General features: G+C 41.8%; 7 protein-coding genes across 9 annotated transcripts in view; 2 read left to right on the forward strand and 5 right to left on the reverse strand.

The window, feature by feature from the left end:
* The window catches only part of gse1b (Gse1 coiled-coil protein b), a 186,785-nt gene extending 170,530 nt beyond the window's left edge, over positions 1 to 16,255 (reverse strand). Inside the window, exon 1 of one of the 2 annotated variants that reach the window (XM_030413892.1) lies at positions 13,346 to 16,255. In XM_030413892.1, coding sequence (XP_030269752.1) covers positions 13,346 to 15,871 — 2,526 coding nt within the window. In that variant the 5' untranslated portion in view covers positions 15,872 to 16,255. The remainder of the gene's footprint in view (positions 1 to 13,345) is intronic. The other variant, XM_030413891.1, reaches the window with a different exon arrangement.
* Positions 16,256 to 46,850: 30,595 nt separating this feature from the next.
* LOC115580033 (protein phosphatase 1 regulatory subunit 3E) lies at positions 46,851 to 51,600 on the reverse strand. The gene has a single exon (XM_030413852.1). It carries the CDS (start codon positions 51,259 to 51,261, stop codon positions 50,338 to 50,340), a length of 924 nt encoding a protein of 307 aa, XP_030269712.1. The 5' UTR covers positions 51,262 to 51,600; the 3' UTR covers positions 46,851 to 50,337.
* On the forward strand, positions 51,595 to 54,486 carry LOC115580032 (uncharacterized). The gene is made up of 4 exons (XM_030413851.1): positions 51,595 to 51,725; positions 51,995 to 52,238; positions 52,337 to 52,579; positions 53,649 to 54,486. The coding sequence occupies exons 3-4, from the start codon at positions 52,370 to 52,372 to the stop codon at positions 54,477 to 54,479; spliced, it is 1,041 nt and encodes a 346-aa protein (XP_030269711.1). The 5' UTR covers positions 51,595 to 51,725; positions 51,995 to 52,238; positions 52,337 to 52,369; the 3' UTR covers positions 54,480 to 54,486.
* A 1,746-nt stretch (positions 54,487 to 56,232) lies between these two features.
* On the reverse strand, positions 56,233 to 64,572 carry atmin (ATM interactor). The gene is made up of 4 exons (XM_030413850.1): positions 64,186 to 64,572; positions 61,249 to 61,374; positions 60,326 to 60,525; positions 56,233 to 60,227 (listed from the first exon to the last, which is right to left on the reverse strand). The coding sequence occupies exons 1-4, from the start codon at positions 64,468 to 64,470 to the stop codon at positions 58,451 to 58,453; spliced, it is 2,388 nt and encodes a 795-aa protein (XP_030269710.1). The 5' UTR covers positions 64,471 to 64,572; the 3' UTR covers positions 56,233 to 58,450.
* Positions 64,573 to 65,247: 675 nt separating this feature from the next.
* cenpn (centromere protein N) lies at positions 65,248 to 69,129 on the reverse strand. Its single transcript, XM_030413590.1, has 10 exons — positions 68,818 to 69,129; positions 68,549 to 68,594; positions 68,388 to 68,447; positions 68,004 to 68,077; positions 67,712 to 67,885; positions 67,507 to 67,608; positions 66,602 to 66,656; positions 66,347 to 66,456; positions 66,066 to 66,189; positions 65,248 to 65,807 (listed from the first exon to the last, which is right to left on the reverse strand). The coding sequence occupies exons 1-10, from the start codon at positions 68,986 to 68,988 to the stop codon at positions 65,686 to 65,688; spliced, it is 1,038 nt and encodes a 345-aa protein (XP_030269450.1). The 5' UTR covers positions 68,989 to 69,129; the 3' UTR covers positions 65,248 to 65,685.
* A 1,540-nt stretch (positions 69,130 to 70,669) lies between these two features.
* Positions 70,670 to 73,047, forward strand: cmc2 (C-x(9)-C motif containing 2). 2 transcript variants are annotated; one of them, XM_030415089.1, is made up of 5 exons: positions 70,670 to 70,972; positions 71,218 to 71,292; positions 71,607 to 71,677; positions 71,770 to 71,841; positions 71,953 to 73,047. In XM_030415089.1, exons 2-5 carry the CDS (start codon positions 71,256 to 71,258, stop codon positions 72,034 to 72,036), a joined length of 264 nt encoding a protein of 87 aa, XP_030270949.1. In that variant the 5' UTR covers positions 70,670 to 70,972; positions 71,218 to 71,255; the 3' UTR covers positions 72,037 to 73,047. The 2 variants fall into 2 exon arrangements, with proteins under 2 accessions (XP_030270949.1, XP_030270950.1); XM_030415090.1 differs by lacking the exon at positions 71,218 to 71,292 and having other exon boundaries at positions 71,561 to 71,677.
* Positions 73,048 to 74,010: 963 nt separating this feature from the next.
* Positions 74,011 to 108,456, reverse strand: LOC115580577 (chromodomain Y-like protein 2). Its single transcript, XM_030415088.1, has 7 exons — positions 108,171 to 108,456; positions 92,393 to 92,993; positions 87,128 to 87,345; positions 78,882 to 79,054; positions 78,582 to 78,792; positions 77,678 to 77,821; positions 74,011 to 77,571 (listed from the first exon to the last, which is right to left on the reverse strand). Exons 1-7 carry the CDS (start codon positions 108,192 to 108,194, stop codon positions 77,413 to 77,415), a joined length of 1,530 nt encoding a protein of 509 aa, XP_030270948.1. The 5' UTR covers positions 108,195 to 108,456; the 3' UTR covers positions 74,011 to 77,412.
* Positions 108,457 to 144,179: the final 35,723 nt, after the last annotated feature.

Raw genomic sequence — 144,179 nt, forward strand, 5'->3', positions numbered from 1 at the left:
AAAACAGATGCAAGATAGAGCTCCTGCTCCCACTTCAAACAGGGTGTGCGCTAATGAGTTTAGCTGAGCACCTCCGGTTGAGATTTCGGGCTTGAGAGAGGGTGTAAATAACGTCTTCTCAAACTGATTTTGGGATCCTGAGGTTTCCGTGGACTTAGACTACCCCGGATGAGCAGTATAAAACCATTTCATGTTTTGTTTTCAGTTGTTTTTTTTTTACTTTTTCAAACAAGTCCCCATCTACTTCAATGATGTGGGAGGATGATGCAACTCAGTTTTGCTGTGAAAGCTCCAGAAACTTTTTGTGAACTCCAAAAACCTCCCCCATCTTTCCACTGGCAGGCAGGTGAGTAGATAATGACTCAATTTCAATTATCAGGTGAACTCATCCTTGAACATGCTCGCTCCAGATCAGAGAAATTACATATTAGTGTCAGAAGGTTTGGAAAACTGGGTTCAGTATTTCCTGCAGTGACATTGGGGTGAAAGAATCAGTCATAATCTGTACCTGTATCTCACCTTTACTTCTCACATTTGAGTTAAGTGACTTAGGAGCTGCTGTTAGTCTCCTAAAGGGGCGGTCAGTGGTTAAACCCCATGTGACACGGATACAGAAAATGACTCGCTTATGTGTGTCGTCTTGTTTCTGAACCATCTGTGGTCAAATGTTAACCTCTGGTAGGCATTTACACAGAGCACACACACAGAGTATATAGTATATGACATTAGAGCACGTAAGTGGTCACTGCAACCTGAAGATCCACTTTTAGCCCACAGTGCACAGACCACATACTACTAAATGTGTCAGTGCTACTGTATAGACTGTGAGCAGCATTCTTCCAGAGGTATCATGGGAGGCTCAGTCCAGAACTCCCTCTCCGTCTCCTTCTTCCCAGCTGTCCTGGAGCTGGCAGGACAAGCTGAGTATGTCGGAGACCAGGTGGCTGGACGGCATGTGTGGGGGCGTGGGGTGTCAGGGCCAGGACTTGGGGAAGGTGACGGAGGGCGGGGGGGAGTAATTCAAGGAGAGAATGTCTTCTTCAGCCAAAATAAGCCCCCCCCCCCCCCCCGGAAGATCACCAGTAATACTGGTCATTACGTCTCGGCTGATGGGAAGAGGGCCGACTGGCTAGTCGGAGCCAGTGGTTGTCTGGGCGCTGTGAGAGTAGGGCAACAGGGTGAGCAGTATATTTAGTCCACTACAGGGGGCTATTTTAGCTCTCCAGTTGTCTTGACAGCAGGGCAGGAGTCAGTCTTCCCTCTCTTCACCGTGTTAGTGTCAGAGGGCGAACGCGCAGGCAGGAGGACGATTGCACGAGAACAGTAAAACAAAATGAGAAATCAGGAGGAAGAGCCAAAGAAACACATTCACACGGACCTTCAGCAATGCTTGGGAGGTCCAAAAGAGCGAGACTAATGAGCAGCACTTAATAGTAATACATAATATCCAGTCAGCTGAGAGCACCAGTTACACGTTAAAAGTCTGGCAAGGAAATAGGTCGCCATTAGCTACTGTGCCGCCACACACTCCAGCTGTGTCCAGGTGCAGAACCCCCCCCAACACACACACACACACACACACACACTTACACAGCTGTGGCACAAACCAGCTGCATTTGCCAGTGCGAGAGCAAACACCTGCCAGTGCTCCCAACCACCTGGCACACACACGTCGTGCGCACAAACACACACACACAATTACACACGCTTGCAGCTGTTCTTGTATGCAAATGACCGTCAAAGATTACATGTTGTATGCGTGTACGGTTGCGCAAAGTCTGCGAGCGCACGCATTTATATGTGACTGCAGGTGAATGTGCGTTTTAGCCAGAGGGCAGCTGGCAGAGAGAGCGGCGCTATAGCTGCATTACACTCTCCCTGTCCTCTATAATTACCACAGTCTGACCAGGTTTACTACTGTAAAACTGCATCACCACTCTTCCACGTTGGCCTGTCGCCATGCCACGCCATGTTCCAGTATGGCTACGGAGAAGAATTTACTACAAAGCAGATGTACAGTTTAGAAAATGTCTACGGAGGAACCTCAGGGAGAGAGCAGACTGACTGGCCTTAAAATACCCACGTTTAAAAAGAAGCTGACAGTTTCTGAGGGTTTTTTCTGGTTCACACTTTTTTCTGGTTCTGGTACACTCACACAACACACCTCTTGAAAACAAATGGAAGTCTTTTTGCAGCGTAAGATTTTTCAGATATTTTGTGACTTTAGTGAGACTTTATGTAAACAATGTGTTTACTTCAACATATACGTTTTCAACACATAGCATCATGACGGAATGAGTTTGTAGTTAGCGCATACATTACGTCTGACAAATGGTTACAGACCTGGGATTTTTAAATTATGACCATTTCATGGCGTAGAAAACTGGGAAGGCCCCAATTTGCACAAAAAGCCAATTTCGACACTTTTGTTGCTTTAATTAAACGTTTTTTGTTTTTTTTCTTTTTACACATTTACACTATTGCTAACTGGGCATTTTGGGCATTTGGGCACTTCTTGTTTGTCTGGTGTGCTTAATGCTAAAAAGGTTTTAGAACCACTGCATTTAAATTCACTGCTAGTTCTTCTGATTTGCATCTTGTCTGTGATCTTAAGATGTAATTTTTTTCTTGTTAAAACATCTAAGAATTCTGTAGTTGCTTGATCGACATTTGTATTTCCTTGCTACAATAACTGACTACTGCCCTAGCAGGAATCCAAGCTTGAGAAATATCTCACTGGAGAAATGTGGTGAAATTACTACGTCCATGTTACAGAGTCCTCAGAGCCACGCTGTGATTGTCTTTGGCTTTCCCATAATCTAAAGTGAAGTGACAAAGGGGGGGAGTGGGAGAGGGGAAATAAGGCGTAGAGCAGTGTTTTCGTCAACACCATACTAGCGTGGCACACAGCCCAGCCCTAACAAGAGCAAAGAAAGACGGAGCAAAACCAGATCAATGAAGTCAGTATAAAATGGAAGACAGTTGCCAAAAATATCAGATTAAAGGAGAACAATGAAAGACAAGCAGCTAAGCACTTGTCTCCTGCGCAAAAACACCACTTAGGACCCCCGTTACACAAACTCACACTGCACTCCCACTCACATGACTTGGTTCTCACAGGAGCCCGGCTTAATAGTTCACACATAGTTTACTAGACTGTGTCCCTGGCCTGGCCCATCGCACACACACTTTTTTGGTGCCAAATGGGCAGCCATGATAAACACTTTTGAAAAACAGCCTCGCAGCAGGGTCCGCGGCCTCAGGAGTTTAGACGGACACTGCCCTCTCTGTTCTTCTTTCACCCTATCCACTCCAGCGGATTGGGACATTTATTTCAATAGAGGTTTGATTACCAGGTGCACTTAAATACTTTACACTGATATATTTCCTGATCTTCAAATGCATTTCCACGTATAAACAATAGAATTTGGTCTGTGACATCCACAGCTGAAGTAAAAGGTACCAGTAAGTATTTACTCCGGCCATCCACTTGTCTAGGACACCAACTGACATTATGACATTATGGATTTTCAGCTTATAATATGATGCCACAGTGTAAGAAAGAGCTCACAGGTGAGGAACAGCAGTATAAACGGAGCTTGAGCTATGAAGACCCCGTGCCCTCACTGGTGGTTTCGGTTACTGCTGGCTGATTAGATTTCTTCTCAGGTTAGAGCTGGGCTGGAGGTATGCTTGGGTGGTTTCTGAGGTCACCAAACTTCTTATACTAATGGGGGATCTTAAAGGTGTAAGTCTTCCTGCCCCAACAGGTACAACAAAACTGACGAGAAGTGAGAAGAGCGTCTCCTTTACCGCTCTTCTCATTTCTCTTTTTTTTGCCCTCCTCGTTTCCGTCCTCCTTCCTGTGACCCAGAAATCGATCTCAGCGTATCATATTGAGGTGTATCTTGGTTCCTAAAACACGTCTCAAAGAGAAAGGAGGTCAGACAAAGGAGGCTTGCTGGAAGAGCTATGAGCGAGGATACTAATGTGCGCCCTCTGAGGACTTTTTTTCTGCACCTGTCACCAAAAGAGGCGTGACACGCAGCTGGACTGCCCTCTGCTGTTTGTACCGCTTCGCAAGGCGCCATCCTGCATTCTTTAATGATATTTCAGCTCAAAATCACTTCTCATCTGATCTGTGATTATGTGCCACACTGTGTACTGACATGTAAACAAGCAAGATGACACAAACACTGCTATGCTCATCCGACAGAGATCGTAAAATACAGTGGCAGGCAGTGAAAACAACAAAGAAACAGATGATGCAGCTGTGCCACATGTCACATTTTAATTGACGTTGCTCTAAAATACGACTCGACAGCACGGATGTCTCAGTTTGTTCGAGTGCCTGCCGCCTCAACCCCTTTCCTCCTAATGTCTCTTCCTGGCCTTCCTCAAGCTTGCATCTCAGAGGGAGGACAAAGACAAGGAGAAGGAATCGAAGATGAACAAACTGAGAGGAGGTCTAATCAGCAACAATAAGTTTAACCACCTGTGTGAGTGGACCATTGGAGTGCCAGGGATTGGAACTCTGGTTACCAAAATCAATCAAAAGGAAAGCATGATTTAAGTATTTTTGATGAGGATGTTAACTGCACAATCTGTTTGGCCCTCCCCGGTGACTACCCATAAGCCCATTGCAAACATAAGGCTGCAGGCAATAGGAGGTGGACGCTTCTCATGAGGGGCACTTGTTAGACGACACTGACAGACATAATGTTATTTAATATATTCTATGGATGAATGGAGGGATGGATGAATGGATAGGAAGATATTGTTTATGAATTGATGGATAGATGCTTGAGTGGAGGGTTGGATGTATGGATAAGATGTTTTTTTAAAAAAACAAAAACAGGTTTTTTGTATGTTATTTTAAAGGCCCCTCTAGGGACGGGCATTGGAAATTAGCTAAGGCTATAAATGCTATGATGCTTTCTGTTGGATTGTTGTACAACCCACATGATCTGTATCTGTCCCTATTAAATAAACCATATATAATGCCCACATAATAATAAAGAACATTTTTTGAAGTCAGATTCTAAGCAGGTGTGTCAGAATCCCTTCCCACCAATTTGCCACACAGCCTTTGCCGACCCTGTCGCCGAGCGCTCAGCCCGTATTGATATCCCCGCTCTGTTTGGCTCTGTCGGGTTAAAAGGTCAGCGAGCCTTCATCTGTCAGCCACAAACTAGCTCGGAGGTCTGCAGCCAGACAAGCCCCAAAACCCCCCCAACGTCTTTGTCAACCCCACTGCCTCTACCGATGCCGTCACTTCGTCAAGTAACCGAAAAAAGTGTGGCAGTGGCGCCACACTTCTCTTGCCGTCGCTCACTCTCGTGTGCACTCAATGACATTCCTTTTCTGTACCAACACAGGATCTGCGGAAAACTTCTGAAACCGCTCGATCCAATCACTCTTTCCTTGCCCCTTTGGCACTCTGGTGCCTCCCCTCAGCAATCATCTGCCTGGAATTTTAACATTAAAGTGAATGTTATCATCCTGTTTGGCATATGTTGACCCATTTAGACTGCCAAACGATGAACGCATTGAAATCGAAAATATCAAAACAATCAGATTCAGGCCATGTGGGATGAATGGAAAACAATTCTCTGAGTGTCGAGGACCTGATTAATAGCTCGCTAACTACTGCCGAATGTTTAGATGGCAGTGGAATTACAGTTTTATAACAATCATGAATGCTAACTTTATTTAAAATTTTATTGATTAAAATGGTGCAGTGATGTAATCTAGTCCAAATGTCCACAAATTAAAGGTGTGTCTCTGTAAAACAGCTACGCTAAGCTAATGGAAGAAAGCCACAATCGAAAGCAAGCTCACTAGCTAAGCTAGCTAAGTAAATTTGTTGTTTACACAATGAATGAATGAATGAATGAATGAATGAATGCTTTATTTCAAACATGTGAAAAATATATTACACTTGAAGCACTAGTCATTAAACCCTTTGTATGTTTGAAAAGGAGTAGGAAGAAGCATTAGCTTATTAATTCCTACCCCTTCTCCACTTAGTACCTAGTACTATAGGTTATCTTACTTCCTGTGTATCCTGTTTTTTATTTTATTTTTTTATTATTATTTTTTTTTTAATACTCTCAACAAAAACAATCACCAACAAACAACACAATAACCGCTTGTGTAAAAATAAAATAAATGACAAGTATGGCAAAATGTGAGAACCCTAGTGTTTGTCATACCCCTCTTCTGCCCTGTACCTTGTAAATACCGTCTGTTTGTACCGCTGTTTGAATCTGCTCATGGTTGGACATTGTCTGAGCTCCTCCGCTAGTCTGTTCCACAGTTTTACTCCACATATTGAAATGCAAAAGGTTTTTAAAGTTGAGCGTGCATACAGATGTTTTAGATTCAGTTCCCCCCTCAGATTATATCCCCCTTCTCTCGGAAAAAAACATGCTTGAATATTTACTGGTAATATGTTGTTTGTTGCTCTATACATGATTTGTGCTGTTTGGAAGCTTACCAGATCAGTGAGTTTCAGTATTTTTGATTTTGAGAATAAGGGGTTAGTGTGTTCTCTGTAACCAGTGTTTTGAATTATCCTGATTGCTCTTTTTTGCAGAATCGACAGTGGTTGTAGTGTAGATTTATAAGTATTGCCCCAAATCTCTGCACAGTAGCTCAAATACGGTAATATCAGTGAATTGTAAAGAATGTGGAGTGATTTGTGGTCCAGAAAGTGTTTTGCCTTACTTTACTTACTTTGCCTTACTTTACTTACTTACAATAAATGTCTACAGACTGTAATTTAAAATTGTAAACAAAAAGTCTATTAATCGCTAGGGGAGGCTGTCTTTTCTCTCGTGTTTCCTTTAGTTGTGTTTGAGGATAAGGAGGAGCAACTCAGCCTTGCAGCCAGTCTGTCCCTGTGGCCAACTGTGGTACTGCAACATAAACCATTGAACAGCATTTCCCTTGCATAGGCTACCACTATTATAAAATTATAAAACATGAATGACTGTATCTGCAAAACTTCCACTAGAGCGCAGAGAAGCTATTTTTATGTGCGTGACATCACCCCAATGTAAAGTATATGGGCTGGAAAGCAAACCAGGATCTTATTTGTGCCAGTTGAACTAACTTTTTTTTTACTAACTTTACATGATTGACTTTTCTCCGATGTAAGGTCTGCAGGACTGCCAGGCTCAGGCCAATTCATGTTTAACGGGCAGAACAACACAGAGCCAGGCAGAGAGATAACTCTTGGCATACGTGCTGCGTGACTGACTTTCACTGGAATTAATAGACGCCATCTTGGAGTCCTAAATCAAGTTCCCTTAATACATCGGTGACGTTTCGCATAGTTGGCAAGTATGGGTACATGTACTGTATGTACTGTATGCCAGCTGTGGAAGCTGGTAACTGTAGCCCCGATCAGTGGAGAGCTATGGGACAGGTCTGGGGTTTTGTGGTGTCCCACAAACTGGCACTGGTGGAGCTCCCTCTTTGCAGGATTGAGACTTAAAAAGGAGAGACAAAGAACGAAAAAGTGCAACACCTCCAATTCATCTGCTCCACACGGGATCTGATCTCTCCATTCAGATATGGGCAAGAAATGCAGCACCGAGGGCTGCAAGCGGGGAAAAGAGGGTGATTAAAGCTCTGAGCGCTAAATCAAAACCCACCTCCAGCAGCTTTGAAATTAAGCCCCTCAAATACCAGAGGATTCCCCATGAAACGCAAAGGCTGTCCGTCAGGCCGCACTGCCGGCAGAGGACAGCTGCAGGAACTTTACAGGATTCGTGCAATATGAACATGGTTTTGACTAAAACGCACACTCATACACACAGGCACGCAAGCAGAGGAGCTCACACCACATGTTAATCACCTCATATGCCTCAAATTAACACAGTTTTAATAGAATCCCCCCTTTTTCTGAGTCGAACGGGCTCTACGGGAGGCACGCTGTAATATTTGCTTCTATGATGAATTGATGAAAGTGGGATTCTTTTTTTTTTCTTCTGTATTCCTCTGGCTGCAATTTAAATCCCATTAACCCCCTCACCTTCTCCCTGCCTCCTACTCTTCTCTCCCTCTTCCACGTCTTCTTCTTCCAATAATTCACTCCATAATAATCTTTCTCTCCTGTTTTTTTTTTTCTTTTTTTTTCTCAACTTCACGTCCAGATCTGATGTGTAATTCTGCCCTCACTCCTTCTTTCACTACCCTATTAATCTTGCTCCGGCGACACTGTCAAGATGCCGGCGTGTTTTCCCTGTGACAGCAAATACCTCCATTACAGGATATGGGCCGTGCAGCCAGAACACAGTCGATCTCTTACGCCGAAACACACATGAATGCACGGTACGCGCGCACGCACATAAAAAGAACAGCATAGCAGCGCAGGAAAACACAAGCCGACACACACACACACACACAGACTCACACACAGCAACCGAATGATTGGGCTCAGGTCAACAATAATCATCCACTCGAAACAGTCACTCAGCAGACCACCGTACAAAGATAAACACCCATGTGTGGATACACACCACACACCATATACACCAACATGTACGAGTAAGACAGGCTCAATATGTTTGTGTATTCTGTATCTTTGTACAATTATGTCGTATTTATCTTTGCAGACCTTGACTAATGATTGATTTATTTGCTGTTTTAGTCCCTCGTGTCCTTGTGCAAGCAGAAGACACACTGTCGACAATAGAGGGATAATGCGGGTTTAAGCTAGAGGCTTCGCTTCTATGCATTGACATCAGAGGAGTGCAATCAAACCCAGTCCTTACAACAACAACGTTTTTGCAGTGCTTGTATCTAATCAGTGTAAGAATCATATAACCCTGATATCATGTGTTTATTTAGGGGACTGAGTATTAGACCACTCCATCATTTGTTCACCGTTTCTCTTGTTCTTGCTTTTCTCACTTTAATGTTTCTTCTTTTGGCCATTTTTTTTTTTTTAAAAGTGACTTTTGCTTCCATTGTTCACAGGAAATGTATCATAAAAAACTTGAGTGCATGCCCCGCCCCTGGTGCTCATAGGGATTCATTTACAGAAATTCATGCCCGACTGTTTTCCTCGTCAGTTAATCCAGCGCAGGGCCACAAGATGATTCAATCTGGGAAAGAGTTCCTCCTCCACACAACCATCCCTTACTTTACCTGCACTAATGTGCATTTTTTTTGTTCAGATGCGAGGTATTCTGACAGGAATCTGACCCTTCATCTGACCCATAAGTAAATCCACAACAGTCCCATATGACTCTGCCTCTCATTATATGCAGTTTACCCTTAGAGGATGGATTCACATTTTCTGAAGATACACATGCCCATATGTACAATGAAAATAGTTGTTTTAGTTGTTGCTGTAGTTATTTCTCCCCTGAAGAGATCTCTTACTTACTCCAATGTGAGAACGTGTCTTCTTTTAGAGCAAAAAACACATTCCAAAGTTCATCCAAAGTTGATATGCCGTCAGAAATAGTCAATTCACAAAGTTTTTTAGTTTTTTTTTTTTAAGTCAGATTATTTCATTACAAAAAAATCCCCCTTTTTTTCCCCACACACTGTGTTTCGGTGCTGAGCTACAGCCAGGGGCAGTAAAACAAAAAGCACTTGAGCTGCAAACACTTTAACCCGTCTCTCTTTTTAATGCATACGCTTCACCCCCTAGACACATTAAATGCAGAATGTGTCCGACATAAGGCAAAGACCTTGTAAACATGACCCTCACTGTGTTGCACTTCAGAGGAGCAGCCTCCCGGCTTAGTATACCATCCTGCCGCCATCTCATCAAGCATGATCAAAACAATCTTTGCACCCACAAAACGACACGCGGGCGACCCTTCTAAGGAATCGAACACTAATCGGTGGACATCTGTTTAACAGAGAGTGCAAGTGAGGATCTGCTGACCAGCAGGCCCTCCCCAGACGCCAGGTGGTGGTCTATACTTACACACCTGTCAAAGGTCAGGTCCGACGTACTAATTAAACACACAGCAGCAGAACGGAGAACACGAGAACCACCCATCAGTTCTGTTTGTGTGCATGTGTGCCACTAGAGTGTCCCCGTGGCAGATCTCATTTCATGGGATAATCCATATCTTACCAAGCAGGGAAAACAGACGACATCCACCCTGTCACACTCCACATGAAGTGATGTTTACACCATAGTGAGCAAGTATAATGACTGAAAATGGAGGTCTCATTAGAGCCTTAATCAAAGAGTAAAATCATCTTTGTCTTGGTTATGTCTCTGAATTCTGAATATTAAACATGCCTGCTGCAGCTAGGAAAAGCTAGAATAGAATAGAATAGAATAGAACAGAATAGAGCATGTGGGTGTGTGTTTATCTTTGTACAGCCCCCTCCAGCAGGCACACTTGGGGGGCTAAGGGGAACCAGATGGGTACTCCTTCCTGACAGCCCAAGCCCCAGCGATGACAGACCCTCTCAAGCGTAAGGCTTGACACTAGAGGACAAAGCACCTGTTCCCCTGGCGCTCTTTCGCACCTCCCCTTCCCCACACTGGCACACTCTAAGCCATGAGGTCATTGGCTCACTCAGGCCAAAACTGACTGTGCCACCTGCAACCCTCCCTGCAACGAAAAATGATCCCCCGAAACCCTCGCCTGCCCCGACACCCTATCACACCCCGTCCTCGAAGGGCAGAACAGCTGGTCTAATAATACTTTATATCAGGAGTATCCCCCGGACATTTGATTATGAGCTCATCCACTGGCTCTCATGCGAGTGCTCAGACGGATAATGAAGACTTGAGTTTGGAGATGATAGCCGCAAAACACTGTCACTCCAAACACTTAAGAGGGAAGACGAGGCGGACATCTCCAGACAGCTGGTGTGAGTGTGCAACATACTGAGTTTTGCCTGAGTGTGAATGGCATCCACAGATGTTCTTCACGTGTCCTGTACGGACGGACGGTCCATGTGTGTTCGCATGAGAGAAGCCGTTCACAGAGCCAACCGGCTGTCTAACCGCTCCTCAGATCTTCATCAACACGTCTTCAGCTTCATTTGCCGCAACCTGGACGCCCGCGTAGCCCCGGCGGTGTCCGACTTCCATCTACTACCGCTCTTGAATGAGCTTTTTAAAAGACAAGAAATGGGTTTTGCGCGTGTTATTAAAAGAGGAGCGGGAAAGGAACTAGAAAAATGCCAAGGAAGTGAATAACGACAGAACAATCCTTCTTCAGAGGAAGCGTGTAAACACATTGTTCCCTGAGCCAGCCCATCTGGAACAAGCATCACTCGTCAGAATCTTATTACAACATCAACATGCAGTTCCTTGTCCTGAATATGAATTAAAAAAACAACATTACATTTACAAGACACGCCACGCACTTGCTGTAATGTGCAAAGTCTTTAAAACACACGTCACCGCCGGAGTTAGCTCGACATGGGAAGACCTAAAGCCAGAACGAGTTTGTGCAACTGGAGTGTGGGGACGAGGATGGGGGAGTCGCACACATCGACAGCGATCAATTATTATTGATATTGCCGTTCGCAATCATGTGTGTAATTGGGGGAATGTATTGTAATTAACTGGCCATCTATTCAACATGGAAAAGGCAGTACTGGATACCACCTCAGTGCTCAGGACTTTCTGAGCACATGTCTTCATTATCATCAGGCGGAGACATTCAGTGTGAGTCATGTTTCCGAGTGTGGTTGAGTCTCTTTGTGCCTTACGAGGTCGTCGTGGGTAATTTAACCCAAATATTGACCAGAGGTGGAAAGTAACATATGCTTTGGTAGATTGTTTGGGTATCTGTACTTCAGTATTTATCTTCCTGACAACTTTTTCCTTTGACCTCCTACATTTCAACACAAGCGTCTGTTCTTTCCACTCCTTAAATATTCAAAACAGACCAACTTACTTTAGTTTATTGATTATTTGTATTTTGGCCATTGCCGCCTTCCCAGCATGACCAATACTGATGTCAGCCATCAGTGCATATCACACGAGGCAGATGTAGCGAGATGGAAACAGAAAGAGCGCCAGTGTCCCGTGTCTTCAGAGACCCTGCAGCCCTCCGCTTGGGTTTCCTTATTTTCTCGCGCTTTTGCTGTGTTTGAGATGCTTTACAGTACCAACCCAAGAGATCTGTTGTTTGTTTTTCCGGTGCGTTTACGAACAGCTTGGTCAAATCCTACTGATTCTCCCTTGAAGTTTAATTGTCTATGAATGACATTAATGTGACGTGAGGTTCAGTTTGCTTTGCACAGACATGTCGGACAGAAATGTCTTTCAGGAGGATACGTTTTGCTTTTATCCTCTGAGAACATATCAGAGCCTGTACTGTCCTTACTCTCACTTAAGTAATGATACAGGGCCAATCTGCACTGTGTTTGTCTATTCTTTTTGATATATCATATTAATCTTACATATACAGACTTACAGAGACCCCTTCCCTTATTTAGGGACGGGTTGAGTTGTTGTTTTAGGAGGAAATGAGGTCCGTAAACAAAGGAAATAAAGTAGACGCCGGGTATTTGCATCTGTGTTATGATTGTTGTCATTATAAAAAAGAAATATGGAAACAACTTCCAAGTAACTTCCTCGAAACACCATTTTAAGATTGTCAACATGCTCAAACCAAAACAAACTCTTCGGCACCGGGTGAGACATACTCAGTCATGCTTGCTCAAATAAACACTCTCTCACTCTCTAACTCACTCTCTCTCTCTCACACACACACACACACACACACACACACACACACACACACACACACACACACACACACACACACAGCAAACACAAGGCTGGCCCTGGCCCCTCTGATCCCCGTAGTTCTCCTCTGGTGTTTACAGAAGTGGGTTTTGATGAAACTCTTTGTCTCATCATTGTTCATTCCAGCTGTGTAAGCCTCCCAAACTAAGCCTCTCAGCCTCCATCCACACACACACACACACACACACACACACACACACACACACACACACACACACACTCACATTACTGTTTGAGAACTATTCTTCAGCAAAATGTAGAATCCAGTACTCTGCAACACAGTAAGCAGTTTGAAGGATAGATGGATGCATTTAAGCAAAGCACTAAATGGTCAAAAGAACAAAAAGCACCGTGTGCATCATGATTGCATCTGTTGATCACCCTGCAAAATGTCACAATCATCCCCTGCCAGGTGACTCAGAGATCGTATGAGGGCAAACCCAGTCTGCACCCCTCTGTGGAAACGTAGTGGAGATTAGAAGCTGACAAGTGATTTAAACAAAGCTTATCGATGCCTTTATTTACATTTGAAGACACTGGGAGAAAGAGCATGTTGGGCTGGGTGTCTCATCGGGCAGTCTGCTTTGGTCTTACCTTGTGTCTTGACTGTGGCGAGGCCGATTCTGCTTCTTTCCTCTCCCCGTCTGACGCTCCGCGTCCCAGCCTATCCCTGTCCTGCTGCATGCTCTGTCCCACCTGCACCATGGCCTTACATTCCACACATGCTCCAATCACCAGCCTCCTCCCGTCATCCACCAGGAGCGTGCGTGCGCTGCGAGGTGCGTACAGGAACACGGGCAGCCGGGCCACGGTGACGGCGCACAGCCTGGCCAGCCGGCGCTGCTCCTGCCTGCAGAAGAAACACACGAAAGCCTCACAGCTGTACTGGCGGGCCCAAGGGGAGCTGGGCGGCTGAGGGTTGGCACTGGATAAACTAGAGGTAGAGGGGGTGGAGGGACCGGGGCCCCTGCTCTCATGTTGGGCCCACTGGGCGTGTAGGTCGTGGTAGCAGAGTTGACAAGCCGACACCAGGCCTGTGGCATCGACCGGCTTGGCACGGGGAGCAGGAGGGTGGACGGTGAGAAAGGGGAAGAAGGGCTCCCTCTCCCCGCAACGCCCCGGCGGGTTGACATGCAGCTGGTACTCTCCTCCTGCACACAGCTCGGCTCCACAAAGGTAACACACCGACATGGAGCTCCCAGGGCGAGAGGCCACACCTGTCTGGGAATGGGCCGATCCAGAGCCCTCTATGGACATGACAGCATGGTACCTGACCAAAAAGGAGCTGACAGAGGTGATGAGGTCCTCGCTAAGGCTGAGTCGATATGCACCCCAGATCTCCTCAAGGATGACATGGCACTGTGGGCAGCAGTGTACACGGCCGTTCCTCACCCCCTGGGCGTTCGGTGGGCAAGGCAACATGTTGATGAAAGGGAAATACATGGCACCACGGGATTTGCCAACACCCGCCTGTGCATATGCTACTCTCATATCTCCTCCACACTCCTGGCCACAAAGGAAACAGGCCTCATGAGAAGCCCTGGGGTCAGACATACACTCCATGGACTCCGGGGGTCTCCCCTCCTGAGGAGATATCTGGGAAGGATGGAGGGAGCTGGTGCCCTGGTTGAGGGGAACTACATACAGGCGCTGGAGGACAGGCACATCCGCCAGCTGGAAGCTCTGCCACTGCTGCATGAGGGAGGTGTGGCAGCTGCCACAAACTAAGGTTGTACCTGCAGGACTGATGGGCACTGCACCCCGGGGAGGGGAGTGAAGCCACAGGAAGGGAAAGAAAGGCTCGCCCTGTGCCCTCTCCTGTTTCTGAACGCTGACTTTAAAGCGGCCATCATGTCTGAGCCCGGTGCCACAGATATAACAAACCACCTCCTCTGGAGGACAGGTATCCACATTGTGGTGTGACTGGGCACCTTTCCTCGCTGAGAGGTCTCTGGCAGGTCTGAGCTGGGGTCTTGGGCCTGCTCTGCTGTCATACATGTCATCATCACTTGTGATGTTAATCTCATCTTCATCAGAGTTGTCATAGTGATTCTCCCTGGAGACAGCTGCGTTGCATTTGGTGCTGACAGAGCCAACAGATGACAGCGCAGTGTTGGGGTGACCCTCGCCTCTTCCCCGGTGCAGGAGCGACTGATGTCTGGATGAAGCGCAGCTGCTGTCGGCAACACGCTGCATCTGACGCGGCTCCGCATGTCTGACATTCCCCTCCTCCAGCCATCGCCTGTTGCGCATAATGACCCCGTTGTCTTGCGCAGGTGTGTCAGAGGGAGGACTGCCATAGCATCGCTGAGGGAATCTCTCCTGGGACTTTGCCAGAGATTCTGATGATTGACAGACATTATTCATAATTTTAGCACCGCGCCTCAACGGCACAGCGCTCTCCGCTTTTGGCGATCCCTGCGCCCCATAAACACCCACCGGGTATCGGACTGCCCGCTGTGAATCCGGGCTGTTTTTAACACTGATGACATTGTTTTTCCTGCCACAGTCTCTTGGCGATTTGCCAGACGCCCTCGGGCACTTGTCTTTGCCCACGCCGGCTCTGTCGACTAGATCCATCTCCTGGTCGGACATGTTCTCGTTTTCGGAAAAAGACGAGAAATCGGACTCTGCGCCCCCGTCGTAGTTCTGGCTGCCGACGCTGATCCTCCTCTCCAGGTCATACGAGATGTTCCACTCCTGCGGGACCCGCCGAGAGTCGCACTGGTAGGGTCGTTTCAGCCAGTACATGCGCTTCTCGATGGGCGTCCTGCTCCGCTCGAACGAGTTCCACTGCTCGGTCAGGAAGCAGTGGCACACGGCGCACACCAGCGTATGTCCGTCCGGGCTCAGCTCACACGCACCCGGTGCTGGCTCCTGATTCTGCAGAAACGGGAAAAACGGCGCCCTCTCTTTTTGATATGTCACTTGTAGCCTCAACTCCTTCCCCGGTGTCACCCCGCTCCCACATATGAAACAGTGAACCAGTCCCCCTAATCCATTCCGATCACTCCTGGACGCGTTACCGGGCAATGGGCTTTCATCACCGGGCATAGCTGCGGCCATGAGTCGGTGTTTCCGAGATAAGGGTGCCAGGTCCTTGTCACAGGGGGAGTTCATCTTCTAAAAACACCCGAGGACGGGCTACATGGCACGGTGGCGAACAGCCGAGTCCCCTGCTTCACTTTATCTGCAGGTCAGGAAATCATACAATCACAGAGGTCCGAGCTACTCACTGGATGATAAGACGGGCGATAGTCCATTGAAACGCCAGCGTGCAGCGAAGGCAGCGAACCGTTAACTGTTATCTTCCGAGGACAGGGAGCAGCTCACTCACAAACACCCACGAAACATCCCAGAAGTCTGTCGTCCGCATGTTTGCACTGGGAAAAGATCCGCATGGTAAATAGAAAGAAAAAAAAAAGTGACAGGAGAGAAGTCGGGATCACGGGTCGCCCCTCTCCAGCGAACTTTTTTCCAGTCTGCGCTCTGCAAACTTTGGCTGCTAACTCGCTCGCACTCTACGCAGCGCCATCCCCGATTCATGGGACCCGCTCCGACACCCCCAGAAAGGCTTTACCCCCACCCACCCCCCCTGCCTGCCTGCCTGCCCCCAGTAATATATATATATATATATTTTTTTTTTGCAGAGATTATATGAGCACGCACTCCTGCAGTAGCTGCCCGTGCGTCAAAGTACTGACCGTGCACAGGATGTCCACAGTCTAACACGCACGAGGGGGGGGGCGTGTGTTTTCCGCCTAATAGACAGGTTTCCCAACGTGTCAGTGTAATCATTTGCGAGCAAAAACTTCTAAAACTCCTTTACATCAGGCTTTATTGGACTATTTCAGAACGATTACCTGTGAGAGAGAAGGTGCTCACTGTGGAAATGGAATCAGTTTTTCTCCCACAGACGCACAGAGCTGCATGAGGGAGATGGAAGGAGAGGAAGGTGGGGGTAGTGTCATTTTCTTAAAGCAATTTTTATTTTATCTCTGCTCAATATAAAATAAGAATTATGCTCTCAACATACTGAAGACCAAAGTGGTTTTCTTATGTATGATATAAGGACAAGTAAGACAATCACTGAGCAACATGAGATGATACTGATGGCATTACATTCAGGCCTCAGGCAACTCATTACCAATGAGAACAGAGCTTGATTTTAAAATGTACAGCTAATTACTTCGAGCAAATACGTGTAAATTAAGCACAAGTGTTAAACACAAAAACGATAAGCTGCATAAATATCCCATTCACACCCACTGAAAGGTAAGATGGAAGGTCCATCCTGTCTCATGAAGAGGGAAAAACGTTTTGATAAATCTGTCACTGAAATGTCCCAATCAGAGGAAGGATACAGGAACATGAGGCGCTGAATATCCAGCTAAGTACTAATAAGTCAGGTCAATGATTTGAAAAAAAAACACAAAAAAAACAAAACAAACAAAAGCAAGCATATGGTCCAGCTGTACGTCTGAGCCGGCTGTCCTGAGCTGAACCCGACAAAGGGAGGCCGGCAAGATACTGACAACTCTGAAGGAGACATGTATTTCCTGGCTTGGATGAGAGGGACCGTAGCAGACTTATGAGACAATAAAAAGCAGATAGCCACTTTTAAACAAAACTGAAAATCACATCTAGGGACTCATTTTTAAAAAATGTTCTCAGATTTCGACATGAACTCAGTCTTAGGTTCGGGTACTTAGAGTAACTCCATCAGTTTGACACATTAAAGTGTGTTTACAGGTCTCGGTGAGTACTAATGCATCTGTGAAAAAAAGTAGTATGAAGTCTGTTGTGGCTCCAGAGGACGCTGCATGTAATCTGATAGACTGACTCCAGTGATGTCGCTCAGTGGCTAAGTTGCATTGTGGGTAATATAGGAACCAGGTATTGAAAAGGAAAAAAAGATCATTTTTGATCATTTGTTGTTTTTATTATGACTCCAACAGTGTTATAGGAGATGACCTGGCACCTACATTACCCACAATGCAATATAGCCATTGAGTGATATCACTGGAGGTAGAATTTATCAGATCATATCTTCTCATAGAGACGGATGACAAGAGAAAATCTAACATTTCGGGAATAGAGATGATGGCGATGGCAGAGAAGATTCAAGTCAGGCAACATTTGTTATTCAGAGGCGTAAACAGTGGGCAGACGAAAATAAGTCAAACAGCTTGGGAGTGTGTCGCTGCTGCATATTGTTCGTAAAGCTCATACATAGTCACCACAGGCCTGGACGCACATGTCCCAAACTGCAATACCCTTCATAACCAGCAGGAAAACCAACTAGCGTTTATTTCGATAAGATCATTTCCATCAATCATCAATCAAGTCACAGACTTGGACTTGCAATGCTATACTGCCACAGGAGCAATTTGGGGTTCAGTATCTTGCCCAAGGATATTTCGAGGTGCAGGGTGCTGGAGACCGGGAATCAAAACCAGTGACTTTCCGTTTATTGGGCGAACTGCTCAATCTCCTGAGCCACAGCCGCCACAGGCACCTAATAATTTCTTATACGTGGTTTTCTGCTCAAGGCGTACAGAGATTGAAATTGATTGTTTTATAAATGAGGTCCCAGGGCTATGAAAAAAACTTAAACAACGCTCACCAGATGATTCTCTGGTGCCTGGTTCATAACACATCAACATCGAGGCATGTATGTGTTTGGGACAGTGGTGACACTTTGCACGTTTGGTCTTTTTTGTCAATATGTGTGTCTGTCATCACTGTGATCTCATCCTCCAAAAAGTTTATGGACCTTTTTGTCCTTTGACTAAACTCTACTTTGTGCTAGCGTCACATAACGGGAAATCGCAAGGCAGTCGCTGTCAGTTTAAGTCGATATAAGATTTATAAATCACATGTGCATATGTTGCAAATGCAATTCCTAAAACCTGCTCAAGCAAACACCTTTATATGAATCGAAGCACAGTCGTTAAATGGTCTCAAGATGAAGTTCAGGTAAAAAACTTAAGAAAGTGTTTTATAAATGTGACCCCAGTTCTCTTAACGCCAAAACTAACCTTTTTGCCAAAAGCTGCACATCTGTAGAAGCATTTCCCACCATCGTGCTGTGAGGACGCCTCACCGCAGAAGGCCCCCGGAGGGCTCGGAGCACAATGAATACAACGAATTCAGAAAGATCTTTTGGCAGAAATCCTTCTGCAGTTTGCATGACAGCCGTGAGTTCAGAGATTTTGTTTTCCAGCAAGACAATCATCCCAAACATAAAGTGATCGCTGCACAGAATTGGTTTCAACACAGCGATGTCCAGACCCAAATCCAACTGAGAAAATCTTTGGCAGGACCAAATGAAACTTGAAACTTTACATCTATCTATCTATCTATCTATCTATCTATCTATCTATCTATCTATCTATCTATCTATCTATCTATCTATCTATCTATCTATCTATCTGTCTATCTACTTACGATGTGCATCAACAGGCACTTAAGGAAGGTCAGAAATCGAGATGTAAAGAGAAATTCATACTTCAGACCTGACAATGCACTGGATAATATTCTCATCACTCCATTCACACACACACACACACACACACACACACACACGCACGCACACACACACACACACAGCATTTACACCCTGCCCCCCCCACTGCTCGCTTTCCATTGCTGAACTGCAGCGTCTTAGACAAAGAAGCAACAGCAAGTCGAGTAATCAGACCTCAAACACTCACGTCATCTAACAATAACACACATAAACAGTTATGTCTGTCCGTTCCACTGTTCCACCGCTGCCCCTGGCCTCCTCTACCGTCTACTCACGCGCTGACGTCAGCGAGTCACTGACCATCTACTTCATTCGCTTCTCCATCCGCCCCTCCTCTTCATCTATTATCCTCCTCATCGTCACTGAGTCCCCCGAAGAGTACACCCCCCCCCCCCCACCCCCCCACCCCCCACCCCACCTCTGTCCAACCTGGAGGTCCAGGAAGGGTTTTAATGATACTGCTGAGCCTCTCTATAACTCTTTGCCCACCCAAGATCTGCTTTTTTTTCCTCTACGGCATGGCAACCGAGAAAAATCACAGAAAAAAGGGCATTCCTGAGTGATGCTGACCTGTTTCTACTGACAATTCCCACTAAAGAAAGGAGAAAGTGCGAGAGGTTGAGAACACACACGGTAAAGAAACATTAGTGAAAGTGTTACTCTATTAACAAAATCATAAATGAACATACTGTCAATGCATAGCTACCTCAGTGACTCTGTCCCCACTTTAAATGACTGCGAAGCACTAATGATGTGTTGTCAGCATAGATTTACAACACTGCCCTGCAGTGTCTAATCTCGGTACTGCAACATCTGGGAAATCCCCCCTCTGCAGCCAGTCAGACTGAGGATCATGCAGGCAAATCACAGTTGAGCAGAAGAGCTTGAAAAATGTATCTCTCCTTTTATTTTGTCTTGCTTTATTGGTGTACCGGTTCCCATTCCAGGGGTCAGTACAAATCTGAGGGATTTGCGAGATGATTAAGTTGATTCAAGTGAAAGAAATATACATTTCTGATAAAGACAATAAAGTTTACTTCTACTGGCTGCTTAAGCATTGTTCTGCCTTTAAAACCCATTCAGATGGGAGAAAACTGAACACATCTCATGTCCCTGCTATGATCAGGAAAGGTTCACATGACACAGCCTCGTGTTAAGGGTCACGCATCAAAAGGTTTGGGAACCACTGTGTTTGCTCGCATACTCTTCATTACACACTTCAATGTGCAACATCTCTCCATGTTCCTGTGAGCTGATCATCAAATATCAATGCATAAGATTCTCTGGTTGTGCAACCTATAGAGGTATGTCACACGGGAATATTGATGTTGATGAACAGACAAAAATACACGTGCATACACAATTTCAGCACACACATACACACTCATGCTCTACATATCAGAAACTGTAGCCAGTAATGTGAATGTGAAGATTTTGATGTCATATCTGTCACTGTGATCAGAGTCTTAAGATGTCTTACACAACCTGTGTGTGTGTGATGATCTGTGTGTGTGTGATGATCTATGTGTGTGTGTGATGATCTGTGTGTGTGTGTGATGATCTGTGTGTGTGTGTGTGATGATCTGTGTATGTGTGATGATCTCTGTGTGTGTGTGTGTGTGATGATCTCTCTGTGTGTGTGTGATGATCTATGTGTGTGTGTGATGATCTGTGTGTGTGTCTGTGATGATCTGTGTGTGTGTGTGTGCGTGTGTGTGCGATGATCTGTGTGCGTGTGATGATACTGAGTACTCTGAGTGACTGAAATGCTTGTCGTAGACGGGATGGAAATTACTTTGCTCTGAAAGACCCCTCGAGGCTGCGGAGAGTGGAAAGGGAGATGGAGGTGTGTGCGTGTGTGTCTGTATGTCTGTGTGTGTGTGTGTGTGTGCGAAAAGGGGAGAGTGATTTGAATAAAATCCTCCCGGTGAGTACTGTAGGGCCTCCTGGAGTTGTTGGAAGGAGGTGATGACAGGGGCAGGAGGAGGTTAGAGACACGGCACTGCGCTGTGTGTGTGTGTGTGTGTGTGTGTGTGTGTGGGAGTGGGTGTATAATAGCACCTGCCAATACAAGTCATGTGGCAATCATCGCTGGACCAAGTGATGTTTGATGTTTACGTGACAGACAGATTTAAAGGTTTAGCTCGCGTTCCTTGTCTTTTACTTGGTATTTGGGGGAGTTGTGACGGATACACCCGCCTGTAAATACACCTTGTCCCACCGTATATTATATAACATAGTAAAGTTTCTGCAGTGAAAAAAAAAATAAATCACTGTATGTGCACGTTTGAATGCATTACTCATGGCATCCTGTGTGCGTCTGTGCTCTCAGGGCACATCTGGCAGGCATTATTTTACAGTCGCACCGCAGGACTTCATACTTCACCAGAGAGACCTCCTGGGGACTGGACATGTCAGTAAGAGTGAGCGAGAATATCGGTACGCTTATGGGGGAAAAACTGCTTTCTTCAAGTAGTCTGACAGCGGCTCAAATGAAACGGTGTTTGATGCACAGCACGGGAGGTTTGGAGCACAAATCAGAACCTTAAAATACAAATATTGTTATCTTTGAACACAGCGAACAGACAGTGAGGTATGAAATCAAAGTGCTCAAAGTGGAAAACCATGAAAATCACTAAGAAGCAGCTCAGATGACAATCGGCTTCCTTTGACAGCTTTCACCGCTGGCAATTTGACATTTCATAGCAGGAAAACGGCATGCTGTTTATTTGCAAAAGCAGAGAAAAACGAGCTTAAAATGGTTAAAACGACACCAGTTTGACTGATATTCCCCGGAGTGAGCAATTTAAAAAAATCGATAAAAACTAAGATTAATCAGGCTCTTAATGTGTTCTCTGAAACCACTCAGGGAGACAAGCGGATAAACACACTCCAAAGCAGACTTTCCAAGGTCGGTTTTCGCAGAAGTTCAGTAAGTTCTTGTGTTTGTCTCTCAGGTCCAACTCGTGTTTTATCTCAGAGTCTTTCTCTCACTGACAGGCACAGAGCAGTGCCACACAACACTACGGCCGTCCAGCCGCCCTCTGACCGCCGCTTCATTAAGAGCTTTTCTGGCCCTCGCGACTCCCCTCGCCACTCTCAACGGTCACTCCGGCTAATGCTGCTTGACCCCGCTGTTTCTGTTACAGCTTAAAAGTTCAAGAACACCTAACACAGATGTTTTTCATCTCAGCTGGCCTGATTAGACCTCTCAGCCCCAGACTAAGTAGAGCTATACAAACCAGGCTCTTTTGTTACTCTAATCAGCGCCTTGTTCTGCCATCTTTTTACCCCTCTCTTCCTGTTTTCCTCCTGTTTCTCTGCTGCCCTTCTTCTTCTTCATTTATTTTGGACGCTCTAGATGATTTTTTTCCCCGCCCTTCATACATGAACACGTGGAGGTGTTCTGTACGTCACTCTCAGATCACAATTGCAATTATTGAACTGCTTGATATACATTTTCTAGTTTCTTGTCCTCACTGTTTGATGGATGTGAACTGGGAGCAGGAGGTTAGGATGTTCAGGAAATTGTTATTGAATACAGTAAGGATTAAAGAGAGGCTGCTCAGCGTTTTTTTTTTTTTCTCCTCGTTTTTTTTAAAGTCGTCCAACACATGGTCTACACATGATCGAGCGCCGCAGTCGCTGCTGAGTCACACGCTGGGTCGGTGGTTAGAGCTCAGCTCAACAACAATGTCATCATATCATTTATAAACGGGGGCTGATAGATGTGTACTGAAGAAAACCCCTTTTTTTTTGTCATGTTTTTAAAAATCTCATCAACTGAAGATGTTCTTTTTCCTTTCCTTTCTTCTTCCTCAGCTTCTTGGTCAGATTCTTTGTTTGTCCTGTGATTACCGTAAGTCAAAATGTCTGCTGTTAAAAAAACGGAAGTCAGTAATATTACAAAATAATAAAAAAAAAAGAATGTGTTAATAATTCTAACAGGCGACAGGCAGGACATGAAAGGTGCGAGAGCAGGAACGCCGGCGAGTCCTTTTGGTGTCTGCTGAAGTTTTAACGTCTATTGTGTTTGTCAAGCGCTCGAAAAAAAGCTGCTTTTACCTTTTGATGCCAGAAATAACAGCCGTGCCTCGCTGCCAACCACAGCTCTGCATCCTGCCGGGCAGGAAGTCAGGGTGTACATGCCATTACAGGGAGGTGACACAGGAAGTAAACCAAGCCAGTGTGTCAGTTCCTTGACCGATAGTCATCGTCTCAGGGCCTCAGCAACATGTTACAACTGTTAACAGTTTAAAAAAAAAAAGGGGGGGGGGGGGGGGTTTCTTAAGAAGATGCATCTCACAATCTTTTCATCGGCAGTAGGGATGCACGTCGCAAGCAGAATGGAGAGGGACAGGGGAAAATCAAACCTCCAGAGAGAAGCCTGGACTTTCTCCTTGTTGTTTATTTATTCTTTTATTTCTGCAGGATCTCGTCCCTCTCTCAAAGGTCAGAGGTGGGACGAAAGGAATGTGTTTCCTCCGAACAAGGAAAAACTAACACGTCCAGCTCGTACAGTGTCGACTGGGCCATGGTTCATCTTGTTTTCTGGACCATGCTCCCCTGCTTTATAAACACACATTCCCCACTCAAAGTCATGTTAAAAGGCCGTATCACAGAGCTTCTGCTTTCCCTCGTACCCTAACCCCATCGTAGCTGTAGTTGACCTCTCCCCTCTTTCCCATAGTGGCACAGCCTGATTGGAGCCTGTGTGTGTGTGTGTGTGTGTGTGTCCCCGGTGACACGAGGTTGACCTAATCCACTTTCACCTGTACCTGTCAGTCAGTCAGTCGCGAGGCCCCTCCCACGCCTAAGGGGTTCCGGGGGTCCCTCCCATCGGAATAAAAAGGAACCTTGAAAGAGTCTTGACATACTTCTGATGAACATTCCTCCCTTCTCAGGTCACCGAGACCCAATGGAAGAAAAGGCTCCGGCGGGGGGAAGAAGAGGAAGGAGGGGAGAGGAAGCGATGAGGACAGAACAAGGGAGCTAGACGAGTGGGAGACAGAGTGCGAGCAGAAGGAGCGATCAGAGGCCCTCTGATGGTGTTTCCCTGCTGGGTCATGAGTAGGTCCACGTGGAACCGGAGATCCCGGGACACCTGTTCTCTGTCGCAGATGTTAACAAGCTATCTCTCTCTCTGTCGTCCGTCTCTACGTTACAGAACGTAGGATGAAGGCAGCAGCTGTTGAGATACTGTCTGTTTCACTTGACCTTGTGTAACCTAGATGCTCTAGTTGTTTGTGTCTTGTCAAGATCAAGAACATTCAGATTTAAACACACACACACACACACACACACACACACACTGTATGCACGGACACTCAGGCTTTATAGTTGCAGGAGCTCTTAAATCTCCTGCCCCTCCCTCCCTCCATCCCTCGCTCCCTTCCCCCTGGCTGTCTTACACATCACCATCCTCCCTTCAGCTAATAACCCCAAAAAATAATGGTGAGGATGAAAACACGGGACTTCAGGGGCGAGAGGAAAGGCCAGCCGGAAAAAAAAACCAGGGGACGGTGCTGCTCGCAAAGAGACGCCTGGAATAATGGGAAAGGAATGTGGTGTAACGACTCCCCTGGGACCGGCCCAGCCGAAGGCCCTCTGGCTCGGGAACAACAAACGGAGAACGCTTGAGGAGAGCAAGGGTGCACACATAAGGGCTTTAACAGCACCCCCCACATACACACACACACACACACACACACACACACAGATCCACACAAACACACTCATGCACTTACCCCCCCACCCCTCCTTCCTGTGCCGACCTACTGGAGTCGGCTGTTGTTGTTGGCTGCCTGCCACCCTCGGAAGAAGCGCGCCCTCTCCCTCCTTCCCCTCTCTTCACTCCCTCCTTCCCTCTCTCCCTCTCTCTCTCTTCCTCATACTGAGAGCGAGCTGCCAGGGAAATGCTGATGACATGTCATCTTTCGGAGAGAGGTCCCTGGAAAAAGTGATTACCGCCCACCCCTCGTCCCTATCAAATAATCCCATTCCTTGCCTGCAACCCGGCCTTCCAGTCTATTAAGCACTCGGTATCCACTCCACCTCGCTCTCGCTGTCCCTCCATCTTCCTCCTGTAACCTTCCTGTCATTGTGCGTGAATGTGTGTGTCTTGTGCGTGTCTTGTGCGTGTGCGTGAGTGTATTCCCTGGTATGAGCAGCTGGATCACCTGTCCTTTGCCCCCGAGAGGAGTAAATGGCTTTATTCTTAGTCCCTGACAAACGCATTTCCACATGCAGTCGCAGCTGTCAAGAGTTGCATTTTCTCCTCAGGTTGTGCCCTTTAGCCCGTGTAATCTTTAGTATGTGTGAGTGTGTGTGTGTGTGCGTGTGTGTGAGCGGTGTATTCAAGCGAGGTAGGAAAGCCCCTTGTCTCCTGTTCATTTTGCCCCAGTGAACAGAGGTGCTGTCTGATACATGAGGTGCCTGACATTCACACAACTCGCATAAGGAGCCTTTAATTCCCTGCACACACTCTCTCTCTCACACACACACACATACACACACATACACACACACACACAATCTCTTCTCATAGCTTGTGTGTTGGATTCCCGGGGTGTGTTGGTCACGCGAGGAGCAGTGTGAGTGCCGAGTGTGAGCCAGCAGTCAGTCGGAGGAGGAGGAGGAAGGATGGAGGCAGGCCGGGCTGCAGCGTTTGGGTCGAGGCCATCTTTACATTCAGCCTTTTGACTCACAGCTCGGGGGCCCCATTGCCAGAACCATTAAAACCGCGATGAACTTTGAATTTCCAAAGGACGTCTTGGAAGACAGCGAGGAATAAATTGTGTGTTGGATTTTCTGGATGTTGTGAATCTGTTAATAATTGCGGTAGTGATAAAAGATGTTTCTTTTTTAAATATGCATGCCGATGGATGATGTGTAGACTCAGTTTCTCTTAAATTGGGGAAATGTCATGATATCTTCACTCTGAGTGTGTAATTCCCCGATTCCTGGTGTTTCACTTTGTACTACTAGTGGCTCTAGGAGTGGCATCAGTAGCTCGGTTGGTCAGCTGACCACTTTTGTTCAGACTGAAATATGTCAACCGCTACTGGATGAAATCCCACATTTTGCACAGACATGTATTGTCTCCCAAAGACTTAGGCGATCAAAGTTTGCACTTACCCAGTGAAATATAGCAGCAGTTTGTATGGATGTTCATGGTTCCCAGATGACAAATTGCGTCCGGGATGCCTTGATGTTTCCTCCGACGTCATGATGAGTTTGACATTTGTGGTTTTGAGTGAAATGTCTCAGCAGCTATTGGGTTGAATAGCAGCAGAAGAATGACATTCCCATCAGCCTCAGCTCTGCTCTGGCTGAATCCAAAAGTCCACTATACCAACTGAGCCCTCTTGGACTATATATTTATCTAATATACATAAGTGCTGATTGACAATAATAAAATGCATATTGATTTCCTCTACAGACTTCATGTCTCCATGTGTCTGTATCACAATTTGGTTGCTTATTAAATTTGGCCTACACAATTCAAGTAATGTTTTATTAAAGTAAACCATGATATGTTCTTAAATGCCACATCCATATTGCATCGAACTGTGGCTAATAAAATCAGTGAAGTCGATTAAAGTCTGCAGAAAGTTTGCTTGAAGGCCCTGTGAACTGGATAAATTGTGTCTCGGACAGCAAACGGCACTTGCAGACTTCCCATGAAAGTCTGCAAGACTGATGATATCCCAATATTTGGATGCAGCCTTTATGTTTAGTGCTAATTAGCAAATATTAGCATGCTAACATACCGTACTGAGATGGCCAACATGGTAAACATCGGCATGTTAGCATCGTCACTGTTAGCATCCTAGCATGCACTTAACTCACTATCGTTGGTGTGGTCTCTTGTTTCTTGATTCATTTCATGCTCATCTGCACCATATGATCACACAGCCTGTTGTTGCTGCTGCTGTGAAGTGTATCACCTAAATACAAGGGTGCAAACTGGTGCGGAAACAGACATTTGTTTGTTTGAGGACAACATTTTACTGCTTTCAGATCCTTGTTCACCTCTCCCTTTTTTGTTGCCAATGAAACAGTAAACTCAAAGTGTAGGAATGAAGTGACCATCTCCAGGGAGCAAGGCCTTTCCTCTCCTATCCTCCTCTCCTTCTCTCTACTCTCCTGCTCTCCTCCATGACAACCACTTTTTTTCTCAATTCCCCCTTGCGAGCCATGCCGGGCTAAGGGCCAGAGTCGTGCTTGAGAGCGAAAGAGCCCCTCTTTCTTCTTCTTTCTTTCTCTCAGACAACACAATTCCATCGCACTGAAAACCGCAGTCTTCAGTGCTTATAAGCCTCGTCTTTTCCTAAGAAGGTCTTTGCAGGCAGGATCACACGGTATGCATGAGATAGGGTGTCAAGGGTTCACTTTGGCAGAGGAGAAACAAGAATAAAGCTTGTCATTTCTCACTTGTGTTTAATGATAACCCGTTTTGGAGCGATGAGAGGAAGTCAGAGTATCCTTCTGGGTGTAATCCTGAATTTCTTCAACACATCTCTACATTAAATCCATTCCACTAATCATTCTGTCCCGATCAGACCGTCTCTTTAAACAACAGGGCTCTTGTCTCTTGTGATATCAGCGAACAGAAACACGCACGATTGTTTTGTTTGGAAGACAAAGCAAGCTGACAGACTTGGAGACAGCTCTCATTTACACCTCTGAAAAGTCTCCGATATTGAAAAGTGCTGTACTTTGTGCTGGACTGCGCTTGTTTTGTTAAAAGAAGAAATCATTAATTTCTTCACCAAACCTCGGCAGATGAATCTCAACAGTCCGTGATGGATAAAATCTGCTGTTTTGTCTGCGTTCCAGAGCCGGTGTTGTAATTCTGTTAGTGTAACTGAGTCATTCTGGCTGCGGCCAGTTGTCCGTCACATCCAGTTGTGTTCGCCTCCGTGAGTGTGTGCGCGGTATGAATCATACGTGCTTTTGTGCACATGTCTGAGTCTGCATCTATTCCTGTTTGCACGAGGAATCGAGTGTGTGAATGCGTGTGTTTGTGGCGCATTGCTCACCCCCAGATGTGCCAGGCAGGTGGCCGCATTACTCTCGTCTGAGCCGCCACACTGCAAGCGGGGGGGGCGGGCACTCTCAACAGCTCATACACAAACTCCCATATATTGCCGTTTACCTGACGACAGAAAGAGAACAGAATCAAAAAAAAGGCAGCCTCTATGCACTTAATCACCTTTTATGTGCATGTATGTATGTATGCAAGTTCTCTCTGGTGTGTGTGTGTGTGTGTGTGTGTGTGTGTGTGTGTGTATGTGTGTGTGTGTGTGTGTGTGTGTGTGTGTGTGTGAGTGGTTGAGCACATGTGTGTTTATCATGATGCCTCACCTCAGCTCTCCCACAGCTTCCCGGCAACTTCCCGAGGATGAAAGCGAGTGAAACCCCAGACTAGCGGGGCTCCACAGCCAATTAGGATTGTTTATTTAGCCAGCCACGGCCGCCTAGCAGAACAGGAGCACACAGCCAGCCACACAGCCCAGCTCTCTCCATCTCTCTCGCTCTCTCTCTCTCTCTCTCTTTTTCCACTCCTTTAAAATCCTCTGGCTCCATCGGCCCTCTACCGGCTTCTCGCCAGCCTTTGCCCACTTTCTCCAAAATGCTGTTTTACTACCCTCGAGTCAGATGCAACCATTTCCAGGATGTTCCAGAAGTCCTAAGCTGATCATCAATAAGTCAGAAATGGTTTGGGTTTGTTTAGGCAGTGGTTTTTCTTTGTTTGTTTAGGGATGCAATTTCTGCTACTAGCATTAGTGGCCGTAATCAGTCCCCTCACTCAGCATTTAAAGCACAGACATACTCCACGTGCACACATCGACTCTTTTCTCCCCGGCTCTTTGATATCCGTCCTTCTGGTAACATAATCGTCTAGTTGTGGTAAGGCCTGTCATACATTGTTGAATATCCAAGCGGTCCAGCGTCTGCGTTTATCCAATCTCCCATTGTTGGACTGAGATCATGACAGTGTTGTGGTTTCTACCCTGATTTCTGACCAATATAAATCCCTCAGCCTTTTGTCTAGCAAAATACTGACGCGGGGAGTTATCACTGTGCAGGGGTTCTCACGGATTTGGGCAATGACCAAGGCGGGACTTATTTATTGGAAAGAAACAAAAACAAATTCCACACATCCCGCATTGGGCACCAGGTCTCCTGTGTCCCTTCACACCAGCCATCCCATCCCATCCCAAGTTTTTCCTGCTTGAGTTCACATTCACTAGGATTCAAAGGGGGAGAGGAGCCATCACCCAGCATCCCCTCCCTCATCCATCACCCTGATTCGGTGCTCCACATCTTCTCCCCTTCCCTTCTTCTCCCTCTCCAACTAACCCCACTCCCGTCCCTCTCTTTTCTCCAACCTCTTGCTCTTTTTTTTCCCCCAGTCTTCTCATCAGCACAAACTTCCCATGATGGATTGGCTCGCTGACTGATGCCTGGAGGGGGGATTTAATGTTGTGTGTTCATCGGGGTGTGTGTGTTGAGCGGTGTTGGACAGAGGAGAGAGAGAGCTGGAGTGGGGAAGCAACACGATATCCAGCTAAGAGGCGTTTAGCTTGCGTGGGATGGCTTCGCAGGGGAAAGATAAGTCTTTATCGAATTAACCACTCTGATCACACCCCGTACATTCTTAAACACACACACACAGTGATTGGGATTGAGGCTGAGAGGTGTTCTGTTCTGGAAAAAAATCAGCTGGATGAGTCCTCTTCCAGTTCCCCCTCCAAGGACCAAGATACACACCACACACACAAAGCAACACACGCATGTATGCATGCATGCATAAGAGCGCGCGGGTCTCCTGGGGCTTGTGCTTCCAGGAGAGTGGAAAATGTAAAAGGATCTTTGTGCACCTCTGCACACGCCCGCTGTGCTAGGGCTCCGGGGGGAAGTACCTGTTTACTCCGACACACACTCAGTAACCCAATCAGTGTGTTGGACAGGTACTGAAGGGCCAAATGGGCTCGCACGTCCCTCGCCGGGCAACAGGCCAACCTGACAGAGTTCGCCCCGAGGTCACCAAGCAGACAAACAAAAAACCCCCACAGGTAAGAGCATGCAAAACAGGACAAAAAGCATCCTAGTGAGTCATGTTTATTGCATGTGAATGGCTTTTTGTGGTTACAGAGCTGCCGGTGCTGACGAGCAAGAGCGGAGAATTGACACACAAAGTTTGAGCGAGTGGGTTTACTCATAGAGCGGCTCAGTGCAGGAATAAAGGTCTGTTCACTGACTCGTTCCACATGGGTGCCTGTGGTCTGGGCCTGTCGTGACCACAGTGCATGTGCGTGTGTGTGCGTGCGTATGTGTGTGTGTCGACTAACCCTTGCTCTACCATCACTTAACAACATGGGCATGACTGTGGAGAGCCAAAGATCATGGAAACCAACAGCTTGAATGACATCATTTTACAAGACCTGACAGCACTTTGATGAGTAAACCTGGGCGGCTGAGAATTAGTAAAACACAGCATTGACTAATTTGTTAGCGTTCCCTGTGTGGGTGTACTCTGGTCGCACCACCTGAACATGTCATCGACCGTACACTCTGGAGGAGAAAACAAACTCTTGAAACTCTTTAGTAGTTTTTTAGGGCTTTTTTTTATGTAGTTGTTTTTGGCACAGATGCTATTATTGACAAACCTTTTTTCAATAATTGTTTATGTTTATGTCAAAATGTGAAATGCAATGTAAAGGAGACCTATTATGCTTTGCACTGCTGCTCTGTTGTTGATAGCGGTGCTGGCTCAGGTATGTGTAAGCCGACCAATCAGAGCAGACTTTGTACTGAGGAGGCGGTTCTTAAAGAGACTGAAGAGTTTTTCTTTTTTAAACACTAATGCATATAAACCTGTTCTAGCATTAACCAAAAATTAAATTATGAACCTGAAAATGAGCGTAATATGTCTTCTTTAAAGTTTTCTCTGTAGAACAATCACATTTTGGAAATGAAAATATATTACCTGGTTCTGTATGACAAATGTCAGATAAAAAATTTGGAAAAAACATAATAATTTGGATTTGAATTTAAAGGGCTCACACAACTGCTCTTTTTGACAAAAATAATATTAAGTATAATTTTTCCTCATACATCGTGGTAGGAACTTCAGGCAAACTTATTGTGTGATGGATATGCTCCGAGAAGTTGAGTTATAATAGTGGATTTTAATTTATGAACTATTCCAATTGACCGACAACTTGAGCAAAAGTCTGTAAAATAGTAGAATTGAATATCTTATAATATTTTACAAGCAAATACATTAACTGCAGACCACTCTCTGTCACACTTAATGCATTTACCAACTAAATAAAAGGATCCATGACTAAAAAATCTGGTGTGAGTGAAATCCCAGTGTTTTTTTTGCTCATCAGAAATCTAGTATTTCCCTTTGTCTCAGAGTGGTCACAGGTCAGAGTGAGCCAGAGAGAAAAATGTATTTTAGACTGGAAAAACTACACAAAAATAGACCAGCTAATGGAAATTTAATGGTTTCCAATGAGTTTTCGTGACCTCTGTGGCGAAACGCTGGCTCACATTAAAGGGCAGCTCACTCAAAAAAAAAGAAAAAAAAAAAAAAAAAAGATAAAAGTCGTCTTTCCATCAGCGGCACATCCAGCGTGGTAAGGCCCTGTCTCTCTGTTCTCCGGGGTTGGATGGATAGATAATATAGATGGTCATGCACAATCAATCTCCCCCGAGTCGGCCCCATGTGGAAACACCTTTGGAGAAACCGCTGTCTGGACTGCGTTCGGTACATCGCAGCCTCTCTCTCAAGTCTCCCTGACTTACTGTCAAGTTGGCAGAGAGCGTTTGCTGGCCTGCAGACTGGCAGGGCCTATTGTTTTCATTTCCCTTCCATTAAACACCGCCTTGGGAGAAAAAAAAAAGAGAGAGGGAAAGTGGGAGAGGTGGGGAGTGAAGAGGAGGAGGTGGGGAACCATCTTGGGAGGATCTGTTGCTACTAGACAGTGTGTTTATCATAACAGCTGCTGTCCACAGGGGAAACTTGGCAGGCTGCATCAAAGGCTCATTCACAGCCCACCTCTGCCATCTGAAACACACACACACACACACACACACACTTAGAGAAAGACGTGCTATCCTCTCATTCAACGCGAAAACAGATATTACAAGGAAAAAAGTGCTATAAAAGGGCTAATTCTCAGGTTAAAGGAAGTTATGTTCCAGCCTTTATTACCTAAATCGTTAGCTCTCGGCGGTGAGGTCTGTTTTTACGATTGTTCTGGCTTTTGTGTAAATGAATTAAAGTTCCATTTGAGTGGCGCCCCTTGTATATGCCAACACATTCTTCAGATTGAGAGCCGCGCTGGCCTCGCTTCAACACATTTCTCTCACAGACTCTTGTTAATAGGGAGCAGTCCTTAACAATCCCTCCCCCTCAAGACAGAGGGTGAAAGAGAGCCGGAGAGAGAGAGAGGGAGAGAGAGAGGGAGAGAGGGTAAGGGGAAGCCAACGTCAGTGTTTTTATACAGCAATTTTACCAGACTCCTCAAAGGCTCGGAGGATGAGGTTACAATTTATTTCCTTGTTAAGTCTCCCCACAGCTCGCTGCCCGACCGCGTCGCTCTGCTGCCATCCTGAGGCCGGAAAAAATAAATAAAAATCAACTGCTAACCATTCCTACCAGTTCACAGATACACAATGTGATGAAGGGAAGGTTTTTTTGTTTTTTTTTATTAGGAATTTTCTGGTACAAATATCAGTGTGATTAGTTCAGTGTAGCTAGATTCATGGATGATGTGGGATTGTGTTGCAACTCTTATTGCAAAACACTTTATAAAGGTTTTCATCCGCAGTTTTTACTCGACTATAGGTTGACCTTTTTCCTCTAATTACCATTACTGATGGTTGCACCCAAAGAAATACATTTGCGTTTAATTGCAGCGAATATCACCATTGCAAAGGAAGAGAAAGCTGGGATCGCACTGCAATTTTCAATGTACAGATTTGGAAATAAACTGTTTTTTATCGCTGATGTATTTGTTAAAACTTTGTGTTACATGCTACTCAAAAGTCGCGTGACATATGACATCCTTTAGATTACAGTAATGTCACCTTTTCTTTGCATATATTATAATGCAACGGTAACAATTGATATCGTTTCACTCTTTTATTTTTATCAGCATTGACAACTTATACTCACTATATTGTATTTTGTATGTTAAATGTATTTTATACATTCCCTCTGTATGTATGTATTTTTATTGTTGGATTAATCTTTATTCTGTTTATTTCTTTGTTAGACTTGTTCTCTTGAGCCAGGTACCTCTGAATTTCACTAAACATTGTGCTGTGTATGATTGTTTAAGACAGCACATTTTAAATTGATTTGCTCTAATTACCTCCAACAGCTTAGCCATATGTCTGCATGATATAGGTAATTCATGACAGAAGGAGCATCGTCTTCTCCCTGAAATCTTCACTGCAATTCAGAAAGATGTCAGAGAGAATTGTTGTTACTGATAAAGCTCCTCTGCAAGCAGTTTTAAGGAAGTGAGCTCTGATCAGAATATTATGATGTAACATATAATATCAACATTTGCAAGGAATGAAACAAACACCCGAACAGCTTCCATGAAACGTGCACTTTCAAAAGTCAAAATCATGCCAAAAAGGGATTATATAATTTTTGGGTTTTGGGTTCTTTCTGTTCGTTCCCTCCATCAGTACAACATTTAATAAATCACAGAGCCGACAGCGTACGTCTGATAAGAACCAAATCTCAGGCCCCTTTGTCGGTTTTCAACATCAGGACAGAGAGGCTTCAGACAATCTTGTTCCATGAGATTAATGTTTTTTGAACGTGGCTCCCGACAAATGAATTCTGTGAAAGAAAATGAGCTCCACAGCAGTCAGAGGAACACGGCCATGGTGCAGGCTGCGGTCAGATGGCAGGATATGAAGTAGTCCCCTCTTCACAGACACTATTTCGACTTGTCATCGCGGCAGAATCACAGGTGTTATTAATAACATTAAAGATGCTTCAGTCCAACTCAGTCACAGTGGAAAATGGCCTCTCAGCTGCTACAGAGGCGGGAAGCAACTCTTGTTTGCTTACACTCATTTTCACAAATTGGTTTTAGACACATAACACCACTCAGTGTTTTTTTTTTTTTCTGAAAAAGGACATATCTTGAAAAAAGACCTGTGCCATTCTTATGAGCGAAATTGGTATTTCTGACCCTATCTGCAAGTAATAGTACCAAGAGATTCACAAACACACACACACACACACCAGCTGTTGATGGTATATGCAGTCACCCACCACAGATGAATATGTATTACATAGTTTTCACGCTGTTGTAATCAATCTTTCATAAGCGTGGAGCACTTTTTGCCCCCAGCGAGCGCAAATTACACATCCGTTTTTTTTACAAATACACTCAACTGATGTGTCACAACAAGAAAGTGAAACATCATTTTGTTCCGCTGAAATGACTTAATAAAGCTCCACTGCCATGGAAACTGGAAACAAATCATTTCAACTTGACAGCCTGCAAATTGTAGAATTACATGAATGTTACAAACTCTCATCATCATTTTGTTTCCTACTGAATAAATACATCAATAAAAAGCAGCCCCAGTCATGGCCGCTGCATATGAACAGCATAACAGCTGCTATTGGCACGCTGCAACTGTATGACATGTCATAATGTCATAGCAGCTGTTTCTTTCCTGTTGGTGTGTATCAGATACGATACACTCGCATGAAGACCTCTGGGGAGTGTTACCCACACCAACATGTATGCACTGAGCTACTTCTGGAGACTGCTGATACAGAGACAGGACACACAGACACAGCCCTTTTCTCAGTCAGTCAAATTTGAAATAAGGTCAGCACTTTGTATCTGATGATGAGTATGATGACGGAGGGATATATCTTGGCATTTAAAGCGTACAGTGATTCATGGTTTAATATCCACACTTATACAAAGGGTCTGTATCAGGGGAATTTGAGTGCACATTAAAGAAACTTTCAGAAGGGGGGTTTAGAGATAGCTCAGTGTTTTGCCAGGAAGTGTAAATCAACGACATGGAGGTCGTTTCCAAACTTCTCATAGCTAGATGTTTTTTGGCGACGAATGGCTGTATTCCACTCGAAAAAGATGTAGGCCCTACTTAAAACACACTGTCGTAAACACGTATCCCAGGTCGGTCACAGTTTGTCAAGCACGTAGGTACTTATTACAAACAAACACAAACTTGTGTCTTGAAGTAAACGTAATGCTGTGATCTCTCGCTAAACTGGCAGAGTGGCTGAGACAGAAACACCATTCACCCTATTACACCACACTGTAGCATCAAAATGATTTAAGAACTCTGATTTTAAGATTAAAAAAAAGTGATGTTGCTCTTAAAAAAAAAATTGGAAAGAAAAATATTCACAAAAAAGCTAATTTGGTTTGTCTGCCTGCCTGCCTACCTGTCTGCCTCCCTGTCTGTCTGCCTACCTGTCTGTCTGTCTGTGTGTCTGTCTCTCAGTTGTGTGCACTGTTAAAAACCTTCCCTCTGGATCTCTCCCTGCTGTCCCTGAGGCTGCCCAGCTGAAACAACACCGAGAGGAGGACACTTAAGAGCCCCGCTCTATCCTCTCTCGCACACTCACACAGCGCCGCCAGAATCCTAAGCCCTCCACTCATCTCCTGCCAAAACCTCTTCCTCGTGGCACGGAAGTGTCAGTTGTGTTTAACAGCTGCTGCGATGAATTAGCAGAGATTTTTCCAACTTTGCTGTGTCTATTAACGCCTATGCTGCTCTTTGAAATCGGACGAAGAGGCGGCCTGTTTGTTCACCTGACGCAAGATTGCAAAGACTGGGGGTCTCACCCACAATGGGGTCGGTCACCATGGCAACAGCCGAGATGAAGCAAAATGAGAGAGGAGAGAGATTAACACGGGAGACTGACGTTTTAATGTGTCGTGCTTATCTGTGCGCGTGTCATTCAAAAGCCGTACGCAAGAGCAAAGTTCTGAGAGCATTAGTGTGATTTTCCTGCACTTGATGGTGATAATGCTCATTGTGACCCACACACACACACGCACACACACACACAGTAGAGAAGAAGGGTAGTGTGAGGGGGTGAGAGGGGAGGGAGGGCACTCTCCTCCAGACAGATGGAGGCAGTGATGCTGTTTCTGATGACTGTACCCCAGAGACGAGGCCAGCCGCTCTGCTGCCAGCAGGCTCATATTCTGGGCTTTTGTTCTCTGTAATCTGCTAACCTGTGGAGCGTCCGGGCAGATGAGCCACATTTAGAGGACTGTGAGCGAGAACACAGGCCTTCAGATGGGGTACCAACAAAGCCTCATTCATTAACCTGACTTGGAACCAAGGATTTGCAACATTTTAAAAGGATTTGACCGTGTGTATGTGTCGGTGTATGTGTGTGTGATGGATATGTTGTTTTGGGCAGCAAATGTGGATTTCGTAATATCAACAGCAATGTAGGATTAAAGACTGATGTTAGCAATAAGGATGTCAGTCGTCAATACTCAAGGATTTAAGGATTTACACGAATGTCTCCCGCAGTCGGATGAATTCTGAGCCTGGATGTTCCTCTAAAACACTTGGAAGTGATGCCAGTTACACTGTAGAAGGAAGATATTATTTTTAACATGTTTGGACACAAGAGGGCAGCAGAGAGTGAGTTCTGAACCTCGGGAGTAAAAATCACATATGCACAGTCTCAGTGCACACATGCATGAAGTGCATCAGAGCATCATCTCACGGATACACTTTCTCCCACACGTGGTGCATGTGCTTACCCCATCTGTAGCACACGCAAGACTAGTGGAGTGTGCCCAGAACTACAGTGTCATTTCTAGTTCAGCTGTTGAAGTTAAAGCAACACTGGCCCTCTGGAGAGTTATGTGATCAGCAACATCGCCATGACAAATGTTATTTCTATGACTTTTTAAGAATCTAGTGAGGCTGCATCAGGACTTATTACGAAGACGTTAATAGTGCGAAAAAGGAAATTTGGAATAAGTTCATAATGTGTTAAAACTGGCGTCTGTGGCTCAGGGGTAGAGCCAGCTTGTTGTCTTGCCACGGAAGGTAGCTGGTTCGATACCCTTGGTCTGCATGTTGAAGTGTCCTTGGGCAATATACGGAGCCCCAAACTGCTCCTGATGTGCTGGTCGGCACCTTGCATGGCAGCCACCGCCATCAGTGTATGGATGTATGAATTACTGTAAGTCGCTTAGGACAAAAGCTTCTGTTAAATTAAATACAACCAAAAATATTTATACTTAAAGTTCATTGACTGTAAAATATCAGAATCTGTAGAGCAAAATGTTTTTATTAAAATTGAATATTGGATATTATTGATGTTATTGACTTAGCCCGTTACACGCTGATACTGGAAACGTACACATACGGGAACTACAGCACTCATATGTGTACGTGAGTGGATGGGTGGGTGCTCGTGTGCCTGTATCAGCAGCTGAGATTCGGGTCGCTGGCAAAGGAAGACTACAGTCACAGTCCAGTCACACATTCGCTCCATGTGACCTGCCGCTGCCTGAGAGACACGAGAGAGTGCTCTGGGGCAGAAGCCAGACACACTGAGAGGTGTGTGAGTGTGCAGCGACATAATTATTTTATGAGACCTGTTATGAGTGCTCTGCACCTCAAGGCAACAGGCCTTACAGAGATGCAGCCACCAGGGTGAAAAGGGATACGTTTCAGGTTTCCATAAGAGGGACACACAGAGAATGAGAGAGAGAGGACGAACTAAATAAACACTCAGCTTTCGCTCACGCAAACAGATGTGTGTGCATAAACTCGCAGTGTTTTCATCCTCATGCATGGCTACTGCTTTATGCCCGATTCGTCAAACCTTCCGGCCCCCATCTGCAGCGAGAGACGTCCCCGAAACAAGCTAACAAATATTTGTTCTGACAGCAGTCACGTTTTGCTGAATCACTCACGCGCCCCCTCCTGCTCCTGAACGCCAGACGGGGGTTTTATTTGGCAGTGAGGGTGATGTGCGAGTCGGTGATGTCATTTCCTGTGACAAAGTGCCCATGACGCCCCTGCAGGGATGAAAATGGTGACGATGGAGAGACGGGGTGATAAGTCACCCCGCTGTGCATATACAGGCACAGTGACAGGCTGGCATCTGCGCCTCCTGTTACACACTGGAGAGACACTCTGACATCCTTTCTTAGTTATTATCGCATTACGACATTATCACCAAAACAACAATGACCAATCGACAACAAACCTTCCCGTGCCAGTAGCCTCTGAACATCTATCTACCAGGGCCTGTAATCAATTTGCATCCTTCTACAGTGCCAAAATTCAGAAAATTAGATCAGCGGTCAGTGCCACCGTACCAGGGAAAGGAGCTTTGTTGTCCATGTGTCCACCTAAAACCAACTCCAATATCATGACGCAATTTGATCCAATCAATGACAAAAACCTGCAAGACATGAGACAGGATTTTAAATCTTCCTCATGCTGCCTTGATTTATCACCAGCAGGGTTCTTAAAAACAGTCCCAGACTGCATGACTCCAGACCTGAAACAGATACCTTTATTTGTTATAACTCGCTCCACGTTGTAGTTTTCTCCCTGTCTTATTTTGTTGTATCTACCTTTCCTCTCATTTCAGATCCCCTCTCCCTGTCCCTGTGGGTTTGCCCTCCTCCTTGATTGTCTTCCCCCGATTACTTTCACCTGTTTCCCCCATGTGTATATATATAGTCCCTGTGTTTCCCTTGTCCGTCCGTCCTGGCCTTTTGTTCCTAGTGTTTTGAAGTATTCCTGGTTTTTGACTTCTGCCTGTTTTTTGCCTCGACCTCCTCTTTGCCTTACCCCCTGCCGGATTTGTTTGCTTTCACTGACTGACCTCCCGTGTACCGAACCTGATCTCAGTAAAGACTTCTACCTTGCCTAACTCTGTGTCGAGTCGTGCTTGTGAGTCCATACCATTGTTGTCACCCAGTCGTGATATTATTGTCCCACAAACATTTCTTTCACTCTCACCACTTTTAAATCAAGACTAAACACCTTTCTGTCCGCCACTGCCAGTCACTGAAACAATTTCAATGCTTTGAACTGCACTGTGACTTTTATTTTCTAGTCTTGTCTCTTATTGCTGAGTATCAATAAGGGTGATGCGCGCTTATTCCCTCACAAAGACACGGACACACACACACAAACAAACAAACACACGCCTGTTTTTATGACTTGTGAACCAGATTGCTCATCTAAGTAAAAGGTTTCACTCGCAGTCCCAGGGAACAGAGTGTCCCAGCATGCACTGGGTGCAGCTACCACGGCCTTAAAAATGTTATGCCCGACAAACCAGGATCACAGCTCACCTAACATGGACGTTTTAAAATTTCACTCAAGACTACTGCAAACACCCTCCCCTGTTTCTTCATTCAATACACCGTCTCAGCCACACCTTTTGGCTCCTATCCACTTATATTTTTCCAGCTTCTCAAATCCAAGAAGCATCTCCCTCCTGGTTTACATGATAAAAAATCCAAACACAGCCTGTCCCCCATTTACATACTTTTGTGTATTTTTAGTCAGGGGGGATTTTTCTCAGGGTTTTGCCCCTTAGATCCAGTTGTGGAAAATCTTAATGCTGCAACACAGACCATAGAATATCATTTAGACAATAATCTGGTTTGTGGCAACAGTTTAAGGAAGGCCCTGTCCTGTTTTAACATGAAAATTCCACCGTGAGCAAAGCAGGATACGGGAAATAGTTTCCTGAGTTTGCACAGAACCCCACCCGACACCTTGGCAATGAATTGAAGGCCTCATTGCTTAAGATCAGTGCTGTGAACAAACTCCTGCAGCCAGACTGTGGCTGTCTACCAAGATGTTCTTGCATATTAATATCAGCATTTTAATATATTGGAAATGTGTTCACGTACTTTTTGATGTAATGTAACGTACATACTTTTATCATTAATGCGCAATGTAGTAAAAAGTCTTAAATATCCTCATGCAAGTCTTACTTGAGTAAAAGTGAAGATGTCCTTTTAAAATATTACTTTAACCCAAAGAAATAGAGTTTGAGTAAAAGTCTTAATATATCTGATAATACAGTATCTTAATCAAAAGCAAAATTTAAAGTAGGCTACATGCATGTATGTACTGCATCTGGGTTGGCTGTTTATTACCCTGGATGATTATTGAATCAATTTTTTTCAGATTATCAGAATCATTTTGTTTTAACCTGATTTGCCATAATAATAAATTGATATAAAAATGCATTACTTTGGCTCTGACGCAGCTTTTAATCTGAAAAGTATCGAGTGAATAAAGTTATCAAATAGGTGTAATCGAGCAAAGAGTACAGTATTGTATGTCTAAGGGTGGGAATAAATCGTACAGTCCTTGAGTAAATAGACTTAGTTACACACCGTTACTATTAATTAGTTATATCCTCAAACTGATTACTCTTTATACCCCTGTGGCTGACATATGGCTTTTTTTTTAAAGGTCTTATGGTCACTGTGTCAAACTTTCATTTGCCATCAACTCTAGCTGAGAGGAGTTAATCCTCAATAAGTTACCCAGCTTGATCTGACTGACAGGCCATTTTTAGAGTGTCAGACCTGTCAGCTGGGAAGCGGTGATGCTTAATGTTCCGCTGATTATCTCCACTCAGCACATGGTCCTTCAGTGTGTGTGTGTGTGTGTGTGCACTGATGTGTGCTTTTTTATAAGTGCCTACCAAGTTGTTCTTTCAAACTGTTTGTCATCCTGATGCTTTCTGTTTATCCATCTAAGGTCAGACTGATACGACGCAGAGTCGATGCAAGAATGGAAACAGTCTCGGTCAGTAGATTATTTATGAGTTTGCCTCAGACCTGGAGTTCCTCCCTGGTGCCAGTGAAGGAAATTTACTGTGTCTGCAGTGGTCTGAAATGCTCGTTGCGTTATTTGAATAGCAGATCAAGTCCATGAGGACGGCGAAAGCACAGAGAGTGGGGAAGGACAGTGAAGAAAGTGTAGAAGGAGGAAGAAGGAGGGGAGACTAATGAGTAAAATGGAGAAAGAAACATTTTATTTATTGGAGGGCACCAGCAATTGCATGGTTTTACGTAAAATCACTTGAGCGTGGCGATAAGAGTAAATGAAAACGGTGGCGAATGCGAGAAAGAGAAGGGGCAAACACTTTGAAATGAGGAAGGAAATGTACCTTTTGTTTTATTCAGAGCAATATTCTCTGGTGCAATGACTCAAGCTGGGCTCATATGAAACACAACTTTGCTGTTTTATTACATAAGCAAGGTCTGGTAGACCTGGGAGGCCTAGAAGGAGATCAGCAGCATACTAATCAGTTATTGATGGTAGAGAGGCCCACACATGCAGCTCTTTGGATTCACCTCTCACGCACAAAGGACCAGACTATTAGCTTTCAGGATACTTACGTGCGACAGCTAGCCTGGGAGCTAATAGCAACAGAACGACGAATGCAGAACGACTAAATCAGCCTTGACGTTTCCAACGACGATGACTGATGACATTAATTTCACCACTCTGTAACAACATAAAAAAAACACTTGTTATGTTCAGGTCATGGTCACACCGCACATCTTTTCAGTAAGATAAAACAATTCCGAACCCAAACATGACAAAGCACAGTCTGTCGACTAGCAGGATAAATCATTAGTGTGTGTGCTACACACTCCTCACACCTGAACTGTATTCTCTGGGAGGGAGAGATCTCCTCTGGGGACAAGCCGATGTCATCTCTTACCTGACATCAGTATTTGACGATCTGGAGGTGAGACTCAGCAATCAACTATCATTCTCCAGGAAGTTACATATTGTTGTTTTAAATAAGTCAACATTATTACAGTTTCAATGATATACAAATTGAAAGGTGGGTATTTCATAGTCCTGAGTCAAATTTCTGGATATTGTTTGGCCATTTGGGAGAAGCAGAAACAAGACGTAAACGCACCGCTGACTTACCGCCACCTTTTAAGTTGATATGGCAAACTTTGCAGGTTTGCGGTTTTTTGGGGGCGTGGTCAGAGCAAGTGTGCCAGAACTAGGGAGGTGGGAAAGGGAACATTGGCCCACCACTTTACACTACTGGATGGCATTTTGTTTTGAGTCACGAATCACTGTAACCAAGTTCCAGTCATTGCTGCCTACTGTAGTGCAGCTTCAGTGTGTAGTTGAGAGTAAGAAATGAAGGCAGAGAAGATAATGACTGATGAGTACAAATGCAATAATGTTGCACTGGGTTGGAATGTAAACATCGGCTGGGACGGCATCGCCATTTTTTTTGTGTGTGTTGTTATTATACAAACATCTATGTAGTACTGCAATATTCTGTGCAGTTTCCAAGCATCGCAACAACATTAAGAAAATAACATCATTCAAGCTCGGTACTGAAGTACAGCAGTAACTTTATATGGGTCAATTTTTTGTCTCTGTGGAAGAAGATAAGTCACTCACACAGAAGCTTCTCAGTTTAGAGTATGTGGCCATGGCACGAGGCCATTGTTTTTTTTGTAAGGAAAGTATTTCCGTTTTAGCCGCTTTAACTCAGTTCCTTCACTATGTCTAAATATGGAGTGAGGGGAAACATCTCATCATTCATTCTCTTGAACAGACATTTTCAAGATAGTGGAAACATCCACTGAGAGCTCTACACATAAATAAAGCTTCCCACAGATACAGATAAACCCACTGGACCTAAGATAAGCTTTTTCGGCTCTTTGTGTATGTTATAGGTCCGTTTTTTTGGCTAACTTAATGTAAAGTGGAGCTGTCTGTTTCTGAGCTTAGTACTTCACATGAAAAGCTATTGCCCCATTCATGTGATGCAATTTTTTCACTCTGCTGCACTTCCTGCAGCATCTTGGGCTTCTCCCTCCATCAATACTGCATGACGTCTATCTACGTCTTTGTGAACTGTTAAAATGCACACGTGACTTCAACATGTGAAACTGTACTTCACGTGGTATAAATGCATGCACATGTGGTTTTCTGCCATTTTGTGGCATATCCACATGATAAACACATGCGTTGTTTTTTTGGACCTTTCATGTGTGGTTTGTTTGGGTTCACATGTAGTTTCATAAAAAATCAACACAACTGCAGCAAAAGACAAGAAAATGTGTTAATATTGCAGCAGGATTTTGTCTTAGATTAAGCACCTAAATAAGGGGATACAGTGATGAGAAAGCGTGAAAGAAAATGATAAAACAATAAGAAAGAAAGACTTGTGTGAGAAGGAGAAAATAAAATGTGTGATAAGGAAGATGAGAAAAGAAGGCGAGCAGACTGTTTGACAAAGATGCAGTTTGACACACCTGATTTTCCCCTCTCTGTAAGTCAGTGGATATATACGAGTGAGGACGTTTTGAGAGACATGGGAGAAATTTCAACTGTTAACAAGAGGTTTTGGAGAGAAGCAACATGGCGGGTGATTTAGTGAATATAAAGAGGAATAATGCAAGAGTAACTGCTGTGATCAGAGGAACACTGGAGCCATCTTGTTTGTGTGAGAGGAAACAACAGAATGAATTTTCCAAAGTTGCGAAAAGATCATTTAGCCAATTCATTATTCAGGTCCAGTGCTGCTCAGTGAGACGAGGTTATGGCTGTACCCTCCACGGCAACCCCAGCTGCTGCTGAGTCAGAGTTAATCTCATGGCACACCGTATCCCCGAGTGCCTCACATGAATGATTTAAACTTGAAATCATGACACCTGTGTGTGCGTTGGCTTGGCAGCATTACTGGAGCCTAAGGCCACCGTTCTGGATGAGGTGGGAGATGCTGCACAGGTGGGATGAAAAAAGGGCTCTGTGGCTGCAGCCTCATGATGTCAGGCGCTGGAGGGAGAGAACAATCACTGCGTCATCATCACATGCACGCAGCAGTTATGTAAGCATGGCATGACAATGATTCCTGATTACCGCCACTTGGTAATTACACTGTACAACACATGCACTTTTCTTACATATATGATGGTATTATTGATGACATACTCATGCCAAAATGTACAGTTTGCTGCGAAATTTGTGGTAGATATATATTTCAAAATGTATCTTTGATGCCCGGCTGCAGTCAAATTAAACTGTGCATGTCTTAATTTCCTGCTTCACCACTTACTGATGTGAGACGTTTTTTAATCTCTTTATCTTAAATCAGAGGAACTATCTGCTTTTCCACTTCAGGCGAGCTGCTGGTTTGCTCTAATTATAGAATTAAATTGGACTCTCCCAGCAGGTTCTCATTGACTGGCCATATGGATTCACACAGACGTGGTTGCTGAAATGCTGACTGCACAGCAGCTGCAGACTGTCAGGATGCCTTCAACGCAACCGAAAGTAAGCAAAGTTAAACCGAACTTCCTCCGACTGTGGGCTGACACCGCTCAGTCACTCATAGCCTCAGGTTTACATGGAGATTAAGCGGGATCATGTTCCTAATCTGACAGAGACGCGCCCCCCCCAATGCACAACATGAAAAACATATACTTGCTACAGGAACACAGACAAAGCTTTGAATGCAGCACACGTCATTGTGTCAGCTTTCAAAACAAAAACACCTCCAGGGTCAAGACCATATTAAATTAGAGTGCCATTATCAGCCCTTTCATTCTGTTAATGAAAGAGTTGGAGGCTTTGTTGATGGCCCCTGGAGACTGTGGCTTTGATTAATTGCTTATCATTTCCTGTCTAAGAATTACTCATGCTATTTAGAGATCGATTGTGATTGTTTCTTACAAATAAAGAGGTTGTAAATCAATTGTGTTTTGCTTTTTGCTAACAAAAGTCTCATGACACGAAAGGAACAGAAAGTGTGTGATTGACCTACACCGCTGATGTTGTAAGCATGAGTATGCATGGCCATGTGTGATGTTGAGGCATGAGGATACTTTATAGTGTTAAGATCTATTGTGGTGGGTACGTCTTAAAGGGGCTCCTTTGTTGAGCTGGAAGCCGATTGTTAGCTCATGTTAGCGGACTCCATTTCTAAACCAGCATCAGTCGCTGTTGACCTCTGTCGGTGAGGCAGAGAGTGGCACTGAGACGAGGTGCTCAGAAGAACACGCATAAAGTCTCATCCTGTGGCAGAAAATCCGACCTGAGTCCTTCACAAAGAAATCCACAGTCCAGCAGCATTAAACAACTCCAAAGGTTTGTATAGGCAACTGGGAGAGAAGGGGAAGGTCTTTTTTTGTCGTCTGTGCACATAAAGCCAATAAATTGATTAAACTGATTATTACATGTAAATTGCTACAAATTTTAACATGCAGTCCTTTTAAAAAAAAAAAAAAAAGACTGCTCTACACATTGAGTCTTTGCTGTTCAAACAACCATATAGAGAATAACGTAAAGGTACCAATGATAACATTCAGCCACTACATGTGGCATTCCATCTCCCCCTACCACTGCATTCACGTCGCAACACCGCCAGTTTGTTGTAGCTAACATTGCTAATGTTAGCTAGGTAAGCTTGTTAGAAGCTGGTACCAATCGTCAGAATCCTTAAACAGAAGTAAACAAAAATATTAATTTGGACCCGACACATTTTTTTATTTAGTAATTCAAAGTCATAATAATGTTTTTTAAAGAAAAGAGATCCTTTTTTTGCACATTTCTACAAGCTATGTAGATGTATCATTTTTAAAAAAAAAAAATTTGTCTTCAACAACATGTTATCAATATGACCTTTAAGCAATTGTTTATTGTTAAGTTGACACTGATGTTCGGTATTAATAGTTAATAAACACTGTAAAGTTAATCTATAAACATTATTTGGATGGCTGTTATAAAGTCACAGCTGATGTTTATAACGTTTACAGTTTTATGTATCTAGCTTTAAGTACAGCCTAATAAATAGTTTGTAAAGCATTTAAATGCTTGATAGTAGTGAAATTAATAATAACCAACACTGTATTAACGGTAGATTTAGAATTTATCAAAGATGCTACTGTTGTAAAAAGTCGCATAGATCATTAAAAGTAAAGATATCATGTAAAAATATAACTTTGGTTAAAATAATGTTTAAAAAGGGCCTTTTTGGTCAAGCATACCATATGATCATTAGCTTTATAAATAATTGTCCTTTATATTGTGATTGCTGAGCCTTTGCTCAGCTCTGCTGCACTTATTCCTGCTTCAGGCTCCATCCCCCTCCCTTTCATAAACAGAAGGGGGCTTGTGTTGTCACACTGCAATCAATCCAAGGACATGTCTGCAGCCGTGTCTATAATGGCGATGACTTCAGCCTACTGCAGTGTGCTGCTTCATGAATGGTGACCGGCTGCTGCCCTCTGATAATGAGATGTTCGGCTGACCTAACGGTCTGACACCTTGAGGACACACACACGTGAACAGCTCTGCAGGCACATGTATCACAGTAATGTTGTCAGTTATCACAGCAGAAACAGTGAAGCTTTGCTATAAGACATTTGGGAATGATAGGTCTGAATACACTGTAACAGTGCAATAGATTGTGTTCAGTGTTTGGGGAGAAATGGTCACTTTTGATCTTAAATCACTGACAGAGTGTTTGGTTTCCATCACAAATGCCTTTATTAACCGTTGTTTTAACAAAAATATTGGTTACATTAAAAACTGAACATATAATGTAATGGTATGTTAGAGCTGTACATGCAAACATGGTTAACATTCACTGTAAAGAGAGAAAGAAAACCTGGACAGCACACAGTGGAGATTAACACAGTCAGGTGACTGCAGATGCTACAACACAGAAGAGTTGCATAGGATTAACAAAAAAATAGTAAATCACCAAAATAAATTCAGCCTCACAATGGTTAGAAATAAGACAGAAGTGAATTAGGCTTTCCACAGTGAGAGAAAAGAGAAGTCAAACAGAACAAAGAATTGAAAACATCTTCAGTTAGTAGCTATTCACAGGAGAAGCTTTCATATTTATAGTGGCTTACAACCCTGCCCTTTTCTGTGTTCTCACTCAAAGTGCATTAGACCTGCTTTGACTCAGTCTGTTCGCTACAATCATAAGTCGCTCTTGATAAAAGTTATTAAATACCAAAGTGCATTTTACATCATCTATCTTGCCCAGATATGAGCCTTCGTCATTTTTCTACCGTCCACATGTTTTCATCCATCTATAGTCACTTTATTTCCTAACCAACGCCCACTTGCCTTTTTCCATCGGTGCTTCACGTCTCTCATTATCAAATCTCATATTTGAGTAAGGCAGTTTACATCTACAGGCGGTTTCCAATATATTCATTTCAGAAACGCTGCTCACATGTTGGTACATAGTTCATATTTCAGGGAAAAAGTCTGCAACGTCAGTTTGAGACCTAAATGCTCACAAGTTAGCAGTGTTACCAATTTGACGATTTTAAAAACAATCTTGGAAGAAAAGCGCGATTACTTAATTGAATAATAAGTGTGCTTTAGTTTGGGCTCGTAATTCGTCCTTGGACTTTCACATCGCATAGCAAACTTTCCCCTTTCACGTCCCTCAGTTCTGCTCTAAAGATGCTCCAAAAACACACAACATAGAACCGTAATAGGAAGACATTCAATATGAAACATTTACACATTTACATACACTTCTATATATCAGTGAGCTCTAATGCAAAATGCTATGCTTTACACTGAGGTGAAGATCAGACCAGAAGCCCTTCATTTTTTTCCTCATGGTAGGGATGCACCAATAACATCAGCGGCGCGGGGTCAGAAGCATCATATTCATGTTGTCATCAGTGTCGAGCAATCCCGAACATGCACCGAGTTCTTAACAGAGCAAATCCTGTTAAATGTTAAAACAAAAATTGCGATAGTAAAGTCTGTCTTGGCAGCGACTGATTGCTATTAATGCATCTCTTTGTACCCAAATCAGTAGTTTCACCCTGGATAATGAATGCTTTCTGGTCTTACACGGCATGGGTGCTTCAACAAATTGTACACAGACCAAAAGCGGACAGTATGCCACTGATCTAACAATATAAAACACGGCATAAGCTCTGCGATGGCCGGACCTGTTTACATCCACGGTGCATTCAAAATAAACACGTGAGAGGGAACGCAGCTCTGTACATGATACATGAGGCGAAAGCAAAATATCAACTCAGCGCCGGTCTCGACTCGCTTCAGCAGAACTATTTTGTAATGCTCAACAAGTGTGTCAGATTCAGAGATAAACACCGATGATGGATTCACGGTGGAGCTGCTCCAAAAACCTAAGTGGTTACAGGAATAGTTTTTATCCACATCCCCACCTGATGGCCTCATTAAATGGAGAGCCTCCCTCCGAGGCCCCGGTGATGTAAACAAAGGACAGAGCGATGTTCAGATTACAGGGCAGAGCGCTGGAATTAAACGCAGCCCCGCCTGCCTCTCCTCTGCTTGCTTAGCTGGAGTCTCAACTTTCTACATTGAAAAAAAAAAAAGAAAAAAGCCTGCATTTAGGAAAACCCCGTTGCCTACAACATGCAAGCTGGTTTGCCATAAACACTGCGTTAATGTTAAGAAATGATTGCAAGCACGTCTCGAAGAATGGATTAATAAAGTAACGTATGGATGTAACATCAGCTGATGTCTGGAGAAGACTGTGAGAGTAACACACATCAAGGCTCGTGGTACAGAAATGATGTAGTCAGCAACAGTTTGCCATAGTTAGGCTTGGAAATGTCTGCCAGTCACGTGGTTCAATACACTTGGGGTGTGAGGAGCAGCACTAGTCTTGCACAGTGGTGACTGAGGAGAGGAGCCGGTTAAACACAGTCGTTGGTGTGACAGTTATGCTACTTTGTCTACTGCTCTGAAAAAACTCGAGTTACACAGTGAGATCAGGCCGTCAGAAATCAGTGAACACTTTTCTGCGTTAGAATAAAAAAAAAAGAATGCCGTGAAAAGAGTGATCAACCTGAAGAAGAGTCCAGTCATCTGAGGTAAATGTAACCTTGCAAACAGCTACGGGGGGGGGGGGACAACCACTAAGAGGTTCATTCAGAAATGTTTTTAGAAAAAAAACAATATGCTGCCTATAACAGTATAGTATAGCTGTCATGATCTGATGTAATGTGAATGATGCAGTTTTAATTTGGGGACACTTTTTGAAAGAAAACTTTCAGCGTTCATCGTCTTCTGATTTTGGTGAGGCCCCCCCTTGATTTTAGAATCTGTCAAACACTTTGACACTTTTTACAATTAGTACAAAATGTACAATTGGTGCAAATGTATGGCTGAAAGAAAGATTCATGACTGAGTATAATGTCCCTGGATTGGAAGGCCACAGGTTATGGACACTAACTCATTCCCAGTGCCTGTAGGCCTTATTTTCAAAATAGAAGAGAAATGATGATGACAATCTGATCATCTATTCAAGCCTACTGAAGAAAAATACTGTACAACATTCAATGCACAAGTCCCACATCATGACTTCAAAATAAGGCATTTTCACTACCATGACAGTGGGAAATTAAACACTGAATTTCTTGAATGAAACATCTGTCAGTCTGTCTTCTCAGCTACACGTGTCCCCCCCCCCCCCCCCCTCAGCCTATAGATCACATCCGCCGAGATGTGACGCTTCATTCTTCACCTTAAGCCGACGTTTTTGCGCACATGCAAAACCAAACCGATAATTTAAATATTCCCCCCGCACACGCCACTGTACAAATTGAACGCATCTCTCGAAAAAGTAACAGTGATGCCCGAGGTCGGCATTGCCCGGCACGTTTTTTTTTTTCCGTGGCACGTGTCTCCACATTACGTAACGTGAACATGCCCTCCCAAAGGGCACCAAGCTGTACATCGCCCTGACATCAAGGCAAATTATCTCACAGCATCCCGCAATCAGGCACCTACATCCACCTGCTTCATACACTCAATCTGCTACCAAAATATTCGATTTACAGTGGGAAGTCGTTTTCAGTGTATAGCTGACAATGGCTGAACAAAAATAATCTTTAACAGGCTACAGTCAGAGTTAAGGTAGCCGGGGATCAATTACGCGCAAAAATTACGCACGCAGTGTGCCCACTGCAGACCACAGAGCTCAGATAAAGTGAATCCATCCGTTCTCCCACTCCCGCGGCGGGGACATCTTGAACCGGTGACGCCGCACTTTGTAGTTGTTCCCGTTGTTATTGTCCCAGAACTCCTGCCCGCCGACACAGTACTTAATTGCGAACTGCAGTGTGCCTCCGCTGTCGAGGTAGGTGGGCGTGACGATCTTGAAGCGGAACTGGTCGGTGACACCGTCGCTGGAACTGGGGACGTAGGACGCCAAACTGTCCATGAATGTTATCCAGTTGTTCAGAGAATAGCGCAGGTGGACGCTCTTCTCGAAGGCCAGATTCAACACGCGCACGAACCCGGAGAGGCTGAACTCGTCCGCCTCCACGGTCTCCAGCATGACTTTCACCTCCCTCACTTTCTGCTCGAAGCCCGGGAGTGTTCCCGGGTTGGTGAACTGCAACTCCATGAACACAGACTGCGATGGGCCCCGGGGGAATTTGGTCTCCATGTGATTGGGGTGAAGGGGTCCTTTAGGGAGTTTGGCCAGTATGCGCTCCGGCACCTCCGGCTCATCCGCGTCATCGAAGTGCTTCACCGAGATGAGCTCCAGACCCAGGGAGTCGGCGAACCGGACCTTTTTCTCGCTGGTAGGACTCCTGCTGCGGGAGATCTCCAACTTTGCTCTCTCCGTGGGCGTGGGCAGCGACTTGCACCTCCGACGCAGGCTGGGACTCTGTGGAGGCTTCAGGAAGATCTCCCTGCCCCGCGGTCTCTCGTCCACGACGGTGGCCTCAATGGGCTCGCAGGTTCCGTTCATTATTTCCAAATCGTCCCCATCCTCGAGCCGCGGGTTTGCCGCTGCCAGGCTCCCGAACAGTCCAGCGATGCAGCTGTAGTTCCTGGGCAGGCAGTTCTTTGGCGGCAGCATGACCACGACAGTGTGCGAAGACTCTGCTTCCATAAAACGCAGCAGATCCCGCACTGCAGAGCCGAAGTGGTCGTGATGGGAAAGACCGGCGCGTGTCCAGAGATGGAGCCGTCAGGTGTCAGAGATCCCCCTCGCGGATAGGTGCACCGGCAGCGTCACAGGCTGACTCTCCGCTGCTCTGGACCAATAAACCCCAAGCTGTGATGCGATGTGCGCCAGCGATAGTGTGATGTACCGGCTTTTGAAGAACATAACCCTCGGTCCGGTTAGAGAAGGAATAAAAAAGCGAACACCTTCCTCTGAGCAGCGACCGTCACATCCCCGTTTTCATGTGAAGAACATGCTGCCTCTTTCTCTCTCTCTCTCTCTCTCTCCCTCTCCCTGTCTCTCTCTCGCTCTCTCTCTATCTCTCTCTCTCACACACAGTTTGACGTCTACGTGCAGAACACAACGTTCCAGCTGACCAAAATGGTTTCCTCCTTCACTTGTGTGAACCGGTTAACTTCCTTTTTTTCTTTTTCTTTTTTTTTTTTTTTTTACTAAGACCCTGACGAGAATTAAACACATTTTAAACACACTTTATTTCAACTATCTGTCATCTTTATTATTATTTGTATTTATTTTTACAGTTTACTATCACACGCCTCTACATACTATTCCACTTTACTCTCTCCTATAGTGCGCAAATCACCGGATTACCTCGGGGTATACCGTGTAAATTAAGAATTAAGGCATTGCATAACAGAGATGTAACTATTTATTATAGATCAGACGCGTCGGCCCCGCCCCTTTCCGCTACGTCACGCCTTCCGCCGCAGCCTCTACGGGTTGCTATGACGACGGCGTTGCAGCTCGTCTCCGAAGGCATTCGGCTACTTTCTGCACTTGAGTTTTTGGGAAAACTGTGTCGACCGGAGAGAAAAGAACCACGAAAAAGGCAGCAGCGGCTATGAAAATGATAATACCAACACGTCTGAAAATGTTGCAGGGACTCATGTTGCTTCCTTTTGGTGAGTGAAGTTGAGTCCATTGTGTTTTTGTGTGTTTGTGTGACTCAACCATGTAGCCAGCCTAGCTTCTTAATTAACTCTTTTTTTTCCCCTCCCAGATATCACCATGAAGTAAGAGAGATAACTTTATAATGGAGACCTCAGAAGAAGTGGACCACACGGCTCTGAACGGGTCAGACCAGCAGCGTCCAGCACTGAGGTACAGCACAGTGGGAGAGCAGCCGTCTTGCAGGACACCAGATAGGAGACAAGTTGATGCCCTACTTGACATCAGTGAGGAGGACTTCTTGAAAGAGCTGGAGCCACATGAGTATCACTGTTACTCTGTTTGGCAAGAAGCTGTAAGTGAATGAATATGTTTTTTGTTTTTTTTCTGCAAAGCCTGTTTACTGTCTGCTTTTATCTGATTTAGCTGAAGTATGTTGATAACTGTCCTCTGTCACAGTAGCAACATGATTTTCATTAACTTTTTTTTTCGTTTTTTGTGTTTGTCTTGAATTCCCTTTTACATCAGACATAGATTAACGTTGTCCTTTTACAAGGGGTTACAATATTTGTGAGATCTTATATATATCCAAACATTTCAACAGGAAGATGCATGCATCATGATGAGTGCACATTTACTCTAGTTTGTTTCAAACCAAATTGAAATAAAGATGTCAACATTGAAAATAATACAAACATATCAAAATAAAACTAAACATGGGGTGTATATAAATTCACCTTTCACATTCAAATTCACTCGCACATCTTCAGTCCGAGTCCCAATATTCCCCTATTAACTCCATTAATGGCGTCCATCTGTCTATAAAAGCATTGATTTATGGATTTTTTTCCCCCATTGTATAAATATTGTGAATCGTCATCATAGGTGGTGTTGTAAATGAAGTGATTTGATCTACTTTATCAAATGAGAGGAACAGCTGTACAAAAGTCAGCTGTTGATCTGTATACTACTTTTTGACATTGGTACCAAATAGAGCTGCACGACATGATAAAAACAATCATGTTGAGGCTATTTTACAACTGCAGTGTGAACTATGATTAGTGGGGATCATCATTTTTGGAACACAATCTTCATTTTCACAGAAAAAAACTATTAAAATCGTGATGATGTGACATTTGTTGTTGTCTCCATACCAAACATGTTTTCTTAACATCTAATCAGCAGAATTAGTAGGCCAGGGCATCCCCTTGTGGCACTGCAGTACTTCATTGTAATGATGTTTTGTCACACAAAACATTTTACATTTATCAAAAAAGTGAGTATATTTCAATTAACTGTGCAGCCCTAGTAACAAAATTAGCATAATGTCCATTACATTGCTTTAATTTTAATATATATTCACTTGGCACTCTTATTTTTTAATTTATTGCTTTTATACCTGTATCATATTTCATTTAAAACAGGTCAAAGGTTGGGCCAGAGTTGCCCCACTGAGCTGCATACTCGTGACTCAGAAGAGAGAGAAGAAACCAAAGCATGAGGAGGTGGACAACCTGCCCCCCTTGTCCATTTACCCACAAGTCCTTAATGCAGACTGTTCAGCCAGCGCTGCAGAGCACCGCTTTGAGTCTCATGTGGGCCCACGTAACAGCTTTAAGAAATCCATGCCAGTAAACCAGTACACGGAATGGTGGAGTAACACTGCTGTGGCAAGTCTGCGGGAAGATGCCTCAGAGTCGTCCGTCCTCACTGCAATGCAAAAGGTCATGTCAAATCTCGTACTGGAAGAGAAGACAGAGGTGGAAGGAAGGCTCAGAGTGTCCCCTGTGCAGAACAGGCCAACTAAGCACCAGAAGCCCAACCATAGGCCTCATAATGCAGTGCTCCCCATTAAAAACTTCACATTCTTACCACCGATTGCATCACTACATCTGAATCCTCAGAGAGTCGGTGGCAAGAGGGCTGCAGAGGGAGAAACCATGGATGAGAACTGTTTCATATTTGATCTGAAGGGTGGGGCAAGAGGAACAAGAACGGAACCCGTCGCTAACCTGACCTCCAAGTACCGGACATGTCAGCATGACCCCCACTTGTTCTCTGCTGCAAGTATGTCACTCCACAAGAGGTGTCAAGTACCTGTGTCTTCCAGACGTGACACGGCACACCACACTAGCTTCTCGATGGGCAGGAGTCTCAAACACCCGGGCACCGCAGCGGGTGCACAAGTCCATCTGCGCCCAAGTAAGACTGTGTGTGCTGTCAAGATGTATGATGGCTGTGAAATAAATGTTTAACAAGGCTGCTGATGATGTATGCAATGAATATTAACTCTCAGGTTCATCCAAGTAAAAACAACCAGGTTTTTATCTTGCGTCATACAACGTCTTCATCAAAATAGTTAATTGGAAGAATAGACATGCTCATGAAAGTAACTAATTGCAGGGGTTATACATTTAGTTTAGTGTTCAATCTGGCATTCAATTTTAGACCATAGTAACCGTGACCATTAAAACGTTAAGCTCTATATGTCATTTGGGCCTTTAAATCATTCTGATGAGTTCTTGTTGTTCTAGTTACCTAGCAGTGGTTTCAACTACCTCATAAGAAGCATGGCCGTGTGCCTGCCTCGCACTTTCTACTATTTTAGATTGTAGGGGCTTCAGCTGTGTCACAATTTCAGGTGAGACACAACAGGTGGATAGATAAAAGATCAAAGATATCACCATGAAACTTCCCCAGTTGATAACCTACATTTAGTCACTTCTGAAATAGAATTATTCAACTACGCAAATGTGCATTAACTATTAAAGAATGCACTGGTTTACATACATTCCCAGAACAGAACTTGGAACATAAGATAAAGTCAGGTTCAAAATTGTTGTCTTATTTTGTTTATAAGCTTCAAAGGTTTTTACAGAGGGAATTTTGGATATCTCTTATTATTGACTCATAGATCAGAAAATTCTGTCAACAGCCGTAACAACACAACATCAAAACTGAACAAGATAGAATATTATATAAATCAGGCTGTGAATGACACATGGACACATGTATATGAACAAAGCCCTCTGTAAAACCTCCAGAATATAGAATGGAATACAACTTGGAGGTTTGGTGTTTACATGTGCTTCTGAAGTGAAGATGCATGGCTTTGACTATGACAAAAATCACATTTTGAGAAAATGGCCTTCAAAGATATGTATTGTCAATTTACATATATTTTTTGGTAATAAAAATGGAATAAGGTAAAAAACAAACAAATATCACCATGAAACCTCCCTAGTTAATCACTTGCATCAAGAAAATTGTTTTTTGTCTTTTATTCCAATAAATCTTATATTGTATGTTTAAATATGCCATTGAACAAAATATGAACTAAAATAAGCACTTACGGTAAATGTCTATTTTACCCAATTTCTTTCTCTAGTCTCAAAAGAAACTAAACTAACCAGAGCACGAGAAAGTGGTGTTTTCCCCTGTATTTTCTCCCCTCAAGTATTGGCACTGTAGCCTGTGACTATTAAGGATGACGATATAAACTGTTGCCAAACTGCTGCGCCTGCTCTGTCAATTTTAATTGTATAAAATGCTTCATGAGGTGATTCCTGGTGACTGTGGACGGGGTCTGGCTTAATGTTTAAAGGTCATCGGTGCAGCATTGTGTGGAGATCCCTGAACATACTGTGTGTCATGTTTGTCTTTAAAGGCCAGCCAATTAGTGCTGTAATATAATTCACAACTGGGAGGATCTTGTTACTTTGCTTTGTCATACTACCTCTTTGTTGTTTAGCTGCCTGTATCATAAAAAAAAATAATCCTCTTAGTGTGACTGTCCTGTCGTCATGAGGGTGGCAGTGTTAACCTAATTTTACGTTTTGTCTTACCTGAATGTGCTTGTAAAATAAAAATGGTTGCTTAAAACTGATTTGTTTAGTCACTATATCGAGCACAAGCCAGAAATTGACATTAGAGGAAACAGCATCAGAGTGAAAAGTTGAATCCTGCTTGATCTGCGATGATCTGTAATAAGTGACAAAGAACACAATCGACACTTTCCAGCAGTTTATTAGCAACATCTGTAGTGCAGCTTTAACAATTAATCAAGGCAGCCATTAACTCTACACACAGAGGCAACAGAAACTCAAATTCTGCTTAAATACAAATATTTTGTGCTGGGAAAGTATCAGCATGCACACCCAAAAGAGAGAAAAATAAAGCACTGTAACTGAAACTTGAGACTGACAAGGCTTCTGCACATAGTTCCATTTGAAGCAACGCGTTTCCCCTGTGCCACTAAACAAGCAGGGAGCAGCTGTGCTCCATTTAAATTCAAGAACCACAAACTAGAAGTACTAATCTCAATACAAGAAAACGTTGAAATTGAACATGAGTGTCAAAATCTTTATCCACAGAGGGGAAAATATCCTTTAACTGTTAAGATGAGGTGCAAAATATAGAGCATGTTATACTTGGGCACAGTGTCATGTTCTGTACATTCTTCATCTACGGTACAAACTGTAACAGAATCTACCATCAGTCCATAAAAATAGTGAAACAAAACATCTACGATAAAATGCTGCATAGCATTAATTTCAAGTGACGGAACAGAAATTTTCCCATAGAGACTATGGAGAACAATTAGGGACATTCCAGTAGTTCATGCAGTCATGATGGAGATACAAATACGGGATGGATTGAACATGCAAAGCAAAAGACCGAAAGGATTCTGACAGTTTTCAGTGTTTGTTCATTTTCCAAAACATATTCTAGTGTGATTCTGTTCATGAATATAAAGCAGCAAATAGTTTTTTAACAGAACTAAAGCTAATACTTGGGTTAAGGCACCAACATAACAAAATAAACAGATAATCAAGGCCAATAGCTCTAGGTTCCTTAGTAGAACATACTGCATGTGGTGCCTGTGCTTCATGAGGTAACTCAGTGCATCGGTGTAGTGAAAAATATAATCAGAAGTTGAGTAGCTCGGAAAAGAGAACAAAGTTAAATTAAAATTACTGGTCAATTTTCAAAGCATGGAAATCTGCCGATTGTAACAGAAGATATTAAACAGGACTCCACCTAAAAATCAGGTGGCAAATACGTACAACAACTCTATGCTAATCCTTGCTCTAATCCACTATGTGTTTCTGTACAGTAACGTCACTGGATCACTACAGCACTGAGTACTGCTGCTACTGTATACACTTACACCCAGCTAATGAATAAGTCAAAGACGACGACAGCCTAGTCTGCTTACTGACTTGAACTGACTGCTTAGCTATAGAGGCCCAGACACACACACAAAAAAAAACTGTTTACACAACATCAAACTTCACAATCACATTTCAATGAAAAATGTGCAACGACCGACAAGACAAACATTTCTTCTTTTTTTTTAAATTTGTGACACGTCTGTAAGAGTAACGGTATCTGTCAGAGATTCATCTCAACGGCATTGAGCAAAGCCTTGTTCACTGTCGAAGGCTTTGTGGGGTTTTTATGTTGGAAAACATAAAGCTGATCACTCACTGCACAAGTTTTCCACTGGCTGCAAAGCTTACAAGATGTAATTAAGAGTTTTATAGTTTTGCTGCCACTGACAAGGCGACATCCACAAAGGCAGCCATCAGATACACAAGCTGAAAATAGATATTTGTAATGCTTCTGTACTGCTGACCAAGTGAAGGCTTCATGCACATTTCCAAAGATACGTAAACTATACGCACAGCGTTGTTTGCTGTACAGCTTAGATGAGATTGTTTCATGCTGTATGCAAAGCTGTCATATATGGGTACCAATTTCATAAGCCTCGTCTTGACAGCCGCACACATCTGGAGATGTTCATCCCTTTTAAGTGCAGATCTGACGTTAATGAAATGTTTCGAGTCATTTTTAAACTGCAAGTAAGACCAAACAGTGAAAACCAGTCATGGTGGTTTTACACTGAAATGTATAAGAAGTAAACTGGCATTTCAGACAAGACACATACAATATGTTACTTTATGTGCAAATAAATATGTAAACCATCACAGGAGCTGATAATTCATGCCCGTTGAGCTAATAAAGTGCAGCTGAGCTGTCAGGATATACAGTATACCTGGAAAGGCTCTGGACATAACGTCTCCAGTGGAATGTTCGAGGACATTTTTTCGCAGACTTCTTACTGCTAAGACTGTGGTCCGCTGGAGGACAGCTTAGACTGATTCCTCTCACAGGAAGCAGAGATGAGGAAACCGGTACTGCAAAAGCTTATGCCGAGAGGGCTTCAACTGTTGGGTTTCTCTGGCTGCTGAAAGAGAGCACAAAGCTCCTCACATGTCTGGGTTTCCACAGAGCTGAAATGGGACTCCATGTTCCACGCCAGGTCTGCTGACAAGAAGTCGTCCATGACAGTTTGTGTCTCGTTGCTCGTCAGGAAGAGGTGTCCCAGGCCGTCCGCCTGGCTGGGCACGGTCTGGGTCTCTGTGCTGTTCAACAGCCTTCCATGCTCACCCTGACTGACGGGGGTCTGAGCAGAGAGGCTTGTGGCAAATGAAGGGAGATCAGTCTGGGTTTCAGTATCTGAGGACTCTGTGCTCATGGAAAAGCTCGAGTGTCGTAGGATGCTGCTCAGGGGCATGTGGCTTCCGGCGCTCAGCAGGAAATTGAGGTCCGTCTGAGTTTGAATATCAAATAGCTCCAAGTCACTAGCTTGGGTTCGTCCTTGGTCCACATCATCCATCAGGAGAAAGTCGGTCTGGGTCTGGATGTCCAGAGACTCCAGCGGCGTGTCCCCACCCAGTCCTCCCAGCTCGCTCTCCTCTGTCTGCGTCTGGATGTGCACAGCATTGAGAAACTCTTCAAAGTCAAAGTCAATGCCATTGGGCTGCTCCTGTACAGAGCCCAGACCTGACCCACAGCCTGTGGAGGCCTCTGTGAGCACCTGGTGGCCCGACATGCTGTCAGACAGAATGTTTTCTAGGTCGTTCAACAGCGTCATTGTTTGGGTCTGGTTGTCTGCCATATTGTTTGGGTTGAGCTCATCTGTCTGCACCCCAAAACACAGCCCACCCGCTGACTTCGTGTCCCCGTACATACTGCTTCCTGCTGCAGTGAGGGTGTCATCCATGTCCAGAGCTGTCTGGGTGGAGACACTGAGGGAGTCGCCGCCAAATAGTTCAGCGCACATGATAGCCTGGTCCTGAGCCTTCTCCTCTGACTGTGGCATGGCAAAGTATGTCTGTGTTTGCCTGGTTCTGTAGGGGGGCACAGATGAGGAGGAGCAGGGAGTTTGGCTCATGCACTGACTGTCTGTCTGAGCTCCAATAGTAGATGTGGCTTTGGCCCGGGAGGAGAACGTCTGGGTTTCAACACTGACCGGCAGGAGGACCTGGGCACTCACGCTGATGTCTGTTTGGGAGCAGGATGACACTGAGGACTCACCCACAGAGCACAAGCCTATTCCCTCCCCAACCCCCACTCCTGCAGGCATTTTGGACAAGTACGATTTGTCCGTCTGAATGGTCGTGGTGGAGGTGCTTCTTCCTCGCTGTCCAGCCGGGCCGCTGGCTGTGTCTTCTGTGCTTGCACTGTTCAGACTAACCTGCACTCCTGTGCTAATGGGCCCCAAGCTAGAGCGGGAAGTAGGCATGCTGTCCTTGAAAACCAAACTCTTAGCGTCAAGCTGGGGTACCACAGCTCCCATGGCCTGTGGCAGGAGCTGAAGGGTGCTGAGGGAGCCTTGGCTGTCCACTGCCAGCACTACAGACCTCAGAGCGCCACTTTCTGTAGACGGAAGAAGGACAGGCAGGTGGGCCAGCTGCATCACAGGAACGCTGACCAAAGCCATCTTGGGCTTCGGTAGGAGCAACTTCTGGAGGCTCCTACGGGGGTTTGAGTTCTGACTGACTGAGTCTGGGATATGAACTGTTGTATCACATGGAAGAGCAGTCTCCGTCAGCTCTTTACTGGCAGACATGATCTGACAGGTCGGCTCATTGACCTTAACCTTTTCAGAACCACTCAACAGTTTCTCCATCTTTCTCTTTTTTACTGGAGGAATTCTGAAACAAAAAAAAAAAAAGAAAAAATGAGTGAAAATGACTTTTTAGCCAAAATGAAACAAACGATAAAAAACACTCTGGGTCAAACGTGTACATGCCTGTGTTCTGTAGGAATCTCGTGACCCGTCCTGTAGATGTGTGAGAGTAGCGCGGCCCTGCTAGCATAGGGGCACCCACATGTACAGTGGTAAGTCTTCCCACAGTCTTCTATGTGCCTCTTTAGGTCCCACTCCGTGCTGTAGCCGTTGTTGCACTTGAAGCACTTGTGTTTCTTCTCCGCATGCATCTTCATGAAGTGCTGGTATAAAACAGATTAGCAGCATAGAATTGCTTTAAATACATGGATATCATTACCAACTTAAAGAATGTAGCATATAAATAAAAATACAACATTAAAAACCTCACAGGACACTTAGGCATAAATCAAAGCGACAGGAATCTTTCTTGTCTAGCGATCCAAAAATAGCTACAGTCCACTGTATCATTTAGGAAAAAAAAGGGAAATTAGGGCATTTTCCCCAGTGTTTAGCAGATCTCGATGGTCCAGCTGTCAGAGAACAAATGTTATCGCTAATGGTGGGTGGGAAGAAACACAAACCGCTTTTCTTGAACTGAATATTTTTATAGTTATGCACAGTGCATGTTTTAAATCTTCTGTTTGGTTTTAAATACATTTCTTCAACACCGTGCATCATTTTAAGTGAAGAGGCTTTGAGTCATCCAGAAATTGTAGAGTGGCAGTAAAACTTAAATCCATTTCATCATATAGAAAAGAGGTTAGAGGCTAGCAATGTGAAGGATTTCAGTAAGCAGAAGTCTCATAAATCCTGTAAACATATTCTGTATTGCTCAACACTAGTAGATAAATTCAGTGAAACTTCGCTCCTGTCAAATCGATTTTTATAAGATAATTGGTGCTGAATAATACATTACCAGCTATTCCACAGCACTGACACCACATTAATCGGTTCTGCTGATGTCACAGAAAGGTTACAGGGTATTGGGGGAAAAAAAGGCTTACTTGCTTAACCAGGGAGAACTGGGAGAAAGGTCTATTTGGTCCCCTGGGACAACCCTCGATTGGACAGCAGTAAAGCTTCTGAGAGCCCTTCATGTCCTTTCTGACCGTGGGATTGACCATACCATCCTGAGGGTGGTGATGCCAGGGGAAGGACAAAGAGAGAGGAAAAAGCAGAGGGATATTTGCATTATAGACTGTATGTCACACTCTTACATCTAATAGTGAGTGATATAGAATATTGCAAATTCCTAAATCATCACAAATGTAACAGAAACCAACAGAAAGGCCTGGAGTTCTTTCAAGTGATTTAAAAGATAGAGCTTTACGTTACGTTAGCAGTCTAACAGGTTTACCTTGTGACTGACTATCAAGATTTGAACTGATGATCTGACATATTTGCTTGACCGATAATATATCTTAACTGCTCTAAGTGTCAACTACTCTGTACACCTAAAAAATACAAATAAGTGTCTTTTGTGCAATTTTTTTTTTCTTTTTTTACTTTATTTCAAAGGCATTATTATTGTGAATACAGAAAATAGAAGTGAGGGCTGTACATTTCATTGCTTTCCTTTCAGTGTAGGTAAATATTATATAACCTCGTACAGTAGAGCTTGCTTTACATAACAGAGAAATAATGAGCCTGGTTGTACTCGGGATTCAACAGTGATGTACCACTCCTCCGCCTCCTCCTCCTCCTCATTAGGTCCGCAGGCAGACTTGCTAAAGCAGCTGTCAGCACGTTGTATATTCTAAGTCAATGAATAGCATACTTATCGCAGATAACAGCAACTACACTGAATGTACCCTGCACACTGAAAACAGACAAAACCATCATGCTCCGTAACGGTCATAAATACTGCAGCCTTCTAGTGGTCAAGGTCACCTCCGTCTGCTGGAACACTGGAGGAAGCACAACAGCTCGAACTGACAAACACCCTCTGGCTCATCATGAGGAGTTAGCATTAACAGACATTGTGTTAACAATGAACGCTCTGGCACTCTGCTTCAGCTACATTATCTGTTCCTTGGCTGAAGTCTGAGTCACATCAAGACATTATTTGCCATCAGTCAGTATTCTGGCTGAGAGCAAAATGGGGGAGCAAAAACAGACTCATTGTCGTTGCAATGCCAGGGTCAATCGGCAGCATTTTAAGTGGCAATTTTTATCGCAATAAGTCAGACAAATAGTCCAGTTCTACTCCCTTTTACTGCTGGGCTGAGGCAAGTCATGTGAACAGGAAGACAGCCACAAGCCAAGCCAGAACAGTCACATTAAATATATGAAAGAAATCTGAACTGGTCAGATGGAACGAGCTCGAATGAACTGCATCAGGTAGAGAGAGTATTCAGCAAATACATAACTCCTGTCCGATGGTGCAGTTAAGTTACAGCAGCATTCAAGTGGATGTAATATAAACAGATATAGTGTCCCTACATCATGCCTCAATCTTACAGTCCGACTCCATGAATAATGCTGATGACAAAGCATCGTGAGCTCTTCCAGCATTTAAAGATGCAATTTGTACGGTTTTTAGATGAAAAAATTGGAGAAACAAAATTACTAAGATTAGCAACAGAATTTGAAAAAAAATTTATAGTTTTGACATTATGATGAACCAGATAGCCCAAGCCCCCGTGGCCCAGAGCTCCTGTGCTAGCAGTGTAAACACCAACACTCCCATGTTCAATGAGCCTCTGGTCCGGTCCGCTAGCCGCATGGCTCACTGAGCTAACTCGCTAACGGCAGTTACAGTTATTGGTTACTCTGGTGATACAGTACATTGTTACAGTACCCCTGTTCGTTTTGAATATGAATTTGACAGGTGGCCAATTCTTACATAATGCCCCTTTAAAGAACTTTGAGATATTCTAGTTGATATGATGACATTGACGCTATTTATATTATGCATAAAATCTCATCAGTCGTATCCTGGTGTGTGCTGGTATATTGATTTTTTGTTTTTGTTTTAATCTACTGTGATTTGCCCTGTACTGGTTGCACCCAGTTTCATGTAGATGTGGACCTCCCTTCAATTTGAATCTACCATTACCTTCAAGACAGATTTAAAAAGGGCAATGACAAACACAAGCTATGAAACTTCCTGTATATTTGTCTATTTACACCTGTGATGAATCATGGCTAAAGTAAGACTTTGTGAAATTCATATGGTGGGGTCTTTAAACACTCCTCTGGCAGGGCCACACAGACTAATGTCTAAGAGCTCATTCAAATTCTAACATTCACCTATGTCTGACAAAGAGCTTAGTCTACTGCAGGACAAAAGGCAGCCCTTTCCCAGCAAAGAACTTCATTCATGGAGGGGAAACAGTGAACTACTGCCTCCCACGAAAGAGCCCAATACAGTGACAACACCAGAACCAGGGTCCACAGCAGTCTTTAGTCCAAGTGCTGTTACTGCCTCCACTTCGATGACTGTTTGGTCCTGGAAATTGACTGAATGAATATGAGACGATGTTGTTACGATAATAAAAAAAAAAAAAATGATTTATCCCTAAAATTATATTTTCCTCATATATCTGCTTACAACTACTAAATAATCCACGATAAGGATGTGTATGATTAGAAATTGCTGTTAGAATCCGTCATCGCGTGCGATTAAAGTCTTTAATTGATGACATCAGCGGCTAGTTATAAGGTAGCTAGCTCGCCTAACTTACCGGTTAACGTTACTAGTTAGACAAATGTTAGCGAGCTTCAATCACATTTTTAAAAAAAAGGAAAACTATGTGAACTTTTACCCAACGTCGTGCATTGCTACAAAAACGAAGTTGTTACGGATGACTTGCGTTTTCCAGTTTTAATGAGTGTTTTCACGACCATGAGTTAACGTTAGCCGAGTTAGCATCGCAGTTACCTAGGTTACACCCCGAAACCACACGAGCATTAAAACAGCATCTAAGACCTTTATTTACCTTTATCCTGTGTGACTTGACAAGATGCATGTTCAATGCAGGTGTGTTGGGGAGAATCTTGCCACATCCTTCCACGGTGCAGAGGATGTTCGTCCTCACTTCTTTGGTCAGCTCCGTGATGGTGGGTTTGATTATTTCCCGTGACTGCGACAGAGACTCTCCGTGACATTTCTGACTGTCCGTGGCAGCGTTATCTCTGTTATTCCCCTTACCCGTTGCACAGGCAGCCATGTTTCTGTGTTGACAGTCCATTCTGAGTTTGGCAGCGAGCCCCAGAAGCAGCATTGAATGAGATGTGACATGCCGTCCCTCAGCTTTGCCTGAAAGGCTGCCGTGCCACCTTCCACCAAGACCAGAGAGAAGACGTTTAGGGCAGTTTAGCCCGCGTCACATCCGGTTTTACTATACTACTTCCGTTTAGCAGAATACGGGTTACAGTTTCAGTTCATGAGTTTCCTCATGTAAATCATTTTTAAAATAATAGTAAATATGTATATGCCTGTGTCTGGGTTGATAGTATTTTAAAAAGGCTTTGCTGTGCCTTTGATGTACAATTCAGAGGAAAAGTTCTCCCAAAAATCTAAATTCAGTCATTATATACTCAAAATACTGAATTATCATCTTTGGGTGAACTTTTCAGAATCAGAATCAGAATTCCTTTATTTGTCCTGCAAAAGGGGAAATGTCTTTTTTTCACAGCAGCCAAAGGACAGTAATATTGCAATAAACAATAATAATGGTAAAAAAATAAACAATAAAATAAAAAAGAAAGAAATAGAAACCTATAGTGCTGAGTTCAAACTACATTTCTGTTATTTAGAAAGTGTCCCCATTACAAAGCCCCATGAAATGTCCCACTTATGATTAATACTTACATAGCCAAAATTTATATTAGAATTACTTAAGTCAAAAAAGATCAGTTTTGTCTTTTGTCTTCACTATTGGCTGGCATCACAGATCTAAAGGGTGATAATGATGATAATAATAGTAATAATAATAATAATAATGTCAGTGTGAAGATACCAACTTAATTGGGCTCACACAAACCGCTGAAGCCTTATATTAGCTTTGTATAGAATTCATTTGAGCATAGATTTTAGGATTCTCTTACAGTTGATATTAGAAAGGTAGTTACAGTATAGTTGTGTTAGGGAGGGATCTCATGAGACAAGATACAACAATTTAGGAATATTAAAAAGAACATTCTTTTATATTCAATTTGGACTTAAAAACAGTATCATATTTACAAACAGAAGAGGATAAAATGACTGTCTATTGAAAATGACTGACATATGTGTAACTAGAAACACATTTAGACAAAAGAGGACATTATTAGAATCTTAAATCAGCATCAGAAGCCAGGAAGCCATGACTCCTCAAAAGACATGTTATCAAGGATATCAATGATAGAATGGTAAAAGGCAGAGATGTGTGGACTGGATGAAGCAGAAATAAAAGAGGGCCACACTGAGTCCTTTAAATCAAGGGGTCTGTTACCCATCAGGTCTGTGGTTGCCGCGTTTGTGTGGAGGGACCAGAGCCATTGTCTGTGATGACAAAATAATTCCTGCCTTTTTGGAGAATAGATGAGAGCAGAGGTGTAACAGGGGTGGAGGCAATTCCTGAAAAATATTTTTTAAAAATACATTCAATTACTTAGACCAACTTAGAAAAATAATGAAATTACAATTATGTGTCAAAAAAAAAAAAAAAACCATTAGAAACTCACACCTCCAGTGCACCCACCATGAGATATTCATGATAGAGCATGTTTGTGCCCTCCTGTGGTCATTTATGGAATTGCAAGGAGCATGCAGCATTCAAAATTAGTTAACTGTTTAACTGCATTTTTATTTTATTTTTTTAGAAATTCTTGGTACCTGAAGATGCACAGTGTCTGAGTGACTCCAGCAGGTTGGTGCTTGCAAATTTGACAACACAGCTGAAAGGCTCCTCCCGCTCTGTCATCGTCTTGTTGGTGTGGTCTCTGAATTTTGTTTCCAGCTGAGAAAAGATGAACCCATAACATTTTTCAGAATATCAGAGCTGAACTTTTGCATCTTTGAACTTATACAATGAGACAGCAATTTATGCTCTGTTGTTGTTTGACGTTGATGTTCAGCTATTGATTTTTTAAAAACACAAGCATGCCTCAGGGTACCTTGTAAACTACAGTCTGAAGTTGGGGTAACGTCCCATCACCAAAGGCCTCACAGGCCATCTGAAGTCTGTTTGCTGCAGGCTCAGCTTGTTCTTTTTCTATGTGTGGGTCTGTAAATACAAACAAAGCCAATCAAATGAAACTTGGTGTAGAATTCTACCAGAGGTACACATTAACACCATATAGATCAACAACAAGTCAAATAAATACAAATTAAAGTAGCTTTGGTCAGATCAAATTATTTGATTTACATACTTGAGACAACTTGGTTCCTTTCTCCAAGAGGGCTGGGATACATAGTGGGGAACACCTAGAGACAAGGAATATAGATCAAAATCCACCCAAAAACAAAATTCACAAAATACACTATCCATCTTGGAGAAGATGCATGGACTTTTTTCATTAAGGGTTATAATAAGGTAACACTTGGTTAAGAGTCACACAAACTGTGACTCGGTGTATTCAAAGTTTGCTTGATATTATCAAGTGATGGTTCTGTAATGACATGCTAATTCTGACCATATTTAACCAGTTAAACAACCAGTAACGTTACAGAAAACCTTCAACTAAACTCTTTGTCCCCACTATTCGTTTGAAAGTTAAAAACATGGCATACATTTACTAAACATCTGTGCAGTGTAAAGGTCAAACTTAAATCAGGAAGTAATTCTGCAACATAACTGACATTTACATTGATATAATGTTAGACCTCTGTATATCCCTTAAAAAGGACAAACATCTAACAACAATGTGAACTGTCAGCGAACAACTTTTACAATCCTAACAACGAACTTTTTAAAGTTCATTGTTAGGATTGTAAAAGTTTAATGTTATCAACATTATATGCAATAAATACAAATCAAGTTTCCGTTTCCCTACAAAAAGATGCATAAAATTCTGGTGCATAAACAGTGAACATGTCAATTAAGATTTTCCAATAGTCAATAAGATTATTAAGGTAATTTTACTCTAAAATCTTGAACTCTCCAGAACACATTGGCAAAGTTTAGTGACAGACAATTATAAACACAGCAGTTATCAGCAATGGTACAGCAACTTGGGTTATAAAAAAAAAAGGGAAATACAGAGCTTTGTTTTTGTTTGTTTTTAAGTTATTAATGGAAGTAATGTAGTATCTATTATAATCACAGCAGTCCTACCTGTTGATATTTCCTCATCAGTAGGTCCCTAATGGCAGTGAGTTTCCGTCCACTGAGGTTAGCATCCTTGATAGCTTGATATCTTGCTGACAGAACCAAAGCCTGAAAAGGTGGATCACTTTTAAAGGGGAAAAAATAGAGAACAACAGCTATCTGGTAATTGTACAAATAATGTCAGGGACTGAATATAAAAATCCTCTCTCACCTGTGACAACAGGGGCTTTTGCTTGGAAGTCAGGCTAGTCACAAAGACATAAGGGGTTTGAAGGTGGTGAACAACATACGTTGGTTTCAGGTGGTTGGGCCGAGAGAAGCTGTCTCCCCATGCAATCCGAATCCATACAGCTTCGTCGGTGTGCTTCTTAATTTTGATGGACACCTTGAAAGCAATGTGAACTTTTAATATATGACATATAGCACATCGAAGCACACAGAAAGATGCAGCTGTATAATTAGTAATATTCTGTAACTTAAATGAGGAGGAACATCTTGCTTACAGGTCTCACGAGCTCCCTGAGGTGAGATTTGAATTGTTCCTTGAACTGTGTCAGCTCTATAGAGTTAGCATCGTCTGGAAAACAGAGAGAAATATAAACATACATTTGTAACAGGTTAAATCCATTTAATCCGAATATAGATTTCAGTGTAATGGCGCAGGCATAGAAATGACAGTATGGTTTTGAACAGCAAACCCGACATAATCACGAGGCTCTTTTTTAAGTCCCTGGAACAAACAGGTTAAGGATATACGAGTGAGACTTACATGAAACGGTTAACCTTGCTTTTTTAAGTGCAGAAAACATGACAGACCATAATTTCAAAACAGAAAGACAAGCATCTGGGGTGGAATGAAAAGCTGCAGACTTTTAAATTTAACATACCTTCAGGGTCCATGAGCTGGAAGGCATACCACATCCCCTGGTTTGGATTGTCAATCACATCTGAGAAGCAATGAAACCAAAAGCAACACAAGAAGCACGGTTGGTTAGATCTATAGCAAGGCAATGCAAGTCTAAATAAGAAAAATTTACATTGCACTTACTTGTCATCTCGAGTTCTGTGATGTGTTTAGCCGTTAACCCATTTTCCTGTAACGAAAACAAGTAAGGTTAAAAACGGGAAATGCACACAAACACAAGTTAAATCCAAACAGAGTAAAAACTAAAGAGGCAAATTTGCTTAAAACGATTTCACAGTCGACTTGAACCAGCATTTTGATAATGAGCATGTTGTTAGTTCGGCTAACTACCAGTTATTACACTGTATACTTAACACAACTGCGTGTATTTCCGAAAAAACAACACCACATACCTCGCAGATGGCTAATAACTTTTCCGATAACGCCCATTTTGGCTGAGTGAAATCCATGGACCTCTGTTGGGCCGCGGTCAAACGGCCCCACTTCTCCAGCGTTGTTCTGAGCGTTTGGGCCGGTATCCGCCGAATGAGTCGCTGCAGTAGGCGTTTCGTGGAATCGTCCATTGTTTCTCGGATAGTTAACGATATCTAACCTTTGTCTTGGTGTTAAAGTGTAAGCACCGCGAAGCATCCACGGCGACAGTCTAAAACATTCCAAACAAACCGCCTTCAACGGAGCGCATGAATCGACCAATCAGATGCCACCGGAAATCTGACGCGCTCCCTGTAGCGCCCTCTGCTGTGTTGGGGGTGTAACACCGCCGCTGCCGTTCGGAGCTGCTGCAGAGTGGTAGAAGAGTTCAGTTCATCAGTAAAAGTGCCAGTGCAACAATGTGGAAACACTTCATAATCAATGAGTAGGCAGAAAAAAAGGAACTATACAAGATTAAAAACAAAGTTATTAGGTAAAGCGACAGTGTTGTGATTTATAGCAGCAGATAGACTACACAAGACTAATATATTATAAAATTAAGTCATGATGGTCAGTGTTGGTCTATTTTAACATATACACTGAATAGAAAAATCGTATTTAATGTAATTGAAAGAAAAAATATAACATATTAACATGGAATGTAGTTCATGAAATGTCTTCATCACAGCAGCCAAAGGACAGTAATATTGCAATAAACAATAGTAATAGTAAAAAATAAAATATGAAATATAATAAAAAGGTAAGAAATAGAAACAGACTAATGTACATTGTATATATGTAATATTTTACACTGTGAAGAGTGCAATTATAAGAAGTGTGGCAGTGTGTTGTTGTTAATAAATAATAAATATGTACCAAAAAAAATACCATACCAAAAACCATAAGCTAATTAACTTAATGACACGCTGGACACTTTGCCCATAGACTGGAACAGTGCAGGGCCATCATCTCTGAAATGCTTTGGAGCCGGGCTGTAATTATGATATGTAATGTGTGGGGAAAGTGGGGACACATCAGGACAGTGGCCACAGTTTAACGGCTGTATATAGGTAAAATAAATATCAAATGATTTTATTAAAGTCATTGTCTTGCAATGTTATGTTAAAGCCCTGTCAGAATGTTAGCTTGCTAGCCGACATTCCATGCATTAGATAGTCAACAGCCAATAGACTGAGCATATTCTACTTGCTAACTTTACCTAAAGTCCATTAAAAATTCCATCATTTGTTGAAGGGACACCTATTATTTTTAACACTGTACCAATTATAACACATAACTTCAGCCAGGACATGCATGTTAAGGTAATGCAATTCATTATTTTGTGCTGGAACTGTATCCTAATTGAGGAAACACATTTTTTGATTATCATTTTTTTTGCTAAAAAGTAATTGCATGAAAAGAAACATAGGTTTGGGGGTTTCTTTTTTTCTGGGGGGGACCACACCTGTTGGAAGATTTGGCTACAGTAATGTTGACTCCATGCTTTGAAGAAGCAAAAACAGATTATTTGGCAGAATCATGCAACTCAGTAATTAATGGCCATCACTGACATTCATCATTACATAGTCTTTAACTAAAATTAGACAGTTCTCACAACAGCATTAGTGGCAACAACTGTAACCACCTTTCTAAAAGGACATCTGACCACACGATAAATACAATATAAGCGAAGACGGAAGTACGGTACATAGAAGCTCTCGTATTTCCTGTAAACTTCCGTGATCAGGAGTCCCGCCTTTTTGTGAGAAGAACGCATGTCATTGGTTTATTGGAAAGGAAGGCGGGCTCCCATTGGCTGTCGACTGATGTCACTCGATTCTCTGCTGTCAAACCGTTACGAAAGTGTTGTAGCAGGCAGCATGTCCTCCAAGTCTGTGCTGTTTTTGTAGGTTATGTCATTCTAAGACCATTAAGCAAGACGGAACCATAGAGACATTTTCAGGAACCGACATCGTAATTCGACGTGGAGGAAGACGAACCTTCAGTACTTCTGTATAGGCTGCATGCATTTATGCCGTGTTACACACAGTTAACTTAAGCTTAGTCCTAGCAGTTAGCAGCTAGCTTAACCGAGGTTTGCTGGAGAACGTCTTATATGACACAACCTCTCCACCGGTAAGAATATCACAGTTACCAAATAGCCTTTAATATACCACTGTTTATGCATCTGTTGAGCAACCCCAGCTATTCTGTAACAATCTCATGTCAAAACCAGTGTTAAAAACCTGAGTCTGCTAGTCAGGACTGTATTGTTATCATGTTTCTGGAAGATAAAGGTTGACTGCAGGTAGTTAACAAAGCCCTGATATTACATGTGTCACAGTGTTGTATACTCTCCCTCTCTCTTTCTGTGTCTGCAGGTAAGTTTCCACTGGAAAAACAAACTCCCATCATCACAATGACAGATCAGGACGGAGAGGGGTGGGGAGGCTGTAGTATCCTTTAGAAAAGTCATGGCATTCAGCAGTAACCAACAACAATCTCGTCAGAATTAAATAATTGATAAGAGTTATATCAGAGAGTTATAATTCACATTAATACACCCGATTCAGATTCTTAGACACAAGGATACCCTGTGTCTGTCTTGTGGACTGCTAGCCAGACATTTTATAGACTTAATACACAAATCATTAATTAAACTCTCTTATAGTCACAATCAACCGTAATTGTCAATCAGTGCTCCTCTTGTTTGTGGCTTTTCAGTACTGTCGCAGTGGTACAGTAAGCCCTTAACTCAGCATGCACCCCGACCTGTCACCGCACCTCCACACAGATGAGTGTAATGACCTGATAAGTCAGCTGAAGAAGTGCCACGCAGAGGTACGACCCTCTCTCAGTTTTTCATACTGTTGCATTTTTAATAAAACATACAAATCCGAACAATCTAAGTCTTGTGTCGTGTTCCCTCTCAGCACAACGTCTTGAAATTCTTCGGCACGTGTAACGAAATGGACCGCGCCATGCGTCATTGCTTGAAGAAAGAGGTCTGTCAGTTATTTTTTTCCGGACTTTGTGGATAAGATACTAAAAGAGCTCTGCTTACTGACCTTTGATATATGTTTTTGATCGCTTTTTGTTTCCTTACCATTCAACAGAGGCTGGAAAAACGTGAGCGCAGTAAGCAGCATGCAAAAATGATGAAAACCAGACTGAAAGAAGGACCAAAGGAGGAGCTGTGAAGGACATTTCACCACAGCGTTGCCACTGGAACTGCGAGTTAAAAGCATTCAGATATTGGGACATTGAATTTTGCTTGACACTGTGTAACTGGCCTCTGCTGCTGTTTTATGTCAAGACAGAGGAAGGGTTTTAATGTCTGACACACTTTGGCCTTTTTATCACCTGCACAGACTCAAACTTGGAGCAGTACCAGGACATTTTAGGTCAACACAAAGAGAGAAGCATCTAGTACTTTGGATTAAAGGTTGCTGTTGGGGGATCATCATTCATTTTCCCCATGTTAGCAGTGCAGCTACAGCTCAATCAAAGAGATTAGTGAAGCTGGTAGCAGACAGAAACCTTTTATCAGATCATCATTTTAGTCCGCAGGACACCTCTGGAATATTCTGGTACCTGATTTATTCATTAAAATAGGGGGAGTCGATTTCTATCTGAGGAGACCCTGAACAGAATGACCAGCGGCTGTGTTACTCCATGTGTACACCCATGAACATACAATACTTTATAAACATAGTCATTATCGTTTGAAAGTTTGAGTGAGGAATCATATTGATTTGTTACGTGTTTGATTTCTTTCAAATAAAATTAAACTGACTGTTTATTTAAGGACCCATTCTTGCTTTGATGCAGTGTAAAACACACATCTGCACGTCTTGAAAAGACCTACAATCATTGAAATTTGTTTTGTCAAGAGGCCCTACAAGTAACTAAAAAGTCTCAAATTAAATTTACGAATGTCTTGTTTTCCTGTTTTCTCTGACCTGCCAAAGGCACTTATGTTAGTTTTGAAGTGTTTATGTGTCCCACTGTGGGCTGCTTGGAGATGTACATTTGTAAACTACAAGTGTGATTGTTGTGACGGTGGATTATGCACAAAAAGGGTTTTTATCCTAAAAAATTTGCATAAAAAGCACTGTCACTACTGCATAAATGGATAGAATGTTCATGTCTTTAAATAATGAGCAAGTCTTAACTGAACATTGAGTATACAAGTAAATAATTGTAGGCCGCATGGTCTGAACTGGATTTCATTCATACTTTTGCTCGTATGACATTTCAACAGGTATTTAATTGCAGTTCTATTTAGTATTAAAAAGGTTTTGAAGTGCCTCTGTGGAGAACAGACTCAAAATGAACCTTAGGTACCGCTAATTCTGTTAGCAGAGTGGGAAGAGGCACTGAGATGAGGCGCTCAAGAAACATGAGTCCTTCATAAAGAAATCCACAGTGGAGCAGCATTAAACAACTAACACAAATCATCCCCAGGGTTTTATATGCAACCAAGGGAGATGTGGAAGGTCTTATTTTCCCGTCATGATACAGTCTACTCATGTGTGGCTAGTAAAATAGTGAATACGTGTAAATTGATAAAACATTTTTGCATGGTGCCCCGTTAAAAAAAGTCTCAAATTAATCAGGTGACACCTGCAAAAGAAGATGTAAAGAACATCTTAGCTCCAATACCCAGTTATGAATGGTTTTGAGCTTTCAACTGTCGCACATGCTCTTCCTTCAGCCGGTAAAAGCGTCAACACGTGACCTAAAAGGGAACCTTTAGTCACATATTGGCAACTGGTCTTTGTCTGAGGATGGTCTCCGGTGTTGGATGTGGTTTTGCCTTCTTGATCTTTCTTTGGCCGACGACCTTGTGGTTACATGACTGATGGTTCACATTTAGGTCATGGGACGACACCTGAGCCGTCTCTACTTGCTGAGTGAACACTATGAGATGAGGGCTCAGAACCAGTTGTGAGTCGCCGCATACATTGGTTGTAGCAGGCCTGTGGTATCAATAAGGAGGACTCTCATTTCCTCACAACCTCTCCAGGAAATGCCAAGTACCTGAGTCCGAGTTGAAAGACAATGGCTGTGTTAAGGGACAAAGAGCTTTTGGTAAGGTGGGGCTGCCTGAATGGAAATATATCTATAAAAGCCTGGTTAGTAGTTTGAGGAATGTCCAAACAAAAGACACGTTGGGAAAGTACTGTTTCTTTATTTGAAGCAACTCTACCCATCACAACTTACGGATCAATCTCTGATATTTAAGGCACCCCAAGGTGTGCTTTGAAACAATGTGGGGAGGAATATTCATGAATGATGAAATACACTTACATGGTATTGTGCATGATGCTTTGATTATAAAGGACAGTATAAAACAGTCAGAAGCAGAGTCACTCATGATAAATGATGGACCAAATATGAGGTTTTTTTGTTTAGTTCTAACCGATTTACTCTAAATGTTATTATCAAGCACAATTCAAACACAAAGTCTGGATTTGGATAATATGCCTAAAAGAGAAACCAATAGTTTAAAGTAAAGAAAGGCATTTTCTATGTCAGGTGACGCACTGAAACGAATAAGACATATTTTACAAATTGAAATAAATAAATGAATAAATACATAAAGACCCCCGTCTTGAAAGGTCAGTTTGATTAACGCTCAGTGGATGTGATGGTTTGTGTATCACGCAGTTCCTTCTAGCCTCTTCTTGGGATCCCTTAGCCGAGCAAGAAGTGGAAATATGAACTTCGACAACAGATGGGGAAAAGAAGTTAATGTGGGGAACCCTTTTGTAAAAAATGAAAATAAATCACAAAAAAACTTTTGATTATTTAAGGTAAAGGAGTTTTTTGGGTCACAAACCTGCCAAAATGTCAATGAAAACTTAACAATTTAGATTTATGAGCTGTCTATTATTTATTTGACACATTGGGACAAAGGGATACATTTAAATGCACCATGATGCAACTACGATTACATTTTTCACTTTAAAGGTGCAGTATGTAGTTTTGGGGAGGAAACTCTAATCAGGAGAGAAAGAAGTTTATTGACTGATCTTTTTTCATTTAATGCCGAAAACAAACTAAATAAACAAACTCTCTTTGTTTTCCTGACCGAATAAACAAACAGATCTAATAGGACAACAGAGTGTCATACTGTCTCTGTGCGGCAGACCCGGCTGCCTTTCTAGCATAAAACAGTGTTCTGGGGACTGATTTTTTTCACTGAGAACAGCTTCTTTAGTCAGTCATAGCAATAATCTATATTTCTATGTTTGTATTATTACCTCAATAACATTGTAAATATTAAAATTCTGAGTTTGAATTTCTTCTCCAAAACTACACAGTGCTCCCTTAAGTTGTTGTTTTTTGTTAACTTTAGCGAAACGATGGTTCATCAAACCCTCTGTTATACCCTCATCGTCATCGATCTGCAATGGCAGGAAAAAACATCTTTAGACTAAGAAATCATATTGGAGCATGAACAAGAGTCTTATATATGCTTGAAATGGACAAATCGGAGATAAAATTAGGGTCAATTTTATCGATCGCCTGCACATCCTCGTAAAGCTCAGTTAAACACAATATTTATATATTAAACCATCTGACATGCGTTTGATAATTTACAACAAAATACTTCTGATAATGTCAAGCGAAAAAGGTGAACATTCAAGTCAAAATAGTGTTTACACCTTTTTGGTTTTTAAATCATATATGTAATAAATGATCTGCCTTCCTGACCCACTTTTATTTTTTTCTGGGATACTTTAGAAAAGGTGATTTTGGAGAGTCAGGGTGCTTCTGGAGTGAAAGGAGACCACATGGCACTGCACATCCAAACAGTTATCTCAAATAAATACAAAAATAAACTTCACCATTTTCTAACAATACTTACAATGTTGGTACAAAAACATACCCTGCAATACAAGGTACTCAGACAGGCAACACATTTATATGTACAGTATGTTACATGCAATTAGTCACACAAAACAGTCGACATATGTCTATATATTATTCTGTACTGCATGTGTACCACTGCAAAAAAAAAAAGACAAATATCTTCAGTTTTACAAAACAATTTTCACAGACCTACATTTCGGTTTTTTTTTCTTTTTTGGTAAAACAAAATAGATCCCTAAATATGATACACATCGCAATATATAAAAATTTTCTTGAACTCATAAATCCACACATGCAGATACGGACGAAAGTCGACTCCAGCTACACGACTGAAAACTGCATTTTTCACGATATTGATCACTGACAATTAGTGTAAGTCACAATGTGAGTACTTTTTGAGTGCTCCAAAATATACACAACTAAGAAAAACAACTGTCAGGTAATATCAGAATGATCATCTGAAAAAAAATAACAATCACACATTTCACACAATAACTGTGTGGAACTCATGTTTTACATATAAGTCACCGCAGTACTGTATGTCAAGGCTACTTATCTCAAACGAAGTAGGACACAATCCATTGCTAATCCTTCCGTGTGATATGTGCCCCCGATTCATTTAATCATCTGAAGCCATTTTGTGCTCAAGACAAAATGTCATTTGATTTAGAACAGACACATTTGTATACTCCAGTGTTCTCCATTGAAAAAAATAAAAATAAAAAACTTGAAAGAAAAATCCTGATCTTAATGACATTTGTGATTATGATAACAGTTAAATTAAACTCTTTCCGTATTTGTTTTGTCGCGCGTGACAGATGGATGCTGACAGTACGAGGGTGCCGTTTCATCTATTTGAACTTCTCATTAGCACATGAGCATCACTCTCAATTCCAGCTAACTGAAGTAAATTTTTGGTGATTATGGTAACGATGACAAAGCTATTAGAAAGCAGGATGTCTACCCTGTGTAATAAAGACTTTTACAGTATGAAAAATTAGTCGCATGGTGAAAAAATGACATAAATTCTCTTTGAATTCGCCCAAGTGTTTCATTATCTTATTATCTTTTTACGGTTACCCATAAGATGACACTGAATCTTATCCACTGACATGTACGAGCCCGTATGAGCGTTTGTGGCCATTTTTTCTTCTGTTCATGCAGAGAGGAAGGAATGTGCATGTAAGGAGCAACAAACCAGATCCTCATGCAAACTTTGGTTTACACTTCAACTCAACACAATGAGAAAGAAATCAAAGCATCTTACAATATAATCAGCAACTCTTTAACACACCTGAAATAAATATAAATGAATATATATTATTGTCAATTTTATATGTGCTATCAGACAGACATTGATTTCATACATCCTGATGATTTAAACAAATAAATCTTGCGTATGCACAGAAACGCTCCCTGTACCTCCCTGAAGAAACCTCCTTCAGTGTTGATTTAAGCAATGCACATTTGGCCCTTTGCGCTTTGACTCCTACAGAACAATCATCTGGACAGTTATGGGTCCAGTAAAAAAAAAAAAATGAAAAAAAAAAAAAAAAGCTGCTTCACAAAAAAAGATCATGAAGGAACTGTAGACATTCGAGCAAATAGAACTCCTGCGAATCCCCTCCGCTGATGGATGGAAGCAAAGCAACTTTTCCTTCAGTTCGGATGTCCCGTTGTGGATAACCCTTCGATCACTTCTCATACGACTTGTTGTGCAGGTAGCTGAAGAGCGCCTCGAGTCCTTTGGTTGAACACCAAAGCTGCTTCAGCATCTGGCACTCTTTCTCATTGACCTCCTCCAGGACTGACATGAGGATACTCCTCACCAGGCATTTGGATTCTTCTAAAACCTTTTTTTTAAACAAACACACACACACAGAGGAAGAAGAGAGAGGGTCATTTGGTTATAATCAACGAGAACACTCTGCCCGCTGGGTTGTCTGGATCAGGACCTACCACTGCATTGCACGACGCCATTTCCTTCACGCGCAGCATCACTTCCTGATTAAATGTGGTCGGCCAGAAGACCTGCGACACCAGACCTCGACTGCACGCCTCTTGTGCTGTGAGCTTTCTTCCACAGAACAGCATCTCATTGGCCTGCCATCGGGGACAGAAAGTATGCGGAGGGGATTACAAAGTGTTTTCAAGATGTAATGCAATCCACTTAAGGTAAACGCGGGGTTAACAGGTGGTGCTGAGTTCAAGACCACCAGGAACTTCTGACCTCCTATTAGAAACATTTAAATGGAACACTACTCGAAGTTGGAATTCCATCTTGTAAACCCGGAGCAAATCTATCTACCCCGACTTGATGAGATAGCACAACAACAAAACACAACAATGGCAGCACCCATGGGAAGGAGGTAGGATGCATTTGTAGACAACAATATGAATATTAGGCTAGTGAATGAAATATTTAGATATGTTTCCAAGTTATTTCCCCAAACTCATTTATTTATGTATTTTCCTTTTGCATCCCTCATGAGTCAAGATTAAATACATTAATTTTCAATATTATTTTTTGGTGTATTTAATGGCATGTTAATTTATTTATTGGTTTATTTAATGGCATGTTAATTTATTTATTGAGTCATTTATTTATTTAAATTTTTGGCAGTTTCAGTCCTCCATACTTTTTAAGGGTTCAGTCATGTATACACCTGCCAAAGAGACATCCTTTTGTTACAATCAGCCATATTTTTTGTATCACTTTTGCCGTCATGCATCAGGAAGACTCGAAGGTCGGAAGTTGGAAATTTCAACTTGATTTAAATGACTCCGACAGCAACAGTGCAAAAAGGAACAGAACAGTGCAAAAATTAGGTCAAGTGCAATCAGCCAAAATCCTGCGACTTACCAGAGCTACGCCGAGGATCTGGGGGAAGGTATATGAGGAGCATCCGGAGGGTGTGAGGTGAAGGGCTGCGCATGGAGTTTGGAACCAGGCCCTCTCACTGGCCCACACCACATCACACAGGGGCAGGATGGAGGCTCCTAAGCCCAAAGCGGGACCGTTTATTGCCACCACGATGGGTTTCTTGAAGCGGATGAATGCCAACACAAAGTCCCTAAAGGGGGTCACAGAACAATCACTACCAACTCTATCAAGTCTAACGACAAGTGAATCAGTGTTTATAGGGGTCAGGTTTCTCATTACCGCACGGCATCTGCAATCCGGCTGCTTTCTTTTCGGCGGTCAGTGGACAGACGCCCTATCAGGTACGACGGCTCCAGGCCACTGCAGAAGACAGTCCCCACAGAGCTGAGCAATAATAATTTGCTGTCATCAGCAGCTGCATTACCCAGAGCTCGACACACTTCCTTCATAATCTGGAGAGGGGAAAGGGAGAAGAGTGTATAATTTTCTTCACTCATCTGACACATAAAAGATAAGATATCCATATTCAGTCTTTAGAGGATGGCTCAAAAAATTTTGGCAGACAGACAGGCCTAAGAAATAATGACACGGGCAATGCCAGAACGCTATTTTAAATTCCTACAATGCTGACAGCTTCTGGAAATGTGCCTTTACAATGGTGTTACTCATCTAGTGTAACTAGACACCATGTGACCAATGTATTTTCAATGGGCTACAGGTTTCCAGGAGCCAGTTTTATAGGTGCTGGTGTTCAAGTTAAGCTGGTCCAGTGATTTTATTTGCCTTTTTAATAAAAATACTAAACAGATTGTTGAAGAAATATTAAAGGAGAAATGATAACACGCACCTTTGGTCTCTTGTACCTAAAAGTATGACTTTCTTTCAGTTGTTTTATTCTTGTTTCAATATATCCTTTTTTACCATGACATCAACACACTACAAATGTAGCGAATAACCATCTTCTTAAAATAGACGAGCACATTTAAATGGAAGCCACAATCCAACAAAACGAGCACAAGATAACAGTGTTGTCAAAAATATAGATTTACAGATGAACATATCAATTCAGAATATGTGAAACGGCTTGAAGATAATAAGTGCAGCGCATCTGCAACTGACTTAGGTTGACAAAAAAAACAAAAAACAGCAGGAGTTCTCTTTATCAATACTTTGTCTTGGAGGCAAATGAGCAAGGAAAGGCAAAGGATACAAGCATGGATTTAACACAAGGTGCTTACACAGCAAATATAGCCAAGCACATGGAGGAGTGGCACGTTGACCTCTGTAGAGAATTGTGACAGCATCACAGAAGTATTAAAGATGACCCAGTAAACCGTTGTTGATAAGTGTCATGTCTTGTTTGTTGGCCCAACAGCCATCTGTAAATCTGAAAGCTAAACTAATCCCTCAGAGCTGTCAGGCCTGAGGAATCTAAGACAGCTTCAGAGCTTCAGTTTACAGGAAAAATTAACTGAAATGCTGCCGTGCTTTCTTATATTCATTCATTTTCTTATCTTCATCAAAATCTAGAATTTTACACCTACAAATGTTGTGTCAGTTTTTCCTTGCAATTGATATTCTTAAATGTATCAAAATTAGAAATTCCAGTCATATGTCGACACTACTAGATAAGCAGTATCACACAACATGAAGGGATTATAAAAGAGTTTATGTCGAAAAAAGTTACGATATCTGTATCATTTCTTGATCCTCAGCATAATGCATTGATGCACTGATTGAAAGCACAATGCATTTAATAATTTCAATTGTAAATGATACTCAATGGCTTTTTATTTAAGATCCAGAACTGTTTTCTGTTGACTAAATGTCAGTTAGCTCAAGTTTTAACCTCATTATCATGTCACACAATGAGTGATTCTGCCCCTTTTTTGGTCACTGCACGCTTCCCAGAGACAGCAAAAGAAAAATGTCTGTAAATGTTTGGTTGGTTTAGTCTAAAGATATTGCAGTGTGATTTTCTTCCTAGCTAGTTAACGCTTTCTGAGCAGTGGCAGGCTGCAGGTGAGATGTCCACGTGACAACTTGCTGGGCGGCCTGCCTGACACCGGCAGCTGACTTTACTCTATGTCGACAGCAGCTTCTCCTCCTGCCTGTGAAGTGTGAAACCAACGGCTTCTAGATGAAACATAATGTCTCAGATATGTTTATCTCCTAATTAATTCAAAGTACGTAACTGAAAGAAATGATGAGAAATCAATCAGTGGTCAGCGTTGAGTTAAGTACACCTGTAGTATGCTACCTCAACAATTGGGACCGATGTAGCAGTGTGTGTGTGAAAAGAGACACGTTTAAATTCTCAGTTAATATCAGTGGTTCATCGTTCGGCATCAACAGACAGGGTTTGGCCTTTTGTCAGACAGCCGGACTGATAAGAAGTCGTCTGGAAAACCCAAACACCCCCATGGCACATCACTGTCGGCAGTCGCTCTGCACAATTTTTAATCAGATTATCACCCCTGACCCACATTAACCATTCACCCTCAAAGTGAACTTAATTCTCTGTCTCACCAAGCACATAATCTGTCCTCAGTTTCAACTGGATGTGGCGTTGTGTGAATGTGTCTGTGTGTGGACTGTGAGTGACGTGATTCTGAAAAAAGGTGAATTCAAAATCCTGCGCAGATAGATGAGGCAGACATGAGGCCAGATGCTGGTTCCAGTCCGTGAAACAGGGAGGAGGAATGGAGCAGTCAAAGTGACATTCGTGAGCCGCGAGCAGAGGCCTCGAGGACATTTGTCGACAAACAAAAGGTGCAATCTACGACAATAAGACTTGTAACAGCATGCATCAGCTCCCTCGAATTGAATTTGCTACCTCAAGGGGTTTTTGTAAGTCAATCGATCAATTGTTTTATGTCCTATGAGTCTGTTTTTTGTGTTATTCTGGAGGACAGATTTTGATTTCTCCAAACAGAAATAGCCTTTTTACTGCCACCTCATTCACTGCTTTCAACAGAACAGGCTGCGGGGAGTTATTTTGCATCTTCGCAGGTGTGCCGGGCATCTATAAAGTACAATGCAGTGCATTGGGAGATGTTTAATATAAAGTGGTGTACGTGCCGTGGAGATATCGTGGGCTGCAGACACAGTTCAGCTGTCTCGCGGTGCTCTACCAACATCCTAAAAGTCAATTTTCTGAGAATCTAACAGGCCTTCTCCGCAGACGTCATCTTCTCATGTCACGGTAGAAAAAACACAGATGTAAAGAATAAAAGTAATGAAGGCTGAATTCTATTTAGCTGCTTCAATTTCAGAGTCCTGATATTATGCATGTTGACACGCTGTCACAGTCCCATGGCTTGCACATGCTAGATCTACAGCCCTGGTACGTAGTTTCAACTGTTCACATCAGCCTTCAACCTCACTCAACCACACGCACAGGTATTTCTTAAAACAAAACCTTTTCTCTGTGTTTTGGCCTTTTGCTGTGAACTTCAACGCTGTTCAAAGTCATCGAAGACTGAGCTTTTGGAAAACAGGGTGAAAGTAATCAGAAACTCTGCTTTCAGTGTTTGCGTCTAGATGGGCAGAAAATGAGATAGTTGGAAATGATGATGCAGACGCACGCGTTTTTTTGTTTCCTAATTGGGTCTTATCATTGTTTGTAGCATTAGCGGCAAATGTGAACTGAGATTATGTGTTACGAGATTGGAGTATATGAGTTTGAATGTTGAGGGAATGGATACTGTGTTATGTATATTGATTATATTTAGAAAGAAAGAAACAGACTTATATAGAATGATGGTATAGAGAAAGAAAAACAGCCTCTTATAATGCTTTGTACTTTTTTTATTAGCATTATCCAGGAGGACTCTGTGAGTCGACTTGTTCATTCATGTTCTGTAGCTAAGAAACTACCTACAGATGTTACAGGTTATACAGTATGTGTTCTCGTATGTGCTGTCTGACTTCTGTACGCTTTTGTATATATCGCAAAAGTTTCTCATTACTGTTATATTCTACATTTGATAGGTAACAAGTACTGTTTTTGTGTGTTTTTCTAATGTTGTTTATTCGTTTTTATCACATGTACAGCCCAACGAGGATGCTCTTGACCTGACTGAACACCGCCATTGTTAATGTTGCCACACCTGTGCTTTTCCTATAATGATAAGTCAAACTGTCTCCAGTGAAAAGGCCTATTATGACACTTTCCTCCCTCCTAATTGAAGCTTTATTAAAAGCAGGTGTGCAGCAATAATGTCTACAGTATTTACATACAAATACGCCACAGATGCCTGATGAGAGTGATCAAAATCTGGGCAAACGGCCAAATGGATTCAGATCATGTCCCCATGAAGGAAAAAAGTCAAACGCATCTTTGTTTACTCATATATCATAATATAATTTCTGGATTATGTAGTGGGTGTGCTGCTTGTAAAGGTGATACAAACGCGGGATGTTCCAATATACCTGAATAGCAGAACACAGATGCAGAGAGCTCCTGCGTGTCGGGCCAAAGACGTGACAGAGAGAGTACCAGTTAACAACTCGGGGTGCTCTCTCACTGAAAGCGAGCGTTGAGTGCTCGGATGAAAAATTTGCACGGGGATATTTTGGATGATTTTCCCAGTGAAAGCCATTCAGTGGGCACATCCGCAGACTCTCTTGTTCCTGTAGCTTCAAAAGACTGAGACAGAGAAGGAGCTATCAGAGCTGTTTGATAAGCCCACAGCTTACGGGCTTACTGTCACACATGAAAGTACACACACACACACACACACACGTACATACACTTGTACACACACACACAAACGTGCACGTTCAGTTTAGGCCACTTCAGTGCCTGTGAAGTGCAGGCTGCCGCGCACACGAGGCTGTATCAAAGCCAGAACCGCCCTCTGTGGCAGATCTGAGACGCATCCTACAGCCCGAGGAGAAGACAATCCTGTTTGCTTTGATTTATGAGGCAGAGGTGGAAGATTGTGATACATGGGCGTTATCTCTTGCTAAACACACTATTCTACTAGACTTCTCAGGTATCAGCAAAAAAAACAAACAGAAAAACATTCAAAACTCTATGTCCATCTATTTCAAATGTGTCCAAAGTTACATCTCACAGCAGATCAAGATTGTGAAAATGGTTGAAAACGTTAATAAACTATAATTTTCTTCATGATATCCTCAGTTAGTATGACAGCAAACGTCTAAATTACAAATGTAGACCTGAGTGCCACATGGTCTGCAGCTTTTTACTATTTATCAAATTTTTTCTGGATAGTTCCCAAAAACATATTTCATTTTTGACAAAAAAATGTGAAAACAACATTCATTCATCGTATCCTTGCAAAATTACACAGAATGTTACAAAATGTCACAATAGTCATCACAAAGTGCAGATGGGGACAGGCTTTACCGAGACATGAAAGCCAGTTACCGAATACGACTGGGGGAAGTTTAAGCGGAGCAGCTTGTTGTTGATTGAACCAATCACAGGCTGGTACTCTCCTGCAGGCAGTCCAATTTCGCAAGTGGATCACCGCCGTGCAGGAAGCTACAGCATCAGAGAGCCATTAAAACTGCATTCAGTGCTGCCGACAGACACGTCCCAGCATTATTAAACTGCTTTTCACAACTTTAATTGAGGATGGCTTGTGTAAAGCAGTTCATAAGTCTACACATAACAAAGACTGCTCCGAAATACGCAATGTATCTTGTTACATCTGATGTCAAAATCACAGGCTTTGATAAAACCTGCACATCCCTGTCCATCACTGTGACAGATCAGTATGAATGACAGTGCAACTCCTGATTCAAGATGTAGAAAGATGTTGACTTTATGTGGTGAATTTGAATGACATGTAGTTAGCAGGTGATCAACAAATTGCTGAGGAGACTGAGAGAAAACATGTCAAAAGCCAGCAAACACAGCTTGACACAGATTATGCACCCCAAAAGCCTGCAGAGAAGACTCAGCTGGTGTATTATCAAATGTAATCAGAAGAGCTCCTAAAAATAGCAAAGATGTTGTTTAGTGAATCAGCAATTTATTGATCATTTACTAAAACTTTTTGGTCTAAAAGTCATCAAGTGATATCATCTGGGTTTTTAAGTCACCACGAAACGCTGTCATTTCATTCTAAGAGCTGATTTTGTATCAAAGTGTCTGAATAAAACTGTAAAAGTCACCTCTATTCTCTGGGTTTCCTTTGTAACATTGGTGATGGTGATGTCTTTAGGTCTATATTGCAGAAAATACAAGGAGATAAATCATAGTTCTGCGGCTTCCATTCACACGGATTGAGAAAGTCAGTCCTAACCCTTGAGGTGGCAACATCATAAATCAGTTACTTAAAAAAGAAGCGTATTGGATACATCAACTCTTTGGAGCCACACGGACAAAATGAGACATCAGACTTAATTCCATGTTTGTTTTGTCTAACCTACACTGTCTGTGCAAGTGATGTGTGTAGGTAAAAATTGAGCCACTGAAACACTCCTGGCACAGACCCTTGACCTCTCCTCCCTCATCAAATAGGTATATTTACAGTATGATCTCCATTAGTAGTCCCAACTGGTTCGGAGGGCCAGCTCTGTCCTGGACTGTTGCTGGATTCCTAGAGGTGGTGGGTGAGAGGAGGACGTTAGCCAAGCTGACGTCAGTCATGGACAGCACCTCTCACCCTCTGCACCAGGCTGTGGACGTCTTGAGCAATTCAGTCAGCAGCAGACTTTTACAGCCACGGTGTGCGAAGGAGCACTACTGCAGATCATTCATCCCCACAATCACTTTTAACTCACTTGTTTTTTGTAAATATTTTATTTTTTTCTATTTATATTCTCTTGAACTTTATGCGTATTTGTCTGATTCTTTTTCGTGTACTTGTTGCATCTTGAGCTGTTGTAACAAGTAGGATAATTTTCTAATCTAATATCTAATATATCATGCATTTTGTATAATAACCTCTTTCTACTATTTTTTTTCAACATTTTTCTACCTACTAAATTGTATTTTATACAATAATAGGATATTTATGTACCCTAATATTTGAGATACTTTGAGGTACTTTGAGATACTTTATTATGTTTCATTGTTTTTTAAACAATTTATGTACATATTTGATGACATTGTATAAATTCTGTCAATTGTTAGGGAGTGAACTGCATTTCAATTGGTTTGATATGTAATTTATGATGAAATGCATACACTTCATACTGATGTACATTGATGATATTTTATGGAATTGTATATTCTTTATCTGTTTTTTGGATCTCATAATATTTTGTAACATGTCTGCATTTTGCCAATTGTTGCTGATTCTTTGATGTGCATTTGTACAGAGGAATGTAAAGAAACCAGTGTTGGCAATTCAGCACAGAACGAAACTGATAAAGCAACATGGAAACTGTACAGTTCACTCCTTGTTAATGAAATAATGTCGGTAAAGTCCTGGTGTGCCCATGAATATTGATTGTTTTTATCAACCTTGATATCTATATTTTAGGGATTACTTAGACTGACACATTGAGATTTTTGATAAACAATCAACAGTAATGTGGATATAACGAGTAAGTGGGTAAAGAATCAGGAGAATTACATACATTTACTGTAATACAGCCTTTAAAAACCAGGACAAGACAACATGTATGCCATATCCCAACATAATACATATCCAAATTCTGATAAGATGTATAGTCTCATATCATGATAAATGTAAAGATACACAAACAACATTTCCATAACTAAGACATAATTACAATAGTATTTGATCAGTGGGCTCTCGTGTCTTCACATCATCAAAACTTGATGTTAACGATCACTACGCCATCTGCTAAACAGCCTGTTTTGAACCACAAGATCTGACACGACCTCGACATAACAGGAAAGCCTCAACTACGCAGTCTCTCGCAGAGACATCAGTGTTGTCTCTACAATGCATGTGGTGGAAATCACTGGATATCTGGCCATCTCTGGGGTCTCTGGTTCTCTTGAAGAATAATTACACAATGCTCTCCTCTATGAACTTGCTGCATAATTTCCTAACTACTTCCTCCAACTGACATTTTGCAGATGGCATAACGCTGGATTAATGTACCCCTAATTGTTCTACTTGTGGAGACCTTGCCTGGCAGGAGGCAGTTTTGAGGAAAACTTTCCATCAGTACCTAGGACAGAGCCGAGAGCTACTTCCTAAACTTTTTTGCAGAGTATAGATGTTATCTTTCAGCAATGCCCTTTGTAAGATCCATGTAGCTAAACATATTAATACGTGGCAGCTGTCAAATAAAACCACAGTTTTCTTAAGATTGTCTCCTGAAAAGCTCCCCTGGAGCAGCCCGGGAATTGTTGCACAGCTCTGGGTCCTCTCTACGGCAGTTAATGAGGAAACTTTTCTAATTTATTTGCCCCCAAACAGAGCTCCATTTTAACTGGGATACAATCAAAAATGTATATAATCAAATGGTCTTGATACATCGATACAAACCTGAGAAACATGAGGGAACAATGGACATGCACAAATGAAAATAAGTGTATGGAACAGTGTGTACATTCTCATTCTCACCTCTGGCGTCAGAGCGTTGTTGTCTGTCGTTTGGCTGGACAGCAGGACGTGCGTGAAGCCTTCCTCCTTCCTGACCACGATGTCTCGGAATCGACAGTTGCTCTCATTCTGCCGCACGTTGTACCTGAGCCGCTTGTCAAACACGTAGCCTTTCTCCTCAGCCAGCTTCCGCTTTACTGAGCTGTGGAAATGCATTTTGCCGTTGGCCAGCGGGGAGCCTGACACGGAGGGGGGATGACAAAACAGTTCGATATGACTTCTGAGATCGAAGACATTAGACACCCACTGGTAAAATAATTAAAACACCTCCATGACAGAGCCAGTGTCTACAATATTAGTAAAAACTTTGTTAACACCAGTTTTATTGCTGAGATCTGGGGATGCAGCGACACTGCTCGTAAAAAAGAATTCCACAGATCATTAAGAAGGATCTATTGCCTTGAAAAGAGATGTTCACTGGGAACATTCTGGGAAAAACATTTAAACACTGACCTTCATTTTCTCTTCAGCAAGTGAAATTATTATCCAAACCACTGGTTTAGATAATGTAGTTGAACTGAAGACTTTATGATCGTTCTGTGACGGGGTAACTTGTTTTCCTCGGAGACTGGCTTTTGATACTAATGTATTTACAGCTTGACTTGACTTGGTATACAATATGTTTGCATATCTGGTCACTGAACGCATCCCCTTGGCATAGCATTGGCTCTGCAACATTGTGAGCTAGCTTTCTTACCTACCATACAATGGTATAAGTTTTTCTGCATGTACTGTTTATCTGAGGTGCACAGGTTCCTCAATAAAGTGAATTTTCTCTTCAACAAATCTAACTCTTTTATTTTCCATGAGTGCCTTTTTAGATCCTGGTTACCATTTTCTAGAAGTGGTACAAATACTTTGTTGCTGCACTTTCTACTCCTTACATTCTCAAACAGGCTTGCTTTAGTTTTAATGCATTAAAGGAGAATTATCGATTATCAATTATACATGCAGCTCTTCCAATCCAAAATGCCAGTGTTTGACATCCTGGGAATGCGACAGTCCACAATCTTTCTGGTGCATTTACAAACCTTGACAAATCCTACTGATTTTACCTTTAAGTCTGATACTCTTTAAATGATAATATTGTGAAATGAGGTTGGCTTTGCACAGAAGTGGTCCATATAAATGTCCTTCAGAAAAATGCTGAATTTCTTAATTATTTTCCATGACATTTGGTTTTGTGTGGACACTTACAAGCACGTCACTCCCTGACAGTTTTTTCTCTGCATGACATCTGAGCCGTCACCGCAGGATTCACTGAATTTTAGCTTTTCCTGATTGCATTAATATCCAAGACTCGAAAACCACACACACAGCTGAATTTTCACATCACACTGGGAAAGTAGTCAACAATACTTTCAATCATTTTCAGCGGTTTTTCAATTCATTTGAAGAAACCTTGACTTATGGGGGCATTGCAATTTCTGGAGGACTAACATTAATCCACAAACTGTACTGATTCACCTACGTTGACAAAAAGGTTTCCGTGAACACCGTGTAACACAATCTCAGCAGTGCACTTTCATTAGCTGAACGGATGAAAGACGAAAAAACCACAAGTTAAGCGATGCATGAGTCCTTTATCTTTGATCTAGTGATGCAGCGGCAGGAAACACCGACGCACCAATGGGTCAGACATTACTCAGGAACTGAGTACTAATGCACCATTTTTCTCACCACAGCAAGTAGTATAGTGATTGTTTGAACATTACAAAAGATGGGTCTGATCTTTCAAAACAAAACAAAAAAACCCTTTTGCTCTCAGTAGAGACTGTGGAAAAGCCCTCAATGAGATCCTCAGTGTGTGCTTTTAACCATGAGTGATTTCAAGATTAATAATGCAGTGAGGCAGAAGAACCAGCCAGTGGTCATAGTGGTCATTTGTAAAGTGCTTTACAAATTAAATATATTATTATTATCATTATTATAGATACAGCAAGCTGATTGTGCTGGCTACTATAACAACACATTTAGGTACTAGTAATTTAGGCTGAAGACAAGAAAATTGGTATTAAGTAGTTAAATCACTTATAAGATTAAATCATTTCTTAAATGCAGACTCAACAAAACATGTTAAATTGGGGTCAATCCCTCCAACAAATAGAATCATCTGCAGTTTAACTTGGCCATACAAAATCTTATCAACACGGATTTTCAAATTATGAGTCCGTGTCAATTCAATTCAACAGAGGAAGACCATACAAAGAGTCCTGCCTCCTTATATTGGGCTTACTAATGGTCAAACTGCTTCAAAATGCCCCAGAGAGCTGATGACACGATGCTATAAATTTCTGGACAATCAACACATGCTGTTTGCGACTGGTGCGTTACCGTTACCAAGCTGATTGTCATGGAGATATTTGCAGCCTCTTTTTCTCATTCCAAAAATTAACTGGAAGACTTTCTTTCATGCCATCCCTGGTTTCAATTTGGTCATATGCTCAAAAACGCCGTGACAAACGAACCTGATGGGAATGTGTCACTTTTAATATATGTAGAAAATTGTAGGTCTGTTTCCTTTTATTTATCCTTCTATTTTTCAAAAAAACAGAAAAACATTCCACATATATGTTTCATGAGCCAGTCGCACAGTAAGGGAAGCACGGACCAAGAGTTGCAAGCAAAATCCTGCACACAGTTACTTGCAATGCTTTCCATATGAGACCTTCATCAGGTTTGTATGGCCTCGTGTGCTCATTTTGTCACCAGTGCACAGTCAGAGATACACCGCTGCCAGAGTAGCATGCTAACGGGCAGAGCTGAGGGTGCCAGGTGAGGTGAGCGGGGTAGTGTTTTGAGGATTAGGAGATTAGGATCCATAATAACTCCTACACTGGTTAGGTTGGTGGACCTAATGTGCTCACTTAGAGCCACTCTCAGATGAGGTCTTATAATCGCTAATGAAGTTGCAGTGCTTTGAAATGAGTGAAAACAGACGATAACCTATGGCACTCTTATGGAAATGTTCTGCTTGTGAGTTCACATTGTGGTCTGCTGACCTTGAATTTGTGATGTGGCCTAACTGTAACCATCTGTTAAATACATTCGGTAACATGACTGAAGTATGTGGGAGATGAGCAGTAACACAAAGTGAAACCAACAAACACGGAGAGAGCGCAACAACCACATAACATTCACATGAATATGCACATATAATGCATACTAAAGGCAACAGAGGACAAAAATGCCTTTAACAGGTGTTATGGACAGTAGGAATGGTCAAACTCATACTAATTCTACCTTTGATCTATATATTTGGTAAAAAAAACCCAAAAATAACCCCATTCTGGTCGAGATATTCTCATCCAAAAGCCAGGACGCCTTTTCAAAACTGATGTAATGATTAACTATCGTGGTGCAGCCCTGGACTGTGACCCACGAGTGAAATTCAAAGGTGTTATCAGCTGCTGCTGTAATAAAGAACCACAGTACAAGTAGTGTGTCAGCAGAAGTCACTGCGGTGTAAAAGTGAGCCTATACTGTATTTATCTTTAGAAGTAATGCAGTCTGTCGTATAACGGTGCCAGCAGAACCGCCTCCAGATTAATGCAGGGAAGACCAAAGAGCTCGTCTACACCAGTAAACGTCCAGGGAATGAACACTGAGATAGTGAACTCTTACAAGTACCTGTGTGTTCACCTGAACAATAAACTGGACTGGACAGACAACACAAATGCACTTTACAGGAAAGGTCAAAGGAGACCCTACCAGCTGAGGAGACTCAGGTCCTTTGGAGTACAGGGGGCACTACTGAGGACCTTTTTTGACTCTGTTGTAGCATCAGCCATTTTCAATGGAGTGGTTTCCTGGGGCAGCAGCATCACCACTGCTGACAAGAAGAGACTAGACAAACTGATCAAGAAGGCCAGCTCTGTCTTAGGATGCCGCCTCGACACAGTGCAGGTGGTGCAAGAAAGGAGGGCGATAGCTAAGCTATTATCCCTGATGGAGAACAGCTCCCACCCTATGCAGGACACTGGAGAGCTCCTTCAGTGACACTGATACTTCTGCTGTCCACTGACCAAAAATCATTCATTTGAGGACAACAATGTTCACATCTTGGCCAGAGAAGACAGATGGTCTGAAAAACAAGTAAAAGAATCCAACTATGTCAAACTGGAATGGCCGTCTTTGAACAGAGGAGGTGGCCTTCCACATTACTTATCACCCACCTACAATACAGCACTGACAACAAGTGGCCCTAATGACTCTGAAACTCAGAGTTCACACGTGACCTTAAAAGCTCTGCAAGGACACTCCCACACAGAGTTTAAAAGCCTGCAACTCCCTTCCAGTTAATTACATCTGAAGAAGCCTCTTGGATGATCTTCAAGTCCAATTACCTACAACATAGCACTTAGAATTACTATGACCTGGATGACTGAAAACCTTGATCAACATACTGTTTTTTATCTATACTTTTTATATATTTTTAACTTATTTATTTCTATCTTAATTGATGCTCTGTATTTTTTGCTATCCCCCTTTGATGCTGTAATATTAGACATTTTCCTGTTGTTGGACTAACAAAGGATTATTTTATTTTATAATTATCATCACTGTAACCTAACAAAAAATATTTTTAATACAAGATAATAGTATGCAATGTACAATGAATCAGTATATATAGTTTGTAGCTGCCTGGTAAGTTATGAACATTATATCACCTGTTTTATTCATAAACCTGTAGAAAAGTCCACTCTCCCAGTACATTTGCCATTAGAACGGAACCAATGCATCTGCATGGCTGATATCAGCTTGATTTGGCTTATAGGATATATCAGTACGACAGCCAAAATGTAACAAGACATTGCAGCACAGACAGGCCAAAGATATATTTGAGGGGGAAACAGTGTCACCAGTACATAGATTATTCATCAGGCGGCACCAACCTGTCGATCATACTGAAGTGCAATTTTGTTCCACTGAAACTAAGTGAAGAGAGCACTGAACAACTTTATCTCATAACTGTCCTCAAATGTCCCACTCAGTTTTCAGACATCCTATAATAATGTTTGTTATTGTAATTGATTTATTTAAAAAAAAAAAAAAAAAACAACTGGTATACTGGTTTCCTTTGCATATTCTAAGACAAACATTTTTCTGGCCCAGAACCCAGGAATTCAGGTGTCACTATGGCTCTCTGTATTGTTATCAGTTTTTTAAATATCACCTTACAATATCAACATCTGTCTGAAAATCAGCAATTTCTTAACATCTTACCTAGTTCAGTGATGAATTGCTGTCCAGTGGTATCCTTGTCTCCTAGTTCTCCATCCACCCTGTCCAAAGGCAGTCTATGTGACCTCGGTGTTGTCCTGTACACGAGAGGCTCCATATCTCCATTTTGGAGTCCATTATGAGGAACCCTCACTGGAGGAACAAAGTGAGGGTCCCCCGGTGGAGGAGCCTTGTACGTCATGGCTTTATTGATTCCTAAAGCGTGTTTCCCAGGCGCTACACCCACCTTCCTTTGCTTCTGAGCATGACCCGATCCTCCACTTCCAATCCCTAGAACAGTTCCTACTCTAACGCCAACAGCTGGACCACAAGTCCTTTTCTTCTTTCTGGCCTCAGACCGAGCTCTGGCGTTTTCAGCACCAGATGGGTGGCTGGTGACGCGGGGCTCTTGGCGGCTTTTTGCAGCTTTGGGACGTTTATGTGAGTGCAGGGTCAAGCTGTTGAACTGGTCAATAAATTCCTCGCAGTGCAGTAGATGGTGCTCTGGCTCCCATGTGTCCTCCTTACTTCCATAACCTTTCCACCTTATTAGGTACTCCCACTTACCCTTCTTGTTCCGCCTTTTGTCCACAATCCGCTCCACCTGAAGGCAGCACATAGAGGGAAAGAGGCAATTAGAAAGTATTTGAATCATTAAAATCAATGTAAAATACACATTTAGCAGGACTTTACTCCAAAAACAAAGAAAGCTGAGCCCTATGAAAGTGTGCAGCCCCCTTGTGGATGTACTGCATTGTCTAATGCATACATAGCTCCATTATGGGTCCGGCAGCAAGTGCAGTTCATAATTACATATGGTCCATAATGACGAGATATACTGAATTAAAACCACAAAGTTGACTCGAATGGACTTTCTGCCCATGAGGGTGCCCTTCTAGTGCCCTTTTTTGCATGCATTTTCAGTTATTTATATATAAAATGATATATGATAAGTGTTGATTTACGTTTTGAGATGTTGCCAGGGAGTGTCAAATCTTAAAAAAAGGTACATTTTGTGACATATGCCGAGTTTAAGATAGGGGCTAATTCCCTGCAGAAGACAGATAAGAGTCCAGAGAGGAGCTGAGATGAGCTGCAGGCTGCTATCATGAACAAGCCTTAAACATCAGCTTCTAGGTCAAACCTATACTATAAAAGCATGTGCATTTCACTGCTATAGTAGGCCAGCCAAGGCCACAACACAAGACACTTAAGAAAAGCTCCGTGAATAAATCCAGTGTAAAAAGTGACACTATCCTACACAGTCCTATCCTAAAGCTAGTACTAAGGAATGAAATAAGAAATGACAGGAGACAATGAACCTGTAGTCTCCAGTTCAATGGAAGAAAAAAGCCATTATAGTACAAGTGTTGTCATACTCTATATTGTGTCTGTCTTTCTCATCTGCCATCATATTTAGTGAAAATGATAGGTTATTCAGTGCATTCAGAAAGTAATGAGACCCCTTCACCTCTTTCACATTTTGTTTGTGTTGCAGCCTTATGCTAAAATCATTTCAATAAAATGTTCTCCTCATCAATCTTGCGTAATCCCCTTGCATGTTTTTTAAAAAAGGAAAAACTGAAATATCACATTGACATAAGTATTCAGACCATTTACTGAGCACTTGGTTGAAGCACCTTTGGTAGCGATTTCAGCATTGAGTCTTCTTGGGTATGACGAGACAAGGGCATTTTCTGCCATTCTTCTCTGCAGATCCCCTCAAGCTCTGTTAGGTTAGATGGGGACCATCGGTCAACAGACATTTTCAGGTTTCTCCAGAGATGTTTGATTGGGTTCAGGGCTCTGGCTGAGCCACTCAAGGACATTCCCAGCGTTGTCCCTAAGCCACTCTTGCCTTGTCTTGGCTGTGTGCTTAGGGTCACTGTCCCGTTGGAAGGTGAACCATCGGCCCAGTCTGAGGTCCTCAGCACTCTTGACCAGGTTTTCAATAAGGACATGTCTGTACTTTGCTCCATTCAGTTTTCCCTCAACCCTGACCAGTCACCCAGTACCTGCCACTGATAAACACCCCCAAAGCATGATGCTGCCACCACCATGCAGCAGAAAATGTTTTTGTAGCCTTCCTCAGATTTGTGCCTCAACACAACACAGCACTTATGTAGACAGGTGTGTGCCTTTCAAAATCATGTCCGATCAACTGAATAAACCACAGGTGGAAGGTCAAGGTGGTGAAACAGCCTAAAGCTGATCAAGAGAAAAAGAACATTTCTGAGCTAAATTTCGAGTGTCATAGCAAAGGGTCTAAATACGTATGTCAATGTAATTTCAGTATTTCGTTTTGAATTAACTTGTAAAAATGTCTAATATTCTGGCTCTGATTTGTCATTATGGTGTATTTAGTGCAGATTGATGAGGGGAGAATTAACTTAAATGATTTTAGCATTAGGCTGCAACATAACAAAAATATGATAGAGCAGCTAAAATATTCCATCATTTGCCCAAAAAGAATAACTGATAGTGTCGCCTACCATTTTCACACAATGTGACTAATCACTCAAATAATAAGAGTGTGAATCACTTTGCAATTCAATTTGATTGCATTCAACTTGATTTGCAATTCAGGAGGTGCTGCTAGGACTCAAGCTGAATCGTCTGGGCTGTAAGCTGCTCTGGTGACATCTCTTTTAAAAAAAAAAAAAACGAGTACATTGGCAGAAAAACTTCAAGGACAGTTTATACCATTCAAATAGTTGGTTTTCATTCGTCTTTACCATACGCTATATTGTGATAGCTGATCCTTGAGTCCAAATTTAAGGAAATTCTCTCGAGGGATTCCAGAGATATATACTGTATCTGAGGTCACAGTGACCTTGAATTTGGATCACCAAAATCGGTCCATCATTGATTCACAGTTGGTGTTTGTGACATTCCCTCAGGGTGTCCCTGAGATTCCACATTTTACAAGAATGGGACAACTGGACCGACAACCCAAAACATAATGCCTCTGGCCATTCAGAGGCATCAAAATATGACTGAAACCTTCCTAATGATAACAGCAAGGGGGAGGGGAAGAAACCAGGAGGCCTCAATTAATTTGTTTTATTTTAACCCAATGACAACAAGCTTCACACACAGCCAGACACATCATCTCATCACGTATAATATATAACACACAGGACATGTCATACATACACCATCATTAAACATTGACATAAAATAAAGTTCGTATTACTGGCTGACATAAGGAGTACAGTTATGCGGCCAAACACATGACACGCTATAAAAATCACACTTACAACATCCTCAGGCATCATATAAGGATCTTCTAATTTCACAGCGGTTATTCTGGAGACAAATGCTGAATGCAGATATTCGGTCTTTAAGACTTTAAGAAATTTTAGTAGGAGTATGTTAAACAATACTCACAAAACATTTAGAAGTAGCATTGAATATGTTCTGAAGGTTTCATAAGAGGCTTCAGTGCAGCTGTGGTAGTAAGTGCTCATCAAGTTCTCAGATGTGCTGCGCACATTAAGAGGAGTAAACAGCCTTTGAAGGGCGAGCCGCAGGGGTGTCACAGAAATGAACAGGCGATTAGGTTGCTTACAGTCTCACACAATGTCACACTTAACGCCATTGCAGAAAGCGACACGGACAGAGAGGAGAGGAGAAGGGAAGAAATATCGTGAGGTAAACTTGTGTACACAGACTGGAGAGGTTCAGAAAGTATGAGCTGGCAGACACAGTGAGGGCAATAGTCTCTTCTAACATCAACCAGTAACGGTACTGTGTTCATCACATGCTGTGTATAAATCCTGACAAACCATCAGTACAAATGTTGACATGAGGAACAAACAGTAAGACTACGTTTACATGAAGCTGTCTAGTTTTTCAAATGTTTTCAGGGCATTTTTATGGAGACCTCTGCCTACGTAAAGACCGTCTGTAGCCCCCACTTCTACCCACACAGCCCATCGCACCCCACTCCACTCAGCAGGCATCTGAACCACAGATTAATTGTAGATTCGTACCATCATATTATGAAATGCAGTTTTACTGCCACTGTTACTTTATAAAGTCATGACTTCCATGACAGTAGTGATGACAGTGGCTTTCAATGTTGACGGGCTACTACTTGGCCATGTAACCAATCAGATGGTGCTATTGGGGACATCAGAGCCAAGGGAGCACATTTTAAAATTAATTTAGCACTTTGATTTTTTTGTTCTGATCTAAAAAATGACTCGGACCTTGACTCAAACTGTGATAGAATCCAAACTGTGTCTTTTGTGAGCCACACTCCGAATCACCTTCACCTGCTTTGCAGTTGGCAAACAACAGTACTATGAATAACAGCTAATATCAGGTAAGTGGGACATAAAACACAATATTTTGCCTATAATTTATAAATAAAGCTGTCTTAAAAAGGTAAATTTAATTCAGCTGCTAGTTAAAAGCCAGGGGCTGCCAGTTTAAAAGCAAGCCATCAGGTGCTATTGGATCAAAGATCCACAAATAACAACAGTTTGTAAAATGTCTTGATGGTGCTGATCAATTGGCCAGACGGATTAAAAATAAAAAAATAAAATGCATACCTATATCTGTGACCCATTAGACAAGTCAAATATGTCTAGAAACCAGTACCAGTCTAGTCCAGTAAAATGATAACCAGCAACACTTACAAGCTACACAGTACTAAACACAACAGTACAACCAGAACCCCTGAAAACATTCAGCTCTATGCAATAACTCCCAGCATCACAGTGTGATGCCCGACTCCAACTTAATATACTCGATTCATAATGTTTTAATAAACTGCAAAATCATTATGTTCAGTGAAATCTGTATGTTTATAACAGGGAGACCCTAGACCCTTCAGCTACTGTAGCCCTCACAGTGTGTGTACTTGTAAACAGACATAGAACTCAGAATCAACTCTGGTTTAGTTAATCATCAAAACCACAGTTTTTTAAGTAAAAAGCAATTTTCTTTTCCTTAAGTGCTCACTGTAAACGTGTGTTCCATCTTGCGTTGCTACATCCTGTTTAGCTGACCGAGTGTAAATACCAGAGTTGCTGACGCACACAGTTTTACAATGCAAAGAATGGTCACGCTGGCATAGATGTTTTGGCTGAGTTAAATTTTTGCTTTCACTTTTGTAGGACTGAATTTAACTTAGGACCTAAAACCTGTTCGGTTAGGTGTGAAGTGAAATGGGTCACTCATAATGCCGAACCCACTGCCAGAAATGTTATCATTTTGGTTCAGTCTCATTGCTCTCTCAGCACAGTTTTTTAACATCCACCTGGAGCTGTTTTCAGTGAAAATGCTCAGATACACTGACTGCATACTATCTGTCCGGCACCATATCACAGACAGACAATGTTAGTGACCGGATTGTCAAAACAGTTGAGTGTTAAGCAAATTAGGAGCCAGATATTTACATCCGGAGTCAGTGATCACAAATGAAGCATTAGTGTGAGTGAATACTGAACTTAAATTCACCAGAAATATAACTCCATGTGTGCTGGATGAGTAAACTGAAACTGTCATAATATATTATGCTAATGTTTAAAACTTGTTGAGGTGACTTCAAGTGGGAAAACAATATATCAGTGAAGGGAGGTTTAGGTATAATGTTTTCTGACACATCCATATTTTCTATGTTCATATATATATTTTATAGTGCCCAATTCTATTATGATCAAAGCGTCTCTTCTTTCCTGCCCAAGATCACAACTATAACTGCTGTTAAGAGGAATTATTTACATGTAGAAATTTGAGTAAAATTGGACCACCCTATGAATAATTACAGCTATTATTGGCTGTGTGTACGTTAGAAGCATGTGCTCTGTTGGAGATAGCCCATAGTTTTTAGGACTTATTGATATTTAAGGTGAAAGATCAAAGTTCATTATGAATCATAATAACATTTTAAGGGGTGTGAATCTTTGGCAATCTCAGAATTCGATCCAATTTCAACTTTTAGTTTTCCGATTCATTTCGGAATCAATTTTTGATTTGAAACGGTTCTCGATTCAAAATTGACTGAATGAATAGAAAAGGGGGCACTACTTTTTAAGTGTTTTGCGCCATTATTGCGTGCTAAACTAGTCAATGGCATCCTGAATTTGCTGAAATGTATTATGAAACGCAACTGAAAATAAATTATCTGCAGCCTTTTTATTTGAAAAAGGTAACGGCAATAATTAATGACTGAATTGATTTTAAATCATGCACATGTGTATGTGGACAACAAAATAAGTGGGTGTGCCCTGCTGTGGTATTACATAGTAGGTCAAACATTGAGAACAACCTTTCTGCTGCACTGCTATCTCCAGGGGTTCCATCGTTTTACAAGAAGCTGAGCGTGTGTCGTTTGGTCAGAAAACAATAATGGATCAATGGACATACTTTATTTCTAATTTCGTAGAAAGGCAGAGAATGTTATTGTTCTATTGTTAACATATAAATTGGTTGATGGTAAGTCAATGTAACTGGGCTATGGCAACTTTGGGCAAATTTGCTTAGCCTGGCTGGCTGCTAGTTTTTCCCAAAAAAACAGCTTGCAGTATAAATCTGGACAAGAAAATTGTCATCATGCTCGATTCGTTTTCACCTACTTGTCCTTACCAGAAAGCGCTTCATGGCAAGCCCTGAACATGCCATAGATTACAACTATCCAGTCAAACTGTAGTCAATTACAGAGTTTTTTAAAGAATCCTGCATTAAAATGTCTTAACCCATTCAGGCCTTTGTTATATACTTTCTTGAGTTGTGTACTGACATTATCCCAAATATTCCTAACAATGTCTAAACCCAGAGAAACCCTGACTTCTGGGAGAGAGTCAGAGAAAGGAAGTCCAGCAATGACACTGGATGTAACATGAATAAAACTAAAACGTTATGCCCGCGAACATTTGTCCATGTATTTATGCTAAATAGAGAACCTTTTTTCTGTTTAGCGTTTCCACTCTAAGAACATGTGCTATGTCATGTTTGATGATCGATTACAAAATAGTAGGAAGAAGTAAGTGGTGTTAAGGCATATTAACACACACAAGCCCAAGGTCAGACATCTATTTGTAACTGGAAAATTCACTCATATACTTAATTGTTTGTTAAAAGTAAAAAACCCTACCTTGTTTTCTTTCGCCTTATTTGGGTGCATTTCCAAACCAAAAAATGTCACAACAAAATTCCATATCCTTTCAGAACTTTGCACTAAATATGTTACTGTAACTTTTACATTTTTAATTGCCTCACTCCTTCACTTGTTCATGGAGAGATAACTGGTAGTGACTCCTGAGTAAGCTACCACTGTACAAAACATGGAAACTGCACTATAAATATATACAATGACAAGACCATAAGCCCCTTGCCTCGGCTGGAAATCCAGCTTTCGGTTAGGCCGATTCAAATTTTCAGAATTTTCTACTACTGTGCTAGATTTTGAAAACATGCCTGCTTGTTCATTTGAAGGTACACAAGTGTGAAAAATCACCAGATGGAGCTTCATGTGCTTCTCCACCCACTTACTTGATTGGAAAATAGAGGGGACCTGACATCTACTATTGTTGCTTAAGTCAGAAATGTAGGGTGGATGGAAAGTTTAAACTGCAGTTTAAATGGAAATGTGGTTGCAACTGCTAATCATTTTCTCAGACTCTTTGAAATCCAAGCTTTTGATGGGCGAGCTGAAGGGGTGTCATGAAATGAGCGGAGATTCAAATGCTCACAATCGCAGCTGAGGTCACACTCAACCATGTAACAGCATAGCAGAGACACATGCAAAGAAAAGAAGGAGAAAAGTGGAAGAGGAAGAGAGAAGGGCCAAGCTGCTCACAAACACCAGAGAACTTTAGCAACACTTAACGATTAAGTATGAGCTGGAAGAGTGGAGGAGGGCATATCCTCCCCTCAGCTGCCAAATTCCTTCCCAGCATCCTCCAGCCCAAAACATAGTGAGAACACCATGGGCTACAACTGTCTGTCAGGGATGTCAAGTGAGATGTGTAATGTCCATTAACATCATATTTGGGTGTGATCAGAAGTGTGCTCCGTTTCACCTGTAAACCACACAAAACAGTGACGTAAGGATGTACATTACATGCCCGTCTTTACATCCCTCACAGACCACACCCCCTCCATTATCACATCTGTTCTGACCTCAGTGATCGTACAGAAACCTCACTGCTGAACTGAAAACCTACGAGCCCTCATTCACTCACAGAGAATCATTCCAGCAACTGACTGCATAATAAACTGCTGTCTTGGTTAATCAGACACTACACAGTGCACATTCACGCAAAGCCATTTTCTCTCAATAAATCTGGCCCTGAGAGTCACAGCTGTGCTTTCAGCTTGGTGGTCTTAGGCGGCCTGGCTGTTCTGAAGCGCATTTCTCTGGTCAGTTCTGCTCCTTTGCTCCTTTCCTATCAGGAGACAGAGCTGATCTTTATAATGACCTCAAGACTAAGTAATGTAAAGCATTTTATGTTTTAATATATTAGCAGAATTTGCCTTTTCTGCAACACTATTGACACGTTAAAAGGGCCAGAGCAGTGACACTATTTCTAATAGATTATCAGTGTGTTTTCTTGCCAGATTTGCTTGCAGCACACTCAGAATATAACAAATGCTGAAAGGATTGCAGCAGAATGCAAGCTGGCGTTGGAAGTCCATGTCTGGGCGCAGTGCGCTCTGTCCTCCTGCGTGCCCCCAGTGTGATATGAAGAGGGTGGAAAAGAGTACCAGCAGCTTGTGACAAGTGCTAGTACATAACAAAAGTCACTATCACCAATGAGTAAAATGTAAGAGTACCACCCCACTAAGAGCACTGAAATTATATAAAGATGAATGAAGCCTCTCCACTTTCCCTGAAAGGTGCAAAAATTAGGCCAAAAAAATTGCGGATATGAGTGATGCCATCTTGCACAGGTGACGTTGTAGTATTGAACAGTAGTCATCAGGCAGTGAAACCAAGGTATCGAGGTATTTCACCCCTTACAACTGCTTGCTCAAATGCCAGCATGCAGGGCGTTCAGCTGTCAATCATGATGCTTCAGCCCCTTTTTGTAGCATCAAATAACTTAAAAAAAACAAACTTAGCAGAAAAGTTAATATTAACTACATTTCATTTGTCATGTACTTCTCCGGCTATTCAGGCCTGTTCCTTAATGTGTCATCAATGTGTGTCATGCGCTGCTGCTGTAACATTTATGGGCTGCTCGTTTATTGATTTACATATTTGAACAAGCAGCTTATAATAATGTTGTCAACCTGATGGTGATCAGGGATGACCCAGTGTTGCTCAAGCATGATTGAAAAGCCTGTATGTCAGCAGAAGACTTAAGCTGCCAATTTGCATATCCGTATGCTGTTATGCAACTCTAGCTGGCTATTATAATTTTTCATGGTGCTTTTATTTTATTTTAATCTACATCTAATTTTATATGTGGAAATCATGAATAAAGAGGATCTAGACCCTGGAATAAAGTAACTATACAAAAAACTCTTATGCATAAGTTAAATCATTAGAAAATAATCAAAAGGTAAGGTTCCCCAGGCAACGGCCACTAATTGGTCATTAGGAGCACACATTTACATTTCATGTCATAATGTCATATTTCTGATTGCAACACAGGGCTCGCTATACTCCATCAGGGTACCGTGAATGTCTTTGCTTTTGTTTTCTATCTATCAAGCAGATGTTAAGATATTTTTGTTAAAAAAAAAATAAAGTGACATGAAAAGGCATGATTAACGGGCGAGAATGTAACAGAAGAAAGGTGATAAATCGGCAGCTGCAGCAGAGACGAAGCTGCTGATGCAGAGCTCCATGTCCAGAGGAGAAGTGATGATCCGTCTCATGTCTTCACTGGTTTGCAACACTGTACCTCAGCATAGTTAAAAAAAGATCACATCTACCTTAATCAATCACTGATTTAATGCGCCACCCGTCGAGCACACTATGTGACCTGAATCAAACACACAAAAGATGCTGCCTGACCAACAGGTGTGTGCTGGTATTTGCAGGAGGCTAAATGCTAAAAGGCTCACGGTGGAAGATTCAGCAGTTGTTTCTACATTTGCTTTTACATTTATAGGCTGCCTTTGTGGGTCAGATCTGCTCCCGCTGTCTCTGCTTTTACACTGTGTTTATCTTTGATTCTTTGGAATTTTTTTTGTTCTTATTTATAGATTCTGGCTTTATGCTGCACTTTGGTCAGCTGCAGCTGTTTTTGAAAGAGCCTGACAAATAAAATAAACTTTAACTTAATTTAAGAAAGTAAGCCTCATCCTGCTCAAAACGTTTGACAAGTTTGAGGAGCGCAGTGGGACAGAGAGGCTGAGTGGACTGATTTTAAAATGCACTGAGAGCGGTCAAGCAAAAACATTTCACTAACAGTGGCTTCAGGAGGATTTGGCAGTGCACAAAGCTCACAAAATGTTGTCCACACAGGTGAGTACATTAACTCTATCAACAACTACTGTGTTGCCTAGCAACAAAGCATTGTGTGTGTCCACTGAGCGGTGTGTAAGAACTGTGCCGCTTTTTTTGCTAAAGCGTGTCACATTTAGGGACAATAATGGAATATAATATTCATAATTATGTTTCAAATCAAATATAATGACCTGAAAGTAAGAATCGTATTGCTCGTTTCATCTGGTCCGTACTGAGAGGGAAAAAAAATGACACAGGAGTGAACGCGGAGAACTCGCTGATTTTGCCAGTTTGGGGATTTTCCTCCTACATCATTAGTGCAACTTGACCCATGTAACGAAATCAAACTCCACAGCAATTTCTGTTGCACGTTAACACTTCTGGGGCCGTATTCATTAAGCCTCCTCCTACAAAGAGTTTCTCCTAGTGATGAAATTCAAATAAAATTCTTAGGATTGTGAGTTTTTCTCAGAACCTTCCCTTACAGTTAAAAGTAGATCCCAGTAGAGATAAAAGTTATTCACAAAGTATCTTAAGAGAGCTCCTACTGTGAAAAACTGTTTGGAGTAGGGAGTTAAACTTTCAAAAACTCTGCGCGTTTCTTAAGCAGAGAAGAAAACGGTGGAAAGACAAAGACATAGGAGAAATATTCTCCAAATACTGAATGACAAGGAGTTAATGAAACACTACAGTGTCATAGATCACAGTCACAGATCGTGAAGGGATATTAGTGATCACAACACTTAGATATCTGGCAGCTTTAAAAATGCGGAAGTGCAGCTGTGATGACTTGAGTCTGTCACAAGATTCCATCAGCAACCTTCCAATTACTGCACTCTCACATTCCCCCCACTCCTGTCGCTTCATACTGCAACACATCGCACTCCTCACTGGTGCACACAACCACAGGGAATGAGGCATTTATCTGCTGCACTATATTCTCCAAGGCCTGCCTCTTGGTTCGCGATCCGACACCGGGATGGAATTGTCCTTTTGAAATGTTACATCAAGGAAGCCTAATAATTACTAGTATTATAAATGAATGTAAGCAAATAAATGTATATCCATTACATAAATTAATATTCATTATTACACTATAACTAAATGGTAGGGCTGTGCCGAACAGCATTTCCGGCCCTTCAAACCTTCAGTGAGAGGTTGATATTTGCAGCTTCAGAGGCAGCCGAGGAGGCCTATTGTTTTTACATCAGAACAGGACCAAAATCCCTAATATGTAAACCATGAAGAATGTCTAGCAATTGCAAGACCACCAAGCTGTTACCTACAGTTTTCAGATGATAAATCAAACTTGCAGAAGATTCGTGAAATGCAAGTTTCCTGTGGCCTATCTGGCACTCAACTTTTTAGGGTGATCTTTGCACATTTTAAAGTCAAATCAAACACTTGACATCTCTGACATCTTGCTAGCTTTCTAACTTGCAAGCCTGGCCGTCGCACAGCCACACGTCACTGGTTCTGTACGGTGCTAGTGACTTCAGATCAGAGCTGTGACGCACAAAAATATCAAGCTTAAATTTCCTTGTCTAAGAAAGAATTACTAATGACAATTAATATCATGCACACTGAATAATGTTACACTACACTACTACTACTGGGTTATTTGGGATTTTTAATGAACTGCATAAATATAAAATCAAAACACTGACGTTGGTTACCATGGCAACGGCAGAAGCGTCCAGCGTATCTGGATTAATAGTCTCAAAATCCTATGATTAGGGTCCCCCCCCCGGCTTGCATTTTTTTGACTTTCTTTTTTCGACAATCAATCAAAGCTTTTGAAAGAATGTGTCACACCAAGCAACAGGGTCAACTACGCCTACATACTAAGACAAAAGTTTCCAAAAATCACTCCTAAGCGAGGACTCCTTGTTGCAAGAACTGACTTTTGCTCCCTGAAAAATAATGCTTTCAAACATTACTTACAGATGGTTAGATGTCATCGTACGTTCAACACAACTCACTTGTTATTTCTAGTTTCCACTAAAAAAGAGAACAATGGCCTTGTTCACTGAAAGGTCAATAAAGCATTCAATAGTTCAGAGTGACACTGTATTTTAGGAACACCCCCACTGGAGCACGAGCCACGGTCCTGTTGTGCTTTTAGACTGAACACTGAATCTGGACAGATCATTATAGGTCAAATACTGAATTATTTTTCACTTTCCAGAAAGTACTGCTTTTCAATATCGAACCATGTTTTTTTTCTCGCGCAGCCATGGAGGTCACTGCTGGCTCATCCCACAGCCTTTCAGCCCCGAGCTCCATCTCCCTCACTCCCCCACCGCCTTCTTTCCAAAATATGGATTTTCTATCTCTGGAGCTCTAAAGACGGCTAATGACCAAAACCCAGGCTTCACAACGCTTTTTTTTTTTAGGAACCTATGAGTGATGTCAAGATGTCCGTCCCGTATTGAAAATTTCCAGACTTATTGTCAGCTCGCGAGGTTGGCCCAGTTCATATGAAATGAGTGAATCCCTCCTGTATAAATGTGTAAACTTTCTTCAAAATATAATAAACATACAAGAGTCTATCGATACTTATACTACATCTCTTGTGTTATTCTCTTTCACTCAATCCCAAACTGTCATAATAGGACACAACTAAATAAGACAGAATGACAAGGAACTGACCAACCACAAAACAAAGCACTTTCACATAACATTAATAGCTGGTTTATTGGCGCTGGCACAATGTAAAGACTCCTCGAGCTTATTACTTGCCATAAACACCAACAATATGTGTCACCGTCCTCTTTATTAAAATGTTTATTATGTGTTTTATAATGTTTTTTCAATTGAAGCGGTGCAGCACAAGCGAGCTCTTGTCAGCCTCACAATTTGGCCAGTCTGAGCGGAGCTGTCACCCGTGGCGCTGTTGTCATGATCGTATAGGGGAAACAACCCAAACACAGACTCTTGATGCCTGCCAACACATTGCTACCAGCAAAAAATAAATCACGTTTCGTTCGTTATAAACCGGCAACCTGTTGGTACAGGCAGCCACATGAGGCAGATTTCACATCAAACCAAAACAGTTCGTGTGGAATAAACCGCATGCTCAATCAGGTAGTCCGACTTCAAAACAAAAGTAGAGTATCGCTCACCACTAAATCATTTATGTAACGCAACATTCACTTGTCTCCGGGCTGACGTGTACGTTATTTCCCCACTCAGATGCTTGTAACTACTGAACCTTATGACATGAAAGTGGCCTTAAACAAGTAAGTTTTGTTGCTCAGAGGGTTTACCCCAATGAAAGAAACGTTAATAATGAAGCAGGTTAAAATCCATGTTGTAATATATTGTTTACAGCAGAAAACGCCAATAAATAAAACCGACAATAGCCCAAAACCATTAATATGGCAGGCTGGGGGCGGAGGTGGGAGGTTGGGGTGTGTACTAATATGGACTCCACAGATCCTTTTTTTGGCAGCACTGTGTCATCATATTCCAAATTAAAAGTGTTTCCAGGATAAAGAGCAATAATTAAAAACATATTAGTCATTGGGCCTAAACGGCAATTACCAACTGTTTCTCACAAATTTATTCTATTGTCTTCCAACTGATGTCTGCTTGACTCATCATGCTGCGAGCAGATAATGTTATCTACTCGAACACTCATGAGAGGATCCCAGAGTTTCTTTGCAGATGGATGGTTAAGAGACACACTACTCAAAATTAAGTGAGGGATGTTGGGAGATGGGTGTGTAAACGCATGTGCATGGAGGGCCAAAAATATTCACAGGACAACAACATAGAAATTCAGATATGTCACAGAGTAAACAATCAGACGAAACACTGAAATATCCAAACATCTCTAACTAATTCTGAGTAGAAATGTGTACTTCAAACTTATTTGTTCATCCTTGGGAGCTCACCAGACACCAAATCCCCCTACACACCTCTCACATGACACCATGTCACCATAACAAAAGCCAGTAAATGACAGTAAGTGGCTTTAATTCAGTCCAGCTGATGTAGAAACCGGGCTACATGCGAATACTGGCACAAGTTCCAGAGTGATGTTGCGCACAAAGAAAAAAGTGGCACGGCTGAAATACACACTACTCAAAATAAGTCAGGGATTTTCAGAGATTGGTGAATGCAGGACCAAAAACATTCACAGAACAACACAACAGAAATTCAGATATGTCACAGAGTAAACAATCAAGTGACACACTGAATTATCCAAACAATTCCATCTCATTTCTGACTAGAAATGTGTACTTTTAACAAGAGATAAACTTAAATGTTCATCCCTGGAGGTCACCAGACACGGAATCCCCCTCCACACCTCTCATATGACACCATGTCACCATAACAAAAGCCAGTAAATGACAGTCAGTGGCTTTAATTCAGTCCAGCTGATGTAGAAACAGGGCTTCATGCGAATACTGGCACAGATTCCAAGGAGTGATGTTGCGCACAAGGGCGGTATGTGGCATGGTTGAAATACACACTACTCAAAATAAGTCAGGGATATTGGGAGATGGGTGCATGGAGGACCAAAAATAGAAATTCAGATATGTCACAGAGTAAACAATCAGGTCAAATACTAAGATGTCTAACTAATTTTGAGTACTTAAAAACTTATTTGTTCATATGACACCATGTCACCATAACAAAAGCCTAGTAAATGACAGTGAGTGGCTTCAGTTCGGTCCAGCTTGATGTGGGATCGTGCGAATTCTGGCACCGGTTCCAAGGAGTGATGTTGCGCACGAGGGCGGCGTGACCTTCGTGCCACCCAATTTCAGCAACTTTTACACCGAGTCCCCAAATTCACACATTCACACACACACACAGAGGGCTCACGCAGACCTGTTGACACGGCTCGACGAAAATAAACCCGGCGTCTCATCTTCTGTGTAGCAAACAAGTCACAGCGTTTTTTGTGTGTGTTTTGTTCGCGGAGGGACAGGGGGGGCTGTGATGACAGAATATGTTCTGGCATGCACGCGCACCTTCAGGACCATCACTCCTGTCTGTAGCTATTCACCATGTCCGTCCGCTCCGCGCCGCGCCGCTGTCACTTTACCACGACTTTCAACTCGGCGACAGCCTGAGGAGTTGAAGCCCCGTACGTGACATCTCGTCTGTTCAACTACGGCCGCGAAAGAATTACTGTCAAAGTGTACCAGAAGCGACGTAAAGTACACGCGTACATTCACCAGCCTCGTCTTCGCAAAACCTCGAGAAGGGGTTAGTTTCGCCTGGTTAAAGGGCTTAGTACACCGCTTTTTCTTTTTTTCTTTTTTTTTTACATACGCGACGCCCTCCCCTTTACTTCCTAATTCCATTATTCGTCAATATTACAGAGCATTTCCCCCGGACGGGCTCTTCTCCTACCTCGTAAAGGTCTCCCGAAGCCATTCTGGGGTGCGGACTCCGGCGGCGCGGCGGTCTTGCCTGCCTTGTTGGCTCTTTTTTTGGACCCTACTCTCTCGGTGTTTCGGCGAAAGCCCCGATAGACGGGAATTAGCGAGCAGCCCTTGTTATTCTGAGCAATCCGCAGTAGCAGATCAGCAGACAGTGTCAATCGAGCCCGGCGCTCTGCGATGGATCGCTCCACACTTAAAACAAGCAAACCATCGGGGCGGTGCTGTTTACCCAGACCCAAGTGGAGGACTGAAAATTAGTCCCCGGCACTGAAAAAAAAAAAAAAAAAAAAAGAAAGAAAAAAGAAAAATGCACAGCCTGATGGTCTGCATGCGCCCTGCTCCTCTGAGCTCTGTAGCAATCCAACTACTCAACGGGAGGTGATATGCTGGATGTGTTCAGAGACACCAGCTGAGAGACTTCCCGTCCTGTCTAACAACTCTACCTGTACCCGTCCACTTTATGGAATCATTTTTACCCTCATTTAGAGACATCAGGACGCATCAAGAGCAAATGAACTGGAGCTATTTGTAATGAATGGTGACTTACTGGAGGCTGAAACGCTGTGCTGTCGTTCAGTTCACTTACCATACAATACATTTACATCAATTTGACAATATATAGGCCTTGTTAAAGTGTGTTAATCATTATTATTATAAATAATGTGCAGGCATGTGAACAATGCATGAATTATTTTAATTTTACAATCACCCCTGTCGCAGCCAATGAAATGATCTCATTCAACAAGGACACCACTGCCCGGGTTATCATGACATTATTGTTGTTGGACAACATGACCTAGCATGTCCTCATGACTTATTGGTTACTGGAGACTTTGAAATGATGCAGCTCAAACTGAAGATGTAGTCACAGTGTGATGAACATCCATATACTGTACTTTCCGATCAGGGTTATCCAAAGTGGAGCTTTGATTGAAATGCAATTTGGCTCACCAGATGTTTCTCATGAAAAACAAAAGAAATCTAGATTTATTAGAAAAGATTTATATAAAATAACAATTTTTTGCAGTATAATCTTTTGTGAGGTATAAGGCTATTTAACTATGTAGGTTCCCTAATTATTTTGTGTGTGTGAGTGACACTGTGCAGTAGCAGTAGGTAAACCGAGGTTACTAACGTCAATAGTAACACCTGTGTTTACCTTCTCTTTCATGTCAAAATGGCTGCTGTGAAAAAGGTGTACTACAGGAAATTGGGATCCTGCTTTTGGCCCTTGACCCACCTTTTATTTTCACCCATGCTTTAGATCATTAAAGGATGGTTAAGTCTTTGTCTTTTTCCTTTAGTGTTCCCCATTTAGTTCCTACTGGAGATGCCTTTTAGTTTATTATGACAATATTCAGTGTTTTTTAACAATAATGGAATAACAATCGACAAAGATTGAATGAAATGTGCACAAAGTGTGGAAAGTCATTGATAATTACCCTTAATATTCTTTCTATCAACATATTATACTAAGGAACCTTTAGTCACCACCTTTCATTTTCATTTTAACGGAAAATGTAGCTGAAAAACACACTTCTGAGAAACTTTGCAACATAGTAAAGTATTCTCGTATACAACAATACCTAGGAGCATGTGTTCCAAAACAAATTTGGCCTGTTTCACATTATTGATACCAGGGTCTGGAGGTAGGAGCTCAGTGCAGATGATGTGCAACTGTTCTCCAGGCCACACTATATTTGGAGCATAACTGTTCCTGCGTGTGTGATGCAGCTTAAAAATATCTCACCATGCTGTTTCAATAGACAAAATGCCATCACTTTCAGAAACATTCGCTGAAGAAAATTGAGCACCTCGTTTTTGTTGAAGAGACTGAAGAGGCCATGCTGATATTACAGTGGGCTGTAAACTTGAATATGTTCTTGTATATGAAAAACATCCTGAAAGTAAAAAAGGTCAAAGCCTCACCAACCGTAGATCCTCTCCTTCACAGAAAACACTGCTCCTGAAATGCCTCGTCAGTAGTCCCAGCTTTAATTCTGTCACTAGGTGACATCATACTACATCACCATGTCAGACATTTGCATAATTTATGCCTAGCTGTTAGTTTCACACAAAATAATTGATTTAACGCAGCTTTTCTGTTGTTAGTAGCGCTGGCTCAGACGTACGTGAGCTGACCAATCAGAGCAGACTGGGCTTGAAGAGACAGGAGCTAAAACAGAGCATTTTCAGACAGAGGGGGAATACAGAGCTGCAGCACCAAACAGCATGAGAAAACTGATGTGTTTTTTGAGCATTAAAGCATGTAAACCTATTCAAGTAGTAATCTCCCAAAAAAATTATGAAACCTGAAAATGAGCATAATGTGCCTCCTTTAATATGGATGTGAATTGTGCATGGAGGTTGGAGCGATTAGAAATACAGAATCGTTTTCAGCATATTAACAGATGTTATCACAAGTTCCATTATAACAAGTGTTGGAAGTTCAAGGTTCATTTTATGTGACTGAGGAAGTTGGTAGACTTACTGAACCCAGAATGACGTGTTAGAATATATCACTACCTATAAAACACTACCAGCAAGAAATGAGTGGCCTCGTCTGTGATGCTAAAAGATGACTGCCTGCTTCCTCTGAATGTCATGATGATCGTCCACTTCAGGATGCACAATTTATTCATCAACATTCACTTATATTTTATTGTATCACAGAGTTTACCTGATTCTTTTAGACAGACGAATACACAGTATATATTGTACAAGTGATGAAAAAAACTGTTAAACGGTTAAAGTTAGGATTAAGGTTAGAAATAGGGAATGCATTATGTGACTCAAGCTCCTCACAAATATAGCAGTTGAAACGTGTGTGAACGTAAAAAGCTTTCCTGGGATCCTGTGACACAATTTATTGTGGCTGCTGAGGCATCTGTTACAGTGCACTCCATGTAGTCATTCTTTGAAAGCCACTGTAGAGCTATGTTTTATTAAGCTAAAGAGGGAAATGATGTTGAATGGGAGGAAAAGGGATCATAGGACTTTCCTTAATGGAGTCACACTGACAAAACTCAAAAGTGTTTTTTAACACCAGCTGCAGCGAGATCATGCCTTTTCAGGCAATTTAAAATGATAAGTGTTGTTTTTTTTACTACAGAGTACACACAACCTTTTTCCTGTTTTTGTAAATTAAATTCAGCTTAAACTGTCAATATGTGGGAAGGATGAGGAAATGGCAAAACAGGAAGTGTTTGGTCAGGAGGCAGTTTGTTGTAGACTTTCCCTATTGGGAAAAATAAAATATTTATCATAAAGGAACCCAACAGTCTGGATCTAAGTTCTCTGGATCATGTTTCATGCTGCATTTTGCTGTGCGTCTCACGGTGACACCAGTATCTGCTGTTGGCAGCGCTGCACCATATCTCAAACAGTGCAGGTACAGTCTTCTGTGAAAAAGGGGAAATGAATGCTTTCTTTTCCTAAAGTCACAGAGATGTTATTTCCTCTGTCTTTAGACTTGAATATGTTGTAGCCAGTGGGATTGTGACTTAACTGTTGTTTTGCAGCTGGATCAGCCCAGTAATGGTACAGTGAAGGGACATTAAAGCAACATTATATCGCTTTTTACATTTAAATAACAGCTTCAAAATCACTTCCATTGTGATGTACAGTGTCTTGTAATAGGGTGTATGGTGTCTCTGTCTCAGACACTCCACCCCCCCCATCACTTGTTTCTGCACTGTGGAACTTCAGTGAGAGGGTAGGATCACAGCGTTACCTACATGTTTACTTTATATAACATTGTTATGATCTAACAAGTTTTGTTTGTATTGTGCACCAGTCTGACAAGTCGTTAGAGACCTGGGATTTATATCTACTGCAGTGATGCTTCACTCAGAAACTGGGGTGTGCCAAATTTCGACATAATGTTGCTTTAAAAATGTGGCTTTAATATTCCATATCTTCAGTTTTTGCAACAGTAACATGTACCTTAATAGCTAACTTTGCATGCTTACTCAGGAGGAATGTTTGCTACACCTATGCTTTCAGTTTTACTTTTAAATTATCATTGCAATTTTAAGTGAAACCTGTGATGCTTTTACATTTTTTTCTTTACTTCAGTTGATTTTATATGTTCTTGTGTATGTAAAAGAACACACTGCTAATCATGCCAGTGGTCTCTACTCTCCATGACTCTGTGACATCACACTATGTCACTATGTCACATATTTGCATAATTTATGCCTAGTGAACCAGTTTGGCATGTAAGAATAGATTTAGCACAGCTGCTCTGTTGTTGTTAGCAGTCCTGGGTCAGGCATGTGTGAGCTGACCAATCAGAGTAGACTGGGTATTTGGTAGCAGGGGGCCTTAAAGAGATAGGAGCTAAAACAGAGTGTTTCAGATGGAGGGGGAATACAAATACAAATCATTATTTACATTCTATTTACTTTTGATTGTTTACAGTTTATTTTTACAAATCCAATTAAAGAGAGTATTAGTTTTAGTTTTAATTTTTTGAATGAGTCAAACGTACAGTGATTCAGTCATAATTATTGTTGGCTGCAGAAGGACTTGCCTTGTGACATAAATGACCATTTTGGGATTTTGGTATTGGGGTTGGCATTCTGGCACAAGAGCATGTGGCGATGTGACAGGCCCTCTTCCACATTTTAATTATCAAAAAAATTGGCTTCTGTTTCTTTGTGGAAGAGAATGCATTCATGCCTGAAGCAAACAAACATTGGAGTACCCTTGAGTGTACCAAAATGATTTACAAAATTTGGGGGAGGCTATCCAATTATGAACCAAATAACCTTGTGATTAAAGAATTTTCGGCCGAAATATGAAGTGCTTCATGAATAACCACAGGGCGGCACTAGCAGCAACAAACCTTAATAACTTGTTATTCCATGGCTCATTGTTAATTTTTCAGCAAATTTAATGGAAATCTTTTGAGGAGTTTTTGAAATATCCTACTTATTAGCCGAAAAACAAGGAAAGGCATGAAAATATAAGCTCTTCTAATGAAAAAAGTTACCTAGTCAAGGTTAATATTCAGTAAGGATGATACAAAGTGATTAAGATTTAAAAAGAAACACTCAGTGCTTCTAAATGCTAAAATTGCTGTCTCGGAGCCATCCCTCTAAATAACTCAGTCGGACTAACCCCCATTCAGGCCTCAAAGAGCCCACATTGTATGCTCTGTGCTCTTTGCATCGCTTCACACTGCTACAGCTGCTTGTCTCTCACATGTTCTCTTCCGTCAAATCTTTTTGCCACCATAGTTGGCGAGTAAAACATCTGGACTCCTGTGGTTTACCTCCCTGATTGCTAACCATTCTTTCCAGGTAGGGTAGAAAATTCTCTGTCTTTACTTTGCAAACCGTCCAGTTACATAAATCTCATTCTTGGGTGTGTCTGCGTAGCCTGTTTGCATGTAATGTTGATTTTATCATCACTGCCCTACAATCACACAAGACCAGTCGTTGAAGTGTTCAACTGCACGTTTCTACTGAGAAACATGAGCTGAACAGTTTCTTCATGTGACTTCTGTAAACTCATTCAAAGGCTGCTTCTAGCCTCTCTTCAGCCTCCCTTTTATTTTTCCATTTATGCCAGATTTCATACCCGCTGGACGCTTAAACACACTGCAGTCTCCATGAAAAACTGTAGAGAAGATGTCTTGCACTGTGCTTTCAGACTGCTATCAATCACAACCACAGTGGTGGTTGATTCCATCAATTGTCCACCAATAAGCGACACTGTAAGTTGGCAAGAGCCGACTTTATGTGAAGCATTGATCAAAAGCCAATTTAACAATTGTTTCTGTCATGTGACAACAGTTCTGTCAATTAACATTTGAATTAAAATGTTACACTAACATCCTCTGCAGCTAACAGATGTCAGTCTATTACAACAATTCCAGTCAACACTACATTGTTATCAATATAAAGAAAAATGTGGCAAAGTTGATTTTGCATCGCAAAAGGAAGCCCTTTATTTCTGTTTTGACCTATCATTAGGTTCTGTGGTGGGTACCAGGCTGTACCATCATAAAACTCCAGCCCTCTGTCAGGCGACACCATTCTCTTACTCTAAAAGTACCTTTAAATTGCCTCTAAATCCTGCACTCAACCAAGCAAAATGCAAAAACCAGACCAGATGTCACATTCAGGGTGAGACACTTCAATGCTGGGATAATGTTATGCGGCTTTGTTCCAGGTTGCATGTCACATAAACATTGGGAATCCAACAAGTTGCTATCATTTCACCGCTTCCTGATTGATCAACAACTGAAAAGATGATAGATTGTAAAAAGCTGGAGGGACATTGGGCAATATCCCAAGTTAAAAATAATGTCTTTGGGCGCGCAGGTGGTCGAGTGGTTAGAGCGCATGCCATGTACGCAGCCGACCCTGGTTCGATTCCAGCCGGAGGTCCTTTGCTGCATGTCACATCCCCCTCTCTCTCCCATATTTTCTGTCTACTGCTTAATAAAGGTGTCTATGCCGAAAAAATAAAATAAATGTTTTAAAAAAATAACGTATTTGATTACCATTTAACAACTACCCTTACATTCCTGTTTTGATTACACTCGTTATGTTTCATTTTCAGGCTTAAATAAATATGTCTAAATTGTGCTTTGATAGTTTTAGAACTTATTTACACCTTTCCTGTTATAATATTTTACACTATCAAACAGTAACAGAAGCTAGGAGGTGGTAAAACAATAAAGTTAGCCTAAATGTTGTCTGATTATATAACATTTACCTTATTTACCGATTTTCACTATCCGTTGTCTCTCCACTTGCTGATGCAGTGAAATGATAACGATTTGTCAGATTTTATCTTGTTTAAAGGACTTACTATCTGGAACACAGCAGTCAAGTGTTCCTGCTTCCCACCCTGAGCGTGATGTCAGAGGACAATGGCAGCCATGTAAATAGGGTCTGTACATCAACATTGTATCTGCTTATCCTAAACCCCCATTAGCTTGTATAGGCAGTTTCATTTGAGGGCCATAGCCTTTTGTCATACCTGCTTATCTAGCGCCCATTTCTCCTATGAGAAACCATTCCTGGATTATGTCCATTGACCTGTTTTACCAACATGGTTTCAATATGAAGTCGTGTGTGAGTATTAGAGTGCTTGTGATTCTATAGGGTCATCAGCTAGGAACCCTATAAATCCAATTTAATTCAATTCGAAATACTTTATTTGTCCCCAGTGTGCATTTAAGGCATGTGGAATAGTTGTACACATTACAAACATGTCAGCACCTTAAGTATACAGCAGGTTAAGGTTAAACAATACATATAGAATAAAATAGACAAAAAAAAATAAAAGGTATTTACAGTATTTACAGGAGAACTGTACAAATCAAAGCTACTCTACGAGCTAAGAGGTCAACCGCACTAGCAGCAACCCAGAAGCATCACTAGTTACCATCATCAGCTAAAAGCAAATGATAGATTTGTTTAGAAGAACTATGAATGCAAAGTTGGTGTTCATTCAGTCTAATGAGTCCACAGAATATGCACAGTAGAGTTTCTCACTCTGGCCCGGCCCGGCCCGGCCTAGCTCCCACTCTGCCCATAGACTTTACATTGTTGTCATTGATTTTTCGATTTTAATGGCTTTGGAAAGTTTTACAAATACATTTAAAAAAAGTAATATTTGAGCATGTTTTTACAGACAACTCTTTTATTGATGGTGGTCTACAGGGAAAATGCTTTTAGAGTCACAGGGGAATTTTTCTGCTGCAATTCCATGAGTGGCTTCTGGGCAAAAATTGAAAACAAGGCTGAGTGGACCCGTTGTATCCAGGTCTGTAGAATATTAATGGCTAACACCATGTCAAGCTAAACAGAATTCTGCTCCCATGAAACAGTCATCTTCAACTACCATACTAAACTAACTAGCATGCTAGCCTGCTAAACTGCACAGCATGATCCTCGAGCCATAAAAACAAACCAGCCAACAAACACTGCAGCTTACCAGCATGCAGGCATGACAGCATGTTACCATAGCTAACAAACAATCTTCTTCAGCTGACCCACTTTTGAAACAGAGCATATACATTGTCCTAACAACACTAACAGACAACATGCTAGCAGAAAAACACTAACACTATGATTCCATTATCAGCAGCAATGCTGCTCAGTCCATCAGTAAACCAACCAACCAACCAACCAACCAGCTAACCAAACCTTTTCAGCCACCAAACAATAACAAGGTGTATTAAATGTCCACATATATTCTAGAAATGTTTGATTTGTAAATGAAAAAAGGAATAGCTTTCTACGAGGTATATGTAAGCTTAAAGTTAGAAGTTAGGAAGACAATAGCTACAGCTGTTTATGTCATCCAATGTCCACAGTTCATTCATAATTGATTGTCTTACCCTACCATTATCTAGTTTTTGTTAGAGGCAGGGCTGACAGCTTTCAGTGTGCTGTACAAACATGAAATACACGGTAGAATTATAAAATAGAACATATATAGAATATATATATATATATATATATATATATATATATATATATATATATATATATATATATAGTACAATTGTGAAATAGAAAGAGCAATAGAATAAGTCCCAACAGCTTTGGACAGACCTGTTATTATTGCTGCCTGAAGGGTGTTTGGTTTGGTTTGGTTTGGTCGTGTGTGTGTGTGTGTGTTTGTGAATTGGTGTGATCAACCTTTTTTTTTATTATTATCATTATTTTCTTTCTTGTTTAGTTGACTGCTGACTCCTCGACTCTCTTTCTTCTCTCTTGGATAGCAAGTCATCAACACCTGCATCCACAAGGGGGGAACTTGCAGTCAGTTTACTTTTTTCATTGGTATTTTCAATTTGAAATGGACATCATACATCATTGGTGTTTTCAGGACCCACATATTGTCTCCACCCTTTCCACCACCATGCATGCATTCTAGACACACAGACTGATCTGCATTGCAACACACACACCTGGTGGAGACCTGGGTTCTATTGAGTGCGCTCTGCTTGTTTGCATTGTCCCTCCAACTAGGGCTTCTTAATAAAACAGAATATTTAAAAATAAATTGCTGCATCATCTTGCACTGTTCCCAAGTGCCACAATCATTACTTAGGCAACCATGATCGGTATTTTTAGGTCACCTTGCGAATCATGTGACTCTGGCAAATTCAATTTTTGCAGTGTCTGTTGTCTGTAGTTGTATGTAGTATTTCCAAAGCTAGGAGATAGAATAACTTTGCCTAACTACAGCTATGTGCAGGGTTTCAGGTTGACTATAGCATTGACATTTGTTGAAATCACATTATCTGCAGTTCTGAATATGACCGCTATGCGAAAACAACAGTGCAGCGTAGTACTGTTACCATGAGTCAGTACACCTCTTGGGGACAATACACACAATTATAGGGCACTTGTAATGGTTTTTTTCATCAAACTTTCTCTGAAGCAAGCCACAAGAACAAAAAGGAAAGTTATTATGTGCTACTGGATTTTAATCTATTCAGTTTATTTCAGCAGCGATCTGACAAACTGTACTAAATGCACTCACAACTAGCAGGAGATGCTGCTCGCTACTCTGGGTTAAGGCGACAACAAAGGTGATGATTATGATCGTGTCCGTGTTGCCACAAATTACACAATGACATCTCACCTGCTGCTGTGGGGGGCAGCTGAGGACACTGTGCTGGGGTGTGATGCAGCATAGAAGAAAAAGGAACAGAAGGAGGATTTTGTGAAACCAAGGACAGATCAGTTAAGCCAACGCTATACTTTCCAGTTTACAGGAATTCAGTATTTAGGATGGTCATGTGATTACAAATTGAAGCTAATTAATTTCACATACCAATCTAATATTTCAGTGCAAATGCATTTGTTAGATGAGTGAATGAATTAATCGACGGACATTCTAAACTTTGACAGGAGGTGATATTTTAAGCCTGAATACTTTTGTGCTGTTGCTCAAATGGAACAGAATACAGTAGAATCTGGGACTTTTAAATCATCCACCAAGCCTGGCTGCTAGTGTTATAATAAAGGCTGATTTTATGGTTACACGTAGACTCTACGCAGAGCTGACGCCTTATCCTACGGAAGTGACCTAAGCATTTACACATGTGTACTGCCGTGTCTGCATTGCTGCTCTTTAAGGGGCAACCCACCCTTCAGAAATCCACATCGGGCACAGCAGGTTATGGTGTAGTGCATGCACCTACATAGAGGCCGCGTCGTACTGTAGGAGGTACAGTGCCGATTCAAGATTGAACCACATCCCATTCTTGGTTTGAGAAAGAATGTTAACAGTTATAAAATGGCTGGAGTAGCACTTTAGCATTCAGTAGGCCTATGCTCAGGTTTGGTCATCTGCCTCAGTCATGTTTACAAAGCTGCTGATCAAAGGCCATCATAGATAAAATTCATGTATGTTATTTTTTTAACGGATTATTATAATTCATTTTTTTTAATGAGCATGTTATATTTGGCCGCCCTAGTAATGATAGAGAAAATAATAGAAAACCTAACTCTTCACAATGATAAGGTAATATTTTGAGTCATAAATGTTGAGATCATAAGAGTAGCTATTGCAACCCCTCTCTTCTGTCTAAAGAAATATTTTAATTAATTTGAACTTTTCCCCCCAAATCAACAGTAATTTTAAAGTGAGCTCATAGCTGCCATGCTGGAGCTAACGTTTGCGCCTGCTAACGTTAGTCATGCTAAAACATTTACATCCTCTGAAATCGGCTGTGAGAACATTTGTGTGTCAGCTGAGGGAATATGAATTAGTTTGACATTTTAATAACCGTGATTAAGTTGTGAGTGCAGAGATGTGCATCAATATTGGGTTTTGGGTATGATATTTTACTGAATTAGGCACGTTTGTTTACTGAGATCTTCAAGTGACTGAGTAATTGCTGCAATTTATTGTTGTCACATTTCGCCTTTGACTCGGCTCCTTCTGTTGCTAGACACTTGATTTTTGCTGAAGCCACATATCAGGCAAACATTTCTCTAAAAAATATACTATAATACTATAAACTACCTATGGAAAATACTATAAAGGATAATGGAAATCTGAGTCAGAAACTAGAATAACCAAACTCATGAAAGAGACACAAATGTATTAAATGGCTGTTGGAGCCTAACTTACCATTAAAGCTTTAATCACCCTTTAAAACAAGCAAGGGCAGTATTTTGTATGTGGACGTCTGGCAAAGCTGCAGGTCAGCAAAAACTAAGTGCATAATTAATGTAAAAGAAATACTGCCATTTATTAATAATATATTCAGTATCATCTCATCTCTGTTGCTGATGCGGAAAAAATAGCCTTCATCAACACATTCCCTGCAGACTACACAAACATCCTCTTCAGACAGCGATAGCACATCATGAACGTCTGATATTCAAAGGCGTGATTACAACCCGGCCAAACTGGCATATCAGGATCCAAACCAGACAGCTTCTGGTTCCATGTGTGATTTGCGAACTGTCAGTAGTAGCACATTTGTTTGGTAATATGCATAGTATCCCCTGAAATAACTCTTGGTCAGGTTCTACATTATTTCCCAAATTTGTGTCAAAATCTAGTTGCAAATGTTTTATTATTTCACTTCAACAGAGGAATCAAAATGTGTCTTTGCAATAACTTCTACGTAGAAAACCACTGCATCACACACTAGTTCACATACAATTAGTGCTTGGATCTCAGTCATTTGATATTCACGTTTGATGCTTTCATACCTTATTATAGTGTTGCACGATTGATCAAAATATTGATAATATCAATACTGAGTATTTGAAGCTGTTTCAATACTTACATTAGATGCTGTTGTGCACACAGTAAACAAACCTTTTTATATTTATCTTTTAACAAAAATAAAAAAATCGAAAGCCCTTAATGTCGACTATCGATATTGTATCTGATGATTGCGTCATTAATACAAACACTTTCACTACCGTCAGTTTGGAAGCCCAGTTGACCTGTTGGGCCACAGACTGATGAAAAGGACAGCTTCATTTAACTCAAAACTAGGAGTTCTGTCCGGGATGTTGCTCTTGAGTAGAAATCACAGGCTCTATAAAAGCAGCACAGTGGAAACGTCAGATAGGTCGGACAGCTGTGTTTTACTGTGTTACTTAAGATGTCACAGTTATAGCTGAAAATAACAACATAATTTAACAGGTTTGCAGATTTCACAAAGCTCTGCAATGCACATTATCTGCAGGTTTTCTACCGGGAAGTTTCTGTTGTCATTCGAACGTCACTGTGATTCGGTCCACAGTTTTCATGTACGCCTGAGCGACTGGAGTGACATCAGTTTTAAATCAATAGGTAAAAAAGCACAATTACCAAAATATTCATTATCCTTGCCATGTTCTGTTTAGCATGCTATAAAACAGTTTCTTATTTAGATAGTAACTTTAGCATGTGTTGTCTTACGACCTCAATGACTTCATGGTTCAGGCTGAAAAAAGTGAGGAACCAGAGGAAACTCCAGAACAAGCAAAACATTCAGTGGTGTGACTTCTCTCTGTTCTCAGTTCTCTGTTTGGTCAAAACCTGTACTTGGTATGCACTTGGGAATGAGGTAATGAGGTAAAAGGCTCTCTCAGTTAGTTTAATAGACCTAATGTGTTAGTTTGTGGGGCTCGCTGAGGTTAGCTGGATGACTGATGATTGCTTGTTGCTGATGATCTGTATGTTTTAGGTGTGTTAATAATGATGTTGTTTAGTTTAAATGTGACATATCTTGTTTTATTGGATTCAGCTGAAGTATTTCTGTTGTGTTTTTAGTCTGCTGTCATAGTGCACTGTATAATGACACGATCAGCACCACGGACAGGGCTGAATTAATAGGAATTTTCCCCGGTTTGCATTTGTCAGTACTCAGTCAAGACCATGCTCATCTGTAAGTCGTTTAATACTTTTTGACATGAGCACGACCTTTCAAATGTCAACTTTGTCGATTTTGTTCTTCTACTGCTGCTACAGCTGTATCAGGTTCATATCAGGTGCTGAAAACCGAGCGTAAAAACAAACAACTCTTAATTTGACCATGATAGGCTTTTATCCTTTGAACATTAATCTCCTTTTAGATGTGATTTTTTTCAAGGTATACCCTGAAACTGCTAACACAAGTGTTGGTTTTGTTCATAAGGGGCTGCAATGCAGATATTTATGACAATAATTTTCTATTGAGCAACATTTAAAAAAAAAACTGCTTTAATAATAGCCTTATGAAATGCTTTTGCCTGTAAATTTTATGTGTGCAAAGCCTGCAACACAACAGTATCGAGGCCTGATCGATTATTCTAATCAACACGGACATTACAGTACATACAGGATGGATTCTGTAGAAAATAAACTGTTACAAGTGAAAGGCTTTCAGAAATATTATTGCATTCATCAAGCAAAGGTTCTTTCTAACTGTTTAGAATTGACTAGGAATAGTAACTGTAAAATGCACATTCAAGTCATCTAGCCATTTAAACTACAGCTGTATATTCTATCAATTCAGGCTTGAAAAAATAGACTTGATCCTTTGATTGAGATGAAAAATTTACTTACCGTGTAATATTAATGGGATGAGCTTTACAGATCAGATTGAGCTCTGGTGGAAACACGACCTGTTTATTTGTGTGTACAGCAAAAGGTTTACTGCTGCTGGTGTTACTTAGGAGAGATGTCTGATGTGTCTGAAGTGATATAGATATAGATAAGATATTAGATATAAGAAGCTACATGTCGGTATGGCAACTGAGCACGTAATTGCTTTAACATATTAAACATGCTTGTCAAAAGATCTCATCACCATCTAATCTGATAATTATTTTCATACATGATTAAATATGTAGATCAGACGGATAAGTGATAGCTGTCACTTTCATGACACTCAGGTTTGCTAAAAGAAATCATTGCCACTCATCTCAGTCACACATCTAAATGTAAAGGTGAGAGCTAGATATATATATACATGCAGTCAATATCATCTTACGCTTGCTGCAGGAAGTTTTCTTCAAAATAAATAGATTTTAAAGATGCAGCACACAGTATCACTCAGCCAAATGAAAAATTAATTGAATTAGAATGATCATGTCTCATTTAGGAATACTGTTGTCCAGAAGGTTGTTTCATATCGCGTTTGCTATTTAAACTGTTCAGTTAGAGACAAAGCATTATAACCAGCTATTTAGAAATAAAATTAAGTATCACCAAATTATTATTGGAGTATTAGTAAAGCATTTTCATGAAAGGTGAGGTGGTGAAAACTATTTATAGCAGTGGAAATGGTCCTGTCATGATAGGAACCAATGGGTCATGAAAGAATTTGCCGTGTTACTCACTAGATGGCAACATTGTCTTACTAAACACTGAACCAAGAGTCGCGCCTGTTTCATCTGAAAGATGGTCTGGTTGTCCACACAGTGGTGAGATCTTGCTCGTGGTTCTGTAGTTGGAAAGAAGAAACAGATTTGTACTTGTCATTTACATACAAAGTCTTGTATGTACAATGGTGAGTCACCAGCAAATGCCCCGATGAGTCAACTTTCCACTAATAATGAAACCTCAATAGGTTGGATAAGTATAAGTAGATAATGATGGACCATTAACCATAGATTAACTGGGCTACCTCACCTCATGTCTGTGTTAAGCAAGATGAATCACCTCCTTCTGCCGCTGTCGTACGTCAAACAATTTCACAAGTACATTCTGTTCCTCTATATCCTGGTAAATGATCAGAGGTGTCATGTCATTTCAAACCACAATACACTCCATTTACCGTCATGTCCTGCTTAAGGGTGCCTTCTTAGAACGACTAGTGATTGAATGTGGTTTGTATTGTTGCCAGTTTTTTATCTCATGTACGAGTGAGTCAACCACAGCATGCAAGAGTAATTATGATTTTGAACTATATACATGGACTGTCATAAAACTTTTTTTTCTCAAACAGAACAGCACATTTACTCCTTTCATTATAATAACCAGTCACAAAAATCATGAAGTGGAATCTCACATTTGTGGACTAAGGTTTAATATTTCTTTTTTGTCAGTCAGCCTTTACGTCACCACCTTTTCATGATAAAGGTAACCAAGTTTTTTAAAGAAATCCATGGGTATACGGCTGGACAACATGACCTTGAAATAATACTATTTATAAAATATTAACACATTTTAAGGCAATATCTCAATACATGATAAATATGTCATTATTATGACAATTCCGCTAAAGTGCTACGTGGACAATTAGGTGAAAGAATCAAATATCATATGTTTAGCCAAATACCTCCATATAAATATTGTAACACTATTGTAGGGATGACAATTTTTGCAAAGGCAAGTCTTAGAACTTGTTAGACATTCTGGTAAGTTCAGAAAGTTGCCTCATTTTACTGTAATGAATGCAGCCATTAAACTTGCACAACACTTTCTACTCACCACACTTACTACTTACCATGTGCGCCGTATCATGACATAACGATATCCAAAATCAAATGCAATTTAAAGTCTCATATCAGAATAATGATATATTATTGGTATATTGCCCAGCCCAACATGGGAAGATACAAAATATGCAACTGTTTAGTTTAGTTTCAATTTAGTTTTCAGCAAGATGAAAACAATGAAAACAAAACAAAAACTTATCATAATGTGCAGCCTTTCCAGTTTAATAAAGTTGACAGGATTGATTAATGAATTAATGCATTTGATTGCTCTCAGTTCCACCTTTTCCTTACCCTCAAGCTTTATGCTATTAATAAACATTCAGTAAATAGTTTTTTGACATTTGTGAATCAATTCTTGATTGTAGGAGATAAGAATCTATTTTTTTATGTAAATTGATCATTAACCCACCACTACTTAACATGTCCTATTACTTTCCTAAATGAGAACAACTAACAAATTCAATGCCATTAATGAGCTTTTCCTGTATTTTCTACTAGTTCTACATGGACTAGGCAACAGAAAACAACCTTCTGATGACTGACAAGTGGAATGATGTCTGTCAGAAACAAAAGATGGGTTGCTTTTACGCTCCACGGGAAAGTGCAACCTGCTTTTTTACACTTCAGAAGTAATGTCATTGTCACCACAGCTTTTATGACAGAGGGAGTTTACGAACATACATTAAACCTAATCCAAACTGTCTTGTTTGGCCTAAATCATCTGGACCACCATGATTTTTTATTCAGTATCATTACCCTTCTTAAAAATGTAAAAAATAACATTTTGCCCCACATCCTTGGAGGAAGAAAGACACTTTTAAACATTGTGTCCAATAGAGGGCACACAAGTGCTACACATGCAGTCACTGAGAGTTTCACTGTGCTCATTTTACTCACACGGACTACATTGTTTTCATAAGATGAATTCAGCTTTGCATATCCAATAATTGTGTATATATGTTTATCTTTAGGAACAGCGTGTACGGATATTAGAATTCACACTGTAAATGTTATTAATTGGTATGCTGTGGTCTGCAGAGTCTAACTGTGTCTCCTTACACATGATCTAAACTGGAATAGGTAATATTGTGACTCCCCAATAAACACAATGATCCTAAATCCAATTAGTCGCCATTCTGCTTTGCACGAGTTCATCTCTGCCACATCCAGCTCACCTTTCCAGGTCCCCGTACTCCAGAACAGTAGGGATTAATTATTCAGCTACAATTAGCGTGATGTCAATAGTAATTGCCACCAGTGCAGTGCTCCTCTGACATTGAGGCGCCCTGTTGTGAGACCAAGATTACGCTTCTCTCATGTTAAAATTCCCCATTTCAATCAAGTTACTGTATGTGTTCAAGCTCTTGTGTGAGAACACACTCAGACACACAGAGACACAACCCCGCACACACACACCCACTCACCCACCCACCTCAGGGCAGGCACGCATGACTGCACTCAAATAACCGACACTAATGCTCACATAGGTACACACTCAGAACACACACAAAAGTGTTTTCTGTTAAATTTGAGGAAAATGACTAAAATAAAGATAAGTGTAGCTTATTTTTTCCTTTTAACATTTTTAATGTTTATTAATAGCCACATATTTACTATTCTGCGCGCTTGCGACTAGAACCTGGTCGGAGTTTATGAACAGACTGAAAGATGCTACTGCTGTTGTTGACATGAATTAAAATGACATGCAAAGAAGCTCCAGAAAAACAGTGAACCTAAACTAACCATCTGCAGGGTCGCACTGGCACTGCTCACATGTTCAGGTTGCTAACACCAATTAAACTGTATTAGAATTGTAACATCAATGCATATTACACTGAATTAAAGAATATGTATTTTCAGTGTTATACATACGACAACTGTTACTTTGTCAGCAGTTCATGACAGCTGTGCACCTCGGATGTTGTCTGGCCAGAGCTTATGGGAAAAACTGGCAATATGTTTTTGTTTTTTTTAGACAATATTTAAAGTCTTAATGTGAAGAGTACACAGAAATGAAAAGGAGAAAGCACCCAAAAGAATAATGTTGGTTAGTGAAAATAGGAGTATGTTCATATTCGATTGTGTGGTTGAGTACACATAGAGATGTCTTTGCTTTTGAGATGCTATTTTTTTATAATCTTTTTTCCATTCTTCCTCTGTGTGACTTAATTCCTCCCATCCCACATGCTTAACCTACTAGACTTGGTGATATAGGGACTGCTGCCTTGTTTCCACTGATTTCAAAATTAATTTCATTTTGAGTTAGAGGATGATGAATCTCATTACACATTTTTACACATGCTTGGTTGGTCAAACTATTGAACTTCTGTTATCGCGGCCAATTTGGTTCAGCTAGCCAGAAAAAAAAAAAAAATCCTAGACTGTGCAAGTAACTTCTACTTTATGTATGGAAGCATAATAATGTTGATGATATTGAATTGATAACACGTTAACTCGGTTAAAAACTTGCATTGCTTCTGGTCTTTTTCCAGCTTACTGTAAATGGTGCAATGTGGTGTGTGTTGAAGATTTGTGGGCTAAGCTTATGATGTTTATGCCCAGTCTGTACTGTGTGGTGAAACATCTCACTATGGGGCCCGGAGTATTGATGGCGGTGATAAAGACATGTAATAATGTCATAAAGCCAGAGAAGACAAGGAGCTGTAAGTGGAGATTGGCTGAACAGTGTAACCAGTAATCAGTCAGTGGGGTGAAAAATGACAGGGCCAATGTGTGTAGACAGAAATGGGGAATAAAACATGGGGCTCATGAAGGCTGAACGGACCAGAGCGGGGAAGAGGGCGGGGGAATAGAGGTGACCTGCTCTTAGAGGGGACAGTCCTGTCGCATTCCCTGATTACAACCAATAGGTCTCAATTTCACATGACAACACCAACTACTCATTTGGGGCAGCGTCTGTATTATAGAGCTTGGAGGAGCGAGGGGAGGTGAGGTTAATGTCCCATTGGGATTGTAATACCTTCCTAAAAGACTAACCTCTGTGGCGAAGAACATTTTTTTTTTTTGCGCCAGCACTTTTTCTTACCTGCTGTACAGCTCCGAATCTGCACCTTGTCTTTCTTTCGAGCCGGTTGAAATGACAGATGTTGGTAGTGAAATGTTTATTTATCTAACTATTTTTGATTCGGATGTCTTTGCTGTAAATAATTACAACTTGATCATGTCATAATTGTGGGATTAATAAGAGGGGTGCCTAAAATCATTCACTGAGATTAACACACATTTTCACTCAGTTTTGACTGGCAGAGCTCTTGATGCAGTGCGACAGCGGGGCCTGTGGTTTGAGGGGGGGTAAGCAGCCGAGTTTATCTGCAACGCAAAGGATCAGCGAGTTTGAGAAAGTGGACAAAACGGTCTAGCTGCTAATAATGGGCTGTAAAGTTGTGCCTGATGGAAAGTAATAAGCCACAATAAGATGCCTGCGAGCAAGCTTTGGGCTATAAGCTACTGATAGTGACATCATGCCTGAACAGACATAATGATATACTTGAGGAGCGCTGTCTCGCAAACAAATGATGATGCAATCACCTGTGGCAATATCACTGTCCTGTCTGGTCTGCTCTTCACTGACCTGTAAGCAAAAGTCAAGACAGGAGGAGCCCGCCAGCAAGTTGTCGACATCAGTATGGATGTGACTGCTTTCTTCGTGATTACTAATTGAGCATGGTGGCTCAGGTTAGCAGGATTACAGTGGATGGCAATCACTGATAACAGAGCCACATGTGCATTTGGGCTATTCCGCGGTGAGGTCTGTGGATTACCCCAAGCGGCGGTTTTCAAAACTATGAGACATTCTTCCTCAGGGTGTGTGAACGAGCTGTAAGGGATGGTGGAGAGGCGGATAGGAGAGGCGGATTTGATGTGTGAGTTTACAGGGAGAGGTAAAAACAACGGGAAGTTAGTGATTGTGGTTTGTCTGCTGATTTGACCCACTTATCAGCACAGCTGCGGCATAGAGGCAATTAAGGTACACAACCATTTTCTTCTATTTTCTTTCTTCCTTTTCTGAAACACAACTCATTTTCATAAATCGAATTTGAACACGCAGACGTGATACACATATTTTTGAGTCTGTGTGAGTTTTTAACAGATATTGCCTTTTACATCCGACACAGATGAACGTCCAAAAATCTGCTTACAAATATTTGTTTAAGAATCTACATGAGAATCATAAGATTTTTAAGTTTTCTGCAGCATTAAAGAAATTCAGTGATAGTTGTCTGTACATCCATCGGTACACTACAAACAACAGCCGCTAAAAGCTGATTTGGCATTCTTTGAATGCTGACAGCTTGCTGAAATATTTACGTTCCAGTGTGTGATTAATTAGGATTTAGCTTGATCTATGATCTTTTGCCAGAAATGGAATATAATGTTCATTATTATCTTTTTATTTGTGCATTATAACCTGAAAATTAAGGATTGTTGTCTTTTCTGTATGCTGTTATATCTGAAGAGGGAGCGGGTCCTCTTCCAAGGAGCCCACCATGTTTCTACAGCAGCCTAGAAAGGACAAACCAAACCTCTCTAACGCAAGAGAGGGCCTTTCCTGTTTTTTGCATGCTTTTTGCGGCCACTACGGGGGAGGATGTGATGAGGGGTATTCAATTGGTTGCAATCTGCATCCTCACCACTAGTTGCCACTAAATCCTATACACTGGAGCTTTAAACAGATACCGTCTGAAAAATGGGATTGAAGTTGCAGGCCCAAGCGTCACTGTGGGGTGCATATTGCACTGCTGCAAAATAAACTGTGCATGACTTTGGGATGAGTCAGAAAATATTTGTTTTGAAATTTAAGTAAACTGACCCAGTTTATATCTTAGATAGTGCACGTTATCAATCGCAGTGCGTCTGCGTTGAGTCACTAAGGGTGAAGCCTTTTTTGATACAAGGCCAAACGACACCTGATGAAAATGGCCTTCCACTGTTGTCCTCCAGCTTCAGCATCTTAGGTCTGCCAAGTTAGTGTCCCTTCTTAAAAGTCACTTTTTTTTAAGCCTTTCCTCAAACTTCCTTTCCTCTCTCTTTTTAATCATCAAACTTTGCTCTTCTTGTTTTTTGTTTTTTTAAGTTCTTGATGCAAAGTTGCAAGTGTCACCAGTGATACTGCTTGGCTGGTGCTGCTTATACATGCCACACTGCCATTGCACTGTGCACAGTGTAGCTGCTCCCAGGTTGATTTAATAATCATATTACTTTGCTTATGTGTTAAATCTTGGTCTGATTGATGCAGTTGATCAGGTGGTTTGCACTTGTTCTTCCCGGGAAAATGCTTGCGTTGGACTCAGGTTTTCGAAGTTGAACTGTTATTGGACTTCACAGGCAATTTCACTGATACCACTCTTTCTGCACTTGTACCCCCCACCTTCTCGCCCCCACTCAAGTTTTATGCAGATAAGACTGAAGGCTTTCCCCTCCCAGAGCTGGGCGGGTGCCCAGTATGCAGGAGTTTATCTGGCACACGTGTCCCTCCCTCCATATTTCACTTGTGGTTCTACTCTCTCTTTCTGATAGCTTTATCACTGCGGAGGGGTCAGATGCTGACACCAGCATAAGGGCCGCTTAAATCGCTCTAAACAACATCTATCATGGACCCTATAAAATAAGCTTCATGGCACACACAATACTCTGGCCTCGTGCTTGAGAATGCTCGTCCATCATACGGCTGCTTGATTCCAGGAAGCCTTTTTTGATGATATGTACAAGATTCAGAATAAGGAGGTTCTGATTTGGCCCTAATCAGTCTTTATGAGTAATTTCAGATTATAGACTGCACGGGAGATCTATCGTTCTTCAGGAGAAACAGGTAGGCTGTTTTGGAGGTGATAAATGGCACTAGCCTACAGTTCTATTTATTGATCAGGATGAAGCTTGATATCAGACCCTTTTGGAAAAAAAAATCATAGAAAGGCAGCAATGGTTGTTCCACATGGCAGTGGAAAGGCAGTGGATGCAAAAGGGAGGGCAGACGGACACTAATTGACTTTGATTATTGCCCTAATATTATGACATGCTGACAGGCTGCTTATAATGTCTTAGAAAAACCGAAACAAATGGGATGCAGGTGCCTGAATGGAGAGAGAAGACGCCGTTATGGCCCTTAAATCACAACAATCCTGCAGGCTGTTCGGCAACCACTAGATTAATAGCTGGATGCTAACAGATTGCAGCAAATTGTTAGTCCTCTGAGGTCAAAAAAACGAAAAGAAAAATGAACACGTAATAAAAAGGGAAAAGCAGCTTTCTGTACTGTGACTAATTTTCCTGTTTTGACAGTCTCAATGTGTTAAACAAATGTTCTTATAGCTAATTCATCAGGGCTATTTTGACTGGCTTACATAATTAAACATTTCAGATAACCGTAGCAGCCGTTTCTTTTGGTTTTCTTCTCCTATTAACAGCTTTTACTACAGTTTGTTCACTCCTGTGGCAACAGTGTTTTAAGCTTTCCTGCGTTAAGTGACTATTCGTCGGAGCAGCCCATCACTTCGCTGATTAAACACAGGCATTTGGCAGGATAGAAGCGCCACTCATTACACGAGATACATCATTTAAATTAAAAGTGAAAATGTCCAGAATCTGATGAATAGGCATATCAATATATTCAGATTGCGATTTAATGTGATAGATGTTAGACATTGTTAAGCTGATAGATGTGACTGCAAATGATAAGTACATTTAATACGATTGTGTGATATTAACTGGTTATATCAATGTAAATTGTGCTGATTTTTTATGTGAACAAATAATATTCATGCTTTTTATTGAGCAAGTGTCTGCGCTTGTGCTTTATATGGTGTTCGTCTCCTTTTTCAGTTTGTTTTGTGACTATGGTGCTATATGTTTAAATGTGTAATTATGGAACAGTTACAGTGGTTAAGTGAATAACTGTCAGACAAAATAAGAAAACCAATAAGATTCAAAACAAGGTCAATATTTTGACTGCCACATTTCCAAAGTAACAGCTGTGACAGCTCAGCCTCATGTGTCTCTTTACTTTCGTGGCCTGTCTGAGGTTAGGGGGATAAGACGGGCGTCTCCGGATGCAAATCTTAAGTAGACAAGCAAAATGGGCCTGAAGGAGCCAAAAAGAGAACAATCAATGACCCAGAAAAGAGAAATTATTGTCCAAGCCCATCACTTAATTTCTTTAAAAGCCTATTCAGAAGTCAGAACCGCTCAATGTGCATCCACTAAAGTTAACACTCTCGGTATGCCATACAATTTAATTATTAAGACATGATTCATTCAGTGAGTGGTCACCCATTCGATGGGACCATTTATGGGCCAGCGTATTCTTTACAGCTCAAGAATCCTCCTTTTGGTCAGTAATCACTGAACTGTACAAATGTAATTTAGATACTTGATTGAGGAAGAGATTTTGCTAATTAAGAGTTTTTGTAGAGTGCATAATCATTTTGGCTGGCTATTCATCAGGAACAATGTGATGATTAGCCCTTGTGGCAGACTAAGTGCTGCTTATCTGCTGGAAAGAAAAGTAAAGTGTCTCATCTTAAAGGATCCTTTAGCATATACAATAACTAATCAGGGTATGTAAGCCCAAGGAGTGCTTTTTTTCCTGGGCAAACTGCATAATCAAATCGCATCAAAACAAAATGTACACAGTACATTAAATTGAATGTACGACTCTTCCAAACTCCTGAGGCCAGATGTATAAATGATTCATATGCACATAAACCATGCATATACTATTCCCGCACATAAAACGGTGCAAATAAAAACGATAACATGGTGAGAATGTGCAGAACTAACACATACTTCATACTGTACGTACACATGTATAAGCATGCTCTGGAGTGTGATACTGAAGACACACTACTGTGCTTTTAAGGTCTCTAAAGGACAAGGGCGCTAACTTGCAATAATATTTTGGTGAATTCCAGGCAGACCTTCTCATTTGAGGAGGCAGTGCAAACCCAGGCAGGCTCAATTGTCTGTGAACGTTGGGCTATGGATTATATGGCATTAATTTGCCAGATGGTTTTGTAGTGGGAGTGCAGGAAAACTCAAAAGGGAACAAGAGCTTGATGACACTGATCAGTGGGAAAAGTCCAGCTCTTCCAAATAAATAGTGTTGTGGTGGAGAACTACTTCTAAGCATCTTTAAAACATTTTCTTGAGGAAGTGGGTGGAAGCTGTAGAAAAGCGTTTCAAGTGAAATATGAGCAGTGACTCTACTGTCCTGACATCAGTTGGGGGTTCATTCCAACACAGTAGGGCCAAAACAGAGACAAATCCTAATTAAGAGTGATGAGACTGACAGTCTTTCTGAGGTAGATGAGAACAATGGTTGGGCCAACAAGTAGGGTCCAACCACAGCTTGGAGGTATGAAGGAGTGGTTCATTTCACAGCCATGTGGGCTAATACGGGAGTCTTAAACTGGATAGGAACGGAAATAGGGAGCCAATGTAGGAGAAGAAGAGTGGTGCAGGGGAACTTCAGGAGATTTAACACCAAGGTGGGCAGAGGTATTCTGGAGAATTTGCACAGGTCTGATGGCAGATGCCATGGTGAACGTTGCAGTAGTCTTGGAGGGAGAAGATAAGTGGAACATGAATGATATACAAGTTGCCTCATATAGAACAAACTGAAGATTAAAATCCAGAAAAAATAATTTCTAAAGGTTAAAGTCACCAAGAGGTTTGGTGTTTCAGTGCATTAATGTTACTGTATATGAAAAATACTATTGTTCAACTCAAATATGAAATATCCTGCCTCAGATATATTTTCTTTTTCGCATGTGTTGGATAACCACATTTGAGGAATCATTGCTTAACGTTCTTTTACTGGCTGATGTATTGATATCAGAAGTTTTCACTTCCCTATCTCAGTATTGGCATTGGCCCCAAAAATCAAATGCAAATGCCAACCCAAAACATATAGCAGCAGTTTTCTTCACTATTTGATACATTGTAGATTTAGCCTGTGAAGGAGGCCCGAGGACCACCCCCTCAGAAACCTTAGCCAACCAGTACTCTGATCCACCTTTCATAGGTAAATATTCAAAGAATCAACAGCAATGCTCTGTGATACTGTGACATTACTTGGGACATTATAACAGATTCATGACTTCATGTCTTCCACATGGGACTGTTGACAGCAAAGGCAGAGCATTTCTCAACTGTGAGGGTTTTCTTTGGTGATCACTTCGATATATAAACTATAACGAACAAAATAACAAAGTATAAAAACACATTTTAAAAAAAACACCATGTACCAACTCTCAAAACCCCCTTTTGGAGTATCCATGAGTGTTTTCAATATATGAATAAATCCCTCTTGACTGTCGTTTTTAATATTTTACATTTAGCTATTTTATCTTTAATGAAACTCATCCCTATGTAGAGATTGTGTTAACACATACTGAATATATAGGCCGGCACCACCACCTCAGACACTAATCAGACACTTGAGAACTTGGATTATGAGAAGAGGATGAGATACCATCCCTGAAGTGGTGAAGCACTAGGAGGCAGTCTCAGCACTCAAGCGCTAAAGTAGATAGGAGCATAGTTCTTGGAATGGAACCGGGCAAACATCCACCTCCTGTCTCAATGTTGCTACTACCTGGGGCTGCAGCATATCGTTGTTTTTCGATATTGATTAATCTGCTGATCATTTTCATTGGCGTTTCAAAGCAACAGCTTGATTTGTTTGAGCAGCAGTCAAATTTGACAAAGAAAGGGTGCACATGGACACGCTTGAAGCTTCAGAGTGTTTGGCATTTGTGCTTTTTTAAAATAATTCATTGTTTGTCAAGAGTTGCCAGTTCATTTTCTATTCATTAACTAATCGATTTATCGAGTCGATAGATAGATAGATAGATAGATAGATAGATAGATAGATAGATAGATAGATAACTTTATCAATTAATTAACTTAGCACATTGGATACATTCAAGTACAAATACAATCAAAATACAAGAGCAAATATATATTTTTCAGTAATGTATAGGATTCTTTCTATTACCACCGTTGTGTTACGTAACAGAAGAGGTTATTCCTACATTTCCTTGTGCAAATCTATGTTGGACACCGGGAATCTGAGGTACGTAACGTTACCTTAGAAGAGAGGCCCATCAAATTCACTATACTAGATCGGAAAAACCGTAGAAACGGGAGAGACAGAGTGAAGACTAGAGTAAAGCAGAGTGTGTCTTGGCACCAGACCTCTGATTCTATTTACGGCTTTTAACAGAAATCTGATTAACGGAGGCATTTTAAGCGGAGTGACCCGGTGGAGGAGTGAGGAATGGGGGAGAGGTACAGACGCTTTCATTAAATCAGCAATCGATGCCAGCACTCCTCAGAGACCAGCGCGCAGGAATAAAGGAATAAAAAAAAATGAAATAAAGGAGCCATTTCCCACGTTTATCTCGAGTGTTTGGGGTTTGAAGAGCACTGTGGATGCAACGTTCCTTTACAGTAGGGAGTTTTTCTGTCCTTTACCCTGATCTCGTTGGCTGCCTCTCCTAAGCTGTTTTGCACTGTAGTAGTGACACGATTAAATAAATTACAAACTAACTGTCTATTTTTACATTATTAGCAGGAATCATTTTAAGGATGAACAAAGCTGATGATCTGATTTGTCAAACGGCCAGCAAACTGCTAAAAAGACATAATGCTATAGCTCAGTGATCAAAACAAGCTGTCTATAAATGGAAATTATGAAACACTTGAGCATTTCCTTTGAAATGGACCTGAGGCGATGGCCTGAGGGGCTGCTGAGAGGGCCGTCTCTCCCCAGCAGATAGAGCCATTCAACCCTGCATTATAGCCCCATTAGACATGGCTATCGCACTGAATGGTTTGCCTACCACTGGCGCTGTTTCTTATTACGGCTGCACAAAAGCAAGGAGATGTATCAATACCCTGGATTACGGCTCATTATATGATGCCTCAAAAAACAAACACGTACAGCAGAGCCGGTCCTGCAAGGTACATCTATTTTTAAGGGCACTAGCTGATCATTAAAGGTTATTGAGGGGTTAGTGGTTTGGATTCAGCCTACTAGCACAATGGACACCTGAGTATCATGAAGTTCCGTGGTGTAATTCACCTGCTTCAGCACTTTAGTGCAGAGGGGTGGAGGAGGAGGAGTGGTAATGATAACAATGCTGATTAAACAATACACGTGTGGGTCCAAAATTACCAAACCTCTGAGGCTGCAGCTCTGAGTGGTCTGTATAATGCATCATAATGAGACAATTTTGTCTGTTTCAGAAAGTCCCATTATGCTGCTTTCTAACTTTTCCCCATATTCTCTTTTTCAGCACGATACAGTGGTAATGGTAAAGAAGGGAGGCAATTACTTGTACACACCACGATCATTCATTTACTTTAACATATCATGCATAATTACTTTTGCTTTAATAGTACTTAGGAACAGGAGAGAAAATTCTGTAGACTGTAAGTGGAGCACGCTACCTTTATCCCTGTGACTTACACCGGTGTAACGCAGACAGATTGCCCCCCGGAGAGGGGTAGGTCTGCTGAAAATAATCTGTCTCCCACTTTGTGAGTGTGTTGGAAAATCTGCCACAGGGGAGCAGCGTCAGTGATACACAATAGCAGCAGGAATCACTCTTTCAGCCCTGACAAGGATTTAGCTGTTGGCTCCTCACATGGCGAATGGAGCGTAGGAAATCACCTCACTGTTGCAAAGGATGAGGATTGGAGATGGACACGGAGGGGCGAGGGAACCACCAGTGCTTTCCGTTGACCAGGCGATTGCGTGTTTGTAGACAGCATTCGTGATTTTTGATGGTCCATTTGATCTACAGCTAAACCAAGGGACTTTCCCAGGAAGCGCTAGAAGTCGGATAATGATGCGGTTGCTAGGTCACTCTTAAGTGTTTGGTCAGAACTTCAGTGGCACAGATGTTTGCCACAATGGGAATGTCCTCTACGAAACAAAAAAAAACAACAACCAGACACAGCTTTTAAGTGTGTGTGGTTTCACATAATCCAAAGTGCAATGAAAGTCATATGGCAATGACTCTCAAGTGGTGCCCAACTCTACTATGTATTAATGTGTCCTCTCGGCCAGCTGGAGAAGTCATTTGGCTTACTTCAGCCATACTGCTCGTCCTGATTTGCTTTGTGTGAGGCGATGGCGCCGCTGTGAACGAACGGTTGAATGGAGAGAGGAGGAAGGGTGAGGAGTGACAAGTCGAGTGGCTGCTACACTGATAAATAGCCTTGGTTTTATTCAGCTTCATCTGTTTAAGGGAGGCTCAGCACTCTCTTTCTTTCAGCGTAAGAGTCCCAGGGAGATTCTTACCCCTGGGCAGGTGGGCTTGGTACACAATTCTCCTCTTTGGGTAAGCACCTCTCCTTTAGCCACCCGCCTAATGATCCTAGCCAGCATCTGGTGCAGGTGGCCTCAGCGATTCTTTATACTGGAGGAGGAATTGACAGCAAGACACGACTTTCTCTCTCTCCTTTTCTTTTACTCCTTTTTTTTTTACTGTCATTTTTTCTTGCCTCATTTTCTCATTTCCCTCACCCCCAATCCCAGTGCCTTCCTCCTCTGTAATTTCCATTCACCAGTTTATTACACTGATTGTGTTTGCCAGCCACATTATGTGATTTAAGAGTTAAGATAGAAAAGATTGATACACCATGAGTTCCTTTTACAATGGAAGTGCTGTTCCTCTTGTTTGGATGGATGTGCAGGTGCAGCGTTGGCCTGTGCTGAGACCTCTATAAACTCTGGTGGAGCATTAAAGCGGCAGATGTGCTCCTAAGGGGGAGAGCAAGGCAGCTCGGAGCTGTGCCAACAAACAGGCTGAGAAGAATGCACATATAAAAAGAGGTGGGACCAGCCTGGGCATCAATAACTTATTATTGTGGTACAGTCTGCAAATAGTAACTTCTCCCTTAATTAACACAGGGAAGATGGGAGTAACATATTTAGCTGTCTTTGGCGAAACAGGAGTACCCACACAAGAATGATAGACATGTTCATGTTCACACACACAAACACACACACGCTCATATACCATTCAATCATGTGTCTAAATGCTGAATGTTGAATCACTCACAGTGTTTTGCAGAGTCCATTAATTTGGTCCCCTATCGCATGTCAGGAAAGAGGCGTTAGGATTCCTGAGAGAGTTGTTCTTGCTCACAGTTTACACTGAGCTGTGTGAGATAACAGTAAAAGCATCTTTAAATTAGGTTTATAGGATACTCCCACAGCACCAGGTACCCTATATTTTTGGGCAATTAGCACAAAAACAATGTGCAACAACAGCAGCACAAAAATAAGTCTTAGTGAGGCTTTCATGATATTTACTTCTGGGTCGGGATTGACCAGGTGTCAGGGCCTAAATTGTTCCTCTAGGAAGTGTTTAGGAGCGCGTTTCAGGCCATTTGGAGTCGATTGGTACATATTTGTATTGACATTTTCTGGATCTCACAGTTCCAGGGTTAGACATGATATGAAGGCTTACACGTTTTGAAATGTCACCAGTTATCATCCCTCCTCCTCACTGTGCAACAGCTCATCATTGCCACCAGCAGACACTCAGACATCATGCGATAGTAGTGCAGCTGCTGTGTGTCCTTACATTGAAAACAATTACTGCAGCTGTTACGTTTTTTCAAATTGATTTTTTTTGCCTCTAGTATAGTTTAATTTGTCTTCTTACTAAAGAAGTAAGAATTGAAAATGATACAGAAATTGGACAGGTGAGAGATCGGGAGCTGAACTGAGCGGGGAATTATGAGCATCCTTTATCCACGACAGCTGCTTCTACCAGGTGGCGGGCTTTTGGTAGGCAAGCAGTGCGTAGCCTTCTCCATCTCTTGGTTCATGCTCTCTGCTTGGCCATTGGATTGTGGGTGTAAACCAGACAATGGAGGACTAAAGCAGCCTGTAAAAGTCTGACCAAAAGTAAGGGGTGAATAGCGACCCCCGGTCAGAGCCCATGTTACTGGGGAGACCCTGCAGTCAGATGGTGATGCCAGCCTGACATTAACTTTGTACAATGCATTACCTTCTGTACATAAGCAGTCAAACATATGCAGTAAAGCATTTAGTACAGCACCATGTCAAATTTACCTGTAGCCCTTAATCTTCCCTATATGAGCTACAACCTGGCCGAGTTCCTCTGTCACCTGATAAATGAAATATTGATGCTATGAGCAGTGAAACAGCAAATCTCGAAGAAGATCAGTAGTATTCACTAGGCCTACTTTTAATATTCCAACTAGCTAACACTTCAAATTAAATTAACCACCATGTCCTTATTCAAGTTCACCTGCTGCTGTCACCCTGCCACCCCACCGCTGTCTGATAAAGGGGACGGCTGTGTTGCTTCTTCTGTCACCTGACAAAGTAACAAATCAATCACCATTAAGAGTAAGAAAACGGTTGGAAACAATGTTTTGCATTCATTAGCGGTAGCCTATGAGGGGGGACTATTTTCCTCAGGTGACTTACACTGTGTTTGGTGAAATAGCTTCTAATGTCTCCCACCTTTTTTTTCTTGCCCGACTTCCTCGGACATGTGTTGCACGAGAACAGCGTCGACCTGCTGCTGTATGGACATGTCCATATGGTCCATACGCAATTCTATGCCTATCGTATTACCGTGTTACGATCAGAGAATGGTAGGCTGTCCATCAAAAGAGATGTTGGACCAGGTGTGGTGAGATACTGAAAACCAGAGGGAGCTTGGTGAGTTGTCTCATGTTGAGAACAGACCTGTGCAAGTTGCAACAAAATTCTTTGGTTTCCCTCCACATTGACAACAACCAGAAGTGTGCGTTTCAACCAGGGTGGCATGCCAGTGGAGAAGAGGGGCCTCAATGGAGAATAGTGACTGGCAGGAACAGACAACTGGTTATCTAGACAAGCTCTGTGCAGGTTGTTCAGCATGGGAGTGCTTTACCTTGTTCTCTGCCTCTTAGGTTACAGCACAGATGACACATGCAGTAGATCATATAACTTGGCTGGGATGGAGAGTTCTATGGCTGAAAGTGAAAAGACAGGGCGTTAGGCTTGATGTTTCTTAGAGCCTGGTCTGTATGAAAGGGAGAAGTTAAAATGGTTAAAGGTCCCATATCATAAAAAACACGTTTTCTCTGGTTTCTACATATATAAGCTGGTCCTCCCTGAGCCTGCCAACTCCCTGAATGAGGAAAACAAGTGATTCCTGCATGGTCTCTGCAGCCCACCCACTGGTAACACGGCGCTCCTACATGCTGTTCAGATTCTGTTCCTTTCGTTACGTAACAAAAAGAGTCATTATCATAGGCCCGCCTCCTCTTCGCGGTGATAGGAGATATCCGAGAGGGGGGAGTTCATCCCCGAGGTGAAGTTCGGTGTGTCCAGCGGAGAGACAGCAGTGTTTCGCAACGTTGTCGCTCAGAGCTAGACACGCAATTGCTCTGTTGTTGGTTGTAATAATCAACATAAGTGCCTAGATCAGTCTCAACCATACCGGACCCAGCAACTGCACCCGAGCCACCGATAAAACAAACTAACATTCAGTCACACTAACCATTCTGAAACGTCCTGCTGCAGCCGCAGAGTCTGTATTTCTTCAGAAGCCTCTCCTTCTGGGTCCAATTCTGGGTCAAACTGGTTCGGTTGAACGAAAAAATCTCCGCGAGCCACAATGTTACATCCACCGTAAACATTAGCGCATACTACCGTTAGCATAAGGGTTTTCCTCTCCCTGAGAGTGACGTAGCAGGCAAGGCTCCCCAAGTAGGCGTTGACAGACGAAGCTCAATAGCATTTAAAGGTGCAGGCACAGAAACAGACTGCTGTGAACAGAGCTCAGCAGCTGTGTGAAATTGATGAAAAACAGTATAATATGGGACCTTTAAAGAAGAAGGCCCAGTTGTTTCAGGTGTTCAGTTGCTTTGCTGAACGAATGTATTCCAGATTTTTGTGGTTAGTCCAGACGATAAATGCCTGCTCCGCCCCTTCCAGCCACTGTTTCTATTATTCCAGTGCATGCTCCACTGAAAAACAACCCCTGGTTCCTACTTTCATATTGTAATTCGTGTCCTCTGAAGAGAAGGTACACAGGTGAACCCTCTGATCCTTAGCTGACTAAAATAACTATCCCAACACCGGTGTCCCAGATATCCACTTACACAGTAAACTGGTGAGTGGGATCTTGGAAGATGAGAATAGGTAGAGAGGTGAAATGTGACTGTGACTCATCAAAAGCTGTTTCATCCATTGAGGACCATTGTAAAAAGGCCTACTCTGGGAGTTCAGGGCGTTGAGGGGAGCTGCCACTTATGGAGAGTTTGTGAATGAACTGCTCGTAGAATTTGTAAAGCAGAATAAGCGTTGAAGCCTTGTGTTGGAGGAGGAGTAGGCTGCCTTGGTTTTGGCTGGGTCAATCTGGTAACCCAGAAAAGATACCTCTGTGCAATTACTAACTAACTAACGAACTAACTAACTAACTAACCCTTTTCTGCTTTAGTTAATGTTACAATGTTTTCTGGAACATTGTAACATTAACTAACTACTGGAAGACTGCGGGAGCATTGGTGAGTTTGAATGGCATTAGCAAATACTAACAGTCACCACTAGAAGTTTTAAGGACCATCTTCCAGTCATTCCCCAGCCTTCAGCACTGCCTGTGAGAAGAGAGAAGATTTACTTCAACTGGCACCTCAGATCCAAGGCTGTGGATGCTCAGGGATTAGATTTCGAGATGCTGAGCAGCAGCCGAGCCTACAACCCCTTCTGAGTCCTGCAGCAACAATCAAATAAATTAAAAAAAAAAAAACAGCTAGAATTGCAACAAACAGCACATGCCACAGGAAAACATCTGTTTTGCATAGGACACGCTGCGGACAACTTCTCCTACCACTCTGATTTGAACCATCTTCAATCAAACTCTCAATGTTGTAACAGCAGAGGCAAAACAAAACTTTTGCAAGATTTAAGTTTATATTCAAGTTGTGCTGGCAACATCTTATAGGTCTCACAATATTAGGCTATGCAATGTGGTTATTTGGCATACTGTATTTGCAACCGGCCATTGGCCATTCATATTTTCATCTGCCGGACAACTACACAGGATACCAGCAAATTCGGCTAACGTAAACCTTGAGTTGCTGATCCACCTGGTTTTTCATTTTTTTAATGTAAATATGATATCCTCTTGAGTTATCACTGACAAGGAAAATATTATTGAGAAAACATTATTTGCCATATTGCACAGCCTGTACACTCAACTCTATTAAAGCCCTTAATCACTTCAGTAACATGTGTTCTCTTAGAATTCTGGGCACTTTGGACAACATTTTGAGTTCATGTTGTCATTTATGACTGTAATTCCCCCCAACCCTGTCTTATTACCCCTATCTCTCCCTTTGCTTAGTTTGATATGCGTAAAGAATGCAAATTAGCCACTTAGTAACCACATCAATTATCCACCTGGCCTCTTATCAGCCCCTCTGTGTTGTTTGCAAAACACTCGTTACGGTCCTGTGGTGATGAAGGCGGACGGTCGCTGGTGGAGTCCATGTTATGGTTCGCTCTGGAACCAATTAGTACTCAATGCCCGCCGTCCTCTGAGACCAGTTAAACTGAGCAAGAGGCCGAGGCTTAAAACAATAATGTGCAACCAGGCCACACCTATATAATATGTTTATGTAAGTATATTATTAAGCAAGTATCGTGGTCAACTGCTAGACCTTCTCATAAAGTCAACACACATTTAACAGTATGTTTCACACTATAGAGTTGTGGCACATGGAGAAAAGCAGTCAACAAAAAACATACACAGAGAGAAAGAGAGATAGAGAGAGACAGAATAAGGGAGGTTGCAGAACAGAAGCCATATTTCAAATTTATTTTTAGAGACCGGTAATCCACTCGCCACCTCTCCCCTGTGTCCCCTGCTCTCGATAAGGTGACGTCAGCAAACGGGGAGTCTTTTTCCGGCCCTCCTCTATTTCTAGGGTGGGGAAGATTTGGCCTGGTGTGATCCGGTTGTGCACTAAGATAGACCTGGGTGCAGGTCCTGTATCTCAGAATGGCAGAGCAGAGAGAGGGGAAGACTTAGCGAGGGGAGGTGAAACCGATCTGTCTCTCATTATGTCCTCTGTCTTTGTCAGATAACCCAGGAAACATCTCAGACCCGTGTGCAGCTTTTAGAAGCTTGATTTAGATCCACTCTGCTTCACGAACCTTTCTCCAATGAAACAAAAGAATTACGGCTGTATTGTTAGACGCCGGAACTTGTGCGAAAAGTATGTGGGTATCACCGAGCGCGAGCCATGTGTCTGCACCTGTGTGTGCATGTCATACAATCTGCTGCGGAGGCTGTTTCTGTCCTATGAAGGGAACATAGCTTTGGTGAGCCCTCGAGAGGTTTAATGTAACCTCTGGTGTAAACCTCTCATCCCATGACTTTTTACTGCCCTCTGTGTCCACCTTCATGCAATGCACACATAAGGGGAATGTTTATAGCATGTGTGCAACTATCGGTTTATTTGCAGTAAAAGGCTGATGGCCCCTTCAAAACACTGACCCTGCCTGTGGTAATATACAGCTGTCAGTAATAGCTACATTTACCAAGTTACTAAATGATACAGCCTCAAAGATTTCTGATTAAAAAACAACAACTTTTAAATCTGTGTAATTAAAGGTTATAATGACATCACCAGGAACCATGCATTAGTGCTTGTTAGAGTAGCATCGGGTGTCCTTAAATGCCAAATTAATATATTCAGTGTTGAAAAGACCAACAGCAGTGTCAGGCCGGGGCAGCAGGATCAGTGCAGCTTTGTAGAGAAAGAGAGAGAGAGAGAGAGCCAACCCTGACTTTTTAACAGTTAATAATCTGGGTTAGGGTGCAGTGGACTTTATATAGCTGTGGGAGGGGAGATTTGCTGGTTCAGTCCTGATTGGTGAAAAATTTTAGTGTCCCGCTCCAAAGGAGTGGGTGGACGAGCCGAGTCTTGTGAGAGGGCCAAGTCTGTGCAAAATTAGAAACAGAGTGGCTCTCGTTCAAAACAATGATGATTTAAGATTTGTTTTGAAGTTAGTCAGAATAACCACCAAGAAATACCATACCATGAAAAAAAAAAAAACTGTGGTTGAATACAGCCAAGATATTTCCCAGCCAGCAATTTGATGGCTGGTGCGCACAGTTTGGCAAGAAAGTATTTTTTTCTCTCACTCCTGGCTTGTTAAAAAAGTGAAAAATGTTGACCTGCTACTGTACATTTCCCCTTTCCTTTTCTACAACTTCGTTAGCCGCACCTGTACATTGGAAGTCACACTCCATTCAGCCTCCTTTTTTCTTTTCCGCTTATGCTTCAAATAAAACTCTGTTTCAAAGACCACGCCATATGTGTATTTTCCACACTTTGGAATATGTAATATATTTAGTTTGGTGGTAATCACTCACACATTGGGACAACAGAGGCAAAGCACTGACTGAGAGAACTGAGCGAGGAGAGTCGCTGATGTTTTAAAACATGTATGGATGATTAATTACCTGGAGCTGCTGGAGGAAAATACTGGTTTTTCAAGAACACAGAGAGGGACCGCCACAAAACGAGTGTGTTGCCTCTCCTCCGTTGGAATAATTGAAATTTGATTAAAAGGGAAACCAGAATCTTCTTCTGCCTGGTAAGCAGAATATCCACAGAGAAATGCAAAAGTATCCTTTCCCCCCTTCAATATGGTAAAGTGTCCGTCAGAGTTTGTACAGGGTCATTCGCCAAAGGACAAGGAGGGGAAGTCATTACTGCCTTCCCCTTTACCTGTAACCTCCAACAAATGCATATTACATTGAGTGTGGCGCAGTCAATCAATTGGGACCATACAATTACAATCTATCAACAAGGCTGTCAGGTTGAGCAGATCCCCAGGCTTGAGTTCGTAATGATGAGTTCAAACACCTGAAACAGGTCTTTCAAGTCCCTTGTACTGTGTGTGTGTGTGTGTGTGTGTGTGTGTGTGTGTGTGTGTGTGTGTGTGTGAGAGAGAGAGAGAGAGAGATGAGGGGGAGAAAGACAGCTAGTGGGAAACAGAGGGGGTGTGAAAGATAAAACAGCACGAGGCGAAAAAGAGCTGAAGTCCCCTAGTTTGCCTTTTTCCCCTGCCTCCCGACGCATTGACAAAGGTCCCGTGCATTTGGGTAATGAAAGAAAGGTCTGAGCAGCTGCTGACCAGCCGATAAACTACGGCTCTCTGTAGTGTAAAATAAGTGGTGATTCATCTTCAGATCTGCTCTTCCCTCTATGACTGCATCCTCTGGTTTGAGAAGTGTTGTAGAACAAACAACACACGTCGTCGACTGAACGCAGACAAAAGACGAGCCACTTTCGCCGCCAAGAACACTCACCGCTCACAGATCGGTCACTTGACATTGATCATGGGCTCATTTTCCTTGCAGCTGACATGTCACAAACTTCCAAAAACGCACTTCTGAATATTTTATACGCTGAAACACGTCAGTTAATTTGCTTTCATTTTCTTTGTTGGTCATATGTATTGGAAGGGTTTTTTTTGTGAGTTTTGGCATCGA

The sequence above is a fragment of the Sparus aurata genome, chromosome 4 (assembly GCF_900880675.1).
Source record: "Sparus aurata chromosome 4, fSpaAur1.1, whole genome shotgun sequence".
NCBI classification, from domain to species: domain Eukaryota; kingdom Metazoa; phylum Chordata; class Actinopteri; order Spariformes; family Sparidae; genus Sparus; species Sparus aurata.

Excerpts from the sequence above, each read along its gene's own strand:
- cenpn (XM_030413590.1), bottom strand. The coding sequence starts at position 68,988 with ATGGACGATTCCACGAAACGCCTACTGCAGCGACTCATTCGGCGGATA. Across the intron at positions 68,448-68,548 it reads CACAGAACTCGAGATGACAA|ATGTGATTGACAATCCAAAC; the intron begins GTAAGTGCAATG and ends ATTGCTTCTCAG. Across the intron at positions 66,457-66,601 it reads AAGGAACCAAGTTGTCTCAA|ACCCACACATAGAAAAAGAA; the intron begins GTATGTAAATCA and ends TTGTATTTACAG.
- LOC115580033 (XM_030413852.1), bottom strand. The coding sequence starts at position 51,261 with ATGGAAGCAGAGTCTTCGCACACTGTCGTGGTCATGCTGCCGCCAAAG.
- LOC115580032 (XM_030413851.1), top strand. The coding sequence starts at position 52,370 with ATGGAGACCTCAGAAGAAGTGGACCACACGGCTCTGAACGGGTCAGAC. Across the intron at positions 52,580-53,648 it reads ACTCTGTTTGGCAAGAAGCT|GTCAAAGGTTGGGCCAGAGT; the intron begins GTAAGTGAATGA and ends CATTTAAAACAG.
- LOC115580577 (XM_030415088.1), bottom strand. The coding sequence starts at position 108,194 with ATGGCTTCGGGAGACCTTTACGAG. Across the intron at positions 92,994-108,170 it reads CTTCGGGAGACCTTTACGAG|GTGGAGCGGATTGTGGACAA; the intron begins GTAGGAGAAGAG and ends TGCTGCCTTCAG. Across the intron at positions 77,822-78,581 it reads AGATCCTCGGCGTAGCTCTG|GCCAATGAGATGCTGTTCTG; the intron begins GTAAGTCGCAGG and ends CCCCGATGGCAG.
- cmc2 (XM_030415089.1), top strand. The coding sequence starts at position 71,256 with ATGACAGATCAGGACGGAGAGGGGTGGGGAGGCTGTA. Across the intron at positions 71,293-71,606 it reads AGAGGGGTGGGGAGGCTGTA|ACCTGTCACCGCACCTCCAC; the intron begins GTATCCTTTAGA and ends GCATGCACCCCG. Across the intron at positions 71,678-71,769 it reads TGAAGAAGTGCCACGCAGAG|CACAACGTCTTGAAATTCTT; the intron begins GTACGACCCTCT and ends GTTCCCTCTCAG.
- atmin (XM_030413850.1), bottom strand. The coding sequence starts at position 64,470 with ATGCTGCTTCTGGGGCTCGCTGCCAAACTCAGAATGGACTGTCAACAC. Across the intron at positions 61,375-64,185 it reads TCAAGTCACACAGGATAAAG|GATGGTATGGTCAATCCCAC; the intron begins GTAAATAAAGGT and ends CACCACCCTCAG. Across the intron at positions 60,526-61,248 it reads AGTTCTCCCTGGTTAAGCAA|CACTTCATGAAGATGCATGC; the intron begins GTAAGCCTTTTT and ends GTTTTATACCAG.